Source organism: Solanum lycopersicum, chromosome 3 (genome assembly GCF_036512215.1).
Source record: "Solanum lycopersicum chromosome 3, SLM_r2.1".
Lineage (NCBI taxonomy): Eukaryota > Viridiplantae > Streptophyta > Magnoliopsida > Solanales > Solanaceae > Solanum > Solanum lycopersicum.
In genome coordinates, this window is record NC_090802.1 from 52,440,896 (window position 1) to 52,585,074 (window position 144,179).

General features: G+C 33.6%; 11 protein-coding genes and 1 long non-coding RNA gene across 37 annotated transcripts; 1 reads left to right on the forward strand and 11 right to left on the reverse strand.

Moving 5' to 3' along the window:
• Positions 1-9,908: 9,908 nt before the first annotated feature.
• On the forward strand, positions 9,909-20,133 carry LOC101245529 (uncharacterized). Its single transcript, XM_004235150.5, has 13 exons — positions 9,909-10,067; positions 10,212-10,278; positions 10,388-10,498; positions 11,753-11,948; positions 14,219-14,304; positions 14,513-14,708; positions 14,915-15,026; positions 16,315-16,442; positions 16,569-16,775; positions 16,905-17,014; positions 17,498-17,627; positions 18,357-18,506; positions 19,726-20,133. Exons 1-13 carry the CDS (start codon positions 9,974-9,976, stop codon positions 19,945-19,947), a joined length of 1,809 nt encoding a protein of 602 aa, XP_004235198.1. The 5' UTR covers positions 9,909-9,973; the 3' UTR covers positions 19,948-20,133.
• Positions 20,134-20,832: 699 nt separating this feature from the next.
• LOC104646443 (uncharacterized) lies at positions 20,833-22,458 on the reverse strand. Its single transcript, XM_026029954.2, has 4 exons — positions 22,290-22,458; positions 22,082-22,207; positions 21,050-21,528; positions 20,833-20,876 (listed from the first exon to the last, which is right to left on the reverse strand). The coding sequence occupies exons 1-3, from the start codon at positions 22,380-22,382 to the stop codon at positions 21,082-21,084; spliced, it is 666 nt and encodes a 221-aa protein (XP_025885739.1). The 5' UTR covers positions 22,383-22,458; the 3' UTR covers positions 20,833-20,876; positions 21,050-21,081.
• Positions 22,459-29,607: 7,149 nt separating this feature from the next.
• LOC101245827 (uncharacterized) lies at positions 29,608-36,132 on the reverse strand. The gene is made up of 8 exons (XM_004235151.5): positions 35,707-36,132; positions 33,920-34,059; positions 33,690-33,789; positions 33,386-33,484; positions 32,701-33,048; positions 30,819-30,911; positions 30,490-30,696; positions 29,608-30,230 (listed from the first exon to the last, which is right to left on the reverse strand). The coding sequence occupies exons 1-8, from the start codon at positions 36,022-36,024 to the stop codon at positions 29,967-29,969; spliced, it is 1,569 nt and encodes a 522-aa protein (XP_004235199.1). The 5' UTR covers positions 36,025-36,132; the 3' UTR covers positions 29,608-29,966.
• A 5,421-nt stretch (positions 36,133-41,553) lies between these two features.
• Positions 41,554-43,419, reverse strand: LOC101247899 (light-harvesting complex-like protein 3 isotype 2, chloroplastic). Its single transcript, XM_004235388.5, has 3 exons — positions 42,351-43,419; positions 42,117-42,254; positions 41,554-41,930 (listed from the first exon to the last, which is right to left on the reverse strand). Exons 1-3 carry the CDS (start codon positions 42,706-42,708, stop codon positions 41,665-41,667), a joined length of 762 nt encoding a protein of 253 aa, XP_004235436.1. The 5' UTR covers positions 42,709-43,419; the 3' UTR covers positions 41,554-41,664.
• Positions 43,420-43,466: 47 nt separating this feature from the next.
• On the reverse strand, positions 43,467-47,103 carry LOC101246116 (glutamate dehydrogenase). Its single transcript, NM_001324508.1, has 9 exons — positions 46,942-47,103; positions 46,758-46,871; positions 45,467-45,688; positions 45,287-45,361; positions 45,081-45,197; positions 44,746-44,996; positions 44,470-44,545; positions 44,302-44,388; positions 43,467-43,974 (listed from the first exon to the last, which is right to left on the reverse strand). Exons 1-9 carry the CDS (start codon positions 47,047-47,049, stop codon positions 43,789-43,791), a joined length of 1,236 nt encoding a protein of 411 aa, NP_001311437.1. The 5' UTR covers positions 47,050-47,103; the 3' UTR covers positions 43,467-43,788.
• Positions 47,104-47,859: 756 nt separating this feature from the next.
• Positions 47,860-48,393, reverse strand: LOC101248182 (uncharacterized). The gene has a single exon (XM_004235389.1). It carries the CDS (start codon positions 48,391-48,393, stop codon positions 47,860-47,862), a length of 534 nt encoding a protein of 177 aa, XP_004235437.1.
• A 22,743-nt stretch (positions 48,394-71,136) lies between these two features.
• Positions 71,137-75,180, reverse strand: LOC101246408 (uncharacterized). The gene is made up of 8 exons (XM_004235153.4): positions 74,243-75,180; positions 73,967-74,099; positions 73,424-73,639; positions 73,134-73,289; positions 72,795-73,047; positions 72,310-72,716; positions 71,852-71,968; positions 71,137-71,749 (listed from the first exon to the last, which is right to left on the reverse strand). The coding sequence occupies exons 1-8, from the start codon at positions 75,172-75,174 to the stop codon at positions 71,414-71,416; spliced, it is 2,550 nt and encodes an 849-aa protein (XP_004235201.1). The 5' UTR covers positions 75,175-75,180; the 3' UTR covers positions 71,137-71,413.
• Positions 75,181-77,844: 2,664 nt separating this feature from the next.
• On the reverse strand, positions 77,845-81,545 carry LOC101246697 (mediator of RNA polymerase II transcription subunit 31). Of its 9 annotated transcripts, none has more exons than XM_010319888.3 (7): positions 81,354-81,545; positions 81,172-81,269; positions 80,886-80,982; positions 80,642-80,720; positions 79,974-80,251; positions 79,753-79,819; positions 77,845-78,381 (listed from the first exon to the last, which is right to left on the reverse strand). In XM_010319888.3, the coding sequence occupies exons 1-6, from the start codon at positions 81,389-81,391 to the stop codon at positions 79,804-79,806; spliced, it is 606 nt and encodes a 201-aa protein (XP_010318190.1). In that variant the 5' UTR covers positions 81,392-81,545; the 3' UTR covers positions 77,845-78,381; positions 79,753-79,803. The 9 variants fall into 9 exon arrangements, with proteins under 9 accessions (XP_010318190.1, XP_004235202.1, XP_025885743.1 ...); XM_004235154.4 differs by having other exon boundaries at positions 79,753-79,816; positions 81,354-81,539; XM_026029958.2 differs by having other exon boundaries at positions 77,845-78,221; positions 81,354-81,539.
• On the reverse strand, positions 78,837-79,257 carry LOC138347266 (uncharacterized). The gene is made up of 2 exons (XR_011220043.1): positions 79,122-79,257; positions 78,837-79,038 (listed from the first exon to the last, which is right to left on the reverse strand). It is a non-coding gene; the product is annotated as an uncharacterized lncRNA (long non-coding RNA).
• Positions 81,546-82,711: 1,166 nt separating the features above from the next.
• LOC104646444 (polyadenylate-binding protein 1) lies at positions 82,712-92,828 on the reverse strand. Of its 9 annotated transcripts, none has more exons than XM_026029973.2 (10): positions 92,688-92,828; positions 92,503-92,601; positions 91,963-92,041; positions 91,064-91,127; positions 89,925-90,127; positions 88,357-88,424; positions 87,143-87,210; positions 86,051-86,242; positions 85,842-85,966; positions 82,712-83,018 (listed from the first exon to the last, which is right to left on the reverse strand). In XM_026029973.2, the coding sequence occupies exons 6-10, from the start codon at positions 88,418-88,420 to the stop codon at positions 82,973-82,975; spliced, it is 495 nt and encodes a 164-aa protein (XP_025885758.1). In that variant the 5' UTR covers positions 88,421-88,424; positions 89,925-90,127; positions 91,064-91,127; positions 91,963-92,041; positions 92,503-92,601; positions 92,688-92,828; the 3' UTR covers positions 82,712-82,972. The 9 variants fall into 9 exon arrangements, with proteins under 9 accessions (XP_025885758.1, XP_069151221.1, XP_025885760.1 ...); XM_069295120.1 differs by having other exon boundaries at positions 89,925-90,134; XM_026029975.2 differs by having other exon boundaries at positions 91,064-91,130.
• A 3,225-nt stretch (positions 92,829-96,053) lies between these two features.
• LOC101248758 (polyadenylate-binding protein 1-like) lies at positions 96,054-106,967 on the reverse strand. 10 transcript variants are annotated; one of them, XM_069295116.1, is made up of 9 exons: positions 106,779-106,917; positions 106,637-106,735; positions 105,941-106,182; positions 105,724-105,782; positions 102,782-102,903; positions 101,053-101,120; positions 99,952-100,143; positions 99,744-99,868; positions 96,054-96,397 (listed from the first exon to the last, which is right to left on the reverse strand). In XM_069295116.1, the coding sequence occupies exons 5-9, from the start codon at positions 102,843-102,845 to the stop codon at positions 96,352-96,354; spliced, it is 495 nt and encodes a 164-aa protein (XP_069151217.1). In that variant the 5' UTR covers positions 102,846-102,903; positions 105,724-105,782; positions 105,941-106,182; positions 106,637-106,735; positions 106,779-106,917; the 3' UTR covers positions 96,054-96,351. The 10 variants fall into 10 exon arrangements, 9 of the variants coding, with proteins under 9 accessions (XP_069151217.1, XP_025885747.1, XP_025885748.1 ...); XR_011220042.1 differs by having other exon boundaries at positions 96,054-99,389; positions 99,579-99,868; positions 105,724-105,785; positions 106,637-106,967; XM_026029962.2 differs by having other exon boundaries at positions 105,724-105,785; positions 106,637-106,967.
• Positions 106,968-118,025: 11,058 nt separating this feature from the next.
• On the reverse strand, positions 118,026-132,113 carry LOC101247002 (polyadenylate-binding protein 1). Its single transcript, XM_004235155.5, has 6 exons — positions 131,743-132,113; positions 131,531-131,633; positions 123,098-123,165; positions 120,497-120,688; positions 120,281-120,405; positions 118,026-118,450 (listed from the first exon to the last, which is right to left on the reverse strand). The coding sequence occupies exons 1-6, from the start codon at positions 131,881-131,883 to the stop codon at positions 118,405-118,407; spliced, it is 675 nt and encodes a 224-aa protein (XP_004235203.2). The 5' UTR covers positions 131,884-132,113; the 3' UTR covers positions 118,026-118,404.
• Positions 132,114-144,179: the final 12,066 nt, after the last annotated feature.

Genomic DNA, 144,179 nt, shown 5'->3' on the forward strand with positions numbered 1-144,179 from the left:
CCTCAAAATTAAGGAAAATGACTTTCCTTCAAAAATTAAGGAAAACATTTTCCAAAACTCTCCTCCAATTTCAAATTATATTTTTTTGGGAAAAAAAATCAATTTTAAAAAAATATTTTCACTTTTAAAATTTTATTTTTTCACCCGATCCCTGACCCCCCCCCCCCCCACCATCGGCCAGTCCCCCCAATCTCACCCTCTCCCCAAAAAATTAATTTTGCTTTTTAAAAATATTTTCAACTTCAAATTTTTATTTTAAAACTCTTAACCCCCCACCCCCTCAAAAAATTAGTTTTTTTTTAAATACTATCAACTTCAAATTTTTATTTTTTCACTCCTCCCCCTCCCCCGCCCCCACCCACTACCCCACCCCACCCCCAAAAAATAATAATTTTAATTTTAAAAAATATTTTCAATTTCATAAATTATTTTTTACTCTAGTAAAATTAAAAGATGTCTCTCAAAAACATTTTTCATTCATAAATCAAACACTAAAAATCATTTTTAGAAAATATTTTCTACTCATCAACCAAACATGTGAAAATAAGTCAAAAATCTACTTGTTTTTCAGGAAAACATTTTATAGGAAAACCATACCAAACACACCCTTAATTTATGTGTGTTTGAGTTGGGGTAAAATACATACGCAGGTCCCCAAAAGTTGTTGCGCTTTTCCCCCGGTACCTCAACTAACCCAAATTCCTATTGAATCCCTTAACCCCCTATAATTTGATCCTTTTAAATATTCTTGGCTGATGTGCCAAATTTCAATAAATTATTTTTGGTAATTGGGCGCGTGAGATGAACCTTTCCCACGTGGAAATTTTGACCAATACACTCCAACCCAGTTACACGTCAATGCCACATATTAAATCATCAAACCTAAAAATAAATTTCCCCCTAAAACACTTCTAATCCGTTTCTAAACGAGAAAACCCTAAGAATCTCTCCCTTTCAATGATTTTTACAGCTCAAATTCTTAGATTTTAAAGTGATTTCTAGTGTTCTGTTAAAGGAATCATCGAAGATTTTAGACGATTTTGGAGTTCATTCGCAATTTTCTAGTTGACGAGTGTGAGGTAAGTTTATTACCTAATTTCTATGTAATTTTTATTGTTGTAGTGGTTGTGTGTTTTTAATATATGTGTTTAGCCTGTGTTTTTTTATTGATATATACTGATTTTAGTATCAATGTGGTTGTTGTTGTTAATATCTGGATAAAGTTAGGTTTTTTGGTTTTTATTGTTCATAACATGTCAAAAAAAATTTGGGGCCTTGTTTCAGGGAATCTTATGGACGTCATTATTATAACTCGTTTTCATCATGGTGGTAAGTTTATTCAGGACAAAATTGAAATTACTTATAAAGGGGAAGCCGAGGTGATATATGTTAATATCGACAAGTACGACTTCTCAATAATCGAGTTACTTTTTTACACTAAACAATGGGGTATATTACTGTTGGTGAGTTCTGTGTTAAAAACCCCACAAAAATTGGCTTTATTGAGGTGGATACTGATTTCACTTTAGTAAATCTCATCAAAGACCTAAAAGATGGTGACTTTGTAGACCTTTATGTGAATCATGTGGTGGATGATGTATAAGTGGTCACAACGGGTTTGCTTTGTGGGTCTGTCGCTGAAGAAGACTTGGAAGATATAAATGTGACTGCAAGTGAAGGTTTGAATCATGAGGCTGAATATGAAAATGTTTATGTGGAAGTTGAGTTAGGGGATATATCTGATCTAGATGTGGAATGGACTGAATCAAATGAAGAAAGTAGTGATGACTCTCAAGAGGATGTTATTCCTGATGTGGATGACTTTGAGGTTGATGAAGAATTAAGATCTCTCAGAAATGAAAGGAGAAACAAAGTGAAAAAGAAAAAACCTACTCAAACTGAGGAAATAAAGCTTGGAACAGCTGGTATTAATAGATGCTTTGAAGACATAGAAAGGAATAAGGCTGTTAGATACACTGGACGACTAGGGGGTGATGAGCAATATATAGATAGCTAAGAATTGGACAGTGAAGACAGTGGGGATGAGTTGGATCCAGAATTTGTGAAGGGTGTTCATTTACCAAGAAGAAGAAAAAGTAAAAAGGTAAGATTTGATCCTAATTGCGTTGTAGCAATTTTTGAGCTTGGTATGATATTTGAAAGTGCTGAACAATTTAGAAAAATTGTTGCAGACTATTCTTGTGAATATAAAACTAGGTTAAAATTGAAGCCTAATGACAAAAAAAAGAGTTAGAGTTAAATGTGAGGACAAAAAGTGTAAATGGTTGTTGTTTGCTAGTATAGATAAAGATTCTGGTGATTTTGTTGTCAAAAATTATTTTATTGTGCATATATGTCCTCAATCAACCAAGAACAAGTTGTGTACATCTAAGTTTGTTGCAGAAAAGTTCAAGGATGAAATTACTTGTCAACCATATATAAGATTATGGGAAATTCAGGAATTGGTGAGGAAAAAAATTGGGTTGTATGTTAGAAGAACTGTTTGTCATAGGGCAAAAAAGAGGATTATCAAGGAGTTCTTAGGTGATTGGAAGATGGAATTTTCAAGATTTTGTGATTCTGCAGACATGATTAAACATACTAATCCTGGTTATTCCTGTTGGGTGAGGACATGTAAAGAGTCTCAGCCAGAAAAAACTTTGTTTGTTTACTTCTATGTTTGCTTTGATACATTGAAGAGGGGTTGGTTGGAAGGAGGCAGAAAAATTATTGATTTTGATGGATGTATCTGAAGGGTTCTTGGAAGGGAAAATTGTTGGTTGCTGTTGGTAGAAATGAAAATCTACAGATGTTTCCAATCGCATGGGCTGTTGTTGACACAGAGACAAAACATAGTTGGAGTTTTTTTTTCAAGTACTTGATAGAAGATCTGAACTTAGGCACATGACATGGACTGACTGTTATACCAGATATGCAGAAGGTTAGATGGTTTTTGTATTGTATCTTGTTCTTTTATTTTTTATTTCTCTTGTGTTGCTAATACTTTTCAATGTTTGTGCTACAACTGTTTACATAGGGCCTTGTACCAGCTTTACGTGAGTTGCTACCAGATAGTGAGCAGAGAAGGTGTGCTAGACATATCTGGTCAAACTGGCATCAACTATGGAGTGGTGAAGAAAGAAGGAAACAGTTCTCGAGATGTGTTGAGTCAAGTTTTGAAGTGAAATTTGAAAATGAGATGAATAAACTCAACAAATTAGGTAATAAAATTTGTGAGGACTTGTTGCATTATGAAAAAACTTCTTGGTGCAAAGCATATTTAAAGAGAATTCTAAGTGTGACATTGTTGAAAACAATATGTGAGACACTTTTAATTCTTGGATACTAGTAACTAAGGCTATCATAACTATGTTAGAGGAGATTAGGCACAAGATAATGGACAGAAATATTGCAATAAGGCAATTTGCTGAACTTGGATCTTAGATATCTCTCCTATGGCTAGACTAGTACTTGAAGAGAACAAAAATCTTGCTAGATTTTGTAAAGTTAGATTCAATGGTGATATTGGGTATGAAATCTTAGATGGTCAGTATAGACATATTGTTAATATAAGGAAGAAGATATGTACATGTAGAACATAGCAATTGAGGGGCATACCATGTCAACATGTTGTGCTTGCATATCAGCACAAAGGCATAGAACCTGAACATGAAGTGGTACATTGGTATAGGAAAGAAACTTTTTTGAAGGCTTATAACCATTTTTTACAGCCAATACCAAACATGAAAATGTGGCGTCACACTAGTGGTGTAGTGATTGAACCTCCTGAACCAAAAGTCATGCCTGGTAGGCCACCAAAGTGTAGAAGAAAGACAAAGAATGAGCCTAGGAAAAAGTATGGAAAGTTGTCCAAAAGAGGAGTAAAAATGACATGTTCCCTGTGTCATCAAGTAGGCCACAACAAAAAATCTTGTCCAACATTGGTAAGTTATTATTCTCTTCTAATACATCTACAATAAGCTTCAATTATTTACAATAATCAATTATTATTGCTGTATTAATAGGCTGGAATGGGACAACATGGAGGCTACCCAAACAGGCAACCAAGCTCACGCCAACCACCAATGTCTAGCCAACCATCAAGCTCAAGTCAGCCACCATTGTTTAGCCAACCATCAAGCTCAAGCCAGCCACCATTGTTTAGCCAATCACCAAGCTCAAGCCAGCCACCACTTTTTAGTAGACCATCAAGCTCAAGTCAGGCACCAGTATTCAATCATCAAGGCAGTTCTATGTGTTTTGATTCTTCAGCTGTTAGAAGTAAGCAACAACCTGCTAAAAGCAGAGGCATTGGGAGAGGTACTGGGTACTGACAGAGGAACTGATAGAGGCACTGGGAGAGGTACTGGCACTGGCAAAGAAATTGGAAGAGGCACTGGTAGAGACATTGGAGGTGTATCAAGTCAGCAACCTTGTAACGATTCGGAAAAAAAATAAAAGTGAATAAATAGGTACTTAAGGTGATTTAATTATTGATTAAAAATCTAAAATTTTAAGTGCATAATGGTACTTTCACGTATTAATTAAAATAAATTAGATTTGTATTAATCTAATTTAAATCCTATTTGACTAAGTCTTGAATTTAGTCTCCTAATCCTAATAACACTCTATCTCTCTCTCACTTTAGTTTCTGCCAAAAATAATTTCAAGAACTGAAAATACATCAAGTGTTATTCACACTTGAAGAACTCACAAGAATTTTTAAGTAAAACATAAAGTAATCAAAACGTCAAGGCTAAGAGAGGTTCGTCGAGTGAGGTGTACGTTGAAGTAAATTGGGCGTGGGTTGGAGGAGTTTCCGGACAACAACATCAGCGTTTGAACATCGATTAAGGTATGAGTTTCTTCTCTCTTGGTCCCTTTCCCAAGAGACCGCTTAAGGTTCAAGATATTCATTCCGAAAACTAGGGTTGTTCCCCTTTGTATGTCCTTGTCACTAGCTCCCAATGAATTTTAGGTTGGGTATGATTGCTGGTAGATTTAGGTGTATATTATGTTTTTGTGATGAATATGATTATGTTTGTGTACTTGGAATTGTATGAAAGACAACCATATTTTCTTTTTGAAGTTATGTGTAAGTATGTTGCGGTGAATGAGGTTCCCTATGTCATGCTCCAAAAAAATTAATGTATTATGGTTGTATATTTTTCGTGGATAAATTGAGGTAAGGCGTGAAGTTCATATGAAATGTTATGTGGCTTGATTGAGGGAGAAATTCTTGGCTAAACGAATCTATGAAAATGTACCTAAAACGTTATAAATGAACCATGAAATTTTCCTAAGAACTAATGTGAAATTTGATGAAAAGGTGCAGAAAAATCGTGGAATAAATTTTCAAAACCTGAAAATAGGCTTTAGAAAGAATCTGAAAATTTTTGGAAGTCAAAGAAATTAAAAAAAAACAATTATAATAAGTGAGGACTGCAGGGATCGAACCCAAAACCTCACTACAACATCCCAAAAAAAAAAGGGAAAGGGCTAAGGGGAATCGAACACCTTAGCTACTGATTTCGCTGGGAAGAAAAAAAAAAGGAGAAAAAGAAATGGGTGCTGAGGGGATCGAACACAAGACCTGGGGGAAGAGGAGAAGGGAATAAATCTGGTAATTTAAATGAGAGACGTGGGATTCGAACCCACGACCTCCATGTGCGCGCGAGAGAAAGAAGAAAATGGGAAGAAATAAAACACGAGGCGTGGGAATCGAACCCACGACCTCAAGGACTGAAGCAGCGTGCGAAATTAAAAAAATAAAAATAGAGGGGCTGTGGGGGTTCGAACCCACCACCTCACAACCTCCTTTTCAGCGAAAAGGAGAGGAAAATAAGGGGGTTGTGGGGGTTCGAACCCACAACCTCCCTAATGAAGCGAATTTAATTAAAAAAAAAGAGATTTAAATTAGAATTCTAATTAAAATAGAAATTTATTCTTTCATGTAAATATTGAGATTTAAATTAGAATTCTAATTAAAATAGAAAATTTATTCTCATGTAAATATTGAGATTTAAATTAGAATTCTAATTAAAATAGAAAATTAATTCTTTTATGTAAATATTGAGATTTAATTTAGAATTTTAATTAAAAATAGAAAATTTACCATTTCATGTAAATGTTTAGATTTAATTAAGAATCCTAATTAAAATGGAAAATTTATTCTTTCATGTAAATGTTGAGATTTAATTTAGAATTCTAATTAAAAATAAAAAATTAATTCTTTCGTGTAAATGGTGAGATTTAATTTAGAGTTCTAATGTTATGAATATTAGAAATAAAATCAATAATAAAATAAATGATATCCAAGTGATTCAATAATTGGGTTCCCGTGCCCAAACTTCCATATTGATACGTAAGTCATACGTGAGTAAAATATCCAAGAGTAATGCCATCTATTTAGATCAAAAATCAACATCTTGACATATATGCAAGATACATAAGTCTTACAATACATATTCTTATGAAAGTAAGAATCACTTAGCGAACTATGAATGAAGCCCCATGACTTGTACGTATAGACACATAAGTCTAACATACGTTCAAAAATAAGCGAACCTAAGATATACATAATGAAATGTTGAATCTTAGGAGGGTTAAGTATGAATATAAGATACATTAAATAGCCAAGTGCATTGGCTTATGATGAGATGAACTATGAAATGAAGAAATGAACACTCACGTAATAAGACGTGAGTAACTACGAAAAACAAAGGTGCTAATAATGAAGAATGTGGTGACAATCATGATGTGAGGCTAATGTATATGATGAGAGCAATCTCAAATGTGCCTAAGTAAATGTTACCAATACGTACTCACCAATGAGAGTGTAAGATAATGAAAAGACCAGTCTCTATGAACACTCTAAAGAAAATATTGAGTTTAAAACACTTAATACTAATGATAAGATGAGAAATCATCTAATGAGCTATGTTGTCCTCATACTAGAAGCCAGCTTCCATGATGTATGAGTTGAATGTAATGGAACTTTATACTGAGTACTGATATACTAGCTATGAGCGGTGATGCCTTCTTTCGGGAAGGACGGAGGTTCACGTAACTCTCATGAGATGAGACTGTCTGGCTTGTCGAATTAGGATCTCCATACATCTCCTAGTCTTTGAACCTATACTGCCAATATAGGGATCTGACGGGGTTAAATTTCCATATACGCTAGCATGTTATTGAGTCACTTTGGTCGGTGATTCCATCTTTTTTCGGTCTGGGGGAGACACTTGATTTCATGATGCTCACATGATTAATGTCGGTTAAAGTTAAAGTTCCCAATGAATGGATGAGGCCATCCTCAAATGAATCATATAAAGAAATGAATGATAGCGAAGGTGTTAGGATAGGATAATCAAGAGGTAAGCTAGATCAAGACAATGTTATTAGGTTATTCCTGATCATTTTGCACTGCAAACCCGATGAAAGTCTTAAACTATATCCTAGGTATAACTGGTGTTCACACTGGCCTATAAATGAACTAAAATGAGGTACGTATGAATGAATGAAGCAGAATCTGTGTTTGCTAAAGAAGACTCCCTAGTTGAGGTCCCATACGTTGAGCCCTCATTTTGGAAAGTCTTAAGGTCAAGTCCATAATAACAAGGTCTCATGGCATATGAATGAATAATATGAAAGAAACTATGTGTTATATGTTATGTGCTATATGTAGATATCATGTGTTGTGTGCCATACGATAATTATAATGATGCATGTCACTCTCGTGGCATAACTTTCCCAATCTCAATTTGGCAAGTTTACTGGCTTGACTTCCAAAATCATGTCGTTAGGAAAGAGCTATTCTTTCTCATGCATGTCCCTGGTATGTGCTTGCATATACCCATACTTAGTACAAGTGTGTACTAATTTCATACAAACATCTACTTTTAGTTGCAGACACAGGTGGACGGTAAAACTACAGGTTCGTTGTTGCAGCTATCCGGACGTCAGCATTCATCTCGAGTTTGGTAGGTACTCACGTTTTCGAGGATGCTACTATTTTACATTCTAGCGTAGTTATAGAGTTGAGCTAGTGGAGCATGTTCCACTAGCGTTTCTTTCCTGTTTTGGTTTAGACTTTGTATTGGTGCTATTTGACCGATATACAATTAATACTTAATGAATTGTTTCTTTCAGTTGCTTATCTCGCAAATGTTAGATGATTGATGATGAACGATTATGAAATATTAAGAATGTTTAGCAAGTATGATTAAAGAATAAATTTTTTTAAATTTTCCGCTAAAATTAACCTATATAAAGTAAGAATGACGTAAATAGGCTTGTTTGCGACCTCTGAGAGGTCAACGATGCCGATCTCGTCTGGGTCTAGATTCCAGTCGTGACAAACCTAATCAACCAAGGGCTATGGAAGCTTCAATATAAACAGAAAGACAAAAGAGGACCAAGACTATAGGATTTGACATCTATACAAATGCAAGTGGTAGTCAAACCTTTAATGTAAGTGTATACATAATTTTGTTCATTTCTTACTCTACTATATAAAGTTTCATTTTGAGATATTTCTATGCAGCCTGGTACTTCAGGAGAAAAAGCTATCAATCCGAGAGTTTATAAGGATGCATCTCCAACAAATATTGATATTGATTATAAGCCTCGAGGACTCAAGTGGAATGGTGGAGATGCTGTCACTGGTTCACAGTTGCAACGAATCACTCAGTCAAGGAAAAACAATCGAGGAATATCTAGTGCACCAAAGAATGCCTAATTTATGTAGAAAAGTCACTTTTTGATTGTGTAATTAGCAGCAGAAATTTGTATTGACTGCTTTGAAACTTGGAGCTCACTAGAGCAAATCAAAGGCATGAATGATCAATTTTTACTACTTTTGAGGCACAATTATCTTCATTTCTTCGATTAAATCATTACAATAAACACACAAGACATTTACAATAGAAAAATCGATCAAAATTGCCCATAAAGAACACTACAATCTACCATACACTTTTATGAAGGAATCTAATTGAAGACAAATGAACCAACTAAGATCATTTTGTTACACAAATCCAAGTAGCCAATATCACCCCTACGATAATGCATATCATCCATACTTTTCTTGATCGATTCATCTCCAATTCATATGTTTTGACTCTTTTCAACAAACCCCATATCATCCTCCTAGCTTGAGCAGACATTTCATCATCATACTATCAAAAATATCCACATCCACCTCGTGCCAACAAAATTAAAGAAAAAAAATTGAATTATAAATAAGGTGATTCTTTACTATATTGGACAAAAAAAATGAATTTGTTTTACCTTTGAAGTTTTGCAACAAAGGGACCTACGTCCAGGATTGGATTGCGTCCATGAGGTCTTCATTTCCACAACTTTCCCACATTGACATAGTACGTTCTCAGTTGAAGAAGATAAATTCGACATTGGAACTTGATGATTAAGAAGAAATCAATGAAAAAGAGATATAATATAGTGAGCTAAAGAGGAGAAATAATGATGAAGAGAAACAAAAGAGGAGAAATAAGAAAAGAATAGGAGAAATTAGGATTAAAAGGGGGAAGAAGATCGTTGGTGGGTGGTTCAAGATCCATATCAACGCTTTTAAAGCGTCTGCATGCGCTTAAAGGACGTGAGATCACGTTTGGCTCCACATTAGCCAAAAATATTTAAAAGGATCAAATTATAGGGGTTAAAGAATTCAATAGAAATCTGGGTTAGTTGAGATATCTAGGAAAAAAACACAAACAACTTTAGGGACCTGTGTATTTGATCTTGAGCTGGTGAAATTACTGTGACCTCGGTCATCAGACAACCAATTGCTTGGTAGGCCATTAGGGAGAAATGGATGTTAAATTACAGTAAATGAGTAAATCCCAGAAATACCCTTCTTCTCTGAAAAAAAGTACGAATGTTTTTAGCTAATAAAAAAAGAAAAAAAAAAGGTGAATCAGAATTAAGAAAACGCTCCGCCGTAAGCTCGACAATGGCAAAGCAGAAGGAAACTTCCGCCATGGAAATTGACGATCAGAGTTCTATTCCTTCTGATCAGATCAGTAACCCTAAGTTCTCCGTCAATGGTATTCTCTCTCCCTCCTTGCCTTCCCAGAGCTTATCCGATGGAACTTCTTAATTTCTTTTCTCAATTGAATTGAATTTGAAAATTGTGAATCTATTTTTCTTCTAGATTACTGAATTTTAGCTACATTTTTATGCTTTTGTAGTGTTACAACTTTTAAAATCTGCTCAAATGCAGCATGGATTGCGATTCGGCGATTACGCTCGTTATAGGTGCTATTCCATTACACATATGCTCCTCAGAGCAATGAATTAGTGATTTAGGTATAATTTGTTTTGAGTGATTTTCGTGTAAAAGATTTAAGAAAATTGGAATTTGCAGGAGGTATTGTACGGCTCGATTAAGGAGATTATATAAATCGCTCAAGTTCACTCACGGACGTTTGAAGTACACTAAGCGTCCAATATCAATAACTACGGTTACTGAAGTGAGGTGTGTGCTTTTGTATTTCGTTTGTGATGTTTCTATACATAGTGTTAATTTGGTTTACTATTCAAGTGATGGATTGGTTGTGTTTTGTCCTATGAAGTAAGAGAACCCTATCATGCCACAACATATAGAAATGTGTCTTGAAGATTGTATTACTTATTACAACAACAAAAATTACCTTTCATTCTCAAACTAATTAGGACCAATTATATGAAGTCTCTACATTTTGTTCGGTCCAACTGTGATGTCTGGGCCACCTTGCGTGTGGCTCAACTATTCAACCGCATACTTGCTACCTCCTACTAGTAGAGTTACTTGGTAATTTTATCCACCAGGATTTAGGCAATTGGAAAAAAATCACCTAGTGTTTCTCTCTTGGGATTCAAATGCTAGTCTCATATGATTTCATCCCACTTCATTGATCACTAGACTACAGTTATTAATACAGATGAATTATAAATCTAACAGCACTAAAAAAGAGATCAGTTGAAAATTCACGCAGGCATTGTCTAGTGAAGGGTTTTGTCAGAGAAAGGAAAAAAGAGAGGGAGTCGAGGAGTTTCTGCTTTATTGGGTTATTTGATTCAGCAATTGTATGCTTGGTGGTCTTAAAAGTTCTAATCTATGCTCATGGAGAGTTGGGGAACCCATCAAAGAAGCATGGCGTATGGTGCCTGCAGCTATTTTTTGGTGCATCTGGAATGAAAGGAATCGTAGATGTTTTGATGGGGTTTCAATTCCTAACCACAATCTTATATCCAACTGTTTAGTCTTCTTATATAGTTGGTTCAACCAGGCCTCTGTAACCACGATTGATCTTTTTTTGGACTTTGTCTGCTCTTTAGTTATCTAGTAAATTCTTGTACAGAAGCAGACCCTTTTTTGCTGTAAATATTTTGCCTTGTATCTTCTTGATGCCTTCTAATGAATTCTCCTTACTTCATCAAAAAGTTCTAATCTATGTCATTGTTTATTGTTGATAAGCTATCATGACGTCTTTTCTTGGAACTTTTGGGTGCATTTTCTTGAGTTAGTATCTAAAATATTGACATGTTAGATCTAGTTCCTTGAAGAAGTATAAAGAGAGGAGTGTACTATTTTTTGTAGTATGATCTATATTTTCGGGGTTAGATTGAAGTCTATTGAGTTATGAACAATCTTACTCTGCCTAATATGACTCATAATTTTCTTTGTTATCTCCTGAATATACAAACTTGATTAATACTTTACAATGTAAATGATTTACGCTCGTTGTAGATTTCTTCACGTGGTTCTCTATACAGCTGAGAGAGCTTGGAGTCATGCTATGGAAAAGAAAACTTTGCCTGATGGACCGAATGCACGCCAAAGAAGTTATCTCATTGGTCGGTTGAGAAAGGCGGTTAAATGGGCTAGTCTTTTCCAGGAATTATGTTCCATCAAGGGAGATTCGAGAACATCTTTAGAAGCGGAGGTATGCTTCTTGTGTCATGATTCTCATATACATGGCATTATGCTTGCTCATCAGAGCATTTGATTTTAGTCATTCATCCAAATCATTGGTCCTTTGATCCCTGACGTGCTACCAGAGGTGTTGACTTGTTAATCTTCTCAAAATGCTTTTTCCTTTCTATTCTGGCCGTCTTTTTGTTCTTTTTCTTTTGATTAAGATGATCTCTCTGAAATACATAAAGTTAGGGAAAGGAAACTCATTCCACTAATAAATAAAAATGTAGTGGTGGCAGGAAGACCATCGGGTCCTTTTTTACCAAAAAACTAATAATAAAGGAACAGGAAAGTCATTGGGTCCTTAAGAATAACAGTGCTTACAGATTTTGGTGGATAGGCTTGATTCATATGTTAATATCTTGTGAAATAAAAATTATACTGAAAGAAAACAGATGCTTATGTGACTTATTTCTCTGTTTACCTTCCAAACGTTGCTTTTTGGTGATCTATTTCTATGTTACGATTATCCAAAAAAAGACTGGATTTATATCTAAAAAGTCTGGACTTATTTCACAGAATTACTCTAGTAAGCTGACACTACCACAGCTTTATCTGGCAGCAATCTTTTTGGTCCGTGAGGACTTTTTACTTCCGGTTGAGAATCTCCCCTTTAAATGACATCTGAAGTTTTAGCCTTTAGGAGGGCCATTTGTTGTAAGAAAGTTTCACGAATTAGCATTTGAAGAGCTTAGATGGGACAGGTTTCAGGTCATTATATGTTGTCATATTTTTCTCCTCAACTTGTTAGTCAACAATCAACTATACCGCAATCCCAAATTAGTTGGGTTGGACAAAATAATCCATCTACATATTTCATTCTATTTGGGTCCATGCCATTATAATACTGGCAAGAGAATGTATCTTTTGACGCAAATTGGTTAAAATATCTATATCTGGATCTAAGTGTATAAACAACAATTGAGTATTAACCCCGACTAGTTGATATTGCCTGCATGGATTTTTTCTTCTACTTGATGAACAGATGGATTTCTGCTTCTGTTCTGTTTTATTTTTAGTTAAGCCGACTGTGATCCCCAAAGAAAATTGTATATCCTTGAGACAATTTCTCTCCTTGTGGTTTTAAGTTTACCTCGTGGTGCACCTGTAAGTGGATATGGCACAAGCAGATACTATTACTATGAAGATTTATCACAGTATAACTATTTCTTTTATACTGACCGCCCACTTACCACAATCATCTTTAATTCGTTAATGGAACAGACTTTGAATACATAGAGGAGTTGTCTTGTACTTGCTAATGACTTCATAAACTGAATGAGTTCCAAAGTGTTAGAATCCTTGTCTAGGTTGTAGCTTATACTCTTGGGAAGGATAAAACAAACTAATCAAACGACTTACTTGGATAGAAAGGATAAAAGCGAAGAAAAGAGCTTCATTTGGATGACCTTTTGGGGGGCCAAACTAGTTGTTGAAACTTTTGAGGAAAAGAAATATACATATACTAGCCGGTGCATATGTGTAAATGCTCGAGAGAGAACGTGTTTATTATCAATTGTGGTGGACAAGGGACAGTACTGATCTGTGCAACTGCAGTCATTAATGTTGGCTATGGTCAAGGATGTGATATTCAACCACAGTCTCAGAAGATGAATAACTATAGCTCCTTCCCTATTATTCTGTTCTAGACGGTTTTAAAAGCTGCCGATTTTTCACTCATCTTTCTGCCCTTTTTTTGTCGCTGCTAGTCATTTTCCCAACCCAGTTTATCAATGTTGTTTAATGAGAAGTTAGTACAATGTTAAATCTGTTTTTTAAGCTTATATAATTGGTAATTCCTTTAACCTTGCCTTTTTGGCACCTTACCTTTGTATGTTGGTGGTAGAACAAAAAATCAAAACGTAAAAAACCATCAGATCATGTTTTTAATCCTCTATTTTCTTAATGTACTGCTTTTATTTGGGGGAGATTTTTTTGTGATTAGTAAAATTATTTACCTTGTGTAAAACAGAGAGTCAAGCTTTGCATATCTGCAGATTGTCGAAATTGGATTTTTTTGTGGAGATTTTGCATAGACAATAGTTAATTCATCTAAATTACTGAATCACATCCTTTTAGCATTGTCATTATTCTTTTTCATTGCTCTTGTGTAGGTGTGGTGTTTCATTTTGTGTCTCAATGCTTAAAGCGACTCAATATAGTTTTTAATTATTGACCCTAATCTTCAAGAGTTTGGTTTTATAGTGTGATTCAGCAATCTGGTTTCCTAATCCACAGGCTTATGCTGCATACATGAAAGGGAGTTTATTGTTTGAACAAGATCAAAACTGGGACGTTGCTCTAAAGTGTTTCAAAAGTGCCAGGTACCGTAGCCGTTATGGAGATTTATACTTCTCTATTGCTGACGCCTGACAGTATAATGGCCAGACTGTCTAGTTTGTTTTAAATTGATACCCATAGAGGATGTTGTAGAATAATCTCTTCATTCTGCTCGGTATCCGCTTCTCTTTTTGAATTATACCATTGTCTCAACAAGGTCCTGAAGGCTCAATATCTGACTAATTTGGATAGGGCTGTGTATGAGGAGCTTGGAAAATATGGAGATCTAGAGAACCAAGTATTGTGCCGTGAGCGGGTTGAGGAACTAGAACCTAGTATCAGATATTGCTTACACAAGATTGGTGAGTCTAACTTACAAACTTCTGAACTCGTTTCCATCGGTGAAATGGAAGGGCCTGCACTGGACCTTTTCAAAGCAAAGTTGGAGGTGAGCTGTCATTTCTAAGTGTGTATCTACGATTTCACCCGATAAAATATAAGTGTGTACAGTTTATAGGCACTATTTTTTGTAGTTGTAAGATAATGCTTCAATTGTACTTTGGGTGCTGTCTTCGTCAAGATTTTTTTTGAAAAATGAGTTTTGATGACTATTTGCTCCTTAAAGATCTATGACTCTCTTTTCTTTGTTTACAGGCTGCTATGGCAGAGGCAAGATCTCAGCAGGCAGCATCTATGACAGAATTCCATTGGCTTGGAAATAGATTTCCAATTTCAAATGCAAAGACACGGGTGTCCATTCTGAAAGGTATGTAATTACTTCGATACAAAAGGTAGCACTTAGATAAATGCATCCATAGCCAACTTATGGGAGGTTCTAGCAATAGGATTTTTTGATCTCTTAAGTTTGGAATTCTTCCACTCTATGATTTTGAACCAAATTTATTCTTTCAACCTAGTTTCATATTGTGGTCTGCATATTTGTGTTCTTTATGCAACAAAGCATATCTAGGGCATTGCTGATATTTTCTACTTCTTTTGTGGATGTATGTACTTGAAGTTCTTGTAGGTTGCGGAGCACTCTCTATGACCCTTATGAGTTGCCTTCTAATGTTAAGGGTGTTAACAGTTGCAGATTTGCATGTCTAGTCTTAGCAACTGTGATGATAAATTTAACGAAGTATAAAATATGTAAAAATAGGAGGCAAACCAAAATTGTAACGAATTGTCCACTAGGAATGCTATGTTATACATTTTTGAAACTGATGGAATGCTATGTTATAATGCAACGAGTCCGTTATTTCACAAAGAATGAATTATACATATGTATATATTATACGCCTCTAGTCCATATTAAGTGAATTTTTGGGATATGGCACACCCCTTAAGAAAAATATTGAAGGACTGAAATTAAATGTGCTACTTTCCACTATTATTCCTTTTGATTATTCCAAAACTATTCTCCTAGAAAATATAAAGTAGTGAAGAACCTCATTTAAGGGAAAGGTAAATATGGAAACAGTCCCAAAGTTCTCTTGAACTTTGAAAAATTCACTTATTTTGAACTGTGAAAGTCTCAACAATTCACTTAATATGGACTAAAGGTAGTACCTAAAAAATTGCATTAACATTGTTGCTTTTACAAACTTGAGTGGGACATGAGAATCTTCACTGGATTTAACTTAAGAGGCCTGTAATTTAGTTCTAAAATTTTTCCTCCTCATTTTTGCATCTCTAATGAAATACTCCATTTATTCAATTTTATGTGACGCTCTTTCCTTGTTAGTTTGTTCCAAAAAGAAAATTTCTATACTTGGGACACAATTTGACTTTAAACTTCTCATTTTACCCTTAATGACATGCGTTTATGACCACAAAAATATCATGGCATATATAAAACCACAAGATCTAAAAAAGTTCCGTTCGTAAACTCTGTTCTCAGTCAAAGCCTTCCACATAATTGAAATGGTGGGAGTAACTTTTAATCACTTCTTTGGATTTCGGTCAACTAAATGCATATTCGCATATCTGCCTTTAAAATATCATGTTGGTTTTTACTATATTTTAAGCTTATATTCCACACTTCCATTCATCAGCCCAGGAACTGGAGAAAGATATCCATGGTTCAGCTGCTGATTCTCTTCCAGCAGAGAAGAAACTTGTGTTGTATGACAAAATATTTGCAGCATATCACGAAGCCAGGAGCTGCATCCGGAATGACCTGGTGAGGACTACTCCTTATATCACGTGGAAGTAGCTATCTCTTGGAAATTTCAAGTTGCTCTTGTATATTGCGTACATCAATTTGAAGTCCTGAATTGGTCCATCTAATACATGGTTTTTCTTCTAGGTTACGGCTGCTAATTCGGAAAATGTTAAGGATGAGTTAAGTGGACTGGATAAAGCCATTGGTGCAATTTTAGGGCAGCGAACCATTGAGAGGAATCAGTTGCTAGTTAAAATAGCTAAAAGCAAGCTCAACAAGGTCCGTGATGATAAAAATGAAAAGGTCACAAAACCAGAGGAGCTTGTTCGGCTGTATGATCTACTGCTACAGGTAACAATTTTGGAGTGTAATTTTTTAATTACATTCTTAATCAGTGCATTTTAGATCAGAGTTGGCAATATGACAAGATTCACTTATATGACTATTGGACTGCACTATTAACTGCTTGCTCTGTTGCAGAATACTGCTGATCTTTCTGATCTAGTTAGTTCTGGTAGAGATAGAAAAATGGAAGAAATTGCCTTAGCTGAAGAGTGCGAGCTGAAAAGTATGATTTTCCGAGCAGAAAGGTTCGACTTTTATTACTTAATTCAGTTGAAATGTTTATTTTGATCCGAGGTCTATCCAAAATAGCATATCTATCTCCCAAGGCAGGGGTAAGGTTTGAGTATGCACTACCCTCCCCAGCCCTCACTTGTGGGACTGTATGTTGTTGTATTGTTTCTTTCATTTTGCGATAGTTGAAATGACGTTTCTGGTGAGAAGGGGAGAGCAAAAGACTATCTTCATATGGTTTTAGCACTTCTTGTCGCCATCGAAAACTAATATTATTGGTGAAAGTTTTTTTTGATAAAGCTAATATTATTGGTGAATTTATAGAAGGGAGATCCTAAACTTTTAGTATCTCAGATAAAGAAGTTGTACAACTTCAATGTACAAAATGCTGAAGTGATGATCAATGTAATAAACCTTGGTGTATTTTAATGTAGTCATAGAATGTATATTTTCTTTTTTGAAATCAATTAAAAGCTTTTATTTCAATTTCCCTCCAGGTGCTTCTACTTAGCAAAGTCCTATAGTTCGGCGGGTAAGAGGACAGAAGCTTATGCCTTGTACTCTCGAGCTCATTCTTTAGCTGATGCAGCTCTTATGAAGCTGCAGTCTGCGAATGCTGCTGATCAGGTAAACATTTTATTAGTCTAAGTACCTACTTTTATTATATTGTGTTATGGTGTATGTGCTCTTAATTTTCATTGATAAAGCTTCCTAGCTGTTTCTTATAGGATGACTAGTACAAAGATACCCGTGCTAGAGGCAGGCCCAACTCCAAAAAAATTCTACCCCAAAATTATCAAATTTGTATCTATATGTATTCATGATTTCCTAACTTCCTCAGAACTTCAAAATCTCATCTTAAGATCTTTTTTTTTTTTAACTTATATTATACTACAACATTAAGCGTAAGTTGATTAAATTTTTCAAAAGGATAAAATGTGATACAAATTTCTACGGTTTTAAATTTAGTAATGTATATTATACTCTTTAGTTATGTTTTTTATCTTTCTTTTAACTTATAGCCCATGCTGTTAAAGGTAGGACAACACCTGGCATATAAGTAAACGATTCCTGGTGTTTTCGTCATTTAAGTGCACACTAAAGCCTATATTACCAGTAAAAATGCACAAAAGTAACACAAACTAACCAAAATGCCATATAATGGATTTTGTGACTTTAAGCAGCCATGTTGACCTTCAACTGCTAACTCTCCCTTGTAGTAAATTCTGATGCATAATTATAGCATTCTTTTAACTTCTACTCATGTCGCTTCAATTAGTATATGAGTGTGAAATGTGAATGCTTCTTTTTTTTTTGTATCTTCTTCTGTCATTGTTTTCTCTCCATCTGTATCAGGTCATCATCAATGAACTGAGAACACTGTGTAACGAGAGCAGATCTAACAGCTATGTTGAGCATGCCAAAGGAATTATGGAGGAGGAAAAGGCTCCAGAAAATCTCTCGAAAAAGATATCAAATATTTCATTGAATGGAACTGATAAGAAGGTACGATTCAGCCTTCCATATGTCTGTTGAGTACTTTTGCAATCATTACCATTAGTTAATTTGTTGTAGTATTCACCTTCTCTGTGATGTTCTTGGTGCATATGGAACCACATATTCTTAGACTACTATATGAAAAACTAGGAAAGAAACTATGGAGATTTTCTGTGTCGTAGAATTACTTCCAACCATCTTCTTCTATGACCTTTTCTCAATTTATCAAAATACTTCAATTGGTACACGCAAGAAATAAGCTAATTCAGCAGCCTTTTGTTCAATTTCTCGTGGAGTCAAATTCTCATCAGTACGGGTCAAGGGAATGGACCCCTGGCCTCGGATGTCCATATAAAGAACACGACGAGCATAAATACCCTCTTTAACTTTTATTCTAAAAGTATTAGTTTGAATTAAGAATTTTGAATTCTTGGTAATTCAAAATCTAGTCAACATTTAGATTAGCCTCTCGATTATTTTCAGCAAAAAAAATAATAGTTTTCTCTATCTCATGTCCTTTAGAGGATGCTGCATTTTGTGTGCAGGATTCTTCAAATTAATAGGCATAATGTGACATGAAGCTGTAAATTTTCGTTGAAGGTTTCAACTCATGAAACGATAATACAGTTAGAGAATTTCTTCTGGTGTTATAATTATGCTTGTGTCCCCAAAAGGTGGTCAGATATGAACTACTAAGAGTGGTGTTTCTTCATTCGTAATTCTTGCTGAGCACTTCACCGTTGTGGTTGACACAAATCCCCACCTCCACCCCACACAGTAGAAATTTCAGTTTTACTTCATTTCAGGTTTTTATCCAATTAATACGACATAGATGCTCCCAACTGTTGGAAATATTTTTTTTAATAGTTTTATATTAGCTAGCACAATATTAGCGTAACCTGAATGTTTGAAGCACCAAGTATGATTCTGCCTTGATTTATACTTGATATGTGGTAGTTACTTCAAGTGTTCATGCTACTTCTCTATATCCTTATTTGGTTGGGGTTGTTTTTGAATCCGTGCAACTTAGATTCCTCGGCAGTTGATTGCCTATTTTCTTTTTAATCCAAGAACTGGGTCCTTTATATCCTTATTTATTCGGGGTTGTTTTTTGCCATTATATTTTGCATTCTTCTTTTTCTAGTTTGTCTTGTTTCTGCTTTCATTCCCATTTGCAGTCTTGTGATTCCCCTGATGTGCGTAAATCCATGTTTTTTACTTCTTTTAGATGGAGAAACTTCTCATGGAAAAGTTGGATACATACGAATCAGCTGTTGGTGAAGCCAACATGAAGGTTGCTCCTCGAATTGAAACATTTCCGCCTGCCTTCCAACCAGTTCCTCGTAATCCCATCGTATTGGACCTGGCTTATAACCTTATTGACTTTCCATCGCTGGACGCTCGTATGAAGAAAGATAAGAAAGGTTTTATTAGTAGGTTTTGGGGCTGAGCTTTTTTTTTCTTGGTTGATTTTTCAGTTGCACCATAGAGTTGAGGCAATTTTGTGAAATTTTACGCTGCAAAATTCTTAGACATGCCTTTAGAAAATTTATCTATACCTGAGAATTCTCAGAAAATTCATTCTATATGCACTCTGTTTTTTAAAGTTACAATTCCGGAACAGATTTAAAAAGAATCTTGAACAGGCAAAATTTATTTAGATGTGCATTGTACTCCTATGTGTATCATCTCTCTATATTTCAAGCAAACAGAAAATTAACCAAGTTTGTTTTGAAATAAAGGGAAACACCAACTACCACTATTGCAATTTGGAACTAAAGTTAATTGTGAAATGCTTTGGGTTGGATTCTTAAAGGTGTAGACTCTTTCTACTTGTTCTCAATTTTTTAACGTCTTGCGATGATTTGATGTCGTTCCTACCAAGTATTAGAAAGTTACATCATACTATTAATGGTTCAACTTCTGTTTACGTGAGGGTAATTTATTTTGGACGGATTGGTCCATTTTCTGGACGCACTTAAAATATACCATTTAGGCCTTATGTTTTGCTATGGATATATATGTGTAGAACCATACACTCTGTAGATTGATATTGGTTACATCAGCTCCCTACGTCCTACATATGTCACTCAAGAGCCAAAGTCATTACCAAAATGGTCAACGTCTTCTGAAATCAAATACTTGCGAGTATTTCATGTCTTCTATATTTGAACTTTAGTTAACAATTATTTGTCAGTATATTGTAAAATGCATTAGTAGGTAAAAACGATTTCATCTGATATTCTTCCATCTTGTATCAAATTCAATTCCCAAGCAAATTGCAGCATATCATTGTGCTCTCTATAGATCAAAACAATCAGATATTCAGCTGATATCTACCAAAATGCTTCAGATTGACACTTGATCTAGTTGAATTATCTGCTTAACACATACATCCATGCTCGACACAGTTATGATTCACACAAGTTATACCAAATTCCAAAATGAAGATCCAAAACAGAACTACAAACACTTTTTTCGAATATGATTGACACGAATACATCAGCGCAAAATGAAGAGTTCATGTACCATAGGTGAAAAGAGAAATATACCTGCAAACATCAGCCACTGAGATCGCAACATTTTAGGTAGGTAAAGGTCCATGGAAAGAGTGATTTTCGCCCGAATGGAAGAAGAATCCGATGAAAACAGCAATTATCCACAGCAAGAAAGTCAGTGTCACCAAATGGAGTTTCTTTGAGACAATGGCATTATAGCAGTCCTTGTCTTCTGGCAGTCCATAGAACTCTTCAACTACAGTGTTCATGAAAGCATCGAGAAGGTTCTTATACCGAATATCAATATCTGTTGCATTCACCACTTGCACTTGAGCTTCTCTTAGGTACTTTACTGCCATTTCAGCCTCAACAGAACCAAAATTCACATCACTAATTTGTGGAATTTCATTACGGCTATTCGAACCAGTGCATTCTTTGAACTTGTCAGAAGTTACTGTCGATGACAATGGAGTCAGATCAACTAGAGGATCCACTGCCTCTGATGAAGGAGAAGTCTCTGGAATCAACAAGTCCTGAGAGGAATAGGGATCCGAAAGTTCATCTCAAATACTATAAAGAGTAGTGAAATTCGCAGACATGAAACTCAATTCAAATATCTCAAAATTGAAAACATACACAATTGAGATACAAATAGCTTATTTATCGCAAACAGAGTAAGAAATTATGATCAGATTTTGAATATACTAGTGAAATCAAAGCGAATTGCATACTTCAACCGTAACAGGACACACACTGTACTGCTGAAAAGTGAAAACGGAGTCATAGCTGCGAAATTCAAACAATGCAGAGAAAAAACACTTTAAATCAATAGAAGATCAAAAAATTACATACAAAATTTGGATTTAATGAACGAACTCAGCTAACTCAATTTTGTGTAAATACTACAATTAGTGATGAAAATTCGCGCGCACATCTTGAATTATCTCAACGGCGGTTTCAGTGAACGAAATTAACAGAGAAGAAATTAGAACTTGTTCGCTGTTAGGCTTGTGTGAGAAGTACAATTATGAAAATGCAAATAAATAGCTAGAAAATTGATGAAATAGGAGGCATTTCAGATATTACCTCAGAGGCAGATTCAGTGAGTAGACTATGATCATCTGAAAACAGAGAAGAAGTGCCGATCGATGATTGAGAAAATGAGGAGGCAGCTTGCGATTCAAACACAGAATTCAAGTTCTTCCTAGTGCTCTGCATACAAAAAATAAGATGAATATAAGAAGAGAAAACAGAGGATACATATGAATGTTCATTGCTGAAATCTTCTGTATACTTTGATCTGCTTCTTAGTTTGATCGGCGGAGATGGATTTTGATCGGCGATTTCCGAGCTCCTTCAATGGTGTTTGAAGATGATGTTCTCTCATGTTTTTGATGTGCGCCAAAGGCTTTTTGGAATTTCAAATAATGCTTTGGGAACTCCTATATATACGGATAAATTTACTCTATTTTCCAATATTTAAATATTAGAGAGAGAAAATGATACACCTCTATCCCTTCTTATTTTACCCATTAGAACTTCTTCTAATTTGCAATTTGATTTTGATATTCTATTAATTAATAGTAATAAAATAAAAAATTACTCCTTTAGTCTCATTTTTACGTGGCAATTTTATTAGGCACGGAGTTAAAAAATAATGAAGACTATGAAATGTTAATCTAATTGTCCTTTAAAAAAGTAAACTTATTTTTCTATCTTCTCATAAATGTATTAGGTACTATTTTAATATTAGGTGGAACCAACAAGAAAAAAAAATTATACTTTTAAATATTTACCATATAAAAAAATGTAACATTCTTTTTGAACTGACCAAAAAAAAAATGATATCACATGGAACGGAGGGATTCATTTTTTTATATATATAGATGTGCTAAGTAGATAAGTAAATAAGAATAAGGTGAGTAGTAGTACATTTTATTTTTGAAAATTCTTATGGTCATTTGTCCATTAAAATTAGAACAAAATGAGAAGAATCACCTAGTGTTTTTACAAGTACTATTTTAATCAATGTAAAAACATCATTTTCCAACGTATTCTTCAAACAAAATATTTTCTGCATCCCTATTACTTGTCAAATATTTTGTAATTTAACTTCCTTTTTTAACTTATCAATTTTGTCAAAAGGAATAACCAGTAGCGGATTCAGAATTTTTGTTCACAAAATTCGAAAGTAAGAACATAAATGTGTAAATAAGTTTTTCAAAATGAAAACCTTAAATTTAATGGAGTTTAAAACTATACTTTTAACACGTTTTTTAAAATTAAAAAAAAAAACACTAAAGAAATATATAAAAAAACTAAAAAAATTGAAAAAGGAAAAAATAAAACTCATTCATTGGAGCTTGGACAAGAGACGCACAACTTAATTTCAAAAAGACTTCCACTGCAGCGGGAAACTTCTCTTTGTTATTGAGATGTTGAAAATATATATATTTACAAAAAATATAGAAAATTTAATTTATATATATAATGTAATTTTTTTATCAGAATTTGAGGAAACCCACTCAAGATCACATGGGTCCAGCCCTGGGAACAACAGTTTTCTTATAACAATTGAGTTATTGTCTCTAAATAGTGTAATGAGCAAATATATATTAACTATATTATAAAACAATAAATTTATTAAATTAATCATTATTTTTTTAATAAACACGCCGACTCAAATAGTTTGTCATATCTTTTGATATTTAATCACTAAATAAATATTTAAAAATAATTTAACTGCTCAATGTCAAATTCAAACATTAAAAACCACCTACTGAACATGACAGTTTGGCACCTAGTCATACGATTAGTAAAACGTTACTTAAATAAGATATTTTCAACAATCAATGAAAGAAAAAAAATGTCTTTAAAAGGAAATATAACAATATGATCATTCAACATCACTACGAGATAATCGACTTAATAGCTTTAATACAGCAAAATGATGTTCTAACAAAGTAGATCAATTAAAAACAAAACATTAACCAACTTAAACAAAACGCACACACATATGTGACATAGCCATTAAATAAAGCGACTCTAGCTAACGTTCAATCACACCATATTAAAAATATCTTATTAATCGCGGCGAAGTCTGCGGAAATACTGAGAAGGGTTACTCTCAAATTGATCCCTGTAAATGTGACTGCCGTTTCTTCCTGGAGCTTTCATCATTTTCCTGTTGACAGACCCTCCATCATTAATTAGTTTACACAAGCCCCATCCTAGCAATACTATTACTGCTCCAATTGCAATTCTTTTAATTACCTCTTCTGATGATGAAAGACTACCTAGATTCAACTGCTCAATAGTTTCATCACATTTTATTTCATCAGAGTTTTTTGCACTACTCTCACAGGAACCCATTATAATTTTATTTTATTTTTAGAAAAAAAATATTTGTTTCTGCTTAGTTGTACTAAACAAAACACCCATATTCATAAAGACGAGGTTAAACTTTACATTGAATTAATTGAGTGTGACGGTCCATTTTTCGCTCTGCATTGGAAAACTGAAAAATTTTTGAAGGTAAAAAGACGTGGGGATAAATTAATTGAACTATTGGGGAATATCAATAGTCAACTAAATATGGAACATTATCCATGCATTCACAACAAATTACGAAAATAGACACTTTTTATTTCATTACTTCCTATTATATTTTTAAAAATTCAAAATATCTCTTATTTTTTAAAGTATTCGAATCAATATTTAATGTATTCGAGTTACATATTATTTATTCGAGCAACATATTAGTGTATTTGGACTAATAATTAATGTATCTAAGCTATATATTATGTATCCGGGCTTATTTTTAATGTATTCGAACTACATATTAATGTATTCGAGACAATATTTAATGTATTCGAACTACATATTAATGTATCTAAGCTTCAATTATTGTATCCGATTTTTTTAATTTTTAGGAGATTAATGTAATTAAAACTTATTAGGGATCAATTGTAATTTCATATTAAAACTATGAGATTTTATGTAATTTACGCTTCATAATATATTTGATACATTATCTTTTAAATGATTATTATTTTTTCATTTGAGGTGCATTTTATGAAATTAATTTTATTAATTATGTTTTCAAATCCAAAATTTGACTATTATTATTTTATATGGTTATTTAGTATTAAGAATAATATGAAATATAATAATAACACCTGATTTGCTAAAATAAATAAGTAAAATAAAATATTTATTTTTAGAACTGAGAACGAGAGGGTTCAATGAAAATTATTTATTTTTTCTCTCAAAACTAGGGTTTTGATTTAGGAGGATGAATTGATAAGTTAGTGGGATTCTAGTTAACGCTTAGATGGAGGGGTCAGTCCCACATGATTTGCCATGAAATTAAAAATTTTAAATATTAACTTGTAATCGTATTTATTATCTCTTGAAATAACGATAAAAATATTTTTTTATCATAAAATATAATAAAAAAATATAACTTCATAAGTAATTTATTTCGAATAATTCATGTGAGTCAAACCATATAGTCTCAAAAAGTTATTTCCGTGTTTATTAAAAGTACAAATTGTGTATTATCTATCTCTCTATTATCCATATTAACAAATAAGAAAAAAACTTCCAAAGTTTGTTTTAGTATACATCATTCTTCAATATTTACTTCCTCATGTCACTTTTACTTTACGCTTGTATTAAGAAATGATGTAACTTTACTCGTCTATTTATTTTTAATGTTTTACTAAGTCAACTTTATAATAAATTATGAATATATTTTTAAGATTAATTAACTACACTGTCAATCATAAAATAGGCGAAATATAATAATTTATGCATTAATTTTATAAAAAAATAAATATTGTGATCCAACTATTTATAAAAAAAAGTTATATATAAAATGTAAGAAGGAAGTATAAGATAAGCTCTTTTCTATCCTTAGATTAGATAGATAATCCTTGTTTTTGACATTATTATCTTCAAGTCACAAAATATGATTAGGTGGCCAATTTTCAGCGCGCACACTGTCATAGGCGAATCAAGAGGGTCATAAGAGTGTTCATATACATTGTATTAATTTATAAAAGTATTTTTTGTTTATGTATAGTATATAAACTTTGAATCCCTTAACACAAAATAGAAAGTAAACTCATTAAATTTAAAGTTGTTAAAAATATCATGTTTAATTGATGAAGAGCTCATCGACACAAGTTGCTTTAGCTAACACATAAAAAGAAGGCATGGGGCATTGTATACACCATCTTCGTTAGCATTGTAAGCATGTCTAATTTCAGAGTATTACACCCTTCAATATTAAATACACATTTTTATAAGCAAAAGCCTCTTCTCATTCTTCAATCATGTGAAAAATGAGTGTAGGAGTTGAAAATTAAAAAAGAAATGTGACAACGCCAAAATCAAAGCTTTTACTAATTAGGGATTAAGTTAAGTAGGATATGCAAAAACATAATTTGTGAAATTTATATGCTTTTTCGTCTCTTCTTTAACCTAAATCATCATTTCACAAGAAAAATTGAAACCCTAACAATAAGAGGAGTAAGACAATAGAGAAGAACAAACTTGAGAAATTTTTCTTAGTTCTCTCTCGAGGAAAGGGGAGAGAATTTGAACTTATAAAAGAAAAAAGGAAAAATAAATTTGAACCTATGAAAAAAGGATGGATTATTTTTGTATTTTTATCAAAGTTTTAAAATATATATTTTGAAATCTACTTAAGTTAATCTTTAATGAGTACTTTCTCTGTCCGTATTTGTTTGTCATGATTTTTATTTTTAGAGTTAAATTATAAAAACTTGACTAATATTTTAAAATATATTTTTTCATCATATTGATACGCAAAAAGTTATAATATATAGTATTTTTCATATAGTTTTAGAATATCTAATTTTTTTTATTTAAAATATCAAATTAATATAATCTATTTTACTTTTAAAAATTAATTAAATTGACTTTAGCATAACATATAGTTGGAGTAGTAAAAGCTTTTAACTTTGACTAGTCTGTTGTCACCTTTTTTTAATTCAATAAGGGAACTTGAGGACTTTTTTGAAATGATCAAATTTCATTAAACCTAATCATAAATTTGTCACCTACACTATTCTTAAAGCTTGAGTCACTTCTTTTATATTTTAAATTTTTTTTGTCACCCTTAATTGAATCTCCCACGTAACGTTGATGCATATTGGTATTAATGATGTCATCCTTCCTTTTCACGTTTATTTTAAGGCTTAACTCATCCGTAGCCATTTAAAGTTGTTTGCATAATTCTTTTAAATATTTCAATTAATTATTGTATCAATTGAATATTTTATTTGTTTAAAAGTCATTTCTATTAAACACAAAATATTAACATGGTAAAAAACGTGTAATTCACTTTCTTTGAGTGCGTTAATTTATTAAAAATAATATTTTTCCTTTTTTTTTCTTAATATATCCCTAAATTAATTAAAAAAATTAATTAACAATAAAGAAGAAGGACAATCGTCTTCTTCCCTCTTTCTGTCATATTATTTTTTCACTATTTTTATCTCTTTTTTTTACACCGGCACGCACACCACACTCTCTCTACCTCTTACCCTCATTGTTCTTTCTGTTTTCCTCTTTTTTCTTATGTCAATTTACGTCTCAAATATCTCAAAAAAAATTCATTCATCATGATGAAAAAAAATACGAATAGATTTTTTTGGGCAAAAGTCTATTATTTTTCTTTTCAATCTTAATAAATAGTTACTAATGTATAAAAGATGAAGGCAATGAGTGAAAATTTTTAATGCTATCGAAATGAAAGAGAATGCGTATTTAACTTTAATAGACAATAATGGTGTATCATTGTAGTGTTGATACCAATGGAAGAGAATAAAGAGATGGAGCGACGCCTGCTCCATGGAAAATCAGAAATGACTCTTATTAAAGAAGAAGGGAAAGTGGGGTGGGGTGGGGGGGGGGGAGATTTTAATTAAAAATTAATTTTTTAGATTTTTAAAAATACTTTCTGAATTAATTAAATAGAGGTTTTAAAAAAATTAAATTTAATGTCACTTGTCATCATATTATTGGTAAAACTATTTATGAATTCGCGTTTGAAATACACACATTTTTATTTTTCAATTGATTGTTAGTTTGTGCAAATAGGTATAAATTTTTTAAGGTTTTAAGTGTTCAATAGGTACATTCCTTAGTTGAGGTGTTTGAGTGAAATATGAAGACAACTTTAACTGTGGCCTTATTCTAAACATGATAGCAAACAAAGTCCGTAGAGTGTAGCCTAGTGATCAATGATGTGATAGAGAATTTTGAGGTCTCAAGTTCAAAACTCAATGTAAACAAAAAACATTAGATGGATAAATTACCTAATATCTGTTATTGGTAAAAGATAGATAAGCGAAAAACTAAACCAAGCACTACAATTATGTGTATATATATATATATATAAATAGTCCCTAACTTTCTTTTTTAATTTCTTCCTCCTCACTTGATATTAACATTGCTAATGGACTATTTTCAAGCTTGAACCATTCTCTCCCAAGTTGAAGAATTAACAAACGCTACTCGCTTGCCCAGGCAGCTTGTCGGATGGTCACCTTTGCCATACTTTGGCTTCATGTAACTACTCCAAAAGTGTATTTCCATCTTTTTAAAGTCTTTTTAACTTACCGCAAAAGCTTCTACCTTTTTGCTCCCTTGGTAGAAAGAACTCACAATTTTAGGGTTGGAAATGAGGGGTGCTTACAGGGGTGGAGCTAGCTTGTAAAAAAGGTGTTCATTCAAATCTCTTTCAACGGAAAATTATATTATTTATACATAGTTAAAACAATTTTATATGTATATATATTAGTTGTGGAACTCTCTTCGGCTACTTCATGTGTCAAATTCTACATATTTTGAACCCTTTATTGAATATTCTAGCTCCGCCTTTGGATGCTTAACCATTAAAGCAATTCCCTCACGTATTTCCTACTCTAGCTCAACCATAACTTCGCACCTTTTTTCTTTTTTAATAATCGTAGTTTCCGTACTAGTTTTCACACACCTCGACTTATTCTACGGGATACCTACCACCTCCCACCAACAACCAATACCAAGTAACTCTATCCACCAAAGCTATGAAAATGAAAAAAACCCACCTATTTTTATTTTTGTCTCCGCTAAAATTTGAACCTAAGATTTAATGACTGTAAACACTTAATTCACCACTAAGCCAGACCCTTGAGTGCCATAGCTTTGTACCTAAACCTACGCCCTTTTCTTGCTTTCTCCTCTTAAACTTTCATGTGATTAGCAACGGCAAGAATGCCAAGACAAGGCCAACTCCCAAGAAGTCTGAGGGCCACTACTAGAGGTAGCAAAATCAAACCCAACTTTACCAACTCACACAATCCGATGCAACTTGTTCCGGCTGAATCCACTCCCAATATAATTTTTGCAATGAACCCCAGCTCCTTTCTGAACATCTGTTGCTCACGCAGCCTGATTTTTGCGAGAAAAGTAACAGACACCAACATAGTCATAATAATGGTGTAACGACTTGGCTGAGATACAGGAGCACAACTGACTCCACATAGTAAAATCAAACAAAATGGATCAATTATGATATAGTACTAACGTATATCAACTTGTACCAGAAAAAAAATGCTAACATATATCAACTCGTACCAGAAAAAAATAAGTTCTATCAACTTTAACGGTTAGAACTGACTACACCATATATCTGACAGTCCAAGCAAAAACTAAACAAGCCACGTTAATTTACAAGATTTGGTTAGATTTTTATCTCACCAGAACTACTGGCTTTCACCTACGTACAAATTGAGAACATTATGCCATGAATTAATTATGTAAAGAAAAAGGGGGTTAATCAAGCTTTAATTAGAGTTCTAGTTTAATCAAAATGAGCATGGAATAGCCGCCTGATAACCAATATGAAATGGTATAATGAATAGCGAAAAACATGGCCCGAGCGTCAAAAAGTTGCTCAAAGTCCTGATATTGATTCAAGGTTGTATTTCTCTGCAGTTAAAGTTTCAGTTTCACGAATTTCTGGCATTTTTGTCTCCTTCGTGGCATCGTGAGTGTGCAGATATGTATAGGAGGCACCCTTATTTGATGGGGGAGTAGGATTGCTGATTCTGCTAGCAAGGAAGCGGCGGATCAGGCCTCTGAGGAAGGGAGCCATGGTGTCTGGTTCATGCTCCAGGTAGTACATAATACCACCCATACAGGCACAAAACAAGGGCACCTGTTAACAATCAGAAATGACATTTGCTTGGATAAGTTTCACTTCACGATTTCTGAATTAATCACCCCTGCACTTACTTCAAGAGACACAATATTTCCAGAACAAACTTCCCTTAAATAGTTAAATTATTTCTATGTTTATCCACAATATGCTTTAATTATACAAGTAGACAAGTAAGTAGTCATAAATTGTACAATGGAATTTATGAGTGATTGACAGAGCAGGCACACCAAATTGCATGAAAGGTGAGACAAGATACCTCAGCATTCTTGATATCTGGAAGCAAATGGCGATTCACCAATATATACCACAAAGAATCTGCAGCTCGAGGAAGAACATACAAGGCAAGTTCCCCACGTCTAGCTTTCTTCTCAAGCAACACAGAGAGGCCTGAGAGAGCCCCAGCTAACCAATATACAAGCTTATGGTCTTTTGATGCCACCTTCCGGTGGCAACATATGACAGCCTTTTATTGAGATAGAGAAGTTAATCATCAGTAAAGCTAAGCAAGTCAACTAGCACTCCAGCAGCATAAAAAAAAGACCCTAGAGACACCCAGATGTATGAGTCATCAAGAACATAAACTACCTGAAAGATTCCAACAAAAGCGGACAAGAAGGTTGTCGAGCGAACAGCCCCTGTAAGAGCATACCAACAGGTGCGTGTAGGAGCGTCCATAAACTGGGATAAGATTTACATAAGATCAGTAAGAATTAAATTTTTGAAACTGTGATCAGCAAGAGTTTTGAAATGAAATACTTCAGTAGAACTCTTTTTTTTTTTTTAAGGAAAGTAACAGTATAACATATCCTCAGCACAAAGTCTCTGCTGGGAGTCATATAACAGTTCAAAACACAAAACAAAAGTGAGCCCTTTCTTACAAGGGTTCTATAATGTCTAACAGTGAGTCTACTTCTAAAAGTTCTTTACACCAAAAGTGGAATAAAATAGACGGATCATTTAAATTTTTTGAATAGAGCTACTTCTTTCTCCAAAAGATCTTGCATTCCGTTCCTTTTATATAGACCACCAAATACATTCAGGATTTGTCGCCCACCATTTCTTCTGTTTCACTTTTCCTCCTATGTTCCACGAAGCAATCATTTTTCCAGGAAGCTTTGGCATGATCCATTTGATCTCTTACATGTTAAAAATAGTTGCCAGAGCTGATAAATCACAACACAACGCAAAAATAAATGGTTGCTCACTGATTCCTTCCCATATAATAACATTTAGAACATAGTTAAAACCCCTTTCCCTTCAGATTTCTAGGGCTGACATGCTTCTTATAACTACCAGAGTCCAAACCAAGTAAATCAAGTCAAAACATGATATTTTAACTTTCCAACTATGCTTCAAAGGCCAGATGTTTCCAGATCAGACAGTGTATGTAGGCAGATTTCTCTGCTATGTTGCATCAAAATTTATCTAACCTTCATTTGTTGTAGTTCCTTGAAATTGTTCCAGCACCTTGAATAGGTTCAGCCATTCTATTAACCCCCCAGTCATTCAGAATCTTCTGCAATTTAGATTCCATCCCTGTTAATTCCATACCTCATGAATCCTTGCATCATAATACCAGACTGAAAAAGTCTGGAAATAGCTCCTTCAGAAACTTGCTCCCTCAAGTTAAATTTTGCAAACATTCAACCATTCATTCCTGATACCACACCCCCTGCTCTTGAGTAACTTGCTGTAAAAGATTTGTCTTCCACCATGAAATAAATTTTGTTTTGCATTGAACCCTTAAACTAAGTTTTCAATCAAACACTAATGAAATGATTGAGAAAAAAACAGTCTCTCTCTGGAAGAGGGTGGGAAGACAAAATAAGACCTAAGGGTTAGTTTGGTATGGATGGGGAATGAGATAAACTAAGTTACCCCATGGGATAAAGTATTCCAACCCTATATGGGATAACTTTTCTCATCATTATAGTATAAATGATGGAATAACTAATACCCCTAAGCAAATACAAGATAAAATAATCCTGCATTTATCCAGGGAATATTATTTTTTATCCCTCATATAGGATCCCTTAAGAGTATTACCTTGAGAAATGTGTCCGGGAGCATTTTTTGGAACTTCATTACTTTAGTAGCAATTCTATCACTCCAGCTTACAATTACATAACCTAAAAGTGTAGACCATCATAATTTCCATCACATGGTCCTCGTAATACTGCTTCCTACCAGGTCCAAGCAACTCAAACAACAAACAACAGAAGACAAATATAACCGCATCGACAACATACTTTGCAGCCCTAGTATCTTAATCATTGTATTTAACACTTGTAACTCTAGAAAGTCCAACATATATATACCAAGGAAAAGCAAATCATGTCGGTCTATGATCTCATCTTGTTTAACAGAAGTACCAGCAGCGCAGTTATATGATTTTTCCATAAACAGATTAATGAGAAATCAAAGCAGAAAGACAGGTGAAACAGAAACCAATATTAATAAATTGTACCTTCTGTAAGCGTAGAACGACAAAGGGCACAAAAGTCAAAGAGAAGTAAAGAGGAAATGTTTTCCGGAAAGTAGCAGCCGCTGCATTAGCATCGTGAACTAAGCAAGATTTGGTCCCAGGGTGAATTACAGAGCATGGAATAATAGAAGGAAACTCTTCCAACTTTATAGTAGTAGAGCCCTTTGCTTTGGACAAATAGGCATGTAATGAAGCAACATCAACTGGAGAGCCTCTACAGCAATCCTTAACAGCTTTGTATACTGGTGCTGCAACAGGCCCAGTCTTCTGAATGAAATCTCTATATGCTTTTGGAAGGCTCTCAGGACGCATTATGAAGGAATACATAACCTGCAAAACATTTTTTTAAGAACAAAGACAGATATATAACTACTTTGTCCAGATATAAAAGAGAACAAGTTATCTAATATCATTAGTACGTTAGTATCGTAGAGAAGTTCAATCCCCTTGCACATTTCAATTATATTATTTAAAAAGAAGAGAAAAGCAAGAAAGAACTGAAGAAGAAGTTCAATCTCCTAGGGTTTAAACTTGGATATTTAAACATTTATGATATCCCAACCACCGCTTTCCGACCACCAAATTTTGGGTAAGTACAAGGAATTAAAACATGGACGGAAAAGGCTCTTCAACATTCGCCACAAAGGTTAAGCAACACGAGAACTACCTGGGCACATGCGAATGCAAAGAGTAAAGAATCCCCATGACTCCAGTGACTTCCCCAGAGATGAAACTGGTTCTTGGATTTGGCAGAATTATACGCACACTGACAATTGTGAAGTCATCAGAATACAAGCCAGTAGAAAAACAGAAATGAAAAACTTCAAGTGAACTGGTACTGGTGACTTTGTGTTTAGCAGGTAAATCTAGTACTAGCCACTTTTATCTTTATCCTTCGTTTTTTTTGGTAGTTCTTTTGTTCTGTTCTGCCTGGGGGTGTGGGAAGGGGAATAGCCAAAGCATGATTATACCTGAGACAGCCTTGCCAGAAGATACAAGGCAAGAGTCCGCCGCCTGTTGGAATCATCTAATGCTAAAATAGACAGACCTGCCACTGAACCTGCTAAAATTCTGCCCATCATCCCCTTTAGCCAAGTCAAATATATCGGATAGGATATCAACTATCAAAAGCTTCTCAAAGCAAAACCACAGAAAAGTAAGTAAAAACTTTTAAGTTGAGAATTCAGCATTCTGTACTTACGCATTTAGGGGTGTCTCTTTTCTTCTCAGCTTTCTTAGCAAACATCTTAGAGCATGATATGAACCACTAAATCCCCCAAAGAGCAAACCAATTCGACATGCTTCCTCTCTTACAATTAGGTCTTTTTCGGACACAAGTTGCTGCAAAACCACAAGGATTCAAACAATTGCAAAAAAGAATAAAATCTCCCATGTATTCATAGATGGGACCAAGGACAGTCGAACAGACAAAAATCAGCACAACATGTACACTAAAAATTATAATATCCTCTTCTAGAAAATCTTCTTTTATATTCTCTTTTGCTTCTTCCCTTAGGATTTGAGGATTGTGCATAGGGTCAGATCTGAATAACCTCCATTCATCATTTATGCTACAGTTGAATTGCTAAATTATTTCACAGAACTTCATGAGGTTCGCAACTCCAAGAAACTTATCAAGAGGAAAATACTAAGGTGAAACAAGTTTAAACAATTAAATAGTCAAAAGATCCAGCCCCTTCAAACTTCCATTCCTTAAAAATTGCATTAATATAAGTATTTCTTAAAAAGACACCCTGAATGATTAGATCGTAATATGTTCATTTTTTAAAACAACTGTGGAGAGCAGAGCACAAAGTGTACTCTATCAGCATTTCACCACTAGAAAAAGGAACAAAAGTGGGACAGAGGGAAAATTGGATTTACAAAGCGTTTGGGAGAAAACTCCACATGGTTCACCCTTCCTGAAAGAGCAGACTTTTATCCAAAAAAATAAGAACAGAAGGGAAGTGAGAGACACATGCGTAAAGTTTTCTGTACGACTTTTTACATCAGCTGACATTCAAATGGTGTTAAGATACACTCATGCAGGGAAAATGCATGACGCACAGGAGCGTGCAACACACTCACACAAAGAGGGAGAGTGAGTAGCGTTAGCTCAGTAATCTTTGATTGACTAAATATCCTTATGGTCAAGCATTTTGGTAACCCACATGTCCCAGTAGCAGGTGAAATCATGGAAACACAATACATACACTGCCAGAACATAAACCCCTTGGAGTGTAATCACCATTACTATGATACTCTTAAGGTACTAAAAGGACCAAGATATCCTATCTCGGAATTGATAACCATTCCATCAACATATCAATCAATCAAATAAGGCGCAATGCTTCAATCTGTAGATTCGAGTGACTCATATCCATTCAATCTATCAAGAATTGCAATCAATATTCTTCATGCGAGGAAATCTAAAAAATCATTTAGAACGCAAAGCTAACAAGGCTGTGGGTGCTTCTAAGACAAAATGCCCCTTCCCTTGCAATCATAGGAATGCTGCTATGAAAAACATGTATAACATCTGTGCAAAATTATTTCATCCTAGTTCCATCAAAACTTGAGCAATTTGAAAAATAAAATACAAATCCCTAAACTGGTTTCATCAGAACTGAAGCAATTTCGAAAAAAGATTAAATCCTGATCTTGAAACTATATCTTTCTAATAAGGAAGTTTATTTCTAGATCATGATATTCTCAAAATCAAAGTAAATGCATCAGAAACTACAAAGGAGCAAGCTTTAGTTCAAACAAAGGCAAGCATTCAACAAAAGTACGAAACTGAAAAACTAAAGGAGTAACAGTCAGTTCAAAAGATTTTAGTCCATTAAAATAGATTCTCCAACCGAGGACAGGAACATTTCTAAATGTAACCTAGCTGAGATCAGTCTAGTGTAAAACTAAAAACATTCATAAATCAAATTAATGATAAGTTACATAATTAAACAAATGCTTAAGTAAGAATTTTGGAACCTTGAGATCGAGTAGAGAAGAATAGGACTGGCGACGAGCTAGCTTAAAAGCACGGAGGAGGATACCGATGCCAACGCGAACACCATAAGAGAGAAGAAAACTTTGGCAAACGTTACCAATTGCGTTAGCAACACATGATTCATCGGCATGGTCACAGGGCGGATAGATACCTCTGGCACGACGTTGCCGGCGTTGAAGCTCTTCAATTGCCTCTCTTAAGCGCTCCTCCGCCTCATGAAGACGGCGCTCGGCGGATTCACCGCTTTCAGAAGCATCGTTGGGTAAAACCGGCGGCGAAGAAGAGGACAGAGGACGCATTTTGCAGAGAAGGCGATCAATGAGGGGTCTCGCATCTGATCTGGGAGAAAAAGGAGAGATGATTTCAGGTAACTTTGAAAGATGTGCAGCGATTAGCCATTTTTGTATATGATGATGTAATAATTCCAGAATATTGTTTTAAATCCTAAAAATTATAACTTAGCAAACATAAAAATTATATTTGTATGTGTTATATTTCGCTATACATTTACAAATAAAATAGTTAGGACAATTTTCTCTCGCTTTATACAAATACAACATATTTTTAAACATTTATGTTTGTACAAAAACGAGAGAGGCTAGCGAGATCGCCACCAAAACGAAAGTGACGAGCGAAATTCCATCGGAGAGAAGCAAAAATAACAATAATTTTCTATGAGATATATTTTTAATCAAAATATGTTTATAATATTTAATTTAAATTATGTTATTATACATAATTTTTTTCTTTACATATTTGTTTATTTTCATAGATAAAATATAAGGCAACTTTCACATATAGCAAATAAAAAATTTATTTTTGTATGCTATAGCAAAGTTTGCATAATTACGCTCCATAGCAAACATAGAAACTATATAATTCCCTATACATATACAGTTGAAGCGAATTGTATAAAACGAATTGTATAAAACTAGAAAGAGAAAGACACTTGGACAGAGAATTGTATAAACGAATTGTATGATTATAAGTGTATAGAACGATAATATACAATTTGAATCGAATTGTATAAAATGAGAAAGAGAGAAATTAGATATAATTTGAATTTGTATAAAACAAGAAAGAGAGAAAGACAAATGAAACTGGGCAAGAGAGTATTTTTATTGTATAATTATAAGTGTATAGGACGAAAATATATGTACTTGCATGTGTATATACAATTTTCTCACGCTTTATACAAACAGAAACGCATTTTATACATTTTACTTCTGTTTGTATAAGTGAGAAAAGCGAGGGTTGCGAGGGAGATCTGGAAGAGGGGAGAAAGGGGAACAAAAATATATATTTATACAATTTTCTCTGCTTTATACAAATGAAAACAGTTTTTATACACTTGTGTTTATATAAAAAGTGAGGAAGCGAGTGAGAGATTGGAGCTAGAAAGGGAGAGTGGCGAGCGAGATTTTTGAGAGAGGCGACTGGCAAATTTTGGCAAGCGTTTGCTACGGAGCACAATTAAATCAAACTCTAGTTACTTCATTTATTTTAGGTTATTAATTTGTTATTATATATATAATTATCCCTAAAATATATAAACATAATAAGGATCAAAATTGACATTTTAAATTATGTTATTAGTTGTTGTATTCTATTTTTTTACAAATAATTTTTTTGTTTAATATTTTTTGAGAAAATTAGTAACCTATAATTTTGTTTTGTTTGTTTTAGAGATTTGATATCGTGTTAAAACCAAAAAATGTACACATTTAATTTTAAATATGTTATAAAATCAAGCTCATAAGAGATATAATTATAAAGAGAAGAAGAGAAGAGATGTAGATAGAAGAAGAGGAATTTTCTTATTATTCAAGTGTATTCAAGTCTCATATGTATCTATTACAATAGTGAATGAACAACCCTATTTATAGAGTGAGAAATCACTCCAAAGGTCACCATATTAAGTATCATAATAAATAGATACATTCTTATCCAAAAAGGTTCATGTAACCTAGTGAATATGAATGGTTGTTCATGTACCAACCTTATGGACTATCCACTTAATTCAATGTATTTATAACACTCCCCCTTGGATGTCCATAGATAATGTGCCTCGTTAAAACCTTACTAGGAAAAACCCTGTGGGAAAAAATTCTAGTGAAGGAAAAAGAGTACACATATCTTTTGATACGCACCATTTGTTGCCTCATTAAAAACCTTGCCAGGAAAACCCAGTGGGAAAAAACCTCGATCAAGGGAAAAAGAGTGCAACGCGTATTGTACTCCCCCTGATTAAAACATCACTTGATTTCTTGTGATGATGTCTCCAATCTTTGTACATTGTGGTTGGTATATTCTTTTTCAAAGAAAAATCACACATTTCTTGAATATGGTGTGTCACTTATCTCAACCAGACGCACTTTCGACTTGCTTCATGGAGGACTTTTATTTCTGCATAGCAACATTTGCTTCATTGATCGCCAGGATATTATTGTGCCTCCACATGTAAACACATAGCGTTCTTGAGATAGATCTTTATGCGGATCAGATAAATATTCTGCATCTGCGTAACCAATCAATTTTGTCTTGGATTCCTCGGGATAGAATAAACCCATAACTATGGTCCTTCGAGGATATTCAATCATGTGCTAAACACCATTTCAATGTCCTTTTATCAGGGAGAAATTGAATCTTGCCAGTAAATTTACTGCAAAACAAATATCTGGTCAAATATTGTTAGTAAGATGCACTAGTGCCCTAATTGCACCAAGATAGAGTTTCATCACCAAGAAACTCTTCATCCTTCTTTTGAGATCAAACTGAATCATCATTTATGTCAAGTGATCTCATAATCATTGGGGTACTCAATGAATGCGATATATCCACATAAAATTGCATCAAAATTTTTCAGTGTATGTGCACTGTTGTCTGTTAGACAAATATTTTATTTGTCAAATTAACAATCTGTAGGTCAAGACAAAATTTTGTCTTACCAAGACCTTTTCATAAAAATACAAGGACAATTAGGGTCATTCTTTTGTACCCTTTTTCTTCCTTGACTATTTCAATCCATATAAGGATTCTTGAAGCTTTATTGGATAAGTTTCTTTCAAACCTTTATATGCTTCAGACACCTGGATTGTTTCAAGGATTTTCATATATCCTTCATTGTCTAGCTAGACATTACAATTATTCATTTACATGCATTCAAGTTTTCATATGTTGCCAGATCAAAACAAACCTCATTGCATCCACCAAAGGAGAAAACATCTCCAATAATGTCAGGATTTTTGCGATAAACCTTTATGCCCCAAGGCACAAATCGTATTTGATATCTTACGGTTATACTATCGCATAATAATTTATTTGTACCCCACTGACATTATACCTTGATTTATGGACTACCAGTCCAAAATGTCACTTTTCTAAGTGAAACAAAATATACTTGAATTGTGCATTATACTTGGCCAACCATTTATCTGTTCACACTATATGACAGATTTGAATTCAAGATCCTCATCACAATTTATATCATTGAGCGCTACCTCATATCAAAGATACCGTCGACGGTTATTTGATATCGATTCCAACAAGACATAACTTATCGAGATCTCTTCATTTTTTATTATTTCAGGTACCTGAACCTTTTTCAAGATTTTATGAAGTGTTATGTCAATGTGCTCTTTTATAGCACTTGCCTCATTATCATGACCATATTGATCATTTGCTCCTTCCTTCTTTAAGGAATTTTATATTTGGAATCAATTGGTCTATTACGCTTTCGGCGTATCATAGACTCTGTCCTTCAAGGACTTCACATTGAAGCATTCGCAGCTGAATTATATCATAGGGTCAGTGCATTCCCCTGGCAACTGATTTGCAACATTATGCAACTGAATTATCCCTTGAACTTTAAGTTCACATATTTATTTAAATTGCCTTCACATTTTGAAGGACTATTTGAAGAACTTATAGTGTTCTTCCTTTTATCATTACCACAATGATGACTATTATAATTATGTCCCTCCACGCCCTTATTCATATCATTAATCATTTGTCATTTTTCAGACTAACATTCACTGCTACCACATTCATATGATTGAATGGAGCAAGTTAACAGGCGGATTTCAGAGTTATTACATGTTGCTACCACATTCTTTTCAAGGAATGAAGCAAATTCAATAGAATGAATTTCAAGACTTTTCATCAAAGCCTAGTCATCATTATATCATCATTATGGTGCATTGACTCAAACTCAATGTCTTATCCATATAAGGCGTTTTACGCCATAATTCTATGGGACTTGAACCCAATCACGGTGCATCAAAACTCAAATTGATGTCTTACCCTTTTGGTGCGATAGAACTTGAATCTATCGTCTTATCCTCAAATATTTTTCATTATGGTGCATCCGGACTTTAACCTGATGTCCTACCCTTTTGGTGCGATGAAACTTGAATTCATCGTCTTACCCTTAACCAACGGTATAATAAATCGAAGTACAACATGACTCATCCTTTGAGTCTTTCAAAACAATCAAAATAACATTCAAATTCATGCTATTAAAATTTTATACCTTCTTCTATTTAAGAAATTTTGTATAGCATGTCATATTCAACCAATAGTAGTAAATGTCTTCGGTTCCTGATAATTGTTAGTGACTGAATACTATTTTATTCTAAATCATAAAAATATTCTAGAAAATACATACCTGATTTTATGCATATAATACTTTGATCTTCATAACGAGATCAACCAAAACATGAGTTAAAGAAAAAGTAAAACTCAATCTTAATTGGCTAGAGACTCGTGCTGATAACGTGTTATAAAATCAAGCTCATAAGAGATATAATTATAAAGAGAAGAAGAGAAGAGATGTAGATAGAAGAAGAGGAATTTTCTTATTATTCAAGTGTATTCAAGTCTCATATGTATCTATTACAATAGTGAATGAACAACCCTATTTATAGAGTGAGAAATCACTCCAAAGGTCACCATATTAAGTATCATAATAAATAGATACATTCTTATCCAAAAAGGTTCATGTAACCTAGTGAATATGAATGGTTGTTCATGTACCAACCTTATGGAATATCCACTTAATTCAATGTATTTATAACAAAATATAAATTAATCAGCTACAACATGTTTATACTACTCCTTTAATAATTTTCACCTCTAACTTCTGTAGGGGTGGGGCTAGTAGCTCACCTGTCGATTTGGTCAAATTTCATATATTTTGTTAATAAATTCATTATATATTATATGTATAAATTTAAATTAAAACCTAATTTTATCGCTAAAAATTATTATTTTAAAATTTAGAATCTATTAAAATTAAATTTTAACTTTTCCTCTGATTTTTTTTTAAAAAAATTAATGTAGAGCTTGTTGCTTTTAACTTATAAGTTACTTTTAATTTCAAACTCAATATATTTTTGTTGATAAATTAACTATATATATATAAATATTAAATTTAGAACCTATCATTAAAAATTATTATTATAAAATTGTTTTTCACTTTTAAGTCAAAAAGTTACAAGTTAGAAAGAATTTCTAACGTATAACTTTTAGCTTATTTTTGTATTTTTTACTTAATAAAAAAAAACTATTGTTAACACTTTTACATTTACCCAAATAATTCAAAAATATTTAAAAGCTATTTTTAGCCTAAAACGCTTAAAATAAGCTAATTGATTTAGTTTGAACATTCAAGTTACTTTATTTTTATATCCGGCTATTCATGTCACGAAAGGGTATATAAATTACAAAGCACATAGAGAATTATCACTTAAATAAAATTTATTCTAAAAATATCTATATAGATAAGGTTAGTATAATATTTTAAAATTATCAGAAAAATCAGAGAGCGATTCTGAAACAATTTCAATATTTAAATGTATCATCCAAATATAACATATTTGTGATATATAAGTAGGGAATCATGGTGTGTGACAAATACAAATACAACAACTCAATTAGTCTTATTTTTTTCTCTGTTGCTTGAAATCGCCATTAGATGAAGTTTGATCTTGCCATGAAGCTTGCCATTGCTTGTCATAAAATGTAGCTTCATCAGCCAACTTCTTTAAATTATCAAAATCTGTCCTTTTCCTAAACAAAATTACACCTCCAACTGTTGCCAAAAGAGCAGTTTTACACACGAAATTTCCCATTTGGCCTACTACGTCAAGTCCCGTTAGTACATCCACTAGATACGCCATGAAAAATCCCACCATTGCTGCTCTTCCTGAAAAACTTATAACTGTACTCTATTAGTACCGTCTCAATTTACGTAACACTATTTCCTCAGAAATACAAATGCTATGACAATATTTAAGGTCAAAAGTTCATTTTTTTTTAACTTAATGAATCAAACTATGTCACATAAATTGAAACGCAGAGAGTACAATTACTTTTTCTAGATAATACAAACCATTTAGTAGCTCAGCTTCAGGGAGGTGAGAATGCATCATCCATGCCCACCATGGTATGATAGAACTTCTAAAGACAACAGGTTGTTGATTTGTTGCTGCTTCTGGGAATAGTTCAAGAAATTTCCTTCTCTTTGCTTCTGCAACGTACATACCGTTAATTAATGAATAAATTAATTCACTTGAAAAATCGCGGTGATTTAGTAATTGAAAGACTTGTTCTTTTGTAATTTTACCAGCTACTATGACAGCATCCCAATCCATTTTGCCATTTTTGACAAACATATTTAGATCCCATGTCCCATTCTTCCATCGCTTATCCGAAAACCTTATTAGATCTTCAGACTCTGATGAACCTGTAGTAGTATCACCTTGCACTTCATCATCATTCCTTGTGGTCTTTGTATTATCATCAATCAGCAAAGAAGATTTATCTTTGATTTCAACAACATTTAAGTGTGTTTGTTCTTCGACTTTTGGAGTCATAACGTTAGTAATCTTCATCGACTTGGCTTGACGAGGCCATTGTTTCTTCTTGAAGTTATGGGAGGTGCAAGGTGTATGTGTAAATGAAGTAATAGTAAAAGCAGCCATAATTGTAAGTGTTTTCTCTGGTTTGTCTCAAATTACTGATCTTTTCATCTTGAATGAAATGGTGATAAGGATAAGATGCAAAAAGGCCCATTCTGAAATTAAAAAAGCTTATCCAATTCTGTAACTTTTTTCTGCAATATCATGGGCATGGCAGCCCATGTCTAATCCTGACCATATCTGCTTCCACTTTTGGTGACTATTTTTAAGAATACAACAATTGCTGAGGATACGTGTTACCGAGGGTCTATTGGAAACAATCTCTTTATATTTCACAAGGTAGGGATAAGGTTGCATACACACTACCCTTTCTGGACCCCACTTACGGGACTACACTGGATATGTTGTATGATGAGAGCAGGGTATAAACTACTGGCACCAGCAGTGAATCAAGCATGTTCTATATATTTTGGGGCCTTGAGCCCCAATGAGTTTGGAGTAAGAATTTGGAAACCTTTTGCTTTTAGTATATATGTCCATACAATTATGGCCTATTGATTGCACCAGATAGGATTTCATCTTTATTGTTCGACTCTGCAAGATGTTTAAGAAAGATATGAAGATTTTAAAAACTTATAGCCGTTATAAACATGTCATAACATTTGTGTGACTATAAAAACTTCTCGTTTAAGGCAAAATGAGAAGTTTAAAGCTAATGATTTCCAAATTACGGAACTGTTTTTAAAGGAAGATAATATCAAAGAAATTGGAACAGATAAGGAATTCCAAAACTATTACTTCTGTCGCATCACATCAGAGTAAAGATAAACCAATGCAATAATATGCATTCAGCATGTTCTTAGTATAAGTTACTCCATAACAGGCAATCCTCATGCTAGAAAATGAGGGGAAAAAACAGTTAAGCACCTGAGCTCATAAGAAAATGGCGATAGGGGCCAAATGGCTCCAAGGTCCCAAATGAAAAAAAAAACATAAAATTCTAAGTAATTGATGACTCAAGTTATGATTAATGTCTCAAGTACACATTTCAGTTAGTAGAACATTCTATGGTTCGTACTTGAAAGGAAGAATTGCGAATGATCTGCTGCAGGATGAGTACATTGTGCTGTGAAAAGAGTGCCATTATGCCTCCCAACCTCTTAATTGAGTGGCACGCGCAACACGATTCACCCCCAATGTGAATGCACCCATCCGAAGATTGCAATTATGTGAATGGCACATGCCCTTGAGGTTATGAAAGGCTCTTGTCATGTATTTCTTAAGCTCCCTATTAACCTTCTCCTCATCCCACATAAATCCTTGAATATTCTGCATATGAAAGAAGAATTATTGAGAATAAGAACTCCAAATGTTCGTTACATCTCAGTTTTCAGATAAAAAGAATAGAGTAAGTACATATCTCAACACCAGTTAAAGCGAGATTTAGAGTTTGAGCAAATTGGAACTTAGTAACTATGTTTTCTCGAGAAATGACTTTACAAAGACTGTCTTGATAAAGATGCAAGATTCCCAATTAACTATACTGTTGCATCTTTCACTAAATTTTCGCTTGAAATATTTTTCAACATAAACCCTTCATGATGCTATATGTTGCAATGGCAAAAATATTGGGGAGGCATAAATATCAAAAGTTACCTGAACCCATTCAAAATAGCTGACAGTCACTCCTCCAGCATTGGCATAGATGTCTGGAAGTATTACTACTCCTTTCTTCGATAAAATCTGCAGAAGGCCATTGTGTGAGGAAAATTATGATTCATGCTAGTCCAAGAGACTTGAAAGTTCTGGGAAAAAAAGTGATACCTCATCAGCATCTGGATCAGTAGGATGGTTTGCTGCTTCTATAATGAATTTGGCCTTGACGTTATCAGCATTTTCTCTTCAAACAAAAAAAAGATCAGAATATACAAGGACAAGTAAGATACTCTACATTAGGTACATTTAGCTCATAAAAAAGAGAGAAGTTTCTATTTGCAGAGCTTATGCCCATAATTTTGGAACAGTTGCTGACATTGACTTCTCCATTTTCTCGACACAAAAGCAAATTTCAAGAATTAAACAACAAGATAAAGGTTGAACCTGTTCAAAACTCCTCCCAAAGCACAAGGGATGAGAACGTCACATTCATGCGTTAGCAATTCATCAGAATTCATCACATCCGCACCAGCAAAATCGATGAGCTTTCCTGTTTTTTCTTTATGACTGAGTAAAGCTGGTATATCGATCCCATTGGAGTTCTTGATCGCTCCAGTTATGTCACTCACTGCAACTACCTTTCCACCTCTCTCATGAATGAGCTTTCCTGCCCAGGCTCCTACATTTCCAAATCCCTAAGGAATCCAAATACATATTTATGACATCATTTCGACCAAATATTGTGTAATGTGCTAGGACTAATCTAATTGCATAATAACCTGAATTGCGAAAGTCAAATCCTTAACGTGCTTCCCATATTCAGCAAGTAAAGCTTCTGTAGCATAGACGACGCCACGCCCTGTTGCAGCTTCTCTTCCCAATGACCCTCCAAGATCCTAAACAAAATGCAGCAAAGGATGATTACAAGAGTCACACATGAATTGTTTCAGTTTTAAAAGGTAGTAGTACATTATGAAAATCTTACAATTGGTTTTCCAGTCACAATGGCTGGTGAGTGACCATGAAATTTTGAGTACTCGTCCAAAATCCAGGCCATAGTCTGTTGACAGCAAGCATGACATAGACTATAAATCGCACCTTATTCTAAAGTTTCAAAATGAAGAACATATATCGACAAACTTGCAAATAGAATTGTGTTACTAACCTGAGCATTAGTGCCCATATCAGGGGCAGGCACATCAGTATTAACTCCAATTAGATCATGAATTTTCTGTGTGAAAACACGAGTAAGTCGCTCCAACTCGCTCACACTTAAATCCTTTGGGTTACAGCCGATTCCACCTTTAGCTCCCCCATATGGGATGTCGGCTACAGCGGTCTTCCAAGTCATCAGTTGAGCAAGGGCATTTACCTCATCTGGGTCAACCTTATAGAAATTTTATAGCATCTCAGTATAGAATCATTTATTAGTGGAGCTCTTATCATAAAACGGTAGTAGATTTGTAGAAGGATGTAGACTGTAGTGAAGTTAAATCAACTATAAAAGAGAGAAATCCTTCAGATACAAATGTTATACCAAATTTACAAGAGTTGATCGTCAGAAGAATCGATAAACTACAGCTCAAGAGTGTGAATGCTATATTCTGGAACTTCTTGTTCCAATACTAAATACTTTTTGTCTTTAAAAATAAATTAGGAGTTCTCTAAATCTCACATTTATCCTTATGATTACAGTTAAGTGTTTAATCAACTAAAACAGCTTCTAGCATAACACCTTACTAAACGTAATTGTAACAACAACGACCAACAATTAACTGCAACAAACACTGAAAGTCTCTAGACATGGCTGATAAATTAACTACTAGTTTAACAAAAAATTATATGTGGGGAACCTCCGTCTGCAAAATACTTTCGCAAAGCTGAAAAACTAAATCCCATTCCACAGCTATGGTAACATTTTTCTTTTCTAATAAAACCAGTGCTCCATGTCTGAAGCACCTCATCAAGTGTTGCATAACATGAGTTATCGAAAACATGATATTTTTTACAAGCAAATGTCTATACGCATATATAGTAGTGAATCTTATTGAAACTAGAACTCGAATAACTTATTTTGGATTCACTAAAATCTAGCATCAATAACCAACCATCTAACAATCATTATGGCAGAGCAATGGCAGAGCAAGCTTATACTACTCAATTACTCATCATAACTATAGTTTGCTATACTATACAAGAAGTTACCTATCCCTCAAAAACCAACATCAGAAGTTACAAGGACTCTCTTTGAACAAGAACACAACGGCAGACGATTATGTATCATGATTGAAATTCCATACCGAATCCCCCAATCAGTAATTTTTTTACCATATCATATCCACGACTACTCACAAAGTTGTCATAAAATAGAAGATCCAATCACAAAATTGCAGTACAAACAAAACAATCATAGTTAGATTTTAAAGACCATCAGTCAAGTAACAGTTATTATTTACCTCAGGATGGTATCTGATTCCGCCTTTCATAGGGCCACGAGCATTATCATGCTGCACTCTAAATCCAACATAGGAAACCAACGTTCCATCATCCTTGGGAATTGTGCATTCCACCTGAAAGAAAATTTCTATTTTTTGTACTCAAAATTTAAAACAGAATACTCATTAGTTGTAAAAAAAGAACCTTAATTTCTCTGAAAGGAATGAGAAGACTCTTTTCGATTTTGGAATCCAAGCCAAGAATTCGAGCGGCTTGTCGGAAATTGCGGTTGGTTGCAGCGAGAGCGTTCATAGCAGCAAATTGATGTTTTCTTGGTTACACTATTTTGGAAGACTAACCAATAACAAGGAAATTGAGTAAAATAATTTCTATTTATTTGACTAGAATGTGACAATTAAATTTCTATCTAACTGACACTTCTACAAAAAGATTTACTAGCCATAATTACTTAAATGACTAGGATGTGACACTTATCAAAAGAATTCATATTTAAAACTATCTCAATAAATATATTTGGTATGAAATCGTAATAGCAGTAAATTTCAGGTGTATTTAAAATACTCTTTAAATTAGAATTACTAAAATAAAAGTTTCAAAATCACTTGATGATTTCAAAAAATTACCCTGCCTAAAATTTTCTTCTGTCCAATAAAAAAAAACTGTCCAAGAAGCATTTATTGTAATTTATTCTTCTATTTTATTTTTTATTTTTTCATTGTTGTTTATTTTTCGAATTTAGTATCACTTGTTTTTATAAGAGGAGAAATAAGGTGTATTCATTAAATTTTAAAAACATTCTTTAAAATAATATTTATTAATTTATTGATAATAACTCTACAAAATTAAAATAATAATTTACAATTTCAATAATTATATTCCATCTTGATAATAAAATTATTAATTTTCATGAAATTCAAAACATTTAATGAATTCATTATTTTCTAGTTAAATTATTTCTGTTAAAAAATAATTCTTTAAGAGGTATTAATTGTAGAGATTAAGTGAAATATATATATTGTTATAAATCCATTAAATAATTGGATAATCCATAAAGTTAGTACATGAACAACCATTCATATAAACGACGAAAATGAAATATATTTACATTATCACAGACCCATCATCTATCAGGTGATCTATCTTTCCTTCGGGAAACTCAAAGAAATCCGCTACATCTAGATGCATGGGTTCAACAGTATCTTCCGTGATAAAGTTGGCTTCTACGTTATTTTTCACCTCCTTCAGGGAAGCTTGATATAGCTCAACCAGGTGCCTTGGCGTACGACAGGTACGTGACCAATGTCCTTTTCCTCCACATCGATAACATTTGTTGTCTGAATTTTTCTTCTGCACTATGTCACGTTTTTCATTCTTCTTTTTACACCGCTGGTGTTGAATGTTATTATTTAGTGCAAGACGATCACCATGATTGAAATTTCTTCCTCGATCACGACCACGTCCACGACTGGGGCCACGACCTTTTTCACGCTTAAATTGGTGAAAACTAGCCGTATTTACTTCAGGAAATGGCATAGAACCAGTAGGTCGACTTTCATGAGTTTTCATCAGTAAATCATTATGTTGTTCAACAACAAGGAGATGTGAGATTAATTCGAAATACTTTTTAAATCCCATTTCTGTGTATTGCTGCTGCAGAAGCATACTCAAGGCAGGAAAAGTGGAAAACGTTTTTTCCAGCATATCATGGTCAGTGATATTTTCTCCACATAATTTTAATTGTGAGATAATTATAAACATGGAAGAGTTATACTCACTGATAGATTTAAAATCTTGAAGTCTCAAGTGGATCCAGTCATAACGTGCCTGGGATAGTCCATAAAGTTAGTACATGAACAACCATTCATATTCACTAGGTTACATGAACCTTTTTGGATAAGAATGTATCTATTTATTATGATACTTAATATGGTGACCTTTGGAGTAATTTCTCACTCTATAAATAGGGTTGTTCATTCACTATTGTAATATATACATATGAAACTTACATATACTTGAATAAGAAGAAAGCCAGAAGATCATCCATTTGCAAAACATAACGAATCAAATGCCAGACGCATTTATTGATTCAAAAAGGATAATAAAGTCACATATTCCTGCAGTAAATGTGCATATCCGAATCGACGTCCCAAAAGGACCATCTACAAGTGTCATAGCTTCTGAATCACAAATACGCCTGAAGAGTGGTAGACCAGTGGGTTCAAAAGATAATAATCCTAGAAAAAGAAGTACAAAAAATGACTCAAGTAAATGAAGAACTCTCAATAAGTTCTTCTACAGGTGATGGGATAAGTTTAGATCGATCAAAAATCATAGTAGATAATGTTTTCGCATATGATGATGCACTTAACATTATGCAAGGAAATGAGGATGTTGAACCTCTATCTGTCGAAGAATGTCGACAAAGACGTGATTGGCCAAAATGGCAAGAATCAATTCAATCAGAATTAAATTCACCTGCTAAGCGTGAGGTTTTTGGACCAGTAGTCCAAACACCTAGTGATGTTAAACCAACTGGCTATAAATGGGTCTTTGTACGAAAAAGAAATGAGAGAAATGAGATTGTAAGATACAAGACACAACTTGTTGCACAAGGATTCTCTCAACGACCTGGTGTCGACTATGAAGAAACATATTCACCTGTTATGGATGCAATAACTTTTCGATATCTCATCAGTTTAGCTGTACATGAAAATTTTGAGATTCATCTAATGGATGTGGTTACAACTTACCTTTACGGTTCACTTGATAATGAAATTTATAATGAAAGTTCCAGAAGGACTTAAAATGCCTGAAGCATGTAGTTCAAAATCTTGAGAAATATATTCAATCAGATTACAAAAGTCATTATATGGCTTAAAACAATCAGGGCGCATGTGGTATAATCGCCTAAGTGAGTACTTGATAAAACAAGGTTATATAAACGATGTCGTTTGTCCTTGTATATTTATTAAGAAAACAACATTGGGGTTTGTTATGCTTGTTGTTTATGTTGATAACATTAATCTCATTGGAACTCCAGAAGAGGTTCAAAAAGCAATTGAATATCTAAAGGAAGAATTTTAGATGAAAGACCTTGGAAAGACAAAAATTTGTCTTGGACTACAAATAGAATATTTAGTAGACGGGGTCTTCATCCATCAATCTGCCTATACTGAGAAAATCTTGAAACGATTTTACATGGACAAAGCAAATCCATTAAGTACTCCAATGATTGTCCGATCACTTGAAGTGAGTAAGGATCCATTCCGACCTCAAGAAGAGAATGAGGAACCTCTTGGTCCATAAGTACCTTATCTTAGTGCAATTGGGGCACTTATGTATCTTGCTAATGCTACGAGACCTAACATAGCATTTTCTGTTAATTTGTTAGCAAGATATAGTTCTTCCCCTACACGATGACATTGGAATGGAGTTAAACATATATTGCGATATCTAAGGGGAACTAGTGATATGAGTCTATTTTATACTAACAAAGATAGTGCAAATTTTGTTGGTCATGCAGATGCAGGTTATTTATCTGACCCACATAAATTTCGATCACAAACAGGCTATCTGTCCACATATGGAGGTACTGCTATATCGTGGCGATCTACGAAGCAGTCTATTGTCGCTACTTCTTCAAATCATGCTGAGATAATAGCCATTCATGAAGCAAGTAGAGAATGTGTATGGTTAAGATCAGTAATACATTCTATCAAAGAAAGATGTGGTTTGAAGTGTGATGTCAAGAAGGAATAGAAAAAATTTAAAATTGTAAAAAAAAAGTAATCCAATGGATGTTTTAAAATAAAATTAATAAATAGTTAACTTTTTGTTAATTAAATTCTGAAAATTGTGAAACAACTTTTTTGGCCTATAAATAATTTCAATATATAAATAGTATAATAAATAATGCAACGTTAAAATTTTTTATTTTTACAAAATTGTAAGAGGAATCGATTTATTTGATTCTTAGCTATATAACATGTTTGTATTTAATATTTCATATTTTATTACTTTATATTGAGTTGTGATATATTACTTTTTTTATTGCTAATATTTATTATATATTTGTATAACATTTTTATAGCTAGTGAGGAGGAAAATATTGTTAGACGAAATTAAAAATAAGATATATTGGTGTTTCTTCAATTAACTAATTAAGTTGATAAGGAACCAATCAACTCTTTGCATTGGAGGTTTAACCGGAGAACTATAAACTATCCTTACAATAATAACAACAAAAAGACATAAAATTATAGTTAACTAATCAAGCAAAATATTAAAAATATTTAGTTATATATGATTTGAAGAGGAAGAAGGATCATGTTCTCAACATAGCATAATTCAATTCTTTAAAATTTACAATGTGAATAAAAACAATCAGTGTCTTTAGAAACTACAAGAATAAGAAAAAAAAACTAAAAAAAGTACAAAGAGAAGCAAAAGAGAAAATGAACAAATTATTTTTTCTATAAAAAAAATCATGATTTGTATCATTAACAATCCAAACTAATAATATTAAATGTATAATTACAATAGAAAAAAGTGATAATGATAATTAGATATGTCAAATTATTTTATCTCACAAAATCAAACTATGCAAAATATCTAACATTTTTCATTATACATCCCTCTCCTCCAAAAATCAGATCAAAGAAGACCAAAAAATTAATAAATCAAAGAAACAAAAAATGAAGAATAAGGAAAATAAAAATAAAATGACCATCATACATGTCTCAAAGTGGATTTTTATAGATATAATATTTAGGAGTTATAATTTTTTACATTAAATAATTTGAAGATTATGAATATGAAAGGTTAAGAGTTATATATATATTATTAAATTAAAAGGTTAGAAGTTATATATATATATATATATATATATATATATATATATAATATCATTGCGTAAATTTTTTTTAAAAGCCCTAAAAATTTTTTTTGAAAAATAAATATTTTTCTGATCATTAAGACATGCCACACAAACGGAATGAAGATCCTCATTTATATATATGTAATATATATTGATTTGTAGCTTTGTTTAATATTTATGGCTTAATGAGCGGCAGTAACACAGTAACAGTTCAACCCTTCTTTGACTTTTGCATTTTACATTGTTTTCAAACTAGTTCTTATATGTATGTTCTTTTTTGTGATGCATGTTAAATCCCATGGAGTCTAATTTGGACTCAAATGGTTCCCTCATTTGCATTTCGAATCGGCCACGGAGGCCATAGTGTCTGTTTGAATTGACTTATTTTATATGCTTTTAAGTTAAAATATCTTTTAAGCACTTTTGAAGTGTTTGCGTAAAGTTAAAAAGCACTTATTTCAAAGTCAAAATAACAAAAATAAGCCAAAAGTCATAAGTTAGAAATTTTAACTTATGATTTTTAACTTATAAGTCATAAGCCAAAAGTCAATCCAAACAGGCTCTGAATTTAAGTCATAAGCCAAAAGTCAATCCAAACAGACCCTGAGCCCTGTCTAATCGAGTAAACTTCATCAGAATGGATGGACCAAGTAGTTGAAAAGGAAGCTGAAATTCATGAAAGGGAGCCAGAAATCAAGTTGTATACATCAATATACATTGAATATAGAACAGATACATCAGTATACATGATGTACACAGCTGTATATGCTAGTATACAAGGACATAAGTGAGTTAAAACACGAAACTGATCAGCAGTAGCAGCAGGAAGCAGAAAAGGGGCCATGAAATGCCCTTTTTATCCAGTTCTTCATTTTATTTAGCTCCTTACTCTATTTGTGAATTTATGATGATTATCGCTAACTCTTTTAACTAACTTAGGTGAATCTTGAGAAACTTTTATTCAGAAATTTACATAGATATATTATAAATAAAAATGTTTACCATTTATAGTAATAACATTTTTTTTTTCAATTGATCACCTTTAATACATGTATAATTCATTTTTAATTCATATTGCAAAAAACAATTTATTATGCACATATAATATAAGTTTTACTAATGGATAATAGGTTTATCACACATTATAATACACTTATAATACAATGTGTCAACTTCTTACTAAACAAGCATAATATATATTTTTATAAATAATAATCATACATATATATTGCATATTTAATTCACTTTTAATACATATTGAAGATTAAATATAGTATTGCTATAAATGATAATAAATAAAAAGTACCGCTAAAATCAGTAATTATTTATTAAATAACATTCATTCCAGTAATTTTTCCATTTTTAGATTTGTCACTCTTTCACAATTACATTACTCGTTTACTTTTAAGTGTTTAAATTTCAAAATCCATTTTTCTGCAATGCACTTTTTAAAATATTGAATTTGTTATATTCCAAATGATATAGTAAAATCGACATTGTATTGATTGCTCCTTAAGAGCTATGTTAAGTCAAAAGTGAATCTGTGAGTATGGAAGGAGAGTATCATGCAATATTTCTTTAACAAATTCTTAGTTGACAACTTAAGTTTCGAGACTAACTTGAAAATTATTCATATTTTTTCATAGTTAGTATTTAATTTTCAAATTCACGTTTAATGATTGTGTCTATCATTTTGGCACTTAAACATTCGAATTAATTTATTATTTGTGATAACATAAATGTATAAGTATCAAAATATTTCTTATTTCTTTTTAAAAAAGTGAGAGTAATCTAAAGTTTTCCTTTTAAAGTTATCCAAAGTTTCAAATCTGTCGGTCAACCAAATATTAGCGGATCCTCTAACGTGCTTAAAGCCTTTCTTAGAGGATTGTTTGAACCCTTATCCGAGCTCTCGTTCATCTAAATAGTCAAGTTATGAAAATGTTTTGAAACTTAGTTTTAGAATCGAGTCGTAACAACGATCAAAACTCAAATTAAAAAGTATCTGAAACAGTTGCTGATCAAAGCTTTATCCCTGCTCTTGAGGATCTTAGGAAGATCATGTTGCTTAGCTCACGAGGACCTTTAGCGGCAATAAAATATGGCTTTAGTGGCAATAACATTTGCCACAATACTCTGAACCGACAAATGGACTTTAGCCGGCAATGTTGGGGTCGGCAAAGGCTTTTGCGGTCATTGTGGGGAATGCTGGTAAACGGTAGCATGAGTTGCCGCTACAAACCATTAGATTTCACGGCAATTTATTGCAGCAATTATGTTGGCTGCTAAAGGAAATTCATAATGCCTAACTATTGTCTTTTAGCATCCATTAATTTAGTCGATAAATCTAAATAAATAGCCGCTATAAGGTAGTACATTTAATGTCAATTGTTTGTAGCAATTGTCTTGGCAGCTAAAAGTAATTCATTCGGATAACTATGGTCTCTTAGCGTGTATTTATTTAGTCGATAAATCTAAATAAATAGCCGGTAAAAGGTATTATTTTTAGTGGCGATTGTTTGCAGCAATTATGTTGGCTACTAAAGGATATTCATATCGGCTATTCGTGGTCATTTAGCGTCCATTATTTTAGTCGATAAATCAAAATAAATAATTGCTAAAAGGTAGTAGTATTAACGAAATTTTTACTAAGGTGACTAATTGCTACAATATCCGTTCTAAAAATGTCTTAGTTTTCCCCTTAACCTATATTTTATCTTAGTTTTCCCCTTAACCTATATTTTATGGCTTATAATTTCCATTTGAATTGCTGCTAAATATCATAACATTTAACGGCAATTGTTTAGCCGCCATTGTAATATCTACGACATTACCGATAGAATGTATATATAAAAATCTAACAAACATGTTAGCAAAAGAGAGCCTCATAGTGACAATAATATTCGCTAATGGTGAAAACATATATATTACTATTAATTCATAAAATAGAATATGTCGCTTTAAATCTAGACAAAGAAAAAGAATTGCTGATCCAAAATATGACAGTCACAACTTTTAAAAATGAATGTCTTCAAGTAAGTTTTGTTACTCTTCTTGTATAATCGATCAATAAATTTCAATCAACTAATTAGAAATAAGAGATCACAACCACGACTTAGCAAACATATAGCAAACATAGATGAATGAACAATGATAGTTGGAAGAGTAGTTTTCTTGTGCTAATTCTAGTTTAATTAATCAATAAATTTCAATCATCTGATAATAGAGATCACAAACTAGAAAACACATATTAATGATGAAAAGCCATGTTGTTAGGTTACAATAGAAACAGAAACACAGAAAAACAACAACTCACAAAAAACATGATAATCTGCAAATCTACAGAGACATAAACAGAGGAAAGAGAACAGAAAAGTAACATCTAGAATGGAAAGGATATCCATATACACACTTGATACTATAATTCCGTACATTACATCAGATTTGTTGTTGCTTGTTGCTGGAAGTCGTTGTTGCTGAACGTTGCTGCTCATTCTAATAGGTTTCTAGTTTCTTTTCTCGCAGATGAAAGAAATTTTTATTGACAAAACATATGAGTTTATTTTTAAGAAGGGAAAAGGATTTAGAAGAGGAAAAGGATTCAAATGAGTGCAGTTTTTGTTTTGACAAATAAATAATGATTTTCCCTTTTTTTTCTTTTTTGTTGTTAATGAGATTTTTTAGTCATAATTTAGAGCCTGTTTGGCTCAGCTTAAAAGCTGGTCAAACTGACTTAAAAGCTGGTTTTTGACTTATTTAACTGTTTGACAATACTCAAAATAACTTATTTTAAGTTAAAAAAAAACTTATTTTAAGCCAAAAGACCACATTTTTATCTTTTTGCCGTTAATGTTTTTATACAATCTCCAAATTACCCATATAACCCTAACATCTCTTTCTTCCATTTTTCCCTTTTCACGTTTGGCATAACAACTTCAGCAATTTTATCCCAACGCATAACTGCTTATTTTAAAAATAAGTTTCAGCACTTTCAAAAATACTTTTTTAAAGCTATTTTTATTAAGCCTATCCAAACGGGCCCTTAGTTTAGTTTGTTAGTGTTATAAATAGGGGTGCCTTATTAAATATTTTAACATAGAGAAATACATGAGTATTTAGGTTTATCTAATAAAGCCTTCTAGCCCTTCTTTGTAGATTGATAAATTTCTTCTTTATATCCACTGTTGTGACTTTCACTTATACATATACTATTACTTTGAGCAATTTTATTTCTTTCATAGATATATCTTAGTCTCTAAGAGTGAAGGTATCAAATTAATAAAATGTTAGCCATTTGTTAAAATACGATACATTGGTTTTTGTTCCCAAAAATCTTATTAGTAGATAATAAGTTTTAAGTACTTTAATTGAAAGTTCTAAAATATCAAACAGTGTTCTACTATGTATTTTTAATTAAAAATTTAATACAAAATTTACTTCATTTCTGATGTCATGACTTTATATAAGACAATATTTATTCCTTTGATACTTTGAGTATCTTCTATATAACCGTTAAGGTGGCCGTGAAGAGGGTCAGGAGAGTAGGGTTCTCCCCTAGCCACTGGTCAAGGACCACGACAGCCATAACAGCCCATGGTGCCTTAGACGAGCCATGAAAGCTCTTGTGAGAATGGTCCGTCGGTTTTTAAGTTAGGGACTTTTGGATCTTTTGCTGACTATTTTTATTCAATACCATGTCGTTTAACCCTTTACCCAAAGCCCTATATGAAGGTTTTTACCCCAAAAACCATCCAAATCAATTCATTCTTTCAATTTCCCAAAAGAAGAACATGAACTCCCCAAATATTTCTCTCTCTGGAAGTTTGAAGAAGAAAGTTGGGGTTTCAAGATCGTCTCCTAATACCCCATTGGTTTCAAGCTTTTGGCATCAATATATGATAATCTTCATCTATGAAGCTCTTTCCTCCATAGAGTTCCTAAATTTCCCAATTGAAGTTAGGGCTTTCTTCCATGCCATGAGTTCCTTGCAATGTTGACTCATTTGATTGTTTTATGGAAAATGCATAAGTAATCCCATAACCTATTGCCTAAATATCAGAGACACACTTATACTATACTAAGGTCCTATCACCCCCTGAACTTATTTTATAAATAATTTTCTACGCCTTTTCGGCCTACATGACTTACATGGTCTCATTATCGGTTAAGGCTAATTCCTAAATTAATGATGAACTAAGGCTACTTAAAGAAATGTTTCCCAAGTGTTCAAAAGAGAAGTTTTACTTGCATTTGACCATGACTATTGTGATGTTTACTAACCTCTTTCTTGTGGTTTTTAAATTGGTTTTTGCATGAGCATTAAAAGGTACTTTTAGCATGATTTATATCTCTTTGCATTACTATCATACTTGGTATTTGTACTAACGCATCTTCTTGCATACATTGTTCTCTAATGTAGGGTCCACCGTTCTAGTTTCTAATCCTTGTATCTAGGAGTCACCTTGATCATACTTAGTGGTGGTGAGTCCTCATGTTCCGAGGATCGAACATATTATCGTTTTCAACCTTTACTTTCAGATATTATACGTTATACAAAGGTTATGTCCCAGTCACTCTTGATGTAATAGATTGCTATTGAGACTATGTATACTTCCATTTCATTTTATAACTCTTTGATATGAAATGTTGTTTTAAATTTCTTGGTTTTCGATAATCATGTTTTTGCATGCTAAGTGGTAGGGCCTCTGGGGGTTTTATACGCTATGTTACTCCTAGGGTGTACCTTAGGTCGTGACAAACTTGGTATTCAGAGCACAAAGTTTAGAAATGTCCTAAAAGGTCTCATAAGCCACGTCGAAAATATTATTATTAATGAGTGTGAAGAGCGCCACATTTATTAATAGGAAGCTATAAAATGATTAGGTAACTTACACTTCTTTCATAACTCTAAAGTAGTGCAATAGAGTTTAACTCTAAAATGTATCTCTCATAATCCCTATTCGATGCTTTTCAAGAAATGGCCCTTCGAAGAGCATATATTAGAAGGAATGTGAACGAGAATATAGCTCTTCTACAAGCTCCTTAGGTTCCGACCGATCCTTTGGCCCAACAAGTGAATAATGCGGAGTTTAGGGCTACTTTTTTAGTGTTGGCTCAAGCCATGACGACAAAGTCAATAGAGAGGTTATGGCCCTCGTGAACCCAAATGTGGGTATGATGACATCTAGATTGAGGGACTTCACTCGGATAAATCCTCCGAAATTTCATGGTTCTAAGGTTAAGGAAGATCCTCAAGAGTTCACTGATACGTATATAAAGTGTTGATGATCATGAGAGTGACGTCGATGAAAAAGATGAAATTATCCGCTTACCAACTTAAAGGTGTTGATCAAATTTGGTTCAAACAATTGAAAGAAGGAAGGGCAGTTGTTACGGGTCCTCTTGATCGAGAAAAATTTAAGGTTTCTTTCCTTGATAGGTTTTTCTCCCTTGAAATAGGGAAGCAAACTTTCTTGATTCATCAACCTTCGTTAAGTAAATATAAGTGTGAAGGAATATGTTTTGAAGTTCACACAATTGTCTAAGTATGCTCTTACTATGATTGTTGATCCTAAGGAAAGAATGAGTAAGTTCGTCTTGGGTGTATCGGAAATGGTGGCAAAGAAATGTTGTGTCACCATGCCTATATCAATAATATGGACATTTCTCGTCTCATGGTTCATACTCAACAAATTCAAGAGGAGAATCTTAAGAAAATACCAGGGAAGTAAAAAAGGCAAGAACCGATGTTGGTAACTTTCCACATTCGATGTCGACGGACATAGTCGTTCTAAGTTCCGACAAAGGTATTCTGTCCAAGGCTCCTCTATGCTCCTTTTAGATTCAACAAAAATAAGGTGTCTAAACCTAAACCCTAAGGAGGAAATGGTGGTGAATCTTCATTATCTAACTGTGCTAAGTGTAGAAGAAGCATAAGAGCATATATTTAGCCGGTATGGACGGTTCTTATGGTTGTGGTAAGATCAACAATAGGATAAGGGATTAACCAATACTTACAAATAAGGGAAGAGGAAGTAAGAATGCTCCTCCTGGTGGTTTAGGTTCAAGTTCTTTAAAGAAAAACAAATTATATGCACTCCAGACTCACCAAGAGCAAGATTGCTCTCCCGATGTGGTTACCTATATGTTGAAAGTCTTTCATCTTGATGTTTATGATTTGCTTGATCTAGGTACTACCTTGTCTTTTTTATGCCATATGTGGATATGAGGTTTGATATTCTTTCAGATATGTTGTTACATCTCTTTTCTGTCTTTACTCTAGTTAGTGATTTTACTGTGGCTAAAAGGGTCTATAGAAAGTGTCCCTTTTCTTTGTCCCATAAAGTCACTCATGTTGATCTTGTAAAGCTTGATATGCTAGATTTTGTTGTCATTCTTGGTATGGATTGGTTGCATTTATGTTATGTGTCTATTAATTGTTAAACACGTGTAGTCAAGTTTTAGTTTTCAAATGAGCCTATCTTAGAGTGCGAAGAAGGAATTTCTATGCCGAAAGGTAGGGTTGTTTCTTGTCTTAAAGGTAGAAAGATAATTTCTAAGGGTTGCATATACCATCTAGTTAGAGTGAGAGACATGGATTTTAAAACCCCTAATCTTGAGTCGGTCCCCGTTGTAAATGAGTTTTCTGAAAGTGCTTTCAGATGATTACCCAATATTTCTCTAAAAAAGGAAATAAACTTTGGTATTGACATTCTCCCAAATACACAACATGTCGCTTTTCTTCCTTACTAAATGGCCTCGACAGAACTTAAGAAATTGAAAGAACAATTGAAAGATTTGTTGGATAAAGGTTTCATCCGATCGAGTGTCTCTATGGGATGCTCAAGTTTTGTTTATTACAAAGAAAGATGGTTCGCTCCATATGTGTATTGACTATCGGCAATTGAACAAGGTTACAGTTAAGAAAAATATCATCTTCTAAGAATATATGATTTGTTCAATCAACTTCAAGGGGCAAGTTACTGTTCTAAAATCACCAATTAAGTGTGAAGGAAGATGACATTCCGAAGACGACTTTTCAAACTTCATATGGTCATTATGAGTTTTTGATAATGTCGTTTACTTTGACTAATTCTTTGGCGATATTAATGGATTGGATGAGTAGGGTGTTTAGGTAATACCTTGATATGTTTGTGATTGTGTTTATATATATATATATAAATATATATATATACACACACACACACACACAGTTAAGGAGTGAAGACGGACATACCGATCATTTAAGGATTTTATTGCAAGTGCTCAAGGATAAAAAATTCTTTGCTAAGTTTAGTAAGTGTGAGTTTTGGTTGAAGTTTGTGGCTTTTCTGGGTCACATTTTTTTCAAAAAAGGTATTGAGGTAGATCCTAATAAGACATATGTGGTAATCGAAGAGTTGGCCTAGACCTTTATCCCCTTAAGATATTAGAAGCTTCTTGGATTTAGCCCGTTACTATAGAAGTTTGTGGAAGGATTTTCATCAATTGCTTCTCCATTTCCTGACATTGACCAAAAAAGAAAGCCAAAATTCTTATGGCAGAAGCTTGTGAGAAGAATTTGAAGGAATTGAAAAACATAGACTTACTTCTACTCTGGTATTGAATTTATCGGAAGGAACCGAATAGTTTGTTCTTTATTGTGATGCTTTAAGAACTAGGTTAGCGTGTGTCCTTATGCAAAATGGGAAAATCATTGCCTATGCCTCAAGGCAACTTAAGGTGCACGAAAAGAACTATCCTACCCATGATTTGAAATTAGCGACAATTGTGTTTGCTTTGAAAGTTTGGAGGCATTACTTAAATATATGGTGTTCATGTTGATGTCTGTACTGACCACAAAAGTTTGCAATATGTGTTTAATCAAAATGATTTAAATCTTCTCAAAGGACGTGACTTGAGTTACTAAATGACTATGATATGAGTGTTTTTTATCACATCGTAAAGTACACGTGGTGGCGGATGTTCTTAGTTTACTGTCACTGGATAGTGTTGCTCATATAGATGATAGTAAGAAGAAGTTGACCCGAGTTATTCATAGATTTGTCCGGAGGGGTGTGTGAGTTCTATTTGTGCAATGGGATGAAAAAAGATATTTTTCGTGAGCTCTATTGGTGCAATGAGATGAAGAAGGATATTGCAAAATTTATGGCTAAGTGTTCTAATCGTCAACAAGTGAAATTTGAGTATTAGAAACGGGGAGGTCTGTCCCAAGACATCAGTACTCCTGCATGGACAACATGACTTGATTTGGGCTATAGTAGATTGAATGATAAAATCATCTCATTTGTCAAAGTTTAATATTCGGCAGAGGACTATGCTAAGTTGTATTTTAGGAAAATAGTTAGGTTGCATGGAGTTTCCTTATCCATTATTTCCAATCATGGTACTCAATTTACTTCTCAGATTTGGAGATCTTTCTAAAAAGGTTTTGGTACTCGTGGTAATCTTAGTAAGACCTTTCATTCGTAAACCAATAGGAAAGCAAAGCGTACTATCAAAACTTTGGAGGATATGATGTGATCATGTGTAATTAACTTCAAGGGTAATTGGGATGATCATTTGCCTTTGATTGAATTTGCATATAACAATAACTATCATTCCAGCATTGGTATGACTCTATTTGAGGCTCTATATGATAGGAGGTGTAGATCTCTCATAGGTTAGTTTGAAGTGGTGAAGTTACTTTGATAGGTCCCGAGTTGGTTCATGAAGCCATTGAGAAAGTTCAAATTAATTGAGAGAGGTTGAAAACCACTCAAAGTTGACAAAAGTCCTATGGCAATGTTAGAAGATGACATCTTGAGTTTGAGGTGAATGATAGGGTCTACCTGAAAATTTTAACCATAAAAAGTGTAATGACATTTGGTAAAAAAGGAAGCTTAGTCCCTGTTATGTAGACCCATATCAAATTTTAAGGGGTGTTGGTAAGGTTGCTTATGAACTTGATTTTCCTAATGACTTTGACATCAGTACATCCAGTTTTCATGTCTCCTAGTTGAAGAAATGTATTGGTGATTCAAAATCTATAGTGACATTGGAGAGTCTTAGCATGGAGGATAGCCTTTCTTATGAAGAAGTTTCAGTTTTGATTTTAGACCGACAAGTTCGAAAGTTAAGAAATAAAGAAAATGCTTTGGTAAAAGTTCTTGGAGGAATTAGTTAGTTGAGGGTGCAACTTGGGAGGCTGAGGGAGATATGGTATCTGCTATATTCATATCTTTCCCTCCATATCTAAACCATCTTGAGGTATTTAGTTTCTCATGGTTTACTCCTTTGGTGTCATATGTCTTAGATATTTCTATGATTTCCTCATTTATACATGTTCATGAAAAAGTTTGATTTTTGAGAAAAATGAGCTAGTTGATTGATTTCTCCGTGTTATGTGCATTTGAGTATGAGTTACATATAGACCATAAATGATGTTTTTAACATGATTTATCTTAGAGTTGATGTTTCCTCTTCTGTCATGTGCATTTATATGATTCCATGCATGTGGGCTGTTAGATTTAAGTTCCTACATTTCTTATTATGTTTAAAATCTCATTCAGAAATGAATGTTCCGAAACGGGAGATAGTATAACGCCTAGGAATCAAGAAGGCTAGGAAAGAGGCTGTGCAGACAAGACACCAACCCAAAACTAGGACACGGGATCCTCCACAGAGCCCTTGATGGGCCGCCAAGGGGACCATAACTCGTTATGGTGCTCACAGACCGTTAATGTGGTAATAAAGAGGGTTAGGACACTAGGGGTTCTCCCCTAACCATTGGTCAAGGACCACGACGGCCATAACAACCTATAGTGTCTTAGAAGAGCCGTGAAGGCTCTCATGAGAATGGTTAGTCAGTTTTAAAGTCAGAGACTTTTGAGTTTTTTCCTAATTATTTTAAATGAATACCATATTGTTTTACCCTTTACCCAAAGCCCTAAATAAAGGGTTTTAACCTCAAAATCATTCAATTAATTCATTTTTTTAAATTTCACAAAATAAGAACAAGTCCATCCTCCCCAAATATTACTCTCTCTAGAAGTTTGAGGAAGAAAGCTAGGGTTTGCAGATCAAGTCTCCTAATCCCCTTTTAATTTCAAGCTTTTGTTATCAAGGTATAGTCTATGGAGTTCTTTCCTCCATAGAGTTCCTAAAGTCCCTAATTTTAACTTAGAATTTCCCAGTTGAAGATCTCCCGTAACTAGATGTACGGTTTGTAGTAGGAATCTCGTTATCCCATACATATATGCCACTATAGAATGATTGTCTTATATAGACATTAGCTAGTGAATCCTCAAGCTATACCCTTTCCGGTGTTGGTCAGAAGCTGAATTTTATGTTATAGGTCACATTGTCTCTATGCTGGTTAAGACTAATTTCCACACTTATGATTAACGAAGGCTACTTAAAGAAGTGTTTCCCAAGTCTTAAAGGGAGAAGTTTTACTAGCATTTGACCATAATTATTATGATGTTTTCTAACCTTTTTCTTATGAATTTTAACTTGGTCTTTGCATGAGCATATAGAGGTCCTTTTTAGCATAATTTCTATCTCTATGCATTGCTATCATACTTAGTACATTTTTGTCCTAACACATACTCTTGCCTAAATTGTTACTAATGTAGGGTTTGACGTTTCAGTTTATCACCCCCGTGGCTAGGAGTAACCTTAATTATACTTACTAGTGGTGATTCCTCATGTTTCGAGGATTAAACCTTTTATCGCTTTCAATTTTACTTTCAGATATTACACGTGATGCTAAGGTTACGTCCCGGTCACTCTTGATATAATAGATAACTACTGAGACTATATAGAATTCTGCTTCGTTTTATAAACTCTTTGATTGGAAAAGTTGTTTTAAATCTCTTAGTTTTTGATAATCTTGTTTATGCATGTTTAGTGGCTTGTATAGGGCCTCTCCGGGTCCTATACGACATGTTAATCCTAGGGTATACCTTGGGTCGTGATATATAAAATATGTCATCTTCTTAGATTATATGTATTCAACTCGCATTAAAAATGATGAATCTCAAGCATGTTCCAATGGGTAGATGTAGATAACTAAATAGGACGGCATATTTTATGTGGTTAACATAAATATCCAATAGGCGTTTGTTATCACGCGCACATATTTTATTTTCAAAATTTGAACAAAAAATGTGCGATAGAAATACTATATCATTTGTAGATACTCTATTGGAACAAGCCATAGTTTGAGTATCGAAATGAAATTTAGTGACAAGTTCAATGGGCTATTAATATATAAATCCAAGTCATAAATTCGTTTAATAAATAATACTAAAATACTATATCTAACTCGCACAACCAAAATTTCATTAAAAAAATTTGTTTATAACATAATAACAATACATTTGGATGAAGACATAGTTTGTTAGCATGATAAATATTTGTTAAATTGTTTTATTATGGTGAGATGATTCATACTTAAAAGTATTTGTGTCATTTATGTCTATAGTGAAAGATATTAAATATAGTTTCAAAGCATAAGTTATGTTTGTAAGTTTTTTGTCCAGATTTAATTGGTAAGTCTTTCAATAATCTTTTATTTTTGAATTACAATTACATAGAAAATAATTTTAAAATTTATATTTGTCAATATAGTATGTTCATGAAATTTATTAATATTTCAAAAAAAGAGATAATTTGCTTTAAAAAAATCAACTCCCCCTTCTTGTTTGAGACAACAGGATAGTAGTATTGAGAATTAGTTGGTACTTTATCAAAATTTTTCATCATTTGACTTCCAAAAAGAAAAAAGTATCTAAGAATGATGAGAGTAATAAAAATCGCATTATACTGTTTAAAAATAAAATAAAATAAAATATTTGAGTTCTAAAATTATCAAAAAGATAATTTCTATAGTTAGAAACATTTTTAAAATTGTACTGAAAAAGCTAATTAACTTGATTTTAAATTGTGAGGGCTGAAAATAGGGTAGGTAAAAATATAGTGAACATTGAATAACAAATAGAAAACACAAAATATTAATGAAGTTTGATAATGATTAAGCATTTTAAATTTATAATAGATAATAAAATTAAAATGATACAAAGAGAATGAGCCGCATTGTTACATATGTTTAGAGGCTATTGATGAGGGAATAAGATAAGGCTAAGTACCTAGTAATAACAGATAGTATTAAATAAATAGTATTAAATAATATTAGTATTTACTGTGTACTAATCCTAGTCCTATTAGGATTAGTACTCCTTAATCCTAGTCCTATTAGGATTAGTACTCCTTCCTATATCTCCTATATATATTTCCCATGTATTCCCTTATTAGGTTAACACTTCAATACAATCAATATTCCTTCATGGTATCAAGAGCCAGAAAACCTAGATCTTCTTTTCTCTAGGTTTTTTTCTCTCTTTAGGGCACCGATCGTTCCCTCTCTTCTCTTGGGCAGCGGCAGCCATGACAACCGAGGTGGATCCTCTCGATTCACTTCCTTCTGGCGTTAAACTCCTTCTCAGGCATCTTCATGCCCTGATTACCAAGAAAATATCAGACATAAATTACCCTACAAGGATAATCACCGTTCTTACAGCCCTTGAGGCCAATTACCTTCTCAAATACGTTGATGGAAGCACAGAACCGCCGCCGGCAGTCATCACCGCCACGGACAAATTAGAAAAAACCAATCCGGCCCATGCCGCCTGGAAAGCCGTGGATGGCCAGATCCGATTATGTTTGATTGCGGTCATCTCTCTCACGGTTCAGAAACACGTCCGATCCTACACAACTGCTTCAACCCTATGGACGGCCCTCGCAACACGCTATGCATCAATCTTCCACTCTCATATTTTTCAATTGCGTGATCGTCTCCACACAATTACCAAAGACACGAAAACTATGGCGGAGTATTTAGACGAGGTCTCCACCATCATCACAGCCCTCGACAACGTGAACGAAATCATTCCCGAAAAAGATCTTGTTATGCGCGTCGTTCGGAGGCTCCTATCAGCTTACTCCTCTATTAAACAGGCGGTTCGCATCAGTCCAACGCCCGTTGACCTGGCTACTCTCTCCTCGTGACTAAAAAGTGAAGAAATCAACGTGGATCTGGAGAGCAAACTTCTTCTCCGAGAAGCCGCTGTTATGGAGCCGGCCACCGCCCTCACCGCAAGCCAGAACTATCGCGGGGGGCGTGGTGGCGGCCGGCAGGGGAGTCGCGGCGGCTACGGCAGAAACAGCGGAGGCCACGGGCGCGACGGTCGGCAGGGCAGTCATCCGCCGTACGATGGTCAGCAGTACGGCAGCAACAACAGCCTGCACTCCTTCGGCAGCGGCGGACAGTCATCTTCCAGCGGCGGGCAGGGCACTTACGAGCGGGATCGTCCAACTTGTCAAATCTGTCAGAAAACAGGACACACCGCTGTTCGTTGCTGGTTTCGGTATGAGGAGAGCCGAAATAGTGATAACCGTGCCAATTATGCATCTCAAGCCGGCCCCTCCTCTGAATGGCTGTTGGATACTGGGGCCAACATGCACGTTACTTCTGATCTATCCAAGCTTAACGCTCCAAATCCATATCATGGCTCCAATGGTATTACTGTTGGCAACGGTGAGTCCATTAATATTTCTCACACTGGCATGGGTACCATTAAAACCCCCACCGCTATCTTTCACCTAGGTAACCTTACCCACGTCCCTTCCATTAAAACCAATCTCCTTTCAGTTCACCAATTCACAAAAGACAATAATTGCTCACTTTTGTTCACCTCTAATGATTATCAGATCCTAGACAATACTACCAAAGGGTGATTTTTCAGGGCCCCTGTGAGCATGGTCTGTACGTTCTTCCTGGCACAAGTTCGTCTGCCCACTCAGTTTTAGCAAGCGTTCCTGTGGCTCCGGTGGCTCTTTCGGCTAATGGCCACAGTCTGTTGTGGCACAGTCGTTTGGGTCACCCGTCTACTCAAATAATAAATTCTTTAATGTCTCAATTAGGTTTTTCTTCCATTCATGTAAACAATTGTGACTCCTGTTCAATTGTTAAATCTCATAAATTACCTTTTACTTTATCTGAGAAGCGTACAACTGCACCTTTTCAACTTATTCATTCTGACCTATGGGGTCCTACTGCTGTTCCTTCATTTGCTGGTTTTCGCTATTATATTTGTTTTGTGGATGATTTTACAAAATACACTTGGTTGTACCCACTAAAACACAAATCACAAGCATACACCACCTTTGTCACTTTTGAAAAAATGGTCAAAACACAATTCAATTCTCATGTTAAACTTTTTCGAAGTGACAATGGAAAGGAATATGTAAATAACATCTTTGGCCAGTTTCTGCAATCCCTAGGAATTATACATCAAACCTCCTGTCCATACACTCCCGAACAGAATGGGGTGGCTGAGCGTAAGCATCGCCATCTCATTGAAACGGTGGTTACTCTTCTACATCAATCTCATCTCCCTGTCTCCTTTTGGGTAGAAGCTCTAGCCACCGCAAACTACCTCATTAACAGAATACCCAGCCACACCCTCTCCAACAAATCACCCTATCAACTCCTTTACCAAGAACTTCCCAATTATACCAACCTCTGCGTCTTTGGGTGTCTTGCCTACCCATGGCTACGCCCTCATATTACTCACAAATTACAACCCCGATCCCGTCCTTGTATTTTTTGGGCTATCATCCTACCTCCAAGGGTTATCGCTGTCTTGACCCACAAACTCATAAGGTCTACATATCTCGTCATGTCAAATTTGTCGAAAATGAGTTTCCCTACGAGTCTATTTCCTCCTCCACAAATACATCATTCATTGGCGTCCTTCCCCTTTTTCCAACATACTCACAGAGTCTCTCACCACCTTCCCCTACACCTCCACCCACTACCCAACCACCCCTCATCACCCCTTCGACCGTCACCCACAATACACCCGCAGCCACCACCCACACTCACAACCAACTCGAACCACCCCATACCCACAACATCTCCAGCCCGATCCGTTTTGGGTCCTTCCCGGCCACCCCCGAATCACCACCGCCCGTGCCACCTCCAATACTCATCTCATGTTAACCCGTGGCAAAGCCGGTATCTTTAAACCCAAAACCTTTCAGGCTACCATACTACCAAATACACCCCTTCCCGATAGTGAACCAACAACCTACTTTGTTGCCTCAAAAAATGCTTATTGGCGTCATGCTATGGATGACGAGTTTAAGGCTTTGACTGATCAGAAAACTTGGGTTCTTGTACCTAAGCCCCATCGGCGGCACCCAGTGAGCTGTAAATGGGTGTACAAAATTAAACACAATGCAGATGGCTGTATTTCCAGGTACAAGGCTCGTTTGGTTGCTAAAGGCTACAATCAAGAGTATGGGCTTGATTAATCCGAGACATTCAGTCATGTTATTCGGCAGGAAACCATTCGCCTGGTACTGTCACTCGTCGTGCGCAACAATTGGCTTATCAATCAGTTGGATGTTTCCAATGCTTTTCTTCATGGCATGCTTGATGAAACTATCTACATGACACAACCACCGGGCTATGTTGATCCCCGCTTCCCTCAACATGTTTGCAAACTCCAGAAGTCTCTGTATGGGCTCAAACAAGCCCCCCGTGCTTGGTACACACGTCTGAAAACGTTCCTCCAGGGACTCGGCTTCACGTGTTGCGTACACGACACAAGTCTGTTTACTCGACATTCAGCACACAGAACAGTCATTCTTCTTGTCTATGTAGATGATATCATTATTACAGGCTCTACTGCAGCTCTCATTCAGGATGTCACTCGAGCTATGCATACTACCTTCAAAATGAAGGACCTTGGCCCGTTACATTATTTTCTGGGAACGGAGGTTTCTCGGACAGGCAGCGGCTTGTTTCTTCATCATTCAAAATATGCTCGAGATCTGTTGTAGAAAGCTGGACTGGAAAAATGCACCAGTCAACCAACACCGATGGCAGCCTCTTCGTCTACGAATGGAGCCGACACTCCCTTTGCCGATATCACCCACTTCCGCAGCCTCATTGGGGCTCTGCAGTATCTGGCCATTACCCGTCCTGACATCCAGTTTGCTGTCAACCGATTTGCTCAGCGCATGCATCAACCAAGTGAACATGATTACCATTGTCTAAAACGCATTCTCAGGTACATTTTTGGCACTTTTGGTCGTGGTTTACTCATTTGACCCGGGGACTTGGAGCTTCGGGGGTTCTCAGATTCAGATTGGGCGAATGATAAAAATGACAGAAAATATACATCGGGGTTTCTCGTTTTTTGGGGTCGAACCTGATCTCCTGGTGTACAAAAAAACAACCCAAGGTCTCTCGGTCCTCGACTGAAGCTGAATACCGCGCCCTTGCTCTTTTCGCTGCTGAGACCATGTGGGTCACATATATTCTTCGCGAACTCCGCGCCACTCACACTGTTCCTGCTCTCTATTGTGACAACAAATCATCCATCTGTGTGGCCAAGATTCTGTCCTACACACCAGAATGAAGCATGTTGATATCGATTGTCTCTTTGTTCATGATGAAGTTCAGGCCGGCACCATGACTGTGCAGTATGTACCCACTGAAGAACAACCGGCTGATATTCTCACCAAGCCTCTCCCGAGCCGACAGCACGATTACCTCAGTTCCAAGCTTTCGTTCGCTTCGCTCAGCTCAGCTTGAGGGGGGATAATAACAGATAGTATTAAATAAATAGTATTAAATAATATTAGTATTTACTGTGTACTAATCCTAGTCCTATTAGGATTAGTACTCCTTAATCCTAGTCCTATTAGGATTAGTACTTCTTCCTATATCTCCTATATATATCTCCCATGTATTCCCTTATTAGGTTAACACTTCAATACAATCAATATTCCTTCACCTAGTACAATTTGTATTGCTTGTTGTAGGTTTCTTTATAGTCATGGTCGTCCTTCTCATGTCTCAAAATATAATAGTAAATTATAGAAAAATAAAGTTTAAATAGTTATTTAAGAAAGAATATGTGATATTATGTTTAGAAATAAAAACTCAAATCAAATGTATGATAAATCGAAGGGAAAATGCATAAGTAATCCCCAAATCTATGCTTGAAATTTCAAAGACACTTATATTATAATAAGGGCATCTCCAACCCAAACACAAAATTTTACATAAAATCTGATGTTAACATCAAATTTGGTCTAATCAACTCCAACCTACTTCACCAAATTTTACATCAAAAAAATCTCTCTTTTTATTATTATATTATTATTTCTTATTTCATTTATAATTTCTTATTTCATAAAACAAATTCTTTCCAAAACATTCACCATATATAATTCATATTATTTCCTTTTATAATAGTGTAATGAAGTATAAAATTATTGTGTACCATAATTTTTTAAATAATATAAATTGCTAGTAAATATTATATATTATACATAATAATGAATAATACAAATACAAGTGAAATCATTAATGAAATACAATTAAATAAACATTACATAATTGAAAAAATATTTTAAATTCTACATAAATATTCAACTTTCAAGATCACTATGGTGCTCCCATAAATGCTCTATTAATGCATTACGTAGTCATAATGAACATAGATCTTTGAAAATTAGAGAATTTAAAGAAGAAAATAAAGTTATATTAATAAATATGGATGGTATTGCTAATCCAAATGTTGGTGAATTTGTTCGACAAGAACAAAGTCGAATAATGGAAAACAAAACATCAATTTCAGCAGCCGCAACCACAACCACAACCACAATAATTTTTTATCCTTCACAATTCATATTTTAATAGTATTGATGAATTCAGATTGAATCTATCAAATTATTAATTTATTATAGTAATTTTTGTAAGTTATTATTATTTTTTTAAATTACTATATATTTTGTATTTCAATTTTGATGTATATCAATTACTAGTTTGTTGAATGTTTTTCAATCATATTTTAAGTACATTATATTATTTCTTCAAAAATTTATATGTTTGCATTTTTAATTTTTGTCAAAGTTAATTGTAATTTATATAATTTAGAGTGTAATTTTAAAAAAATTAATTTTGTAAAAAAAGTCATATAGAAAAATTAATTTATAAAAAAGCGAATTTTATATTTAAAATTAATATTAAAAAACTATTAAATAAAGAATAATTAAATAAACAAGAGATTTAATTAAAACATACAATTTATATAATATTTAATTAAAAATTTATAAGTGAATTGGTGTGATGAATAGTGTTAACACTATTCACACACCAAATTTGATGTATAATTGGTGTGGGTTGGAGCTCAAAATACCAAATGTAGGCCTGTTTCTTCGATTTCAAGCTTGAGTAAGAATAGAACTCTCATATTTATATAACGAATTGTTCATCTTCTCTTGTGGACATATGTTAATTTACCGAACCACGTTAAATATTTGTTTGTTTTGATATATTTCTCGTTTGTCTTCTTACTCAGAATCTTTCTAGATTTGTTTTGCTAGTTTTCACATGACATCTGATTATTTCGATCCTAATAATATGGACATTCCTTAAGAAGTATTAAAAAAAATCTTTATACAACTAACATTTACAACAAACTTATTAGAGAACAACCAAAAGTTTCAACTATATGTACTAAAACATGTTCTTGTAATTATCTCTCAGTAATTTTAATATAAAATCAAATGGACTAAGCAAATTCATCACTACTATTTTGCACATGTATTATCACCACATCTATGTAACTGTTGAACAAGAAAGAATTCTAAATGCTATTTCCATGGTTATAATCCCCTAAAACAATGTACATCATCTGGCATTAGTAAGCAGTTACATTATAAGACGTTGTATTCGCGGAGTTTTTCCAAGAAGGTTTTTCCAACAGAAGATCCTTCTTTAACAAAAATTGCAGGATATCCAATTGGTGCTTCCACCCAAGCTTCAGAACCATGTGTTGAATACAATTTTCCTGTCCAAATATGCTTCCATGACAATCTTTCTCCTATCGGGAAATAGGCCTTAACAGTTTCCTTGCCTTTGTCGAGCACAGGTACCACAAGAATCTCTGTGCCAACTAAAAATTGCTCATATGTTAAGCTATGTACATCTTCATCTTCTGGATAGTGAAGGAAGAGATGTCGACAAATTGGTAGCCCTTTCTGAGAGGCTTCCTGAGTAATCGAAAAAAAGAAGAAGGTAATAACTCTTAGATCTTTTTGGTTTATAATTCTAGTTTGGAGAAAACAGTTGTAGAGAGATTGTGTATATGTTACCTTAACTAGTTGAATCCTGTAAAACTTCCATGCTTTGTAGACCTTTGCAAGACGTGCGAAATGTGAAAGAGTTCTATTGTTAGAGTAGAACTGGCTGTTGCAAGATGGCTTGTTACCCTGAATGAATGATCAAAAATGACAGAACATGTCAAATTTTTGAGCATGAGAACGAAAAGAAAAAGAAATATTCCCTCGGTTTCAATTTGTTTGTCTGGTTTTAACTTGACACGGAGTTTAAGTAAGTAAAAAACACTTTGAATCTTGTGGTCTCAAACTAACCGTACCATAATGCCCTCTAATCCTATTGTCTTAAACATGTCAGGTGAAAAGTTGGAATCGAAGAGCTGGTAAAAAAAGAGAAATATTCTTGTTTAAAAGGACTAAAAGTGAAAAGGAGATATACAAATTGAAATGGAGAAAGTAGGAAATATGAGCCCGGGAGATGTGCTGAATCTTACTTCATGTGTCCGAAACACAGTGGTGAAGGCAGCCAATTCCATCCATCGCAAAAGAAGCTCTTCACTTCTTTGATACTTAAAAAATGGTAATGGTAAGTTTACTGCACAGTAGCCTCCAATGTCACTGTGATTAAGAGCATATCCTGAAAGTCCTCCGCTAAGCAAGCCAACGACTGCACTCTTGATGCCATCATTTTTTTGCCAACTTACCATTTGGTCTCCCTCCCAAAATAGCATTGCCCATTTAGGAGTATCCCTATAACCAGCCCTCATGAAGAAAACTAAACTATCCTCTGGATCTTCTCCCTCTTTACCTACATGTGTGTTTTTCCATTCGTCCACGAATTCCCTGTTGATTTTGGCCCATAATTCGGGATATCTGTTATGCGCTGCAATTGGATCTTCACCTAGATAATTAAAAGGACTATATATTAGTACTTTCTTAGACACAAATGTTGAAGAAGAAAATGATGTTGTTGGCGGACCTGAATACAAGCAGGCATCCACAGGAAGGCCTTCGCCAAAATCTGCCATCCATCCTCGTACTCCATCATCTACCATTTCTCGCAGAATCTGCTTGAACCAATTAGCGGTACGTGGATGTGTCAAATCCAGCATCCCTACATCAAATGCTGTATTGGGAACCATATACAGTTCTCCATTCTTGTCTTTTACTAAGATATCCAACTTCTTTGCCTCCTCAAAATGGTGTCTTCTTATGTTTGTCTTTTTATCCATCTGCAGTTTTTTTGAACAAAAACTTGTAAAGGTTGTCTATGAGGAGTTCCACACAATAACGATAAGTTAACAGTTATGATGAATACCGGAGCCAGACAAGGATTGCAATATGTCATCACTTTGATATGTTGCTTATTAAGGTCTTGAATTAGTTGTTTCCATCCCGAGTATCTCGTTTCATCTGCTTCCCAGTTCCACCAAAGTTGTGATCCAATGACTGTCTCTCTCTGACCTACCCAATCCTGAAAAAAAAAGCGTGTACAAAAAGATGTTGCAAACTTCAATAACTCATCTATTTTTGAATCAATCTAAGTACTCTTTATGAGGCCTGAAATCTTTTTAATGCCTTCAATTAAATGATCTTCTCTTGGTGTACCTGCAACCAGAACGCTGATACTGGGACGTCATATCTTTGCATTTCATTCCAAATACTGCGGACAGTGTCCGTTCCACCTTGCATTCCCACTACTGCACCAGAAATAATCCACTCTGGAAGAAGTGGAGGCCTACCAATGCTTCGTGTGAAACATTCAATGAGTTCAGTAGGTGAGTTTCCGTGTAGTATCCGACCTTCCAATGAGTCCCCATGTAACTGCAACAAGATATCAGAGCTCAAGTGAGTATCACATTTGAACAAAATGTACATCCTTTCGTTCATATTTTCCGCTTTAACACAACATGTAGCTGGATTATTTCTTCAGGCCTTAATGTTCTTTCCATTTGGTATTACAATGAGATAAGATCTCGTCTTGTGTGTTAAGAGAAAATACAAGTTTTGTGCTGCAGATAATTCAGATACGACTGTTGTATTGTGTTAATGTTGGCCTAGTTAACATTATCTGAAATTACACCACCAATATTTAAGCTTGAGTTACACTCAAAATATTCAAAATCAGAAAGAGAAATCGTCGAAACTCACCTGTATCTGAATTCTATCATCTTTCGTTAGATCAAACACTGAATAATCATAACCCTCCAAGTACATTGACCTCATCTTCGATGTCATGTAGAATGGCGAAGGCGCATAAGTTGTACTCCAATCACCTCCTGCCCTACATGACACAATAGAGCTTATTTCAGTCTTTTGATTTTAAAAACTTGGCACACTCATATCATGTAGTTCGATAAAAAGAAATGTATAATACATAAACAGACGTCTCAACTGGCAAGTAAAACACTCCATCTTTGAGAGTACCTGTAGCTAACTAAATTGGCTGCAAAGGTAATTGGTTGATCGCCGCGTCCAATCCCTTGTTCTTGAACAAAAATAGGGACCCTCTTTCCTTTAAAATTCATATGAGAAAATTGCTCACCAAAACCAAATATTTTCTCATTTTTTTCACTTGAATATGTTAAACAAATTCTATTATTAACAACTCCTTCACTATTTTTCATCACTATTTTCTCCTCAGCAAATGATGAAACAGTAACAGACTTTTTCAATCCTCCAAACCACCCACCTCTACGTCTCCGAATTCGACCAAATTTCAGAGAAAAAATCCTGTAACTTGTTGGAGAAACTCTTTTTGGAAGTTGTAAATCTGTTTTCCCAATCCTCACTTGGAAACCAACTTGATGACATTCTTTCTGATCAAACAGAATCCAATATCTTGCACAAGTTGAATTTTCCTTCTCCGAATCTTTTCTTCGCGAAAATCCGACCTTCTTCTTTCGTTTACTTACCCCGAAAACCTTCCCTGTGATCATTAAAACAGGAAACAGGGGATACGACGAAAAAAGTTGATCTTTATCAGATTCATTTATGATCTTTACATCGTCAATTGTCTGATTACTTGAAAGAGAATGTACATGTTTATCTTTTACGACGAATGAACCTCTGCTTTCTTCCACTTGAGTTTCAGCAATGGCAGCAGAAATGAATGGCTCACCAGGGAGGGTGGACCATATAGGCCTTGTAGGTTCAGATTTGTGAGAAATTGATAAAAATCCTCCATTTTTTGATGACCAATTTAACTGAAAATCTTTGCCAATGGGGTAGATCTGATGAGAAGGGAGTTTATGTGAATTCAAGATTAAAGTTCCATATATGAATGGTGAGTTTGGGGTGGATGGAAAAGGATTATTGAAATGTTTGTGATGCTTTTTGCTGATTTTCAAACTTGTCATGTTAGAAAATATGAAGTGTTATTCTAAATGCAATCTATTTATACACATTGTACATTAGTTATGTAAAATTAATACTCCTCGCGTGTCATTTTATGTGACATAATTTGACTCGATACTGAGTTTAAAAAAATTGAAAGATTTTTAAAATTTATAGTTCAAAATGAATCATTCTACTAAGGATAAAATAAATATGTGTCGTTCTTTCTAGAATGAATTAAAATGGGAAAAAAAGTCACATAAATTAAAAAGAGGAAGTATTATTTTTGTGAAGGTGTAATAGATAGTTAGTATGTAATTGATCTTTTCACGTGTTTTAGTTCTTCAAATTTGAAACAGAAAATTTCGACCCCACCTATGTCGATCCAAAATTTTCATTGGTTTGTCAAGATTCTAATAAGCCCTGTTGGTTGGAAATTGGAATATTATGAAAATAGTAATATTACTTTTCAAACATAAATGTCAAATTTCTTTTTAGACGTGCAAAATAACCCTTTCCCCGTTAGGCTAAGCATCACATTTATGTTAAATATAAATAAAATCAAAATTTAATATATATCTATAAAATTTAAAAAACGAATAAAATTTTGTTTTACAAAGTAAATTCAATATGAATGCACTTGACTCATTGTGGGTCCGACTTTGGTTGCTGATCTCATATAAAAGAAGGGTAATTTGAAAAAATAAAAATAAATATATCTATGGACTTTGAGAAATCCATTGATTTTGAACCATAGTTAGTTTAGTTAGACGTTATTTTCTTGATAATTCAAAGACTTACTTGGTCAGCTATACAGGGAAGATTCACTTTTGTATTTGCTGGGGTTTGTGGAATATGCATGGAGACGCAATAATGGCTAAATTAAATGGTTCACTTAATTGGTACATTAAACTAAGTTCTTGACCTATTGAACATCTGATTCATACAAGTGTACTTGTGTGGTTGATATAAGTTTAGACTCATATGGTCATTAATTTTGACTTAACTTCAACTGGTATCTAGCGATTTTTTTTTAATTTTAGGTGTACACAAGTAAACAAACGTGTCTTATGTGGAAGGATACAAGGTAGGATTCTACGTGGGACGTATGTTTTTATTTGTTCAATTTTTATACAAATTTAAGTATCTACTTATACACAACTATATTTATAGGATATAATTAAAAATTAAAGCCAAACAAAAAACACGTTTTTGAAAAATATTCAGAAACCAATATTGATGAATATTCCCTATCATATAGTAGAGACTAAAGCCTTTCATTTAAAATTTTAAATTAAATAGAATCTTTGACCGATAAATAAAGAAAAGAATAAAAGCTGAAATGGAAAATAATTTATTTCTCCAAATATTTAATTTGATTATATTCCATCTCTCAAGTTTTCTTTTATTTTTTGCATTTTTTCTAAGATGAAGGCGGAATTTGTATACAATGTAAAAAGTAAATATCATTTGACGTTGACATTCAAATTCATAATACCAAAAACACGATCAAATAATTAATGTAAAAGTTATTTACACGTTCACATTCCGTTTTCAATTATCACTTGTTTTAAACGACTTGAATATCATTTTCACTGGTGCTAGTTACCAAGCTTTAGTCTACAAAGTTTTAACCTTAGAAAAAATATTTATCCAATCAGACATGATCAAACAATCATATGGAAACATATCTTTAGTACTTAAAAGCTCATTGTTTCTTCTTTAAATTTCTTGACAAATCAAACTATAAGTAGAAGATGTAGTTTAGAATATAAAAATATAACATACTTTTTAAATTAAATAAAAAAAAATATGTCATATAAATTGAGACAGATGAAGTAACAATCAAGAAACTCGAAGCTCTATTGCTTAGAGTGGATTGTATGTGGATGGCATCATGGGAAGATACACTATATTATAAAGCTAGACCTAATTGACTCCACTATCTACCATTTATTGAAAGTTACATTGCACCTTTTTACTTGTGGACCTAATTCGAATGTAGGTTAAAAGGACGGGAAAATACACAATGTGTCCGGAAGGCGAATTGCATGCAAAATATACTTGACTTTCATAATAAAATATTATTTGATGAAAAATATACTTGACTGTTATAATAAAATGTTATTATTTGATGCAAACTATACTTAATTGTTATAATAAAATGCTAACATAGAGAACGTATCTTAGTTAACTAATTACCTTCATATCTTTCAAGTTCTTTTTTTTTTCATCTTCATATTTCACCCTCCTCCCAAGTCTCATATATGCCAATTAAAATTAAAATAAGTTTAGGAGGTACTTGTGCCTCATCCCAACAAGAAAAACTCTTCCCACCGCAAAAGTTCCATCAGTTGTATCTAAAAGATTTAGTTTGCATTGCACAATGCTAGTTGTTTTTATCCATCAGGTGAACAAAATCGAACCAAAAACCACATCAAACCACAAACTGAGTCAACCATGTGACATATCCATGTAAACAACTTAAACAAGTAGAGATACTATCCACAAGAACAAAGGAGTGGATATATGTAAAAGTTAAAACCCAGCCTTTGCTTTGTGAAGTATAATTTTCCTAGTGAAAAGGGAGAAACCATCTCATATCCGAGTCAAATACTCTAGAATGCAGTATTATCGCTTACATCTACCAGATAAACCAAGAAATTTCTAAATTGTCTTCGACACGCGTTCAATCCGTATATAACACGTTTTATTATGGGTTGCAAACAGGTTAACCCATATTTGCTGTCCAGATTAACATTGTCAAGAGAACACTTGTAATTCAATTGTACTGCACCAGAAACCATCAACATAATATTACCTCAAAGTTCCATATAAGGGATGAGAAACCATATTCAAGGACTTCATTAGACTAAAGTAGTAGCACACTGGGCCTACTCAATAATAAGCTATTGCTGGCTGGCATGCATTTCTCCAGCATGAGAGAAGAGAAATGGGTGTTTCGATGGTATTACAATTCCAAGGTTTAGCTCCTTAAACTACCACATGAACTACTATCAGCTTCAGCAGCACAACAGGTGACAGCAAGAGTAAGCTGATGAGTGATTGCCTGCAGGAAGAACTAAAATTTCTAATTTTGTTTTGTTTTGGGGTGCACCAGATTGCAGTATACAACTGCCAAGCTCCATTATTGAAACTGCAATCAGCAATTAAACAGGGTTGACTTCTTTTCTAAACATAGGATGTAGTCTAATTCCAGGGATGATCACCTACAAGTGTGGTTGTGAAATTAGATTCCACAAATAGGATGCAACATAGCTTTTATAGGATGATTAAAGAACCAACGCATAATCAGAATATTTTAACACAAAGTAATATGTTCAGTGTAATGCTCCTATAGAACCCAAAAGCCATTCTTAAATTTAAAGAACTGACATTATCAAGATAATGGAAGAAACACATCATATGCTCAATAGGAGTATTACCCAATTTTCCGCTTAAGCATATATAAGTTTAATGAGTCGTCACAAAGTCGCAATTAGGTCAATTTGACCAACCAGAATAAAGTATAAGCACAATACTTGATTTTACATTGGAGAACTATGTGTTAAGTAAATAGGAAAGAGTACATCTTGTCGAGAAAAGGACACACGGCATAGTTTCAAACTGAAACTCATAAATATATATGGGGAAGCACTTCACTTGACCAAAACGAGAAAAGAGATGAGTGATAACATGAAATCCTTGGAATTCCGTTAATGAAAGTGATACAGCTAATATAATTTTGTGTGCTGCACTTAATTTCAGGTCTATAGATCTAGGTTGTACCGATTCTTAAGTGTCACACCACCCAATTCAAGCCAAATGGATAAAGTTCCTCTTTTGTTAGTTTTCTGGAAAGACAGTAGGCCCTTGAGAGTCAGTACCTGCAACTTTGAGGACACGGAATTGGAACAGTCGAAGGGGAAAGAATAACTACAAAGGCAAAGGTGATTATAGGAATTCGTACAGGCTAGCCGAGGAGAGGGACCGTAACCTTGCCCAAGTGAAGTGCATCAAAGACCATAAATACTCCTCCCATTTACCATAGATTATAGGCAAAGGTTCATATACTTAGACCACACTAGAGAAGTTGCTCCTTCATTTATCATCAAAATCTGAAGTTCACATGTCAATATGGTGATTCGAATTCTTCACTCCATTGATAACCCATTACTGCTATAAGTGTGCATTGGCAATCTTCCAGTCACCTATCACCAGATGTCTGAGCTAAGCCTAAAAAATTAAGCAATTGAAACCACAAACGAGGGCATCCCAAAAGAGTTCAAAGGCAGGCTGCTTCCTTTCTGTTTTGGTTACTTGGTTTGGGAATAAAATTAGTTCTACATTTATTTCTTAAAGAAATTTGATCCTAGTGAACCCAACAAATGTGTAGTTGATCTCTCGCAAAACTTTAGCACTATGTTTTCTGACATGAGAAAGAAAGTACAGGTCATTGATCATGCTTGAGACTTGGGAAGGACTCTAAAATTCAATAAACAACAAATCACACTCTTAATAGGATTTCATTAATGTGTTTGCCAATGAGGAACTGCAACACCTATTCGAAAAATGAAATCATGGGGTGCAAAATGTATTACCTTAATTCATAAATTAGTTGATAGGAGGTCTGTGCTATGAGTAAAATAAAATTATCCGTCTTTCCTGCTAAAACAAAATTATCCAAGTCAATAACCATTTCAGAAACATTACGTCACAAATCTAACCCTAAAATATAAAATCATAACAAGAGGGAGCATGCAACAACAAGCATTGACAAAGTTTTCACAGTAAGAGAAAAGTAAAAGAGGAGAGGAAATACTTTCTCTTTCTTCGATCAACAGAAGCATTCCTTGGGTCCGTTTTAGCAAGACCAGATCCAGGAGGGATGGCATACTGCATCGGGGAAAGAGCTGCAGCTGTAACAGGTGTAGGAGCAGGAGGTGGAGCAGTTGGAGGGGCTACACTTGATGGTAGTGATGCAGGTGGAGCAGAACTTGGTGCAGTTGCAGGCTCAGGAAGCGGCCGCGGCAAAATATGTTTCAACCGGTTATTTCTGTAGTTCTTCCAGAAGTAAAATTGCTGCCTATGTGCTACTTCCTAATAGTTGTTACAAACATGTAGATCAGATCCTATCACAGATTTATGTGCCAGAACTTTAGGTTGGCAAACAAAGTGCAATAAATAATAAACAGTGAAATGAGATGAGATGTCCTCGGGGCGAGAATTAACCTCGACAACACGATTAAATAATTATAAGTTTTATGCCTAGAAACTACGGGAAAGTTCAGAAATGGAAATAAGGCTAATGGCTAAGACAATGAAGTACCATGTATTATAAAGTGTTTTGGCAGCATTTTTAGTCCATAGAAACTGTGTTTACAGAAAGTGGGGTGAACCTTCTTTATAGTGGCTGACAGTCTTAACTAACTAAAGAGTATAGCAAAAGTGGAGAAGGAAACCAGGACAACACATGACATAACTTTTTACCTTGTTAGCAGGATGAGCCATTGCATTACGAAATGTTGGATTTTGGAGAAGCTCGAGAAAGAATAGGCAGTGTGGATACCTGCATTAACATCAAGAAAGGAAAACCAATACGATTAGTTAACGATATCCATAGTCCACAGGAAACAGAAAAGGAACAAGGACCATCATCCACTGCATCTAAAAAGTTGCAGTAGAAAGAACATACATAACTATTATCACATATTAATACTATAAACTAACTTACATTATAAACTTTATGTACTCAGGTCGTTGCCAGTACTGAAGGTACTTCAAGTACCCAATAAAAGCTTCATCTTCAAAATATCTGTTCTGAGCCAAATCTGCATCAGAATCAATACAAAGTCCACAAAACAAAACAAAAAATGAAAAAGGGATAGAAAAATTGAAGCTTTTGCAACCCAATATTCATTTTCACACCAACAACATATATAACATAAAACTAACAATAATTGGTAAATACCCAGAAAACATCATGTTTAAATAAGAGAAGGGAATAGATAGATAGATACAGTGAATGTAAGTTGGGTTAGCAAGGCATTGAACAAATTCGAGTTCGAGTAAGAAACGTTGGCGCCCATCATCGGGATCTTTATAGACGCTTTTCTGCCTGCAAATTGGAACAGAAAAAACAGTTGATTAATGTGAATTTGCGAAGATGCAAATTGATTTGAGATGAATTGATTCTGCTTACGGTGATTCATGGGTTTCTGGATTCGATGTAGAAGCCATGCGCTAAACCCTAACTAATTCTACTTTTCAAAGTTAGCCGTTGATTGTATTGCTGCGCTATATATACAAAAGGAAAGTCTGAAATTCATTGCATTTTTAAGATGTAATGTAAAAATGGATTAAATTCATATTGAAATAAAATTTCAGTGTTAAAATGACATCTTGTATTTGATTTTGATCCTAATTTTTATTTGCTCAATATGAGTGTGTCATTAGATTCATTTACTCACCTAGATTATACAGTCGATCAGATTGAAATGGTTAGAAATCTTTTTTTTAAGTGAAGTCATAATTCTCATATGTGATTATACCAGTGTTACTAAAGATGAAAAGCGCAAAAAAGCTCTTACGATCCATGGGGAATTTAAGCGCAAATAAAATGTAAGCTTTGATGAAAAAAGACGCAAAGGGAGGAAAAGAGTATAAGTATGCATGTTTAGTCCAAAACTAATAACTATAAACATGAATATGTCAAATATATGATCAAAGAAATTGAAAATAATTATGACAAAGTGAAATATCAGTGATTTAACTTCACTGTCTCATAAGAGGCTCATTGGTAAGGTGACGTTTGCCTTAGAACATTGGTGAAGACACTAAAGTGCACATAAAGCGACGCGAAGCCCTCAACACGTTTTTGAGTCTCGCTTGCGCGCTTTATATCTAAGTTTTGACCAGTTTTTTATTAGTATGCATGAATTTTTAAGCTTAAATTCGTAGTTATATAAATGTGAAAATTGTGATTTTAGTCCAAGGGGTTAAAAAAAAAAGGGCGATTTTGGATGCAACCTTCATGATTTTGGTTTGGAATAAAAATCTTATATCACTTTTGATATTTATAAGCTTGAATTCAAGTTGACTCTGTTTCGGTTATTTCTCAAAGAAACATGTCTACGGGCCACAACTGAATATATGTGTCATGAAAGAGAGGTGCATAATACCATGCCTAAAATGAGCATGGAAATTGGGGGTTTTGGACCTACAACTACGAAATCATATTTCGATGACCAATGTTTCCAACCAAATTTTAGATTTGTTTACCCTTTATACAATTACCAATTTGGACTACTTCAATTGGTATGTCCATGCTTTTTCCTATTAACAAGACGCTTTACCATACACTACAAAATCTTCATCTCTGTCTATACCAAAGCATTTTGTATCTACCCTAACATGGAGTAATAAATAGTCCTTTAATAAAATTAAACACCATTGGTCTTATTGCATGTAGCTATTAGGATTTGAAGTTGGGGATAAGGAGGTTTAGGAGAGGGGAGCTTAAGAGTGACCAAACCACAACCATACATAATTCAGACCATCTCCAACAAACTGTCTATTTTATTTGTCTTTTCCATTTGCTGCCCAAAATGCAAGCATCTGAGCAAGCTAGCAAAGAAAAAAATTCTCAATCCCCAGAACCTAAAACATCATCCACAGAGTTGAAATTTATGTCAGCTAATGACTTATTTGAATTAGAACATCCTTTGCCCTCAACCAAAGAGAGTAAAACAAGGAGATGCCCTTTTCACAAAGCGAGCTCCATGCTTCTCTAGGGAAGGCTGCAATCCAGCTTAAAATTCACTAGTATGGCCTGTAGCGGATGGACCGTCTGAACCTTGGAACCCTTCTGCAAACAAGATGACAACACAATACTTGTTAACTAAAGTTTGATGTAATCATCAAGCAGGCATCAGCTTGAATTATGTCAAGACAAAACATGACAACGAAAGTGAACATCAAACAAGAGAGTAAAATTTGCACAACTGTTAAGTTATAGCTTATAAAAGTGAAGAGTCAAGGAGGACAACTTAGGAAGGAACACTGTAATCCAGATGAACAAATATCTGAAAATTTATTCTTCCATTAAATCTAGGGAAGTTCAGCTCTCTGTTGAAGGGCATAAAAAGCATTCCCACCAATTTAAGTTCACTTTGATATTAAAACGATTAGTACCAGCCTATCGGGAACTCGTTAGGATAATAGGAAATAAATCCAACTCAACAAATCTTATAAAAAACTTATGTTGGACCAATATAAGTTGACATGTGTTACTGCAACAAAATACCCAACAAGTAAGTTTTAAATTATCCTCATTTAACAGTTAAGTGATACAACACCTATTTTTGGAGTTCTGAAGGTTTACTTTGTATTACTTAACTGGTAGTAGTACAGGGAGCATTGTTGCCAACATTTGCATTAGTGTTGCAAAAACAAAACAGCTGATTTTGGCACATACGACTAGTACAAAAAGTCGGCCGCGGAATGCATTGCTTGTGTTGTGATGCAACGTCTTAAAAAAAAAGTCAAGTGATGCATTTTAGATAGGTATAGGTAACTGTGATTGTGTAAAATGGATTAGACATAAGTCATCTAGTTTATTTCAGTGAACTGCTGACTAGACCCTTCCATCATAAGACGAGACTCTAGGCTCATCTTCCGTAGCACACTGATAAACTTGAAAATAGACTAGTTTGAGTAGCTGAGCTGCTAATCCAGAAGCTTAGGAAATATTTAGTCAAAATACCAACAGAAAGAAGTAACCCCTTCGAAAGAACATTAAACACAATAGTTACCATTTCAGATCAACACAATTACCATGACACATGCTCTGGCTTTACGAGAAACCCAAAATCCTACTTCGTTTAAAGGAAGTGTAAGCCTAGAAACCTAGCCAACCAAAGACAACACAAGATTCCATTTTATTTGGGAGGCAGGAAGCACTGAACTACTGCTCATGTAGGGGCAACAGTGTAGGCCAAACAAACATGTATTGAAGTAGAATATGTGGCAAGTGCAGATCCCATAAGGCATCAGAGTAGGCTGTATCCAAGTTGGCAACCAATTAATTTCAACTTGACTTCCTTCAGAAATTGAGTGATAGATAAATCTATGAAGTTGAAACTGACAGGATACTGGTACCTAAATGAAATTCGCAGAGTAAGGAGATAAGCTGAGCTTTAGCCCAATGTTTATTGAAGTAACGAAGGCCAGGATCATATTAATTGTCAGGAAAGAAACTGCTCTGAGCTATATGCCCCAAGCACCTCTTTGATCCTGATCCTAGAGATCAGACAAAGATGTCTAGCCCCAAAAGAATGGTCAAGCAAAGATCCACTTCGTTTTGGACAAGTAAACAATTTGATGCCTCTTCTTGTTGGGTTGGGGTAAAGAAGGGGAGGGTGTATGTCATGAATCTTTAGGGAAGAATCAATTCACAGGGCAAGCTCGTTAAAGGGAACTGAAACCTTAGAAGAGAGAACTCTGATCTCTTGATTTTTGTTGAATATGACTTACTGATTTATTCATCAAAAGCCCCTTTAAATAGGAGTCTTATTATATCAATAGGAAATCTAATTCTTATGAAAGTAGGTAACCTAATTCTTATTCCAAACTAATAACTATAACTTAACCTAATCCTTATAAAACAAAGAAATATAAACCCTATTCTAGAATAATAAATAAAGCTACTAAATAAATAAATTAATTAATGACTTCCAACGCATTCCTAACAGTGTACTTCAAAGATAGATCAAGATTGACTGAGACAAAGTTGTAAGTTTTTTCCTTTTCTTTTGCTACACATTTTTAGCTTTTCCCCCAAATTCAAAACCACCGACCCTACTCGTCACATACTGTCGAAAATTCCTTGACATTTTTTTTCATGATTTTGTAGCTCATCCAGCATCTAGGGTGGCAAATTGTACTACAAACTGTTTCTATCTCGATACACCTTTAAGCACACCTCCATACCCAGACAAAAACAAAAGGAAAAAGAAATCGCCCCATATAATAAATAATACAGTACTACTCTAGCATTCTGAAACTGACTAAAACATAAATATCCATGGAACCAAAAGTTCAAGAGATAGAAACTTAAATCCTCAACTCTCAAAAAAGAGAAGTAGGAAGAAGACCCAAGGGGAGGGATTCTCTCGAGCACAAGATGGTAGAAAATAGAAGCATCATCACATTAGAAAATAGACTCCCCTTGGGTCGTCCTCCTACTTCTCTTTTTCGAGAGCTGAGGATTAGAGTTACATCACTTGGACATTTGGTTCCATGGATATTTATGTATTATTCAGGTTCAGAATGCTAGAGTGGTTTTTTATATATTACATGGGGCAATTTCTTTCCTGTTTCTTTGGTTTTGGTTGGATATGGAGGTGCTAAAAGGTGTATCAAAATATGAGCAGTTCATAGTACAACTTGCCCCTAGATGCTAGATGAGCTAAAAAATCATGAAAAGAAGTCAAGGAAGTTTTGACAGTATGTGACAAGTAGGGTCAGTGGTTTTGTATTTGAGAAAAAGCTAAAAATATCTATAAAAAATGTATTGCAAAAGAAAAGGAAAAGGCATACAACCTTGTCTTTGTCAATATATATATAAAAAAAATTACATATATACACACTAAAATAAAGTTCTACAGAGGATAGCATCATTGTCAATTACCCAAATGGTGGAATGGCTGGAGCACCAGGCACAAACGCACGTCGAGGGCGGAATCCAGCATAAGGATTAAATCGCCTTCCTCGAAATTGCTTCATACCAGGAACATTTGTCCGCTTGGCAGACACCTATACATGAAAAAAGAACATGGTTAGTAGAAGGTCTAGAAGGTGAAACAGAGTCTATAAATCATTAAGATGATTGTTATGGACCTTCAACTTCCGCCCGTGAAGCTCTGATTCGTTTAACAGAAGTGCATTTTGAACAGCCTCCCTTTCAAAGAACTCCACATACGCAAAGCCTTTCGGCTGGCCAAGCTTGTCAGTCAGGATAGTTACCCTGTTAACAGTGCCACAAGATTGAAAGTGTAACTTCACTTCCCCAGGCAAGCAAGCATAATCAACCTGAAGTTGAAATGCAAAAAAAAAATAAAAAAAAATCAAATGACAGTTATGCTAAACATTTTCACAAGAATTGGGTCAGCATTTTTTTTTGTGGGATGGGGGGCTGCAGCTGGCCTCATATCAGATAGTGTTACAAATATCAAACCACATTCAAAGACAAATAATGAGGGGCGCCTACATGTCTTTTACTAACAGAATATGGTGTAACTTTGGTAATACAGGGAACAATATATTGTTGTTTTTTTTTTGCTAGTTCGTAATTTAATGTGAGGTTAGCTCTATCAATACAGCAACTCAACCTAATGGCAAAATGCAGCAACTAATCCCGTAAATGGAACATCCAGACCGAGCAATCTAAAGTGCTGCCTTATCCTGTATTTCTGGACAAACTTATCCCAAGTATTCATTCTTCTGCACACAACCAATTGCAAGCTAAGGCTACAAGAGCAAAGCTGAGAAAGTAAAACAGAAAACAAAAAGTAAAAGAACAAGTAGAAGAGAAACAGACCAATTTTCTCTGTCCATAATGAAAAAAAAATGAAAGAACAGCAGTTAGACAACTGATGCGCAAAATAAGCTTTTTCTAGAAAGTCGAACACTATTATTGCTTTCTAGGTGATTTCATGTTAAAGTTGCATCTACAGTGTTAAAGAACAAAACATAATATAAAATAGAAGGGGGCAAAACCTATAGGCAACAATTTTTTAGCAATAAAGAAATCTGCAGTTTCATTGGATTAAAATGTGAAAGCAAATAATCAGATAAGGTTGAAGGATAAATTAATTCCTGTCATTGATTATCACAATATGTCTTATGAAGAGCAGGATGATGCAATTAGTGAAAATATGTCACGTAGGGAAAAACAAATTTACATGTTGAGGTAAAGGTAACAAAACTCACATTACCAACATATATGGATCGCGAATCCACCTCCTCCTTTTCAGCCTGAGTAGCAGAAGCAGTTGGATCTGCACATAAGCACAATTATAAACAACCAAATACCCCCCCATAAGCAAATTTGACAATGTCTTATCTACTTGCTTTAAATCTAACATTTAGGACAAGAAATCACATAAAATTGTTTGGATTTACTTTGTTTTGTTGGGAGGATGGGGTTTGCTATCAAAGGAAAAGAATTCCTCACAAACTCAAAGACAAACAGTCCCTTCAAAAACAAAAGTCCAAATCCTAAGATATCTTAAAAGCATAGCAGCATACTAGTTCCCTTATTTTTCTGTTTTTTTTCTTTTTATAGTCAGATTCAAAGACTCAACTGCTTCTAGCTGCGATCACTCTGTGCCTCTCTATATAAAAAGAAATAATGCTTCGCCCATGGAGGGATAAGCCATTGCCTACCCGTACTTGTCACATAAAGCAACAAAACATTGACTTCCAATAGCACTGAGTTTTTCATATAATAATCATGAAACGAGCTACAGTTTAATAACATTAATTATAATAAAGGGTCCTCCTTTTCCCCATTTTCCTAATTTTAATGGATAGCTAATGCAGGCCAAATGTGTCACTTATTGTCGACCACAGTTTGGTCTAAGGTCAGTTTTTCCCTGTACATATATCAAATACTCAAGAACCCTCGGTGTAGCCCAATTTACCATTTACACTCGACTAGAATCACATTTTATCTAGAAGAAACAGATGAGTAATCAACTATAACCAAATCCATGGGCCAAATATGTGTTTTTTTCGTTTGACAAGTCAAATGACAAGCTAAGTGTGTCCAACAAGAAATTAGCACCTAAAAGTATTTTCATACAATACACAAAATCATGTTGATTACAGGAAGAATATAGCAAACACAAAAAAGTAGAAAGGCAAAAAGAAACCGGAGAAATGACATTCTACTGTGTGTCCAAGAAGAAATTAGAACCTAAAGGAATTTCCAATAGAGGATGGGATCTAGACAATCATCCCAATTACAGGATGAATATAGCTAGCAGACACAAAAAAGGAGGAAGAGAAACCAATAATCAAAGAAAGAGGAACAAACAAACAACCATTTTCACCTAAAATTAGATTTCCTTTTCTAGATATATCCGAGATTAAAAGAGCGGAGTGCAAAAAGGGAAAGAAAAAAGAAGAAGAAGAAAGCTCACTCTTGGGTGGTGGAATCGCCCACAAAGATCGCCTAGGTTCAAAGCAGCGAACTTCTCCAGTCATCTTCCTGCAAGATATCTCGTCTTAATGGTGATTGGAAGAACAGATGAAGAAAGCAAACCTAGAGACAAAGACTTAGCTTGACCAAGAAAATCTAATTTAAATAGAGACAGAAATGAAGTTGTAACGGAGGAATCTTTTAGAAAAAATCAAATTTCTCCGAAGAAGACAAGTGGTCAAATCCATTTACCAATAGAAAGAAGACAAATCGGAATTTGTTTGGCATGAAAGCACTTCAAAGTATATTAAGGACACACAAGAAAATTGCAATAAATACTTATTTATCTAGGTGAATAACTTTGTCATCAAACTAAAAATGTACCGGAAGAAAAACTAAGGATTTATGTAAAAAGATTCACACTAATGTATTACACATTAGCCAAGCTTCTCATAACAGAACCAATGCCGGAGAAATGAAATCATTATCAATGAATGACAATTTTTGAACAAATGCAAGAATAAGTAGTCCCTCAATTGAAATGCAGGAGAAAATCTGAAACTGGTTATTGTAAAAATTCCATAGCTATGACGGTGCTAACTAGATCTACCTGGTCAGGAATCATGAGCCCCAAACAACTGATATTACAGTTTTGGCATTCATCTAACTGTATCTTATTAGATAATCCCAAGTTTTGAGAAGAAAAGAACTGAGTTTCGCAGTAAGAAGCAAATAAAACAAAAGTCATGACGAGAAAGATTTGAAAAACTCAATCATAGACACAACCCTCAAGACTCCTGGAAATCATGTAGAAGAATGTCTAGAAACACTCTAAACTTGCAATATAAAGAGAGTCTAATCTGAAGCGACATGGAATTGATTCTCAATTAGGAAGAAGATCAAACATTTAAGAGGAAAGCCAATCTTTTCATTTGTTTCCATAAGAAATTCTAGAGATCTAAAATGATGGAACCAAAGAAAATAATCTTAGTACATCTTATATATTGATTAGGAAAATACTTAATACAGACGCATGCCATTTGGGCTAAGAGAAAGCCGTTGTTATACATGGTCCTTTGTTCGCTCTTTCAGTGTTTCAAGTAATTATTTTATTTTATTTTTGTACTGGACACATCTTTGCACAGAGCTTTTTCTGGATGGAGTCATTGATTTGCCTCTCTTAAATAGCTAATCAAAAGCTGGTTATCGCCTTGAGGGTTGGGAATAAAAATAATCCAGAGACATATTGAGCTTCTAAATTGTGGTGATCACATTGTCAGAACCAAAAAAGTTTCTGCCCATAATTGATTCTCTCATAGGTGCCTAAGGAGAATTCCAGGATAACATGCATAATCAAATTGGTTTTTCTGTTGCATTCAACAAATCCAGCTAAAAGAAAAATAAATCCAACAAAAGATTTAACAGTAAATTTCACATTTGACAGATTTCAATGATGACGTATTACCGACGTGGACTCTTCATTTTCTTGTCTTCGATTTCTACTACAAATACATTTTAGTATCTAACAATTGGTATCAAAGCTAATTGTTATCAATGACATTTGCTTACTAGTGATGTCCAGTGTTAAGGAAAGCGAGCGCATCGCTTAAAGCGATGAAGCAAAGAAATGCAAGCCTTCTACGCTTCACAGACTAGAATGAGTATGTGAAATGCAAGCCTTCTACGCTTCACAGACTAGAATGAGTATGTGAGCGCTTCATCTCTTAAAGCTTGAAGTGGTGCCTTGTCGCCTTTTTCCGCTTCACGCTTCCCTGAACACTGGTGATGTTATTGATGACATTAAGAGGAAGAATTCATTTCCTATAAATATGTAGTTAGTTGTTCATATGCAACACACTTCTCACTTGTCTTCTCATCTTCTAAGGCATTTGAGTCTTCTTTCTCCCCTATAGTATTTCACTTGTATTTTATTCTTATGGACTGAAATAAATTTTGGTTGGTTGTGTTTAAGTACTAGGCAAAAAACAAAATTTTACCGAACTTCATAAATTTTTGTTCATTTTTATTATGGTCTCATTAACTATTTATTAGCTGCCTTTTAATATAGCAATTGTGATTTCATCTCACTCTAAAGATTCAGCTTCCACAACAAGAACGACACTCTATGTAGGATAAAAACAACTAGGTTCCTACTTAGGCCATGTACCATTGATAGATTCAAAAAATGATATGTAAGATCTGAGCAACATCATGACACTATGTGTTTGGTCATGGTGAAAAATACTCTTCCCATTTATCATAGATGATAGCAAAGGCTCCAAAACTTGGACCATATTGGAGAAGCTAATCCTTCATTTATCATCAAAATTTAAAGTTCACAAGTTAATATGGTGATTGGAATAACTTCTTCACTCCATTGATAACCCTAGAAGAGGTGAAAAGTAGGCTGCTTCCTTTTTGTTTTGGTTACTTGGTTACAGGAAAAAATACACATTTATATTTTACTATAAATTTGATCCTAGAGAACCCAACAAAAATGTGTGGATGAACTCTCACAAAACTTTAGAGCCATGTTTTTTGATACGAGAAAGAAATTACAGGTCATTGATCATGCTTGAGACTTGGTCAAGACTCTAAAATTCTATATAAAAATATCACTCTTAATATGATTTCATAAATGCATTTACCAGTGAGGGAACTGCAACACTAATTCTAATAATGACATCAAGGGGTGCAAAATGTATTACCTTAATTCATGAATTAATTGTTTGGATGTCTGTGTTACGAGTACAAGAAAATCATCCGTCTTTCCTGCTAAAACCAAATTAACCAAGTCATTAACTATATTACAAAGATCAAGTTAATATATCTAACCCTGAAATATGAGAACATAACAAGAGGGAGCATGTAGAAACAAGCTTTGACAACGTTTTCACAGTAAGAGAAAAGTAAAAGAAGAGAGGAAATCATTTCTCTTTCTTCGATCAACAGAAGCAATCCTTAAGTCAGTTTTAGCAATCCAGGAGGGATGACATACTTCATCGGGAAAGAGCTGCAGCTGAAACATGTGTAGGAGCAGGAGGTGGAGGGGCTGCAGGGTCTATACCAGATGGTAGTGATGCAGGTGGAGCAGAACTTGGTGGTGCAATTGCAGTTCTCAGGAAGCGACCATGGATAAATATGCTTCAACGGGTTATATATGTAGTTCTTCCAGAAGCAAAATTACTGCCTATGTGCTACTTCCTAATAATTGTTAGGAACATCTAAATCAGATCTTATCACAGATTTATGCACCAGAACTTTAGGTAGGCAAACATAGTGCAATAGACAATAAAAAGTGAAATGAGATGAGAATTCCATGGAGCGAGGATTAACCTGGACGACACGATTAAATAGTTATAAGTTTTATATCTAGAAAGTATGAGAAAGTTAAGAAAGTGAATAAGGCTAATGGCTAAGAGCCTAAGACAATGAAGTAACATGTATTATAAAGTACTTTGGCTGCATTTTTTGTCCACAAAAACTGTGTCTACAGAAAGTGAGACGAACTTTCTTATTGTGTCTGACAGTCTTAACTCTTAACTCACTAAAGGGATTGGTATAAGTGGAGAAGGAAACCAGGACAACACATGATATAACTTTTTACCTTGTTGGCGGGATGCGCCATTGCATTAAGATATGATGGATTTTGGAGAAGCTCAAGAAAGAACAGGCAGTGTGGATACCTGCGTTGACATCCACAAAGGGAAGACCAACACGGTTAGTTAATGATACCCATAGTCAACAGTAAACAGAGAAGGAACAAGGACCATCAACCAAATAAAGCATAAAATTCAGCTACATCAAAAAAGTTACGTAATAAACTTTATGTACTCAGCTCATTGCCAGTATTGAAGGTATTTCAAGTACCCAATAAAAGCTAAATCTTCAAAATATCTATTCTAAGCCAAATCAGCATCAATACAAAGTCAAGCACAAAAAATAAATCACAAAGGAATAGGAAAATTGAAGATTTTGCACCCAAATTTGACTTGTGTCCTATTGAAACACATCACACACTTGAAACATAATAAAGAAGAATGAACCATCCAACAACATATATAACATAAAACTAACAATAATCGGTCCTTTTGAGAAATACCCAGAAATTATCATGTTTAAATAGCAGAAGGGAATAGATAGATACAGTGGAATATAAGTTGGGTTAATGAGGCATGAACGAATTTCAAGTTCCAGTAAGAAACGTTGGCGCCCATCATCCGGATCTTGATAGCCACTTTTCTGCCTGCAGATTGAAACAGAAAAAACAATTGATTATTCTGGGATTGGGAAGATGCCAATTCATTTGAGGAAACAGTAGATATTGCATACATGATTCATGGGTGTCTGGATTTGATGTAGAATCCATTTGCTAAACCCTAACTGAATCATCTCCTTGTTCTCAACTCTCTTTTGCAGTTCCCACACACGAAATATATCTGAAAATTTCTAATGCACATGCCAAACGAAAATACATTATGCTAGCACATACTTCCCAAATATTTTTGGGTGTTTGACTAAAAATATTTTTAAAGGTATTTGACTTTTTTAAAAAAATATATAATTCACTTATAAGTTTTAAAATTTATAAAAATATTCGTATATATATATATATATATCACCATTTTATAATATTAAAAATTATGTTAAATAATAAAAATAAATTAAACTCAAATTTATAAACCTCAAGTGAAAATTCAATTTTTAAATTTATATTACTTTTGAAAACAATGAGAAAAACATTATAAATTTAAGAGAAAATGATTTGAAATTTCTCCAATCTATACGCGAAATCTCAACTACATATTCTAACTTTACGAGTGTCCCATTACCCATCTAAACTTTATATTGTTCTATTTTCTACATACCTAAGTGCTGACCTGTCATGGGAGGTGTTGTCACCGCCTCTAGGCGCGTCAGAAGCAAAAATTTGACGAAAATTTTTTTCTTCTCCACTGGTCATTTTCCCACCTTTAAAAAACCCATTGTTTCTTCTTCCACACCATTAATCCTTGTTCCTTTTGTAAAAAAATCACAATTTCCTCTCAAAATTAAGTAGGATTTAATTGTTAATGTTCATTTCTATTTCAAATCTTGAATTAATGGTTCGTAATCTGCTCTAATTTCTTATTTAGTTCCGTAATTTGAATTTTTAATTTTCTCAAAGTTCATAAAAAATGTCAAATGAAAACTCGAATAAGCGTTGTATGAATGAATCAGACCCAATGCTCAACAATGTGGAGAGATACGCACACGAATTTTGAATCCTTTGATGAAGAAGATCCACTTATTGAAATTGTTGTAAACATCAATTTAGTTTCTTTTATCAATCTTTGAGAAATGTTATAATAGCGGAAAAAGAAACAATATCAGTGATAGAGTTTTTAGAACGAGATTTCCGAGTGTTTAAAATTACGATGAAGGTTGAAGATGCGGTAGTCGTCAAATTTAGAAAAGCTTCAAATAAAAAAAAATGGAGGAATGAAAAAGAAAGAGTAAAGGATAAGATGAATATAAAAAGCAAAAAAAATAAATATAAAAGAATAATTAATTTGTTTTACAAAAAAAGAGTAAATATTACATGGCAGCGCGTGTAGACCACTGCCTAATACAAATCTGGGCGTGAATTTATAGGGCACTAGATATTTTAGTTTTAAAAAGTTCAGGGGAGTGATAAGACCTCTATAAAGAATAAGTGTGTAGTTGAAAATTCGATAATATCTCTAAATTTAAATATGGTAGTAGGAGAACTATGTCTTCGATTGCAAGGTAGGATTTGAGTATTGCGGGATCTTTAGTATGTAGAGTGTGTTGTGGAGAATAAGTGTGATCAGTATATAATTTAAAGTAACACATAATTGTAGTTCGCTAGAATTTATATTTTAATGTGATGTATGAGTTACATACTAAAACTCTAAAAGAATTCGAGGACTTGGTTGTTAATAATAATAATGTGTATGGGGTATTATAATGCAATAGTAAAGATAAAGGATAGACTGAAAGCAGCCCGTAACAAAATATACGAGTCCAAAATTTTAATAAATTTTTGTTAGATATGTTGGGATGAATGATATGAAAATAGTTGGGGGGTTCATACACTTGGAGAATGAACACACATGTATCTTTTATCAGGATTAGAAAGAATGGTTCATATGTTAGTTATGTAGGTAAATATCTTAATAGCAAAAATGTGTGATCATGCCCCTCCAAGTTAATTTAGAATGCTTACAAGTATTTTGGTTTTTTAATTGCATTACAGATTACTCTTCAACTAGTTAATCAAAGTTTAGCAAGAACATAAAAGATGTCAGTCTGGTGCAATTTCAAAAAGGTGAGAAAACTGCACTTAAAAAGTTGAATAATACTAAATTTAAAGAGGTGAAGAACAAGATCCAGCACACCAAATGACAAGTTTATCAAGTAGAAAAGACCATAGTATGAGGTATGTTAATAGCAAGAAAAGAAACAAATTGAGAAGAAATCGAGTTCGACTGAGAAAAGTTTTATGAGGCAACACTCTATGAAGCAACGGTTGGACCTAGGTGATGCTAATATAGGATACTTCTTTGCTCGCGTGGAATATAGAATGCTGTTGCAGGTATTACTCATGAAGATATTTACAAGGCACTGAATTTCTATCAGGGAAAGATATGCATTGAATTTCTATTTGGACATGTTGTTACTTGTTTACCAAATGTAGATACCAATATAACGAGGAGGGAAGAAATGCTAAATCTCATCAACTTCAGTCAACAGCTCCAATAGAAAAGATAGAAATGGAAATAACTCTACATGACATTAGTAATCTAAAAACTCCACAAAAATGACTTAAATGTTTTTTCTAAACTTCTTTGAGATAGGCCAACCTATCTATTACACTGCAGTAACATTCATACTTGAGTCCTGAGGTGAAAAATTCAACCATAGGTGCATGTCAATTTCATGCTGCTCAGCAATATACAAAATTATATCTAAAGTGATCATGGAGAGTAGTGGATCCTAACCAATCAACATTTGTACTGGGAATTTTTTTGAATGGCAATATTATATTGAGTCATAAAATTGTAAAAGGGTTATGAGAGACATAAAATTTCTAAAAGATGTATGATGAAAATTGTTATGGAGAAAACATATGATTCTCTGAAATGGACGTTCATAGAGTTGATATTATGGAACTCAAAATGACAACTAAAGTCATCAACTGAATAATGTAATATGTTACCATTAATCAAATATTTATTCAGGTACAACACTAATTTAAAGCAAGTAGAGGGGTAAGACTAGGTGATTCAATGTCCCACTTATCTATTTATGTTAGCAATGTAGTATTTGACAAGAATTAAAGGATATTGCCACTAGGCTTTAGAGATCAACTATTGATATTCTGCAGAAGAGAGATAAAATTATATGAAGTGTTTTATGAAGTTTTCTAAAGCTTTAGATTTCTTTCCCCTTTTATGCAATTACCAACTTGGACTACTTCAATTGGTATGTTCATGCTTTTTCCTATTAACAAGACGCTTTTTACCATACACTACAAAATCTTCATCTCTGTCTATACCAAAGCATTTTGTATCTACCCTAACATGGAGTAATAAATAGTTCTTTAAGAAAATTAAACACCATTGGTCTTATTGCATGTAGCTATTAGGATTTGAAGTTGGGGATAAGGAGGTTCAGGAGAGGGGAGCTTAAGAGTGACCAAACCACAACCATACATAATTCAAACCATCTATCAACAAACTGTCTATTTTATTTGTCTTTTCCATTTGCTGCCCAAAATGCAAGCATCTGAGCAAGCTAGCAAAGAAAAAAATTCTCAATCCCCAGAAACCTAAAACATCATCCACAGAGTTGAAATTTATGTCAGCTAATGACTTATTTGAATTAGAACATCCTTTGCCCTCAACCAAAGAGAGTAAAACAAGGAGATGCCCTTTTCACAAAGCGAGCTCCATGCTTCTCTAGGGAAGGCTGCAATCCAGCTTAAAATTCACTAGTATGGCCTGTAGCGGATGGACCGTCTGAACCTTGGAACCCTTCTGCAAACAAGATGACAACACAATACTTGTTAACTAAAGTTTGATGTAATCATCAAGCAGGCATCAGCTTGAATTATGTCAAGACAAAACATGACAACGAAAGTGAACATCAAACAAGAGAGTAAAATTTGCACAACTGTTAAGTTATAGCTTATAAAAGTGAAGAGTCAAGGAGGACAACTTAGGAAGGAACACTGTAATCCAGATGAACAAATATCTGAAAATTTATTCTTCCATTAAATCTAGGGAAGTTCAGCTCTCTGTTGAAGGGCATAAAAAGCATTCCCACCAATTTAAGTTCACTTTGATATTAAAACGATTAGTACCAGCCTATCGGGAACTCGTTAGGATAATAGGAAATAAATCCAACTCAACAAATCTTATAAAAAACTTATGTTGGACCAATATAAGTTGACATGTGTTACTGCAACAAAATACCCAACAAGTAAGTTTTAAATTATCCTCATTTTAACAGTTAAGTGATACAACACCTATTTTTGGAGTTCTGAAGGTTTAATTTGTATTACTTAACTGGTAGTAGTACAGGGAGCATTGTTGCCAACATTTGCATTAGTGTTGCAAAAACAAAACAGCTGATTTTGGCACATACGACTAGTACAAAAAGTCGGCCGCGGAATGCATTGCTAGTGTTGTGATGCAACGTCTTAAAAAAAAGTCAAGTGATGCATTTTAGATAGGTATAGGTAACTGTGATTGTGTAAAATAGATTAGACATAGGAGTCATCTAGTTTATTTCAGTGAACTGCTGACTAGACCCTTCCATCATAAGACGAGACTCTAGGCTCATCTTCCGTAGCACACTGATAAACTTGAAAATAGACTAGTTCAAGTAGCTGAGCTGCTAATCCAGAAGCTTAGGACATATTTAGTCAAAATACCAACAGAAAGAAGTAACCCCTTCGAAAGAACATTAAACACAATAGTTACCATTTCAGATCAACACAATTACCATGACACATGCTCTGGCTTTACGAGAAACCCAAAATCCTACTTCGTTTAAAGGAAGTGTAAGCCTAGAAACCTAGCCAACCAAAGACAACACAAGATTCCATTTTATTTGGGAGGCAGGAAGCACTGAACTACTGCTCATGTAGGGGCAACAGTGTAGGCCAAACAAACATGTGTTGAAGTAGAATATGTGGCAAATATCTGAAAATTTACTCTTCCATTAAAATCTAGGGAAGTTCAGCTCTCTGTTTTGAAGGGCATAAAGCATTCAAACCAATTTCAGTTCTCTTTGATATTAAAAAGAGTAGTACCAGCCTATCAGCAATACGTATGGGATAATAGGAAATAAATTCAACTAAACAAATCTTATGATAAACTTATGTTGGACCAATATAAGTTGACATGTGTTACTACAACAAAATACCCTACAAGTAAGTTTTATATTATTCTCATATAACAGTTTAGTGATGCAACACCTAATTTTGGAGTTCTGAAGGTTTACTTTGTATTACTTAACTGGTAGTAGTACAGGGAGCATTGTTGCCAACATTTGCATTAGTGTTACAATAAAAAAACAGCTGATTTTGGCACGTACTTCCAGTACAAAAAGGGTCCGCGGAATGCATTGCAAGTGCTGTGATGCAACGTCTTAAAAAAAGTCCCGTGATGCCTTTTAGATAGGTATATGTAACTGTGAATGTGTAAAATAGATTAAACATATTTCAGTGAAGTGCTGACTAGACCCTTCCATCAATAAGACTTGACTATAGGTTCATCTTCTGAAGCACACTGATGAACTTGAAAATAGACAAGTTCAAGTAGATGAGCTGCTAATCCAGAAGTGTAGGACTTTAGGTCATATTCAATCAAAATAGTAACAGAAAGAAGTAACCCCTTCGAAAGAACATTAAACACAAAAGTTACCATTTCAGATCAACACAATTACCATGGCACATGCTCTGGCTTTACGAGAAACCCAACATTCTACTTCGTTTAGAGGAAGTAAGCCTAGAAACCCAGCCAACCAAAGACAACGCAAGATTCCATTTATTAGGAAGGCAGGAAGCTCTGAACTACTGCTAGGCAGGGGCAACAGTGTAGGTCAAACAAACATGCATTGAAGCAGATTATGAGGAAAGTGCAGATCCCATAAGGGATCAGAGTAGGCGGTATCCAAGTTGGGAACCAATCAATATTCAACTAGACTTCCTTCAGAAATGGAGTGATAGATAAATATATGAAGTTGCAACTAACAAAATACTGGTACTTAAAGTGGAGCATGATCTACAGCATTTCTCAAGAGCCTTGGGTGATGCCAGAACACAAAAAAAATGGTGGTCTATAGTACCAGCTTGTGTCTGGTGGGCTATTTGGAGAGAAAGAAATCTTAGGTGTCATGAGAATATTACTAACACTATGCAGAAAGTTAAAGAAAATTGCATTAACATGTTTTTTTGGTGTAAAGAAGAGGGTATAGAAGTAGCAGAACAGTTGGTAGATTTCCTAGGATCAATGTAATTATGGTTTTAGCTTGTAATTTTTTGGAGGTAGCCAGCATACCCTTAATGCTGAAGAATACAACTTTAACTTAATTAAAAAAAAAATACTGGTACTTGAATGAAATTCGAAGAGTAAGGGGGGGATAACCTAAGCTTTAGCCCAATGTTTGTTGAAGTAACAAAGGCCAGGATAATATTATTGGTAGGCCGGAAACTACTCTGAGCTATTTTTCCCCAGAACCTCTTTGCTCCTGATACAGTGATACTAGAGATCAGACAAAGATGTCTAGCCCCAAAAGAATGGTCAAGCAAAAACCCACTTTGTTTTCGACAAGTAAACAATTTGATACCTCTTCTTTTTGGGTTGGGGTAGAGAAGGGGAGGTTGTACTTCAAAAATAGATCATGATTGACAGAGACAAAGTTGTAAGCCTTTTACTTTTCTTTTGCAACACATTTTTAGCCTTTTCCCCAAATACAAAACCACTGACCCTACTAGTCACATACTGTCGGAAAGTCCTTGACCTTTTTTCATAATTTTTTGTAGCTCATCGAGCATCTAGGGTGGCAAGTTGTACTATGAACTGCTCATATCTTGATATACCTTTTAAGCACCTCCATACCTTTTCAGAATAAGCAGTTCATAGTACAACTTGCCACCCTAGATGCTAGATGAGCTACAAAATCATGAAAAAAGGTCAAGGAAGTTTCGACAATATGTTACGAGTAGGGCTGGTGGTTTTATATTTGAGGAAAAAGCTAAAAGTATCTATCAAAATGTGTTGTAAAAGAAAATATCTATATCTATTATATATATATATATGTATATATATATCACCAAAATAAGGTTCTGCAGAGGATAGCGTCATTGTTAATTACCCAAAAGGTGGAATGACTGGAGCACCAGGCACAAACGCACGTCGAGGACGGAATCCAGCATAAGGATTAAATCGCCCTCCTCGAAATTGATTCATACCAGGAACATTTGTCCGCTTGGCAGATACCTATACATAACAAAAGAACATAGTAGTAGAAGGTCTAGAAGGTGAAACAGAGTCGGTAAATCATCAAGATGATTGTTATGGACCTTCAACTTCCGCCCGAGAAGCTCTGATTCGTTCAGCAGAAGTGCATTCTTAACAGACTCCCTTTCAAAGAACTCCACATACGCAAAGCCTTTTGGCCGGCCAAGCTTGTCAGTCAGGATAGTTACCCTGTTAACAGTGCCACACACTTGAAAGTGCTGCTGCACTTCCCCAGGCTTGCAAGCATAATCAACCTGAAGTTGAAATGCAAAAAAATAACACAAAACAAAAAAACAATTCAAATGACAGTTACGCTAAGCATTTTCACAAGAGATGGGTCAGCATTTTTTTTGTGGGATGGGGGTCTTCGGCTGGCCTCATTTCAGATAGTGTTACAAATATCAAACCACATCCAAAGACTAACAATGAGGGGTGCCTTAAATGTCTTTTACTAATACAATATGGTGTTACTTTGGTAATACGTGCAAGGAACAATATCTTGTTATTTTGCTAGTTCGTGATTTAATGTGAGGTTAGCTTCTATCAATACAGCTACTCAACCTAGTGGCAAAATGCAGCAACTAATCCCATAAATGGAACATCCAGACCGAGCAACCTACGAAGCTTCCCTATCCTGTCATGTATTTCTGAACAAACTTATCCCAAGTATACATTCTTCTGCACACAACCAATTGCAAGCTAAGGCTACAAGAGCAAAGCTGAGAAAGTAAAACAGAAAACAACAGTAAAAAAGCAACGAACCAATTTTCTGGGTCCATAATGAAAAAATAATAATCTAAAAGTACAGCAATTAGACAACTGATACGCAAAATAAGTTTTGTTCTAGAAAGTTGAACACTATTATTGCTTTCTAGGTGAGTTCATGTTAAAGTTGCGTCTACAGTGTTGAAGAATAAAAAATAATATAAAATAGAAGGGGGGAAAAACTACAGGCAACAAATTTTTGAGCAATAAAGCAATCTGCAGTTACATTGGATTAAAATGTGAAAGCAAATAAACAGATAAGGCTGAATGATAAATTAATTCCTGTCAGTGATTAACACAATACAAGTCTTATGAAGAGCAGGATGATGCAATTAGTAGAAACATGTCACGTAGGGAAAAACAAATTAACATGTTGAGGTAAAGGCGACAAATCTCACATTACCGACATATATGGATCGCGAATCCACCTCCTCCTTTTCATCCTGAGTAGAAGAAGCAGTTGGATCTGCACATAAGCACAATTATGAACAACCAAATACCCCATAAGCGGTCTATCACCTTGCTTACATTTAAGACAAGAAATCACATAAGATTGTTTGGATTTCCCTTGTTTTCTGGGAGGATGGGGTTTGCTATCAAAGGAAAAGATTCCTCACACACACAAAGAAAGACACTCTATTAAAAAACAGAAGTCCAAAACCTAAGATAACTTAAACGCATTCACTCCTCTTCTAAGTGTCAGATAATTGAGAGACCTTCTGAAGCACCCTAAAGTTTCACTCACGTTATTAAAAAGCTACCATTAACTTGTGTTTCCTTCTCTCTCTTTCTATTATATATATACACACACACATACCTAGTGTAGTCCGGGGAGAGTGGTGTGAACGCAGCCCTACCCCTCTCTTGAGGTTAGAAAGGGGTAAGGCTGTGTATATGAGAAATTCAGTATTATTGGAAGTCAATATTTTGTTGCTTAATGTGACGAGTACCTGTAGGCAATGGGTTATCCCTCGTGGGTGAAACATTGTTTCTATATATAGAGGCACAGAGTGATCACAACTAGAAGCAGTTGAGTCTGACTATGGAAAAGAATAGACAAATATAAGGAAACTAGTATGCTACTACGCTCTTAAGATTTTTCATCGTTTTCTTCTTCTCAAGGTTTAACACCTGCTCTACTGCTGTGATGAAAGAGTAAATGTTATTTTTAAATCCATCACAACGGTAGAGCAGATATTATACCTCGAGAAGAAGAAAACAATGAAAAATCTTAAGAGCGTAGCAACAGACTAGTTTAATTATCTTTGTTATTCTTTTCTTCCTATAGTCAGATTCAAAGACTCAACGGCTTCTTGCTGCGATCACTCTATGCCTCTATAGATAGAAACAATGCTTCACCCTTGAGGGGATAACCCATTGCCTAACAGTACTCGTCACGTAAAGCAACAAAATACTGACTTCCAATAATATTGAATTTCTCATATAATCATCATGAAACTAGTGACAAATTAATATCATTAGTTATAATAAAAGGGTCCTCCTTTTCCCCATTTTCCTAATTTTAATGGACAGCTAATGCAAGCCAAATGTGTCACTTATTGTCAACCACCATTTGGTCTAATTCAGTTTTTTCGAGAACCCAATTGATTTTTAGCCAATTTCACATTTACACTCGACCAGAATCACATTTTATCTACAAGAAACAGATGAGTAATTAACTATAACCAAATTCATGGGCCAAATAATAGTTTTTTTTTCCTTTGACAAGTTAAATGACAAGCTAGTCTGTCCAACAAGAAATAAGTACCTAAAAGTATTATCATACAAGGATTTTGTAGATCTAGAAAATCATTATGATTACAGGAAGGACATAGCAAACACAAAAAAGTAGAAAGGTAAAAAGAAACCGGAGAAAATGACAAGCTACAGTGTGTCCAAGAAAAAATTAGTAACTAAAGGAATTTCTAAAAGTGGATGACATCTAGACAATCATCTCGATTACAGGATGGATATAGCTAGCAGACATTAAAAAGGAGGAAGAGAAACCAATAATCAAAGAAAGAGGAACAAACAAACAACCATTGTCACCTAGAAATAGATTTCTTCTTCTACATATATCTGAGATTAAAAGGACAGAGCGCAAAAAGGGAAAGAAAAAAAGCTCACTCTTAGGTGCTGGAATCGGCCACAAAGATCGCCTAGGTTCAAAGCAGCGAACTTCTCCAGTCATCTTCCTTCAAGATACCTTGTCTTAATGGTGATTGGAGGAACAGATGAAGAAAGCCAACCTAGAGAAGAAGATTTAGCTTAACCCAGAAGAAAATCTAATTTAAATAGGGGACAGAAATGAAGATGTAACGGCGGAACCTTTTAGAAAAAAAATCTAACTTCTCCGAAGAAGACAAGTGGTCAAATCCATTTAGCAATAGAAAGGAGACACATCGAAATTAATTAGGTATGAAAGCTCCAAAGAATATCAAGGACACACCAGAAAATTGCAATAAACACTTATTAATTCAAATAGATAACTTATGTACCGGAAGATAAACTAGGCATTTATGTAAAGAGATTCACACTAATGTATTTCACATTAGCCAAATAATACCGGAGAAATGGAATTTCTGTACACAAATGACAATTTTTCAACAAATGCAAGAAAAAATAGTCCCTCCATTGAAATGCAGGAGAAAATCTGAAACTAGTTATTGTAAAAATTTCATAGCAATGATGGTGCTAACTAGATCTACCTAGTCAGGAATCATGAGTCCCAAACAACAAAAATTGCAGTTTCGGCATTCGTCTAATGGTATCCCGTATCTCATTTAGATAATCCCAAGTTTGAGAAGAAAAGAACTCTGAGTTTCGTAGTAAGAAACAACTAAAACAAACTTCATGACAAGAAAGATTTGAAAAACTCAATCATAGATACAACCCCTCAGACTCCTGGAAATTGTGTAAAAGAACGTCTAGAAACACTCTAAACTTGCAATAGAAAGAGAGACTAATCTGAAGCTACGTGGAATTTATTCTCAATTAGGAAAGAAGATCAAGCATTAATGAGGAAAGCCACTCTTTTCATTTGTTTCTATAAGAAATTCTAGAGATCTAAAATGATGGAACCAAAGCAAAATAATCATTTCTTACACTGGTAACATTGTATTTCAGTCAGTACTCCTAAGTACTGGAAAACCATATCTACAAAAAGAAGAAAAAAATTTAAAGTCCTTCCAATGCTAAACCAGGAACTAGATGGCCCTAAACCAAAGAAAATAATCTTAGTACATCTTATAGATTGATTAGGAAAATACTTAATATAGTAGCATTAGGAAGTAGAAACACACTTCTCCAACCATGTAACTCTTTTTTGTGAAGATCTAAGCACATATATCACTTGACTAATGAAAAGACCAAGAAAAGGTAACCTAAAATGATCCTTCCAGCAGCATTTAGCCAGATGTTCAGGTTGAAAAGACTTTTGAAGGTGAAACAGACACATGCCATTTGGGATAACAGAAAGCTGTTGTTGTACAATGTCCTTTGTTTGCTCTTTTCACGTTTCAAGCAATAATTATATTCTTTTATACTGGACATATTTTTGCAACTACAGAGCTTTCTCCTGATGGAGTCATTGATATGCCTCTCTTTAATAGCATTAGAAGCTGGTTAACACCTTGAGGTTTGGGAATAAAATTAATCAACACCCATATTGAGCTTCTAAATTATGGTGATCACATTATCAGAACCAAAAAGTTTCTGCCCATAATTGATTCTCTCATAGGTTCCTAGGGAGAATTCCAGAATAACATGCATAATCAAATCAATTTTTCTGTTGCATTCAACAAATCCAACTAAAAGAAAGATAAATCCAACAAAAAAATTTAACTGCAAATTTCACATTTGACAAAACTCGTGTCATAAGAAAAGATGTCAATGATGACGTATTACTGACACCCGACATGGACTCATCATTATCTTGTCTTCCATTTCTACTATAAATACTATTTATTAGCTTACAATTGGTATCAGAGTTGTATCTGTGTGTGCTGTGTGGTTACTCTGGTACCAATTTGTTAAATTTGACAAAATTTTATATGAACTAGTGTGAATATTTGGAAGGAAGATAATTTTTCATTGGCACAAAATGTCAAGGTATTAAACTTGTAGTAGAAATTTTGGAAAACCATTAATCTTGACATTTGCATTCTAGTGATATCATTGATGACATTAAGAGGAAGAATTCATTTCCTATAAACATGTAGTTAGTTGTTCATTTGTGACACATTTCTCACTTGCCTTCTCATTTTTTAAGGCATTTGAGTCATCTTTCTCCCTTATAGTATTTCACTTGTATTCTTATGGACTCAAATAAATTTTGGTTAATTACTAGGCAAAAAAAAAAACTTTGAGAACCTCGTTAATTTTTTTGCATTTTTATTATGGTCTCATTAACTATTTATTAGCTGCCTTCCAATATAGCAGTTGTGATTCATCACACTCTAAAGATTCGACTTTGCAACAAGAATGACAATACATGTTAGATAAAAACAACTAGGTTCCAACTTAGGTCATGTACCATTGATAGAGTGAAAAAATAATCATAAGATCTGAGCGGCATCATGACACTAAATGTTTGGTCGTGGTGGAAAACACTCCACCCATTTACCATAGATGATAGGCAAATATTCCTAAACCCTGTACACATTGGAGAAGCTAATCCTTCATTTTTCATCAAAATTTAAAGTTCACAAGTTAATATGGTGATTGGAATAACTTCTTCACTCCATTGATAACCCTAGAAGAGGTGACAAGTAGGCTGCATCCTTCATGTTTTGGTTACTTGGTTTCAGGAAAACAAAAAAAAATTTACTATAAATTTGATCCCAGAGAACCTAACAAAAATGTGTGGTTGAACTCTCACAAAACTTAAGCACTATATTTTCTGGCATAAGAAAGAAATTACAGGTCATTGATAGTGCTTGAGACTTGGGCAGCACTCTAAAATTCGATAAAAAAAATCACTCATAATATGACTTCAAAAATGCATTTGCCAAATAGGGAACTGCAACACTAATTCTGAAAATGAAATCATGGGGTGCAAAATGTATTACCTTAATTCATGAATCTATTGGTTGGATGTCTGTGTTATGAGTAAAAGAATCCGTCTTTCCTGCTAAAACCAAATTTTCACCAAGTCATTAACTTAATTAGAAAGATCAAGTTAATATATCTAACCCTGAAATACGAAAACATAACAAGAGGGAGCATGCAGCAACAAGCTTAGACAACGTTTTCACAGTTAGAGAAAAGTAAAAGACGAGAGAATACTTTCTCTTTCTTTGATCAACAGAAGCATTCCTTAGGTCAGTTTTAGCAAGACCAAATCCAGGAGGGATGGCATACTTCATCGGAAAAGAGCTGCAGCTGTAACAGGTGTAGGAGCAGGAGTTGGAGAGGCTGCAGGGGCTACACTTGATGGTAGTGATGCAGGAGGAACAGAACTTGGTGCAATTGCATTAAGAAATGATGGATTTTGGAGAAGCTCAAGAAAGAACAGGCAGTGTGGATACCTGTGTTGACATCAAAAAGGGAAGACAAAAACAGTTAGTTACCTATAGTCAACAGCAAACAGAGAAGGAACAGGGACCATTAACCAAATAAAGCATAAAATCCAACTACATCTAAAAAGTTACGTAATAAACTTTATGTACTCAACTCATTGCCAGTATTGAAGGTATTTAAAGTACCCAATAAAATTTTAACCTTCAAAATATCTATTCTAAGCCAAATCAGCATCAATACAAAGTCAAGCACAAAAAATAAATCACAAAGGAATAGGAAAATTGAAGATTTTGCACCCAAATTTGACTTGTGTCCTATTGAAACACATCACACACTTGAAACATAATAAAGAAGAATGAACCATCCAACAACATATATAACATAAAACTAACAATAATCGGTCCTTTTGAGAAATACCCAGAAATTATCATGTTTAAATAGCAGAAGGGAATAGATAGATACAGTGGAATATAAGTTGGGTTAACGAGGCATGAACGAATTTCAAGTTCCAGTAAGAAACGTTGGCGCCCATCATCCGGATCTTGATAGCCACTTTTCTGCCTGCAGTGCAAATTCATTTGAGGAAACAGTAGATATTGCATACATGATTCATGGGTGTCTGGATTTGATGTAGAATCCATTTGCTAAACCCTAACTAAATCATCTCCTTGTTCTCAACTCTCTTTTGCAGTTCCCACACACGAAATATCTGAAAATTTCTAATGCATATGCCAAACGAAAATACTTGCCAAATATTTTCTTTTGGGTGTTTGACTATAAATTTTTGTAAAAGATATTTGACTTTTTTTAAAATATATATATAATTTATATTTACATTTTACAAGTTCTAAAATTTATTAAAATATTCATAAATTGATTTTATCTTTTCATTTTATAATATTAATAAACTAGAAATGAAATCTAGTCCAAAAATATAAATCATATACGGTGTTTTATAAAATATAAAAGTTTGAAATTTTTAAAAAAATTCCAAAGAACTTTGGAATGTTTGTCAAGTAATAACAAATTTTATGGCCGAACACTAGTTCCCAATTTTTTCTCAAGTTTTCCCAAATATATTTGTGACCAAAGAAATCTTAGATACAATGTTAATATATATTATAGGATATAGTTTATAATACATATCACACATAATACAAATTTAATTAATGAATAATATATTTATCACATATTTCAAAACACTTGCAATATATTGTATTATTTTTTTATCAAACAAACATAAAACACTAATAATACATGCATAATTCACTTTTTACATGATACATATTTATTATAGTATTGATATAAAAGATAATAAATAAAATATACCACTAAGAACAATAACTACTTATTAAAAAATATTCACCCAAATAATTTTACCTTTTCTTAATGGGTTGAGGGTTGGGCCGAACACCCATTTCTCCCGCCCAACCCGCCCCTTAATCCAATCTACTAAACTATGGCTTTACTCATTAAAGTATTAACCCGACCCCAACCTGGTAGGGCCACACTTCAATGGGCCGAATTGATTTGCGGTCTAGCCTTGTTCATACCATTACATCACAAGTATAATATAACTTAGTCAAAAGTAAGACGATAACATAATCTAAACACAAAAATATTTATAAGCAACATTATCATAAAATTTCTTATTTTGTCGATTTATTTTCTAAATTGTAAATAATTTGATTTGAATAAATTGTATGTCCACATATTTCACTTAGGCATTTTAATTCGATCTTATATCTATGGAATGCTTTTAAAATTTAAAAATTATTTATATCAGACATTTTTTTAGAAAAAATTACGATCAACAAAACTTTAAAAGGTACAATATACTTCCGCGATAACGTGATAAAATGACTAATTAAAAGAGTACATATGACGGCTACTCCGCCTGTACTAGAATGCTTTGATTATTTCATTATTCATTTCACCCCTACTAGATTTGTATATTGTTTGTTGTAACATGTAACTTTCGAATTTCTGAATAAAATCTAGCAACATAATGATGGTACTTTTGATTATCTGAATATTTAATTCAATATAATAACAATAGAATGGTTATGAATGTGGCATATGTCACACTATCTTCGAGAAAACATATTAACACTCTATGTTTAGAGAGTACATTTGTTAATCGTTTGATTTCGAGTATCAAAATGAGCAAGTGTGTTGGAACTTTTAGTTTTAGAAAAAACTACTCTATTATCTTTGTCGTCTTCGTCCCCAACTTCATGTTCTTTAATCTAAATTTGGATTATTATTTTTTACGTTTATATTTATTAATTTCACATAATGATATTGTTAATTATTAAATTAAGTATTAATTCCGGTTAATAAGATGGTAGTCATGTGTTTGTAATATATTACCTTGATGTCTAAACTTTTTTTATTAATATAAAGATTAAATTGTTTGATTCAAAGTTTTAAAATATTTCTGGTAAAATGTACTTAAATTGCTTTTTATGGTAAATTTGACTAATTGATTTTATAAAAAGAAATACTCAAAGTGATTTTATTGATACAAAATAAAACTAAATAACTTAAACAATGTAACTTTTTTTAAAATTGAGTGACAGTTTTGAGATATTTACTCAATTAGTTTGCCACATTTCTTTTCTGGTGTTCAGATTGAATTGCCCCATCAAAATATGGAAGAAGACTCTTCTCCTGCACATAATCTCTCCAGTTTCTCCATTACCCTTTAAATATATTAATATGTGTCATACAAATAATTTAATGGCTCAAATTTATTTGATTAACTAAAGAGTTTTACCATAATTAATATTTCTCCTATTTCATTATGTCCATGACAATAAGATATCTGCATATGCTAATCCCATAAAAGTGATCATTACTTCTTAATATGCAGGGCAATATCAGTGTAATTGCTTTCGCATTATAGATCTTGCATCATTTGTTCTAAGCATATATATTTAATACTATGTAAATTATCTGCGGTTCACGTGATGATGAATTACGTCAATAATCTACTTCCGAACATTTAGTAATATAATTATTTTCGAGAGGGTACAACCCTACGATAAATTGTCAAGAATATTTTATCAAAAAAAAAAAGAATTGTTTTTTTTTAATCTTAAAACGAATAAGTTTTGATTCTAAGTCTTTATGAATTTTGTTATTAATTCTTCATTTTACTGTAGTTGTTCATCACCAAAATCTTTAAAAAAGATATGTAATTATTTCACCGTCTATATTTGTATTTTCATAAAGCGGTGCAAGCATTTTACACACAATTGTGAAAGTTTTTCTCCAATTCAAGGCCTCTACATACAAAATCTAAATATTATACATATTATATAATTAGTTGTTTACTTGATAAGTTAATTAAAATATAAAAACACAACTCTTCAAGTTCAATGAAATAAAGTATGTTGCTCAAATGATTTAGATTAAATGATGTCTTGACATGTCCCTTATTCAAAATCATACGCAACCGATAACACTACTTTGATAGCAAAAGACATATTTTGTTGTTTATGTTTCGATCAATATAGTTAAAACTTTATTTTTTTAGAACTTTCATTCTTAAATATATAAGAAGATAATTATTTCTTTAACATTTGATTGATATAGATTAATCCTACTTTAAGGAGTAGTTCATTGATTCAAACCTAACACTTGAACCTCCAATGATTAAGGTTGAGTACTATCTTATCATCCCACTACATCCCTTTATTTTTTGGATGTCACTAATCGATTGATGCCTCTATAAGATCGAAAGTTAAATAAATAAAATACCAAGGTAGTGTGGAACCACCATAACTTTTGAACACTCAAAGTCCCTTCTTAGACATCCCCATGGATCTTTTAGCCACTAAAACTCTATAAAGATGAAAGTAATTTATTTTACAAGTTTAAGAATTCTAATCTACATGACACCAATAGTCTAATGATTACTTCAAACTCTTGATTAACATATATTTACTTTAACATAATGATCAAAAGTATAAATATATACAACAAAGTTTAAAACATGTAAATAAACACAAATTAATGACTATAAAAAACATACAAGGATCTGGAATAATAAAATGAATAACAAATCGAGCCCACTGATGCACATTGTCCTCTTAAGAAAATTATTTCATTCTAGTACCCAAGGTTTAAAGGAATAGATCCTCAGAACAAAACGATTCTATTCACCAGTGTGTTGATACAAACACAATGGTGTCAGTGAGTCACTGAACAGGAGAAAAGTACAACAATATTTAATTGTGCAGAAAAAAAGTTCAGAATTTTCGTTGTTTTAAAATTAGAGGAAATCCCTCTATATATAGACTACAAAGGATAGTGTGAATAAATGTTTATTGTGCCTTATCGGAAATGTCACAACTCTTTGGACAAGTCACAATCTTTCATAAAAGTCACTATTTTTCATTAAAATTGCAACTTTTCTTAAAAGTCACAACTCATCATTAAAGTTGCAACGCTTCATAAAAGTCGCAACTCTTTATTTATGTTGCAACTCTTCATAAAAGTTGTAACTTTTCGTTAAAGTCTCAACTTTTCGTAAAAGTCATAACTTTTCGTTAAAGTCACAATAGAAAGCTAATTTTGTAAATAAATAAGTTAAAAGAGAATCCTGGTTTGTGATGGCGCCACATAGGCGGGCCTAAGGTTCTCTTTTATAAAGCAAAAATTTAATATAGCAGAACTTATAACATAATATTTTAAACTTATCAGTCATTAAAACTAAAACTCTATATGCTCGTACATACAATATTATGTGATAGCAAAAATTAATAATGTAAAGAAAAATGAAATTCATTACATCTTATCATTTATCCTTAATAACATAAGCATAAATTAATGACTGCAAAAATATACACCAAGAACTTTAACATAAGCAATGGAATCAGTGAGCCACTCAACATGAACAAAATACACAAATATTTAGTTGTGATGAAGAAGAAGAGGAGGTTTAAAATTTTCGTTGTTTTAAAATGAAAGAAAATCACTCCATTTATAGACAAAAAAGGGTCGTGCACAGTGTATTGTGCCTTATCGAAAAGGTTAAACATATTTGAAAAAATTGCAACCCTTCAAAATGTCATAACCTTTTATAAAACTCACAGTCACAACTTTTCACGAAAGTTCCAACTCTTCATTAAAGTCACAACTTTTCATAAAAGTCGTAACTCTTCATAAAATAAGTTACAACTTTTCATAAAAGTCACAAGTCTTCATTAAAGTCGCAGCTCTTCACAAAAGTTACAACTTTTCATAAAAGGGGAAAGCTAGTTTTGGAAATTAATAAATTTAAAAGGGAATTCTTATTTGTAGTGGCGTCACATAGGCAAACCTAAGGTTTATATATATATATATATATATATATATATATATATATATATATATATATATATATATATATATATATATATATATATATATATATATATATATATATATATATTCCTTGGTAGTATGAGATATTTTTCATTTTGTACCTAGAAATAAATGGAAAGGTTGCGCTTAAAAATAGATTGGCTAAATATATAGAATGTGATACAGATATACAATCCTTTATATGCTTCTTATATCAACAGATGAATGAGGATCGAAACTACATATTCTTTCAATGCTCTTATACTATAGAAGTGTGGAGTAAATTATTAACTTTGCCAGAGGCACAATGAAATGGGTTTTGGACAGTCAACTATATGAAGGATAAAGATAACAACACACTTGTAGATAAATTGGCAATGACTAATTCACTATATTACCTATGGTTAGAGCATAACAACAGAGCATTCACGGAAAAAAAGCAACTATCAAGTTCAATCATTAGGCATAAAATTCAAGAGATGCATGGAAGTAGTACATATCCTAAGTTAAATGTGTAAAAATTAAGCCCAATTATAGATTATCCGTCCAATCTGTTTAGAATTTAAGGGTAAGCTCAAGATAATTTAAAGTATAACTTACATAAATCACATTGTGTAAAGAGTAAATTATATCATATCCCAACTTTTTTTCTAATTACAATAATCCCTTAAAATTTGTACCTTCCGGGTACATAAATCATCATTTTGATACATTAATTCTCCATACAAATACATTAATTCTAATACAACAAAAATCATTCTGTTGAACTAAAAAGAGAAAAAAATCTGAAAATATTATTAAAACCCATTAATTACGCTTACGTTTTTGCTTACTCTCAATCATATAGAGGCAAATCTAACGCAAAAAAATTTAAAATTTCAAATTGCTCCTTCCCTGTTTAGCAAAGGAATCTTTCAAATTTAATTAAAAAAATTTTGTCAAAATTTTGGGTTAGCGAGGTGAGTTATGAAGGACACAAAAGTGATGGAATTGTTGTTGGACAAACGATTTTCTTTTGAATCTTCAAGTTCATCGAATATCCTTCCAATTTTGATTCAAGTTGTTTAGTATACCCTATGTTTTTAATTTTTGAGTTTGTGTATTGATATATAACTCGTGATACATTACTAATTATAAATTGATACATTACTAGTTTGTTGTACATGTAATATGTTTTAGATCCCAAAATTCTTCTTTAAAAAAAAATCATAATTTTTGAATCAAACTTGTCGACAAATTGTAGTGATACAACATGAACATGTAGATCTTGTTGAGACATTCAAGAATTTGTGAAAGTGAGGTATGAAAGATACAAGCGTGATGAAATTGTTGTTGGTCAAAATATTGATTTGTAAACCTCAAATCAGTCATTGCAACTGAAATAGAGATCTATAAGTATTGTATTTCTACTAGATACATTAAATAAGAAATTGTTACCCATAAGATGTTAGGTTCGAAATCAATATATTACTGTTTGTAATTGTTATGTATTAGATATATTTAGTATAAATTCGAATTTATGTATCATGCCTAAAAAATTAGTACATTATACATTACTATTATGTAACTTATTTTGTTTGAGAGCAGAATCCATATGTAGCAGAAATTTGTAGATAACTTGATAGATGATAAATTATATATTTGGTAGAATTTTTGCGTCGAGTATAGATACTACCTAAGGTTATGTACGAAAACTACTATTTGAATAGAATATATTGTGCATGATAAATTGTAATGTATCATAATATTGAAAAGAAGAGAGTATACATTTGCTTAATAAACAAAATCAACTAAATACATTAAAAACCTGGACTTATATGTATCAAAAAAGATGAACAATCAAAAGATTGAGAAAAAGTCAACAATCTAATCAACGGAAAACAACGAAGATGTATCATTCTCAAACTGATTGGGTAAACCCAATATTGAAAGAACAAACCAATGGAATGACGTGTATCAAGACCGCAATTAGAAATTCTTGAAACAATTTCAAATGCACTCCAAGATGAACTCTCTGCATTAGCTATGTTTTTCATCCACCTTCCAATAAAGAGACCAGTAGTAGCAAATTCAATAATTTTTTAAGATGAAATTGAATATTGAAGTGGTGGAAAGAAATCTCTCTGTTGAATAACTTGAAATCATTAACTGGAAAGAGAAAAGATTTGAAATTCAAAATAGATTAATATAAGTAACCACAACGAGATTTGTGGCTTGAAAAAAGGAAAGCAAATCAAGTGTATGAGATTTCAAATTAATGTATTCGAACAAGGGGACGATATTAGGAAAAGAGGGGATTTTTGATATTTTTGAAATGACAGGAAAATATATAAAATATATGATAATAAATGGTGTGTAGTTAGGTTTCTCATTTAAATTGAGTTCAATCTCAACTCATTCAAGTTTTAGCCCATTTTAAGAGAATGCTCGATTGAACCTAATTTAATCTTCAATTTCGACATATTTTAAGACTCTTTATTGAATATATGAATTACTATCTATTTTATATCTTTTAGGAGTCGTTTGGTCGGTAACTAGTAATCCCAGGATTAACTAACTATCCTGGGTTTAGTCATCCTTGGATAACTTATCCCACCATGTATATGTTATAACTTATCCATCACTATGCTATAAATGGTGGGATAAGTTATCCAAAACAGGTCAATCAAACAAGACATCTAAACTTTATGCCAGGACTATTTTCTTATCCCAAGACTATTTATACATCTCTTACACCAAATGAGCCCTTAGGATTTAACTATCCATTTGTTACTTATTTTAATTTTCATAAGTTAGAAATTCAAATTGTCATTATAACACTTGAATAAGAATATATTAAAATTATTGAGAATAAGCGGGTCAAATTGGGTTAGTTAAGACTCAACCTATTTTAAAGCTCATTTGAGCCCAAAGTAAACTTAGGCGAGTCATGATCCCACCCAACTTCTATTTTTATCCATCTTAATATCTTTAATTTCAACTCAACCCACTCGTTTGATACTCATACCCTCCGTTATATACTAAATTCTATGATTTGAACATATATATGTAAAAAGCTATCTAGTTAGATATGAATATTAAGCTAAAGCAAGGATGGAACTTATGTCCATACCTACTATTTTTTCCTGATTTATAATCTTCACTTGTAAAAAAAAATTAATTACCAAAAAATAATCATTCGAAGTTTTATCAAGTGAATTTATGAAGTAGTGTACACCTATTAAAAAAAATATTTATGGACATAATTTATACCATACTTTCCACATATTACCCTTTTGTAAAAGTATAACTATTTAAGTAGTGTATTTATCTTCCAGAAAATGTAAAACTTCATTAAAGAAAAGGACAAACATAGAAAAACTTCAAATACTTATCTTGAACTTTGAACAATAAAAAATGCATCAATAATTCACTTAATACGAAAAAAGGAATAGAAATTTTTGGCAAATTTGGAGGCAACCTTCATTTAATTCCTATCTCAGAGAAAGAGGTGCTTCAATTGTATCTTCAAGACACAACTGAATATAGATATCACGAACACGAAGTGCGAGATATCATGCTGAAAATGAGCAAGGAAATTGAGGATTTCAATCCCAAACTTGTGACATCATATATTTGATGATTTGAAGATCAATTCAATTCAACTATACTTTTGACGAAATTTTGGATTTTCCCTCTGTGTAGGGATGACAATTTCAACCCATATTAATAAAATGAGCCCATTTCGATCATATTTAATGGCTTGGATCACTCATATTTTAATGGAAAAACTACATAATATGGCAAACTTCAATATATATTTAAATAATATAGCTGTAGTTTAATTTTTTTTTATGTTATATGACTATAACTATACAATAAATAGCAAATTTAATTGTATATCAATAATCAATTTTTTATGTTTAATATAAATAAATAATAAATAGAAAAATTATTATTAAACTCATAATTAATTATGTATTCATACCTTCTCTTTTATCAATATTCTTATATTATAGATTTTCTTTTTTGTATTTTCCCCCCAATTCCTTCCAATTCAAGATCCTTTTGTATGATTGCAGGAGTGATTTTTGTGGTTCAATTCATTATACTTATATTTATACATATATTTGTGGTTCAATCAAATGTCAGATGTTTATATTTAATAATACTTATATACATAGATAATTGTATTGTAATATTAATAAAATGGTGATTTGTGAGTACAAATATATTTGGATACATAAGTAATTTATCCAATTTGATTAGGCAATACAAGTATAGTTGGATACATCAATACTATATTTTTATAAATAAATACCTAAGTTAACGTCAAGCCCCAAGTTTTATAGAAAACTTCACAAAAAATAGATCGACGTTTTGTTGGTTTTTTAAATTTTTTATATAGTCGAATACTTACACACTTTGATACATACACATTCTATTATAGTATATTAGTAAATTTATTTTTTTTGTTAACAATAGTGTATCCATTTTTCAAATTGTTGTATTCATATGCTGAAATTGTACTGCTTTACCTTGTTTGATGTATTAATAGATTAAATTTTTATAAATACTTGTATCCTTGATATATTAATACTTTAAGATTTATAAATAGAAACAACAATTTGAATTCAAAGTATTCATATGCTAATTGTACAAGTAATACATTTTTCTTATTTAGATATTGTAATTACAACTGTATTAGTGTATAAATAATAAAAAATAAAAAATAAAAAACATATGCAAAAAAACAATGAGAAAAGGCATGAATAAACTTTTATATTTAAAATTTTATGAATACCTTTATGATTAATATTTAGTGAATATATTAAATTTAGGAATATAAATACAACCTTTTGTATTATGTGAATCAATCATATTTGCATACAATATGTAATTATTAGTTGGTAATTTAATAATGGAAATTTAAGTTATTTAGGAACATAATAAATGGTTGGTACTTGGAAGTTATGGTAACATATCATACCTTATTTAGTGCATTGTATAAATAATAATAATAACGATAAAATAAAAAAAAAAATTTAATACAAACATGCAGCTAGAAATTGACATAAAGTGTAGTCATTTCTAGTAAATAACATATTTATAGCTATTGAACTTCAATAACCCTATAAAATGTTGTCATTTTTGTAAATTGCTCTATTTCAATTGGTCAAATATGGGCTTCAAACTATTTTTAAGAGTTTCTATAAATAGGGCAACTTTCACATATAACAAATAAAAAATTCATATTTGTATGCTATAGCAAATATAAAACTGTATAATTTGCTATACATATACAATTGTATAATTCGCTGCAATTGTATAATTTGCTTTGCATACAGTTGAATCGAATTAAAATGTATGTATATTGCATAATTATAAGTGTATAGCAAGAAGATATATGTTTTTCTCTCGCTTTATACAAAAACAGAAACACAATATATACACTTCTGTTGTATAAAACTAGAGAAAATTGTATTTCACTGCAATTGTATAATTCGTTGGCCTTTTTCTCTGCAATATTTGAAGTAAAATGTTTGTAAATTGTATAATTAAGTGTATAACATGAATATATACATTTTTGCATGTCTACATACAATTTTCTCTCGCTTTATACAAAACAGAAACAGAATTATACACTTCTGTTTATAAAGCGAGAGAGGCGAGCGAGAATGGAGAGTGGTGAGCGAGATTTTTGGGAGAGAGACGCTGGCAAATTTTAGCTAACGTTTGCTATGGAGCACAATTAAATCAAACCCTAACTATTCCATCTATTTTAGGTTATTAGTTTGCTATTATATACAGTTTTCCCCTATAAATATGGTCAAATGGGTACAATATGAATATCCAGTTGATTCATATTAGATCACTTACTTTCACACACTCAAAATGCTTAATTGTGCTAAAAAATACAAAAATAATATTAATTTTTTAGAAATTTAATTAATTTTCAAACTTAATTGAAAAACAATTTTTTTTGGCGGAAGGTTGTGTGTGTGTTTGGTAAGAGGGTGCCCGGGCGAAGGTGGTAAGTTTCTTATTTTTTTTTTTACAAAAAACATATTTTTATTGTTTTTGGAAAACAAAATTTTTTTAGGAGTAAATTGGTGAAGGGGGGAATGTGGGAGGGGTGCATTTATTTTTTTTTAAACAAATTTCTTTAAATGGGTTAGAACCATTTTGTCCAAACCATATTTGTCCATATTATATTTGGATGAATTGTAATTCATATAATTTTTCTCAAATCATATTCAACCCATACAAATCCGGTCCAATCCTTCCATTTGCCACCGCAATTACCAACTTGGGTTACTTTAGTTGTTATGTTCGTGCGTTTTCTATTCACGAGACACTTTACGACACTAAAATCTTCATCTCCATCTCTACCAAAACATATTGTATCCACCCTGATATGAAATAAATAGTACTATTGAAAAGCTAAACACCACTGGTCTCATTGTGTGTAGCCACTAGGATTTGAAGTTGGGGACAAGGAGGTTTAGGAGAGAGGAGCTTAAGAGTGACCAAACCACATTATACAAACATCAAACTAAAAACACACCTTTTCTTTCCCCATCAAATCAGAGGACATAGTTCGAAGAGAATATAACCATCTACACCAAATATCTATTTTGTTTCCTTTTGCTGCCCAAAATGCGAGCACCTGAGCAAGCCAGCAACAGAAACAACTTCTCTATCCCCACAAACCTAAAATATCATCCACAGAGCTGAAATTTATGTCAGCTCATGACTTAAATGGTACAAGAAATTTGAATTATAACATCCTTTGCCCTCCCCAAGGTAACCAAAGAGAGTAAAACAAGGAGACGTCTTTTTCACAAAGCGAGCACCATGCTTCTCTCGGGAAGGCCAGCAATCTAGCTTAAAATCCACTAGTATGGTCTGTAGCGGATGGGGCGTCTGAACCTTGGAACCCTTCTGCAAATAAGATGATAACAGGACAATTGTTAACTAATGTTTGATGTAATCATCATGCAGGCATCAGTTGAAACATGAGAAGCAGTGAACATAAAACAAAAGAGAAAATTAACTGTTATATTATAGCTTTATATAAATAAAGAGTCAAGGAGGACATTTGAGAGCATGCTGATTATGAACACTGTAATCCAGATGAAAAAATATCTGAAAATTTTGCTCTTCCATTATAATCTAGGGAAGTTCAGCTCTCTGTTCTGAAGGGCATAAAGCATTCAAACCAATTTCAATTCTCTTTGATACTAAAAAGATCAGTACCAGCCTATCAGGAAAACTTACAGGATAATAGGAAATAAATTCAGCTAAACAAATCTTATAAACTTCTTATGTTGAACCAATATAAGTTGAGATGTGTTACTGCAACCAAATACCCTACAAGTAAGTTCTATATTATTCTCATTTTACAATTCAGTGATGCAACACCTATTTTTTCAGTTCTGAAGGATAATTTGTATTTTGTTTTACTGGCAGTAGTACAGGGAGCATTGTTGCTAACATTTGCATTAGAATTACAAAAACAAAACAGCTGATTTTGGCACGTACTGCCAGTACAAAAAGGGGTAACAGAATGTGTTGCAAGTGTTGTGATGTTATGTCTTAAAAAACCAGTCAAGTGATGCATTTTATATAGGTATCTGTAACTGTGATTGTGTAACATAGATTAGACATAGGAGTTTATTTCAGTGAACTGCTGCTTGAACCTTCCATCAATAAAAGCACACTGATAAACTTGAAATTAGACAAGTTCGAGTGGCTGAGCTGCTAATCCAGAAACATAGAACTTTAGGTCATATTTAGTCAAAATGCCAACAGAAAGGTCTAACCCCTTGGAAAGAACATTAAACACAAAAGTTACCATTTCAGATCAAACAAATGCGTGTTCAAGTAGATTATGTGGCAAGTCCAGACCCCATAAGGCATTCAGAATAGGTGGAATCCAAGTTGGGGGGACCACTTACAATTCAACTTAACTTCGTTCAGAAATTGAGTGATAGATAAATGACATGAAGCTGCAACTGACAGGATACTGGAACTTGAATGAAATTCGAAAAGTGGACAAGGGCCAGAACAATATTATTGGTCAGGACAGAAACTGCTTTGATCCCTGTCTCCAGCACTTTGCTCCTGATCCTAGAGATCAGACAAAGACGTCTAGCCCCAGAAGAATGGTCAAGCAAAGATCTACTTTGTTTTGGTAAGTGAACAATTTTATGCCTTCTCTTATTGGGTTGGGCTAGAGAAGGGGAGGTTGTACTTCAAAGAAAGATCAAGATTGACAGAGACAAGGTTGTATGCCTTCTCCTTTTCTTTTGCAACACATATTTTAAAATATGTTAGCCTTTACGCAAAACCACCAACCCTATTTGTCACGTACCGTAGAAAAACCGTTGACCTTTTTTCATGATGTTGTAGCTCATCTAGCATCTAGGGTGGCAAGTTGCACTATGAACTGCTCATGTCATACACATTTTAAGCACCCCCATACCCAGACAAAAATAAAAAGAAGAGAAAAAAGAAAGGAAAAAGAAATTGCCCCATATAACAAATAAAACAGTACCACTCATGCATTCTGAAACTGTCTAAACCATAAATATCCATGGAACAAAAAGTTTGGGAGATACAACTCAAATCCTCGACTCTCAAAAAAGAGTAGGAAGAAGACCCAAGGAAAGGGGGTTCTCTCGAGCACTAGATAATAGAATGTCGAAGCATAATATATATATTGGCACACCAAAATAAAGGTTCTGCAAAGGATAGCATCATTGTAATTACCCAAAAGGAGGAAAGACTGGAGCACCAGGCACGAACGCACGTCGAGGGCGGTATCCTGCATAAGGATTAAATCGCCTTCCTCGAAATTGCTTCATACCAGGAACATTTGTCCGCTTGGCAGATACCTATACATGAAAAAAAAATCATAGTTGTTGAAGATCTAGAAGGTGAAACTTGAAAGAGAGTTGAGAAATCATTCAGATGATTGTTATGGACCTTCAACTGCCGCCCATGAAGCTCTGATTCGTTCAATAGAAGTGCGTTTTGGACAGCCTCCACTTCAACGAATTCGACATAGGCATAACCTTTGGGCTGGCCAAACTTGTCTGTCAGGATAGTTACCCTGTTAACAGTGCCACAGGACTGGAAATGCTGCTGAACTTCTTCAGGTGTGCAGGCATAATCTACCTGAAGTTGAAACGCAACAAAAAATAAAAAACTCAAATGACATTATTCTTAAGCATTTTCACAAAAGATGGGGGTCAGCATATTTTAATTTTTGGGGGGTGGGGATGGGGGGTGGCCTCACTTCAGATATCTGGTCCCAAAAGCTTGAGTCACATAAGCAGTATTAAGAATATAGCATTGCAAATATCAAGCCACATTCAAAGACTAACAATGAGTGGTATAATAGTTAGTATGAGCTTCAAAAGTAAAAGGTGCACTAATAATGATGTATTGTTAAGGTTTCTGATTCTCCCCAAAATCTCTTGAATTACCGTACTTACGACATTATTTCATATTTCTTCGCCTTATTGATAATGTTGTAAAAGCTTGCTTAAATCCATTAATGCATGAAGCCCAGCTTATGCACTTCACCTCTCTCAATTGGTGCTTTAGTATAAGTGTTGTGGTGCTAAAGTGTGTGCACCTTTATCGAATGGTTCTGTCTTAAGGGTACTACAACATATATAAAACTTAATTATTGTGTTTGCATTCATCTGTCTAAATTACAATTATTTAAATTTATAGTGACATTCTGCATGCATTTCCATTTTAATTTTCTGTATTGTGCTTTTTGTAATCTAGAATACTATTGAAATCATTATATATATTGACCCATCACAAGGTATATTGGGTCATCTTTCTCCTTTTCTAGCTTGCTCGCAGGAATTTTTGAGCCTTACATCCCTTTTATAGATTGATGATCTGACACTGCATATTCAGTTATGGATATATCTTATTTGAAAGGTTTGTGTTGTATAGCATGTAAAATATCCAATTTTTCTTTGAGGTGGATGAATGAAAGGTATTTACAACTTATGTTGGCAAGTCTTTGGCAGCATTTTCATTTATGCAGTTACCCTTTTGTTAATTTAAATCTTTTTCTTTTATCAATATGCCAATGATGACATGCCATAGTCTAAATGTTGTAGAAGAGTTTCTTGGTTGCAGCCTTTCAATTGTGGATGATTTTCATATTTATTTTTTATTTTTTGTTAATTTTCTGTTACAAGGTTCTCTTTCTTTTTGCAAGGTACATGAAGTTAATAAGATTGCTATTTTGATAAAATGGTGCAGCACGACTGAAGACTAGCTTGCTGATTACAGGTCGAGTCATGTTCTAGTTACTTCTCTAGCAATTAGTTGGTCTACAACAGAAGTCCGAGGTGAGACTTACTTATTCATACACCATCAAATTGTTTCCATGTCTAAAGTATCAAAATTTAAGATTTCAATAGATCCGAGGTAGTTCATGCAATAGCCTAAAAATCAATTCACCATTTTTAAAAAAAAATCATTAGTTCTAATGTCTCTATTTTCTATATGATTTTACTTTCAGTAAGTCTTAAAGAGTTGAGCATACTCATAAGAGGCACACGAATGAGGCAGAAACTTAGTTGTAGGTGGATAAATCTACTCACCTACGGATCTTCGTCATGCATAAAGCTTTGTTTACAGGTTCATTTTTATTCTTAGATTATAGAGAAACTAAACACGTGATAGTGCAAACTTTGAGCATTTTTTGAGTTTTCAATGGTTGGAGTTTTATCAGGTGCAAGGCTTATATACCTCACTTTCTGCAATTGGATCATCTTTTTTGGTTGGTAATTAAATAAACATTTGAAATTCTTATTGGTTTTGCACATTGTATTTTTTTAGCAGTGTGTTTTGCAATTCGGAAAGCATTGTCAGTCCTCCTTTGTTACGTTGGAAAAATAATGTTGTGCTTGTGAGCTAGAGTACTTTTAAAAATAGTTTGGCATCCATTTCAATATTAAGATTAATTATTATTTACTTCTCTTTTGCAAGGTATTCATCCTAAACTTCTTCATATGGTGGTTTATAAAATGATAAAAAGCTTGTCTTCTAAGCTGATGACTACAATTCTTAAAGGAAATGATGAATTCAAATTTGCATTATGCACATATTGTGGATAAAGGAACCCCATTTAATATGAATAATGATGTATACAAGTGTTGTTCCGATGATTTATCTATTTCACATATTGTATATAGAGATGACATGTTCCTCTGACAGAGTTTAGTCTAATGATTTTAGTTGTGTTACCCAGAAAATAATTGTGAAAAGAATTGCATCATAAACCAACATGTTGGGCCCGTAAGCATGGGGAAAAAATAGAAGGGAAAAAACTATAGGCAACCAATTTTTGAGCAATAAAGTAATCTGCAGTTTCTGTCAATGGATTAAAATACAAAAGCAAATGATCAGATAAGGTTGAACTATAAATTAATTCCTGCAATTAGATTAACACAATATAAGCCTTATGAAGAGAAGGATGATGCTATTAGTAGAAACTTGTCATGTAGGGAAAAAAACAAATCTATATGTTGAGGAAAAGGCGACAAAACTCACATTACCGACGTATATGGATCGTGCATCCACCTCCTCCTTTTCAGCCTGACTAGCAGAAGCAGTTGGATCTGCACACATGTACATAAGCACATAAGAACAATTTATGAACAACAAATAACCAATAAGCAATTTTGACAATGTCCATCTCCTCACTTCAAATATAACATTTAGGACAAGAAATCACAGCAAGTTGTTTGGATTTCCCTTGTTTTTTGGGAGGATGGGCTCTGATACTAAAGGGAAAAAATTCCACTCTTTTTTTTTCTTGATAACCGAAAAATCCATTTGTGACCCGCCGCCTTTGGACCAATCACAACTCAGTGGATAAGGGGCCCGCCCCTCTACCCTTCTCCACTTAAATACCGGGCTTCCCTTTGCATGGTGTGGGGATTGAACTTGCGACCTAATCAAATCCTCCACCTTTTGCCACTCACGCTAGGCCTTGGGGGCAATTCCACACACTCTTCAAAAACAGAAGTTCAAAGCCTTAAGTGAAACGCACTCACTGCTCTTCTATGCATCCGAGAATTGCGAGACCTTCAGAAGCACCCTAAAGTTCCACTCAACTTTTAGAAAGCTACCACTAAGTTGTAATTTTTGCTATATTTTGAGTATAATTAATATGCAGTATGTGTTACAATTTAATTCTTTTTTTATTGTTGATCATTTGCAAATTGAAAACAATGTGATTAAAGTTATTAATGTATGACCATGTTAATGATGTTTAATTTGAATTGTTGGATTAATATTGTCATTATTGTACATCGGGTGATAGTAATTGTGATTTGATATTTAACTTCTTAATTCATATATGTTACATGATCTTATCAAAGAAATTCATATATGTTACGTGATTTTTCTGTTTCCATTAATTGGGTGCTTCCCTCAAAAGAAGTGTTAATGTTGCTTCTTGCATACAGACAACCCTTTGTAATCCCACAAGTGAGGTCTAGGGAGGGTGGTGTGTATACATGTAGCAACACTTGCACTTCTTTTGAGGGAAATGTCCAATTAATGGAAGCAAAAAAAATCACATAACATATATGAATTTCTTTGACAAGATCATGTAACAAGTATGAACTAAGAAATTAAAATATCAAATCACAATTATCATCACCCAGTCTACAATAATGGCTATATTAATCCAACAATTCAAATTAAACATCATTAACATGTAATTTCAACAAGGTCATACATCAATAACTTCAATCACATTGATTTCCAATTTACAAACAATCAACAATAAGAGGAGTAAAATTGCATATTAATTACTCAAATAAATGTACGAAGAGTAAAAAAGGAGCAAAAAAGATGTCCAACAAGAAAAGGCTCACACACAAAGAGAAGAAGAAAGATTCATTGTTTGAAGAGGAAAAAGAGATAGATGTAAATCTAAAGAAGTGAGCAACAGAAATAATAGATGTTTTTTTTTATTCCATTAAGGTGTTAAACCTCAAGAAGAAGAAAACGATGAAAAATGTCAAAATCGTAGCAGCATACTAGTGATTTTGTCCATCTTTTTCTTTCTATAGGCAGATTCAAAGACTCAACCATGTCTACCTGGGATCACTTTGTGCCTCTCTATATAAAAACGACGCTTCACCCATGACGTAATAAGTAATATCCCATTGCTTACCATTGCTCTTCATTTACAGCAACAAAATAAAGACTTCCAATAGCACTAAGTTTCTCATATAATCATCATGAAACGAGCTACAAATCAATTACAATAAGTTTTAATGGATAGCTAAAGCCAGCCAACCTTATTATCGACCGAGTTTGGTCTAATTCATTTCTTTCCCTTTAGATACCCAATGGGGCAGCCTAATTTCCCATATACACTCTACCAGTATCACATTTTATCCTAGAACAAACAGACGAGTAATCAACTGTAACCAAATTCATGGGCCAAATATAAGTTTTTTCCCTTTAACAAGTCAAATGACAAGCTAGTCTGTCCAACAAGAAATTAGCACCTAAAAGTATTTTATACGAGGATGGTCTAGATCTACAAAATCATGTTGATAATAGGAAGGATACAGCAAACATAGAAAAGGAGAAAGGCAAAAAGAAACCAGACAAAATGACTACAAAATCATGTTGATAACAGGAAGGATACAGCAAACATAGAAAAGGAGAAAGGCAAAAAGAAACCAGACAAAATGACAAGTTCCTGTGTGTAAAAGAAGAAATTAGCACCTAAAAGAATTTCTGAAAGAGGATGGATCTAGAAAATCATGCCGAGAACAGAATGAATATAGCTAACAGACACAAAAAAGGAGGAAGGCAAAAAGAAACCAATGAATCAAAGAAAGAGGGAAAAATAAACCACCATTTTCACTTTGAAATAGATTTCTTTTTCTAGATATATCTGAGATTAAAAGAACAGAGCGCAAAAAGGGGGAAAAAAAAAGAGCCCACTTATAGGTGCTGGGATTGGCCACAAAGTTCGCCTAGGTACACAGCAGCAAACTTCTCCAGTCATCTTCCTGCAAGATATCTCGTCTTACAGGTGATTGGAAGAACCGATGAAGGAAGCCAACCTAGAGACCAAGTTTTAGCTAACCAACAAGAACATCTAATTTTTTATAGGGTGAAAGAAAAGAAGATGTAACGGGCATCTTTTAGAAGAAATCAATTTTCTCCGGTAAGACAAGTGGTCAAAGCCATTTACCAATAGAAAGGAGACAAGTAGGGATTTATTTGGCATAACAGTACTTTAAAGTATATATTAAGTACTTACAAGAAAATTGCAATAAATACTTATTTATTCAGGTAGATAACTGTCATCAAACTAACAATGTACCAAAGATAAACTTGGGATTTATGTAAAAAGATTCATTCACTGACGTATTACACTATTATATTAGACGAGCCCCTCACAACATAACCAATACTGGGGGAATGGAATCACTATTCACAAATGACAATTTTTCCACAATGCAAGAATAAGTAGTCCCACCGTTGAAATGCAGGAGAAAATCCGAAACTAGTTATTGTATAAATTCCATAGCTATTACTGTTCTAACTAGATCTACCTGGTCTGGAATCATGAGGCCCAAACAACAGATATTACAGATTTGGCACTCATGTAGCGGTATCTTGTTTAAATAATTCCAAGTTTGAGAAGCAACTTAAACAAACTTTGTGACCAGAAAAATTCGAAAAACCTAATCATAGATACAACCCCTCAAACTCAGACTCCTGGAAATCATGTAGAAGAATGTCTAGAAAGACTCTAAACTTGCAACAAAAAAGAGAGTCTAATCTGGAACTACATGGTATTTGTTCTCAATTAGGAAAGAAGATCAAACATTTATGAGGAAAGCCAATCTTTTCATTTGTTTCCATAAGAAAAACTAGAGATCTTTAAGAAAATGATGGGACCAAAGAAAATAATCTTAGTACGTCTTATACATTGATTAAGAAAATACTTAACTTATAGGCACCGCACTAGAAACACACTTCTACAACCATGTAACTCTTTTTTATGAAGATCCAATCACATATATCACTTGAACTAATGAGAAGACCAAGAAAAGGTAACCCAAAATGATCCTTCCCGCAGCATTTAGTCAGCTGTTAAGGTTGAAAATACTTTTGAAGATGAAACAGTGTCATTTGGGGTAGAGAAAGCCATTGTTATACCTAGTCCTTTGTTAGTTCTTCCATTAATAAAACAAAAAAGTTTGAAGAGAAACGTCCATACCACTACAGAGCTTTCTCCAGATGGAGTCAGTGATTTGCCTCTCAATAATAGCTAGACAAAAGTTGGTTAACGCCTTGAGGTTCGAGATTAAAAAAAAAATTGCAGCCATGATGAGCTTCAAAATTGTAGAGATAACATTATCAGGACCAAGAAGTTACTGTCCTTGATTGATTCTCTTGCAGGTGCCTTAGTAGAATTCCAGGATAACATGCATAATTAAATTTGATTTTCTGTTGTTAACAAATCCAGCTAAAACAAAAATAAAAAAGCTAGAGTGAAAAAATTAAGCCCATTCTACAAAAGGAAATTCGGCCACATGAGGCATATGTAAATTTTTTTATTTCCCAAACCAATAACGGAATCTTCATTACTGATTATCTCATTAACAAAAGGGGCATAAAAAGTTCGGTAAAAGTTTCCTACTACTTAACCAGTACAAAAATAGAAGTTCGGTCAAAAATGATCAATCAAGGGCTTGTATGCTGGTGGTCTAAGAAGGGTTTCAGCTGTTTCTGCTTGCAGAGGGTTAAAGGGCTTTCAACAATTATCAACAAGAATTTGATTACATTCTGAAAATACAATAAATAACAAAATATTAACAGACTTACTAGAATCAAAAAATTGAAATGCACTGACGCAGTAAAAAAATTTCGAAAGAAGAAAGTCAGGCTTTAACTTTAAGAGTATAAAAACGAAAAACACAAGGAGGTACATGATCTTGCGACACCTTAAAAAAACTTGATTGATCAAGTTAACGCATATTCATTTGTAAACACAGTCAAAGGCCTCATTCTAGGAATTTTTTCCACCCAACTACCATCTAATCCCACCTTCTTCAAGTGAAGGAAAAAAATCCTTGCAACCTCTACTTTAGCTTGTTGCTGCACCTACTATGTAGCTATCTTTATCCCACAACATGCACTACCATCGCAATATTCATCTTACTCCTCGAGTGAGTAGATCCATTCAAGTCAAAAGGCCAATGCAGAATTGCAGCAATAACCATTGATTCACTAAACAAAGCATCGACTAAATACAGTACATCCAAAAATTTTATTCCATCCAAGAGTTCCCTAACCACAACTTGCAGCAGAGAGATACAATACCAATCATTTTGTAGCATAACTTAGTTCTCTCTTGCCAAAAATGGGTCGCATACTCAAACAATCTTTTCCAACCAAATTGAAATGCGTAATAGTTCTACAAATGCCAACTCTTTAAAAATATACCAAGCAAATTGAGAAGTTAAAACAAAAATCAAATTTTGACAAGTTTTTGAGGCTTTGAATTAGCATATAAAACCTTCCCAAGAATAGTTCGTCAACAAACAAATTGTTGAGACTCAAAAAAACTCACAAGGTTGAGGTTTACAATTATACTTCAAACTTCATGAAACATATATTTCTTCCTCACAGCTATCTAGTTAAGCACAATATCTGTTAAAATATAGTAGTTGATTACAATTCTGAAGTCGTCTACCCATCAGAAAGAACAGATTGTATTAACGGATACTTTTTTTTGACAACAAGGGAAACCCGCAACCGCTACCTTTGGGTGCGCACAGGGTAAAAAACCGCTCCTATGCAATAGCTCGCAAACCACATAGGAAAGGTAACCCGCACTAGGCAAACCTGGTGAGATGAGCTCGACCCAAAAGGCAAACCCCTTGCTTTCGCTGGCAAGGGGTTTTGAACTTGAGACCTTCATCGTGGAAGTCCTAAGCCCAAATCACTGGGCCAGAAGGGTTATTAGTTGATACTTGTCTAAGGTCAAGCTAGAGTTTCTTATGCCTAAGACTTGAAATGTGAATCTTGTGGATTTATTCAGTAATATATCTTTAAGCTTTCTAAACTGCTAAATCAGAAAACTTCTGTACTTCTCTTCAAGCATATTGACGGTTGAATATTTAAAACAGAAAAAAAGCACACACCAACATCTTAAGGAGGTCATAAGCAACTGGAGTAGTCAAACAGTAAAATAACCCAGGACATTGTGTACACTGATCTATCATTCATGATGTAGACAATTTGGAAGAGAAGAAACTCAAGATGTTTTGGAGGAAAAGCTATTGCTACTCATTGTAAAATTTAGTTGCTTTAAGTTTTTAGCCTTTTGGTGTAACTTGAAAAGTGCAAATCATTTCAACTCTTCAGACTTTACAGATTCCTTATAGTAGGAAGGAAAAAGTCAATCTTTGTACTTGTACAGTTTCCAGCACTTGGTGGCTGGTGCAATTTCATGAAGAAAAATACTTATTTTAGTTTCCATTTCTGTTTTTTGAAGAGGCAAGTGTCATTGATGTCCAAAGCCATCAGTAAGTAGGTGCTGTGATAACATTAAGATATCTCTAGAAGAGGAACCACCTACCCATCAATTGCAACACAACAATGAATGCCAGACTAAAGACAATCTTAGCAGAAAGAAATTACTCTTGTCAACAGATGCTATCCCTGAAAGCAGAATTTAGAAAGTGTCAACCATTTCTTTTTGCATTGCCCATCACAGCTGATATCTAGGAGACTAGGACTTCTTCTTTTTTCTCTATGATCTCTCTTGGATCCAGGTGGGGGAGACCCCCTTCATCGAAAAATTACACTAATGTATATAAGATCAGAACTTCTATTTTCTGATATATATTATGCTTTGAACCCCCTTAACAGAACCTAATAGCTTAGCTCCACAATTGGGTTGTGGGGGGTGGGGGGGTTCATAATCTCCTTAAGGTCACGAGTTCAATTCCTGCTCGCTCTGAACTTTTCCTCTCGATGCCTTTTTGTACCACAAGTTAGGTTTCCAACTATAAAACGATCATAGGCTTTAGTTCTTGAAATTTCCTTCCTAATACTCTTCATTATTAAAACATTTGTTATATAATAAAAATACTTATCATATGTGTGCTTATGTGTCTCAGTAATACAAATATCCTCCACCACAAGTATCTTATTTTCATACTTCCAATTAGATATTTTTTCCGATCATCTTTAGTTCATTATTCAAAATTAGATGATGATTATCTTCTTCTTCTTTTTTTCCCCTCTCTTCCTTTATATATCATTTGCACTAGCATTTTAATTTTTATTTACTATATTGTTACTTTGATTTTTAATGATGACTTAGCTTAAATTTAGATTTAATTTTTTTTATGAACTCATTTGTCATAACATTAAGATCAATTTTTTTATGAACAAGTTTAACGGAATCTTTTGCTGCTCACTTCTTTAAAATGATCACCGCCCTTGGTCAAAATCCTGGATCCGCCAATACTTGGAGCATGTTTAAGTCTATAAAGGAGTCTTACATCAGTGGATATTCTGGACAGTTGACAAATCCATCAAGAACATTTGGAGGATGACTCTAGCAGTCATTTTTTTGGGCAATATGGAATGGAAGGAATCGCAGCTGCTTTAATGATGTCTTAACTCCTAATTACTCCCTTAAAGCTAAATTCAGTTGGAATTTTCTCACATCTGTTGAGTGTTAATAGCGCTTGACATGTTTTTAGACTTTGTAAACTCCGTAGTTTTAGCTTCGACTCCATGTACTGGTGCCGCAAATGTATTTTTTTTTTCCTTTCTTGTACTTCAGCAAACAGTCTATTTCTTTGTAACTTGGCATCTTCCTGATGCCCCTGCAATGAAATCCTTTACTTTATATAAAAAAAAGGTGCCTTTATAACAATTTCAGAGGGATTACACTTTACAGTCTCAAGGTCGCAGGAACCAGATCAAGCTCTAGCAAAAACTTAATAGAAGCAACCCACCCAAACATAATGTACTCAAAGTCAACATAACTATATATAAACATTGTTCCTTTGCTGATTCACAAAATTCAGTAACCACAAATGGAGTTCTTGTCCTATCTTTGAAACATGCTTCCCAGCAATAGACCTGTGCATTTGGATCAAGTTTTCCTCACCAAGTGTTACAGTTTAGATTTTTTTGTATTTTTTTTTTCACTTCAATTATTTATTGTACTATTTAAACTTCCAGGGATCCGTTACAAGTTCCAACTAACAAGAAAAAAATTTATTCTGAAATTGATGATTCTGTTCTGTGAAACATAACAGTATGGTCGCAAACAATCAGCGATTGTGACTACACGAATGACAACTACCTTGCCTAGTCTGCAGACCTCTTGCACGTATTGAGTGGAAGCAGTATAAATGAATAATTGGACAAAATGTCACCAATATCTGTGTTTGTTATCAACTAGAGCAAAAAGAAAATGCAATGTAAAGTTGAGTTGTACAGCACTAGCAGTACAACCTATATCAGTGCCTAATACACAGTCAACTGCATAAACACCTAACCACCTTCACATTTCTACCTCTTGCAACGGAGAATTCTACAATAACATCATATTTTTCATGAGAATGATCATTCTTTCTCCATCACCTCCATAAGACCTTATAAGCCCCTAAATTTTTTTCCTTTCTTTTTTATAAAAGGGAGCAGAGGCCACTACTTACAGGGACAAATAAACTATATTAGAAATACAAAACAAAATGAGGCCAAAGATCATAAATTTGATCCACTCATCAGTGACAGATTCATTTAATCCTTTTTCTAGAACAAAAAAGAAGAAGAAAGATATCGTGTAATGAGAGTGTATCTGTCTTGGCACTGCAAGGATCAAGGGGTATTTCTTAGTTTAAGTTAGGATTGGAGTTTCCAGACATGTGAGTAGTGCAAAGTACTTGAAAAATACTGCCAAATGAGTAAAACCTTGTGCAGAGCCCATTTCCTTCTCGACCTTAGCCTGCATTTCGCGAAGAGCACCTGCTTCATCCTCAATCTCCTTCAATCTCTTCTTCATATTCTCTAACTCCTATAGACACCAGATAATAAAATAAATCAAGGTTACACACCTAAAAATACCAGTAAAGACATTAAAATAAACAAAATTCATTCAAATTCAAATCCGTAAAGCTAACAACCTTAGCATTAGGGTCATCCTCAGATTCAGCAGCAGCAGATGTGTCATACTCGGCATCCATCTCTCCTTCTTCATCAGGTATTTCTCCTCCGTAAACCTCGTGCTCGTGTTCATCATCGTATTCGTTGTCCTGGTGCTCCATCTCCTCTCTCTCTAACTGTACTACAACACAAGTGTTCCCTCACGGCGGAGAAGGGCCGGCAGACGCGGCGGTGGAGTGAAATTGATTTTTCTAGGTTTTCAAATACGGGGATTGGAAGTAGGGGGCAGAAAAGTCGGTCGGTGATCGACGGAGAGGATGATAAGTGAAACTATCTTTTATTATATCGTTTACTTTTTTTTCTTTTTTTTTAACCCTTTATAGGCTATTTCTGTTAAATTTTGGGGCATGAATGGTAATAAACCAGTACGGTTTACTTCAGGTTAACGAACTCTAGTAATTTAGGGTGTAAAAATATCCAAAAATAGAAGTAACAAATCGTTTGAAGTTTGAAATTTTATTTGGACATATTTAAATTTTTTATATTGTATTTTCTCACAAATATAAAAAAATTCATAATTTGTGAAGATTAGCAGTTTTTCTCAATTCTTATACAAATCTTCCTAAATTAACAGGTTGTTCATAAACATTGAAATTGTATTGAAAGTATTGGGTGAAACGTGAAACTTGTCTGTTACACGTGAAATAAAGAAGAAAAGACGCAAATTGACAAGGTGTGGTTGGAAGGTAAGACTAGGTAAATCGATTCTTGTGGTTACACCCCTGAAGAGAAGGGAAGAAACACATAAATGACCGGAGAGAAATATATATATATATTGATCTATTATCTACTCTTTTATTTTGCTTTTACTCACTTAAGTCTTAACTGCTACTCCCTTCATCTGGAATTTTTTGCCATGTCGTGATTTTTGAAAGTTAATTTGACTAATTTTCAAAGTTAAATTAGATCACATTAATTCGATATTTTAAACAAAAAACATTAGATATTCTAAAACTATATGAAAAGTATTATAAATTGCAATTTTTTGCATATTAATATGATGAAAAATTACATCTTAAAATGTTAGTCAAAATTTTTATAGTTTAACTGTAAAAATAAAAATCATGACAAACAATTTCGGACGGAGGGAGTAGTAAACAAACTCAAAATAGATAGATTGATTTGGATGTGTGCACTTGAACTCTTATTAATTCAATTATACCATTTTTTAGCATACACAATTTGGCGCCACGGTGCGGTTAGAGCAACTATGTGTTGATTTAACTTTTCCAAGTTTCTTTTATAGTTAAGTTAACTATTTTTCTCATGAATCATCTAGGAAGAAAAGAGAGAGACGCAATTCCAATGATGTTTTATACTTCATGGTGGATATGCTTAGATCGCTAATGAGTTGTGTTACAAACAAGAAAAAAGTGAAATTGAAAGGTCTCCAAAAGACACTCGCTAGAATATTGGCTTATAAAAATGGGAGAGACAACCTAACAAAATTCAAACCTAACGTGATCAACTACTCGATAGAAGTACTCATAGAAGAGCTTCAGATAGGGTTTGTAAGGATACACACCCAATCGGACTACAAATTGGGGTCGTTTTAGATGCTTATGCTAAGACAAACATAAAAATTGCAAAGGCACGATGAAGGTGAGTCGACATTTATTAAATCGGGCAAGGTGGTTTCGAACTGGTCGCGGACTTTATAGCAAGATTCCAGGAAACACTCTGGGAGAATAGGTCTTCAAAGAAACCTCAAAAGCTCATCCACTTCCTCGTTATTAATTGAGAACTAGAGGGACCTCGTGGTCGGATCTTAGGGTGAGGTGCGCCAACGGTATGAATCTGGAGCTAAGGTGATAGAGGACTATTGTTAGGGGACATAAAAAATGATGAAAATATGGAAAGCGCACTCGTCCATGCGAGCCATATCGATCAAAAAGAAATAAACATGCTTATTAAGGGAGAGAAGATTAGTGGAGTGACAATGTCGACTACAAAGAAGGCCAAAGTATCAAATTAGTTATCGAAAATGTTGACAAGATCAAAACCTCGATGCTGAGACAATCGTCATTGATGAGTATGATCTGGATTGTTTGGAAGTCCAGAATAATAGTGTTCTAGTAATTTCTTTGAACACCGCTAATTTTAATGTTAAGCATGTGCTGGTCGATCGAGGATGCTTAGCCAACATCATCCACAAGTGGTTTTCGAGCAGATAGAATTAATGGATGAAATAATTTTGCTAACCAAATTAAGACTGGTCAACGGATCGGAACCGGGTCACTGGATCGGAATGAACCGGTACCGGACCGGACTGGAATCCGTTGACCGGTACCGGGATGAACTGGATCGGAATTACCGAGATGATTCATCGGTTCCTTCCCGTTCCACTATATACCGGGATGAAACCGGAATGAACCGCAATGGACCGGGATGGAACGGGACGATATTTTTTGAAATTACGAAAATATAATTATTTTTTTTATTTTTTAAGTATAAATTAATAGTTTTTAAATTTACACTATAATTTTTTACTTAAGTTTATTTTAAAGATATTTTATTAATTTTCTTTTTATTGTTAAGTTTGCAAGTAAAGTCTAATAAAGTTTTCAAAATTTAAATCTTTTGAAGTTTATACTTTATAAGTTATTACTTATATACATTAATATTTATTTTATAAGTTATATTTATAACTTGTATCTTGTAAATATTAAATAAATAAAATTTGTAATTTTAAAAAAATTAAATTAAAATAAGGATAAAACAATTACAAAAATTAAAAAATATTAATTTAATTTATTTAAATTTGTAACAAATTACAATTTCAATTTACAACTATTAGTAGAGTACATAGCTTACGCAGCCACCTTCTAGGAAGGGTTCTGTTTCAACTATGTCTCGAATGTAATACTAATAGTTGTATAGTCCCGTAAATCCTCTTTCTAACTCAGCTATGGATTGATTGTGATCAACTTCTAGTCTTGGTAAAGCTCGTTGACGATCTTGAATTTCGATGCCATCATCACTACCACATCCAATAGCTGAATCTATGAAAAGTTCAAATTGACTATCTAACTTTGGAAGTCCTTGATTTCTACGCTCAGCATTTATCCAGTCTCTAAATAACATTGATATCTCCAAGCTGTCTTCTGCTAACGAATATCTGTGGTCTCCAATTTGAAATCTTGTAGCGTTGAAAGCTGCCTCCGAAGCTACTGATGATCCTTGAATTGCAAGCACATCCTTCACCATCCTACTAAGTTTTGGAAATTGAGCTCCACGATTCCTCCACTAGTTCAATAGTTCCGGTATACCATCATCGTTTGTAATATCATCTGTACCCTGTTCAAGATATTTAACAAATTCACATTTATTAGAAGAGTCAAGACCAAGTTTATGTTTCACTTGTCCATGAGCACCTACTTGATTCATAGACGTTTGAGGATTTTCAACATTATCTAAGAATAAATATTTATCATACATTTCTTTTGCAAAGAATTTTATACTATTTTGACATGTTACCAAATCAGGTTCTTCTTCAGGTTGAATATCTAAATTCTGATAAATGCATTCAACTAAAGCTTTTGCACCATATTCTTTATATTCGGGGTTGAAAAGAATTGCAGTTAAATAAATTTGAGGAATAGGGAAAAAATATTTTTTAAATTTTGTAATCATAACTTCAATAGCAGAAGTGAATAAAGTATTTGTTTTATATTCAGAAAAAATAGATGAAATCTCACATATGTGTATTAAAATTTCAGAAATAGTAGGATAATATATTCCAGAAAATTTTTTAGTAGCATCATAAAATGATTTCAAAAATATTCTAAGTTCATTTACTTCATCCCAATCACTATCATTAATTTTTTATTCAGGATAAGCATTATGATTATTAAATAGTGTAGTAATAGGTTGCCTATATGCATAAGCAACTTCAAACATATCATAAAAGGAATTCCATCTAGTTTTTACATGCTTTGGAACTTTTCTAAACGGAAGTTTAAATGCATTACAAAGTTCTTTAAATTGATTAATTCTACTACTATTATTCATATGAAAAATGTAAAAACAAGCATTATCAATTTTATCACAACTATTTTCAAATAATTTCACACCGTCACTAACAACCAAATTTAATATATGCGCGGCACATCTAACATGAAAAACATATTTACTAATAGGACAAAGTCTAGGTTCTAGCATATTAATAGCATTTAAATTAGCAGAAGCATTATCTAAAGTAATACTAACGACTTTATCACAAAGACCGAAAAAATCTAAAATTTCCTACACAGTAGTAGCAATATAAATTTCGATTTTTTTCTTTTGACAAATTTTATAACCAATAATTCTTTTTTGTAAATTCCAATTATAATCGATCCAATGTGCAGAAACAGTTAAATAATCAAAACCATTAGGACTACGACCCATATCAGTAGTAATAACAACTCTACAATCCATTAGTTCAAAATAGGCACGTAAATATTGACAATGTTTTTCTTGAAATTCGAAAATATCTCTTTTTACCATGCTTCTTGATAAAACCTTTAAAACTAGGATTATATGTTTCACGAATATAAGCAATAAAACTCGGATGTTCTCCAAAACTAAAAGGTAAACCACAAACAACAGCCATTTTAGCAAAGTTTTCACGATAACGATCCTTGTTATAGGTTCGATGTGTAAGAGGACTACTTGAGTTCGAAGTATTTAATTCACTTTGAACCATATTTGATCCTCTAACCGATTCTTCAACATTACAATTTTCAACAACTTCAAGAGAAGACATACATGCAAACCACTCTTTACTATGCTTGTTAATCAAATGTTTTTTAATCCCCCCGTTGAACCTCCAGTCCCATCAGATGTATATTTAAAATGTTGTTTACAAAGATTACATATACTAAAAGTTTTTTCTTCATTTAAATAACAAAATTTCCACACATGTGATTTTAAAGAACATTGTACCTTGGTCTTACCTCTAGTTGGAATAATAAGGGGGCCGAGTAGTTCCAACCGGAGGTGGAGCTTCAACACCTATACTATTGACTGTATTGAGGTCGGGGGCGGAGCTAGTCGGTGTATCATCTAAATCTACTTCTTCATCTAAATTTAATTGTTCATCCATTTCCACTTCTTCATTTTCTTGATTAATACCATAATGTCTTTCATAGAGTTAATGGGGAATCATAGGAGTATCCGAATTAATATTTATAGGATCGGGATGGGAAAAACTAGTTTCATTCACATGCGTAAATTCATCTGTATTCATTCTAACAAGAGGAATTTTAGATTTAGAAGAACTAGCACCTTTATTAGTTTTTTAAACTAATTTTCTTACTCATTCTACTAGACCTTTTTTACTTCCACTTTTTTTAGAAGACTCCATGATATAAAATTATAAATTACAAAATACGAAACTTAACAAGAACAATAATATAACAAGAACAACTTACAAGTTAAATAATAAATACAAAAAATAAATATAAGATTAGAGAGTGGAACGAAGTTACCAAACGTTTGTGTAAGAACAAACGATTATAATGAAAATTAAAATATTGATGTCGAAACTTGAAATTTGTAGAAGATTCCTCCTCCGAAATACACCAATTGACCAAATGATATAAAGAATTTAGAACTGAATTGAATATTGAAAATTTGAAATTTTAGAATTTATAATCCGTAATTGCTAAATCTTATAAGTTATAAATATGAATGGAATTTGGAAATATATATTCTCTCAAATACTCAAACTTATATTTGTAAGTTGTAATTTGTATATAAAATTTTAGAAATCAACTCTAATTTATAAAATAAAAAAACTAGCCATTTTAAATTTTTCCGTTTGAAATGGCCGTTGGTCTTGGTCTCGAGAAAAGGGTAGGGGGCGGGGGGCTGGGCTGCAGCTGCAGACAGTAGTGCGATAAAAGCTGCAAGAGTGCAGACTGCAGACTGCAGGGGCGGGCAGGGCGGGGCAGGGCCGGGGAGGGGCGGATATTTTGAATTTCAAAATATAATTTATAAAAAATATAAATATAAATTATATAAAATATAAAAAAATTAATATATATTAAATAAACCGGACCGGAACCGGACAGAACCGGAACAGAACCGGAATGAACCGTGATGAACCGGTATCGGTACACCGGTACGAAATCACAGTTCCGTCCCGTTTCGTGTATCGGTTCAGACTATCCCGTCCCGTCCCGCAGGCAACCGAAACGGGACGAACCGGAACGGTACCGGTACATCCCGTTCCGTTGACCAGTCTTAAACCAAATTACTAATGGGATTCAATATGATGTCATACCCCGAATTTGATAAATGTAACTAGCACCTAATGTCAAACATAGGCTTGAGCCAGCACTACTTAACTATTTGCGAATAACAAATAGCAACCACAAACCCGCAATTTACAAGCCCCCCCCCCCCAAAAAAAAATTGTTGTACAAAGAAAACATCCCAATTGTACATTAAAATAATAAACAATTAGCATACAACATTATATCTAGGAAAGCATACACGTTATGAGGGTTGTCAAGACCTCAATGATATCGATACATGAGTTTAAAATACTATATACACTTTAATTCAAGACAACAAGTCATTGTACAATAGTAAATCTAAACAATAAGTCAAAAACGACTATCAAACTGCCAACCAACAAACAAAGCCAATGTGGCAATAACGTATCTATATAACCTAATACACTAATCCACAAGCCTCTATAAATACAATACCTTGACAGGACATGTCCTCAACCTACCCAAAATCTATAAATAACAAAATAGACAAACTTTTGCGACTCTAGAGACTCCAAGAAGAAGGAAGTTAACCAACTAGATAGAGATCAATCTGATCATTGCTCACGACCTGCAAGCATGTATGTACTGCTTCAGACGTAAGACAAACTAAAAGCTGAAATTGAAGTATAAGGACAGAAAGAAAATGGTGGAATAAAGTAAAAGTAAAACACCTTACTTTCCTGTAATAAGACAGTAAATAAATATGTACCAAAAAATAGCCTAACCTATCCCATAATCCTGACAAGTACAAATAGTACACAACCACCAAAAGCTCTGGCAAGCAGAAATAATCATCAAGTACCCCTGTTCGACCCTTTACCTAGAACCTAGTGACAATTGGAACTAAACTTATTGTATCAATCGTGAATCAATACAACCCTTAGAATATGTGGTAGAATATAATTGTAGCCTCGTAGGTACAACATGCCCAACCCATAGGCTAAAAATAGTTTCCTACTTCATAGGATCAATCTGTCCGATCCATAGGCTTAGTGAGTACATTTTAAACTCTTGTAATGTATAAGTCTATTAAGGCTAGAATAAGCTCATAGGCCAAAGACACACGATAAAAACATCATAACAATAGAAAGTAATCACGAGTGACCTAAACATAATCATTACATATTTTTCTACGCCACTAAGTCAATAATAAATTGCTATAGGTAAATACTATATCATGTTATAGTATCTAACTCAATAAGGTAATGATACAATTCTAACGACATCATATATATCATAACAACTTAGGCCATCGAGATCATACCAAATGAGAAATTAAAACATTAACATATCTTTTAAATACATGTCTTAAAGTGTCTCTGTAAAGTTTGACCAAACAATCATGACACCACCAATGCGGTAACCGATAAGGTTCTAATTAAGTCATAATAAATTGATAAGGTGTTAAGGTTGTCATTATGACCAACCCACCTTTAATTAACAACAATATCTGTCACGATTCGAGTTTACACCGTAGGTGTGACTCACACTCAAAATCACAGAAGAACTCTGCCAAGAGGACCATTATTACTTCATGTTGCTATGAACTGATATGATATTTTATGAAATACGAGTGAAATCTAAAACTTAGTTAAATGAAACATGTACTAATTATAAAGTTTGAGTAAAATAATAAAAAGGTCCATGGAACTGAGCAACTAATGTTTGAACAATGCTACTATGGTTTAGAATGAAATAAATAAGTTTGCAGGGTGATAACCTCTAACCACCTTAAAACAAATAACATAATTAATAATAAGTTTGATTACTATCTAATCGATGAAGTACCCAAATAAGCAGGACTCACCAATTTCTAACCGAAAAGTTGAATCATGTCTAGTCACGAGAAAAGTATGCGGTCAATACGTATAATGTACTGAGTATGTAAGATGACACTAAGCATAATCAAAAGGCAAAACAAAATAGATGAAATACATCTTGAAATCAGTTAATAAAAGTCACATTTGACAAAATTTTTATGATGATAGAAGTACATAAAAGTAGTAGTAGCTTTACTAGGGAGTTTCTCACAACTGACAAATACCATATGAGTTGATGATGTCCAAGTTAAGATCAAATTGGGTGGACTGACCTACACCTTGCCAGAGTAATGTATGTCTAATGTGGATCCACTAACAGAGACTCACAGGGCTAAAGGAGTTGACCATCAAATGAGCATACTCAACACCTATAGTAGCACGTAGTTATGAGATTTAAATTTTCTAAACTCATCGATACTAGTCTACAATTCCGTAAAACATCTTTAGAATAAACTCTTGGGACACAGCCCATACAATAGTCTAAAATATAAAGAAATGACATAAATAAAATAATGGGTTTGTCCTCGAAGCTATTAGGACTCACCAAATCTTCAACTCTTCTTGCAACTTCTAGAAAGCTATCCTCCAAAGGAACTTAATCTCCGAAATCCTACATTTGATTAGAATATAGGCAAAAATATGTGTTAGTAAAAATGTATCAAGTATGATTGCTAGCATATCATCATAAGAGAATCTCAAAATGGTTAGTCAACGTAAGACATAAGCATAAGAGATAATAACATAATCTCCAACACAAGCATCATATAATCATAAGACATAGTTAATGAGGATAGGAGATAAGTCATATTCATATTAAGCCAAATCTTCATCATAAGCATAATTTAATCTTAGTCATCTCTACTATAATAATAACATTATTCTCAAGTAATCTCAAAAGCATACAAGCGCAAAGCATGAATAGCATCTCATAACACTACCCAAGCCAAGTAATCTCTTTTAGGTCATATTAATCATAGCCTATATACAAGGTTTATGTCTTGAAGCTTTTCTGCCATAAGAGCACCATACTTCTAAGCAACCTCAAAACACACTTGTGCGATGCATGAAAGTCTTTTCATACTACTCTTTACACTAAGCAAACCTTGAAGTTATCTTAGTAATACTCACCCTACTTTGGTCTCATTATTAAATTAACCCTCATAACTAAGGGAATCTCTGACCTTTAGTGAATTATAGCCTGGAGGGCAACTATAACACAATCCTTTCTCTAGACTTCTCTTTTTAATAACCCTAAGTCATACTTGTGCAATGCATGCTTAGGACTCCATAATAATATTCATGCTAAGTACCACTTTTAGATCGTCATACTAATACTTTTTGGTTTAAAACCTAGTTCCTCTCTTGAATTTTAAAACACTATGAGATACTCTCTTAATCACATTTTAGTTCTTTATTAGCTTGAACCCTATGAGATACTACTTTTAGTATGTCTACGTCCATTTATACTCTTGAACACTATGAGGTAATTCATTAAGTATGTTTTAGTTTAATTATGCTTTTGAACACCTTGAGATGATTCCTTAAGCGTGTCTTGGTTCATTAGATATGGAGATTTCTACTAGAAACCTTAACTCAACTTATGTGGAGGCTTTCATCTCATGATACCTAACTTTGTAAAAATTCACACTATACTATGTAAGAGTTTCCCCTTTAACTTAGATAGTCCTCACATCAAATAAGTATGGTTCTCCTTTCTTCTTGGAGCCCAGACCCTATCTTGTGACACTACGTCTCATTGTCAATATCCACTAGGAGCCAAACATACACCCCAAGATTTACTTGTTAAACCTTGCTTAACACTCATATCTTATGGAAGGATGTCCTTGACAATCTATCCATGTTAAAGTGATTCCATCACTTTTCACTTTAAAGCATTCATAAGATAGGTTAGGTGAGTATAGGCCTTTCACCACAATTCTATAGGTTAGGTGAGTATAAACCTTTCACCACAATTCTACATATTAGACTTCTATTCTCTTTTTGACTTTACTCTCAAAGCCTTAACACATCTAGTTCATCACATTAGCTTTACTGTGAAAACCCTAGTGATCAACATTCATGACTACAAGCTCTATACTCAAAGTTTTACTTCTTATTAAATTCATTTTACCTAGATTTCAAGATATTTTAATCACATCCCTCATTACGAGGTGATTCTAGTCACAATTGATCGTAAAGGTTCAATTTCATATATACAAGTCAATATCAATCATATTCAATAAAGTCTAATTCAATTCATAATTATATGTTCCTAACTTTGAACAATTACTAATCATGACATCGATTCAAGAAGATCACCTATGAATTATCAACTTCACCTCTAATAGCATAAATTCACAAATATCGCATTCATCAATTTAGACTAGGATTTACCATAGAAATTACATTAATTCATCATAACATCATAATTTAATGCTATTACAATCATGATTAGGAATTATCCACTATATTGGAATCATACCTAAACTCTACTCACAATAGGAAACCCAAGCTAATTGGGTTTTTGACTTCACAATTGGGGGAAAACTAATGAGGTTCTATGGCTGAAAATTCATAGATGAATAGCTAAACATACCTAGATTCAAATCCCTTAAGAAAGTTTGCTTCAATGGTGAATTTTGACCTAGGTTGCTACCCCAACTTGCTTTTTTCTTCTTCTTTTTCTTCAATTCTAGAGAGAATTATTTGGAGAGAATTTGATCACTTGATAATTGTCTAATCAAACAAATATCATATAGGGTCTTAGATGAATGAGTTAATGAATTTGTTTAGAGGACTATTAAGATTATATAGGTGGTCAAATAAATAACTAACCGACCTATCTTAACTCTTAATTAATTACTAACTTATAACCAAACAGACAAAATCTTCCAGGTTCTATGGCCCTGCACCCATGGACTGTGAGTGGACCTACTGAGCGTATTGCACCTCCGTGGGTGAGGTATGCAGATCAAAATTTACAGGCCTTCACATTCCTTGACCCACGAACCTAACCTGCGGGGCGTGGGTCCACCTACTGGCCATAATTGGCCAAGCACAGGTCACTTTATTTTGGCAGTTAGGGGGCCTCCTCAAAGACCCCTTTGGTTGGTCTTTGAAGGTGTTGTACCTCGACGTTTATCCCCTAAACCCTCCATTCTAAGTACAAGAGTCATTCTGTGATTTTTAATCCTCATAACACACATCAAAACTCTTACGAAAAGCTCTAGAACTCACTAGTTCACTTACTACTTTTCGAGGTGTAACAAACATATATCATATTAAAATATTAAAGTAAAAATTCAACTAAAATGAATCAATTATCAAACCTGGTTGTTCCAACCGAATCAAAAAAGATTCTGCTGCTCAAACTGACTAAGCTTGTCTTCTATGGAAGACAACTTGTAGACATCTTTACTTAAACTTCTTATATCTTCAAGAATTTCTGGTGTTGCGGTTGCAATTGCCAGTTCGCCTAATATCTTAGACCGTTCGGTGTTTCGGTGATTGGCAGAAGGAACATTTTCCTCCAAACGACGACAACTTTCTACGTATCCATAGTTAACTCCGAAATTCAACATAACTTGTTGAGCAGCCGCCTCAATTTTGACATTACTAGTTGTCACTAGTTTATTCTTTGATGGAACCACATCAACGCAACTACTTTTTTGTGAACCAATTCGAAGAGGATCAATCTTAAAAGGGGGATGAGATTTTTTGTAGAACAACAAGTCATCTGTTTTTCTATCCCTAACAACTTCTAAAGGCACATCCATGATAATTTTTGTGTATTGAACTAAGTTTATTTTGTGCATCTATATATACTACTAGAATTTGTGTTAGCACAAAAAGGCTAATAAATCTATTTCCATTTTAAGTTCAAGCTTCAAAATTATTGGAAATAAGAATCTAGTCTGGATTCTACTTACTTGGGTAAGTCTGAAGCATGATATATTCAATTTTTATCATAATGCTTTTTATTTGGATAAACATTCCCAGTAGGAATTTCTTTCATTAAATAATTATTGTCTCAACATTATTACCCAGTATTATTGTAATTTTAAAATAGGTTTAATAAATTTTTTTATTTAAATATGTTACAGTCACAATTATTTTTATCATATATATATATATATAATTTCTTTCATTAAATAATTATTGTCTCAACATTATTACCCAGTATTATTGTAATTTTAAAATAGGTTTAATAAAAAATATTATTTAAATATGTTACAGTCACAATTATTTTTATCATATTATATATATATATATATATATATATATATATATATTTATTTATTTATTTATTTATTT

Excerpts from the sequence above, each read along its gene's own strand:
- LOC101245529 (XM_004235150.5), top strand. The coding sequence starts at position 9,974 with ATGGCAAAGCAGAAGGAAACTTCCGCCATGGAAATTGACGATCAGAGT. Across the intron at positions 14,305-14,512 it reads AAGTGTTTCAAAAGTGCCAG|GGCTGTGTATGAGGAGCTTG; the intron begins GTACCGTAGCCG and ends TAATTTGGATAG. Across the intron at positions 14,709-14,914 it reads TTTTCAAAGCAAAGTTGGAG|GCTGCTATGGCAGAGGCAAG; the intron begins GTGAGCTGTCAT and ends CTTTGTTTACAG.
- LOC104646443 (XM_026029954.2), bottom strand. The coding sequence starts at position 22,382 with ATGAGAGAACATCATCTTCAAACACCATTGAAGGAGCTCGGAAATCGC. Across the intron at positions 22,208-22,289 it reads AAACTAAGAAGCAGATCAAA|AGCACTAGGAAGAACTTGAA; the intron begins GTATACAGAAGA and ends TTTTGTATGCAG. Across the intron at positions 21,529-22,081 it reads TCACTGAATCTGCCTCTGAG|GACTTGTTGATTCCAGAGAC; the intron begins GTAATATCTGAA and ends TATTCCTCTCAG.
- LOC101245827 (XM_004235151.5), bottom strand. The coding sequence starts at position 36,024 with ATGCGTCCTCTGTCCTCTTCTTCGCCGCCGGTTTTACCCAACGATGCT. Across the intron at positions 34,060-35,706 it reads CTTCTCTACTCGATCTCAAG|CAACTTGTGTCCGAAAAAGA; the intron begins GTTCCAAAATTC and ends GTGGTTTTGCAG. Across the intron at positions 33,049-33,385 it reads TTGCATTCGCATGTGCCCAG|GTTATGTATTCCTTCATAAT; the intron begins GTAGTTCTCGTG and ends AATGTTTTGCAG.
- LOC101247899 (XM_004235388.5), bottom strand. The coding sequence starts at position 42,708 with ATGGCTGCTTTTACTATTACTTCATTTACACATACACCTTGCACCTCC. Across the intron at positions 42,255-42,350 it reads GGATGCTGTCATAGTAGCTG|AAGCAAAGAGAAGGAAATTT; the intron begins GTAAAATTACAA and ends TGTACGTTGCAG. Across the intron at positions 41,931-42,116 it reads TGAAGCTGAGCTACTAAATG|GAAGAGCAGCAATGGTGGGA; the intron begins GTTTGTATTATC and ends TAAGTTTTTCAG.
- LOC101246116 (NM_001324508.1), bottom strand. The coding sequence starts at position 47,049 with ATGAACGCTCTCGCTGCAACCAACCGCAATTTCCGACAAGCCGCTCGA. Across the intron at positions 46,872-46,941 it reads TTCCTTTCAGAGAAATTAAG|GTGGAATGCACAATTCCCAA; the intron begins GTTCTTTTTTTA and ends ATTTTCTTTCAG. Across the intron at positions 45,362-45,466 it reads ATATGGGCACTAATGCTCAG|ACTATGGCCTGGATTTTGGA; the intron begins GTTAGTAACACA and ends TGCTGTCAACAG.
- LOC101248182 (XM_004235389.1), bottom strand. The coding sequence starts at position 48,393 with ATGGGATTTAAAAAGTATTTCGAATTAATCTCACATCTCCTTGTTGTT.
- LOC101246408 (XM_004235153.4), bottom strand. The coding sequence starts at position 75,174 with ATGACAAGTTTGAAAATCAGCAAAAAGCATCACAAACATTTCAATAAT. Across the intron at positions 74,100-74,242 it reads GCCAATTTAGTTAGCTACAG|GGCAGGAGGTGATTGGAGTA; the intron begins GTACTCTCAAAG and ends TGTGTCATGTAG. Across the intron at positions 72,717-72,794 it reads GGATGCCTGCTTGTATTCAG|GTGAAGATCCAATTGCAGCG; the intron begins GTCCGCCAACAA and ends TTAATTATCTAG.
- LOC101246697 (XM_010319888.3), bottom strand. The coding sequence starts at position 81,391 with ATGGCTTCTACATCGAATCCAGAAACCCATGAATCACC. Across the intron at positions 80,721-80,885 it reads GAGTACATAAAGTTTATAAT|GTATCCACACTGCCTATTCT; the intron begins GTAAGTTAGTTT and ends ATGTTAATGCAG. Across the intron at positions 80,252-80,641 it reads TGGCTCATCCTGCTAACAAG|GAAGTAGCACATAGGCAGCA; the intron begins GTAAAAAGTTAT and ends AACAACTATTAG.
- LOC104646444 (XM_026029970.2), bottom strand. The coding sequence starts at position 88,420 with ATGACTGGAGAAGTTCGCTGCTTTGAACCTAGGCGATCTTTGTGGGCG. Across the intron at positions 87,211-88,356 it reads GGCGATTCCACCACCCAAGA|ATCCAACTGCTTCTGCTACT; the intron begins GTGAGCTTTCTT and ends GCTTATGTGCAG. Across the intron at positions 85,967-86,050 it reads TTCACGGGCGGAAGTTGAAG|GTGTCTGCCAAGCGGACAAA; the intron begins GTCCATAACAAT and ends TTTCATGTATAG.
- LOC101248758 (XM_026029962.2), bottom strand. The coding sequence starts at position 102,845 with ATGACTGGAGAAGTTCGCTGCTTTGAACCTAGGCGATCTTTGTGGCCG. Across the intron at positions 101,121-102,781 it reads GCCGATTCCAGCACCTAAGA|ATCCAACTGCTTCTTCTACT; the intron begins GTGAGCTTTTTT and ends GCTTATGTGCAG. Across the intron at positions 99,869-99,951 it reads TTCTCGGGCGGAAGTTGAAG|GTATCTGCCAAGCGGACAAA; the intron begins GTCCATAACAAT and ends TGTTATGTATAG.
- LOC101247002 (XM_004235155.5), bottom strand. The coding sequence starts at position 131,883 with ATGGAGCACCAGGACAACGAATACGATGATGAACACGAGCACGAGGTT. Across the intron at positions 120,689-123,097 it reads GATCCATATACGTCGGTAAT|GTAGATTATGCCTGCACACC; the intron begins GTGAGTTTTGTC and ends TTTCAACTTCAG. Across the intron at positions 118,451-120,280 it reads CCAGTCTTTCCTCCTTTTGG|AAGGGTTCCAAGGTTCAGAC; the intron begins GTAATTACAATG and ends TCTTATTTGCAG.